Source organism: Nicotiana tomentosiformis, chromosome 2, assembly GCF_000390325.3.
Source record: "Nicotiana tomentosiformis chromosome 2, ASM39032v3, whole genome shotgun sequence".
Classification (NCBI taxonomy): Eukaryota; Viridiplantae; Streptophyta; class Magnoliopsida; order Solanales; family Solanaceae; genus Nicotiana; species Nicotiana tomentosiformis.
Genome location: NC_090813.1, coordinates 186,566,937 through 186,711,115, shown reverse-complemented (window position 1 = coordinate 186,711,115; position 144,179 = coordinate 186,566,937). Strand labels below are relative to the sequence as shown.

The following is a 144,179-nucleotide window of genomic DNA, read 5'->3' as shown; positions in this document are numbered from 1 at the left end:
TTTGGTAGGCTTCGGGACCTCCTCTTCCCCGAGGGGAAGCGGCCTCATGACGATGTTATATCCAAGACCTGTATGAGAAGAAATCAAGTTAAAAAGAAGTATTTCACAGGAAAGCATCAAACACAAACAAGGGAACTTACCATGATTTTTGGCCTCCCATCGACCCTTGGCCAAATCGCGCCACGAGCGCTCAGCATACGAAGAGGTTGAAACCAGTTGTTGAACCCAACCTGCAAGGTCCGGGACTACACCAGGAAACCAGGGGAAAGCTGCACCATAAAGAAGAATATAGATGAGAAGGGGTAAAGGAGACACAATAAGTAATCAAACGATATCAGGGAGGTTCTACTTACGCTTCATGTTCCATTCTTCGGGGAATGGCATCTTCTCGGAAGGGATTAAGTCGGAGGTCCTAACTCGGACAAACCGGCCCATCCATCCTCGGTCCTTGTCCTCGTCTATACTCGAGAACAGCACCTTCGTGGCTCGGCGCTGAAGCCTTATCAGTCCGCCCAGATAAAGACGGGGGCTGTATAGCCTAATGAGATGATCGAGGATGAAAGACATCCCCTCGACCTTGCTCGAGAAGAATCTGAGCAAAATGACAATGCGCCAAAAAGAGGGGTAGATCTGGCCTAGGATTACCCGGTATTGGCGGCAGAAGACGATTATGACAGAATCGACAGAACCCAGTGTGAAAGGGTAAGTATACACACATACGAACCCTTTCACATGAGTGGTGATGTCCTCCTCGGGGGTAGGAATCACCACCTCTTTATTCTCCCAGTGGCAGTCTTTTTTCACATGCTCGAGATCGCTTTCAGATATCGAACAGATATATCTATACATGGGCTCGCATCGGCCAGGAACCGAAGAGGGTTTTTCGACTTTAAAGTCGGAAGTAAGTTCACATGGCCCGGGGATGCACTCTTCGATACGTGGCTCCACCGGTGTTTTGTCACCTGCCGGCCGTGATGAGGAGTCCTTTTCTTCTTGAGGAACGGTCTTTGATATTTTTGCCATTGCTATATAAGGTTTAAGGAAGAAGAAGGCGAAATTTGTGTTTTAATAAGAGATTGGCAAACGGAAACCAGCAAAGTTGATGAACTTGAAGAGAATAAAAGAGCTTTTGAAGATTAGAAGAAGTTTGAAAGTAAAGTTTGAGAAGATTATGAAGGTGGTCTATTTATAATATCCACTTTGATGATTTGAAAGCTCTGGTGGCCGACCATCAACTGGCGATAATTAATGACCTTGGGAACTGTGCAGAAGCGACGCTTTAATCGCTTCTGTCGCTTACGTCACGATGTTGACGTCATAATTGATCGAGGTATTAAATCAAAGTCTCAAATTCATTTTTTCTCGTTACACTCCAAAAAACGAGGGGACTATCTGTATACGGTCGAAATCGGGCATACCCGATTTCGTTGGCAGGGGAGTTGCCTCGAGGGTAACCTCATAATAGATTAAGCTCGAAGATAGAACATCAAACCTAGAGATCGAAGTGTTCATTGAGATCGAGGCCAGCAACAATCGAGATCAAACATGACTGACTTTGAGTAAGGCGTAATAACGGAATGGCGAGATATCAGTAACCGGTCGAAGATCACTGCGAAAATTCCGAAACAGATCAAATCAAAGCGGTTATTAGTGTCAATCATGGGATCTACTTCCGTTATTATACTTGTACCTTATTTAGGATTCCTCTATTATACAAAGAGGGATCTCATTCACTTGTAAAAAAAAATAATTATCCATTGATAAGAATACACACACACTGCCTTCTTTGTTTTACTTACTGTTCATCGTTGTTTGTTCTATCCTCTACTGTTCTTATTAACTAACCTCGAGACTATCTCGAATCAAGGTCGAGGCATTGTTTGAAGACCGGTTTGATTTATTTTATTGTCCAATTTATCTATTTAATTCATTCTTAAAACCACAATATAAGTTTAATTGTTACTCAATTTTTAGGGTAAATACACATGACATATATTTTTAATGACAAATATAGTCATTATTAAACTAGTCTTTGGGTACGCGTGTTGCGCGTGTACCCCATTTATGTATATTTGTGAATTTGCATTTAAACTATTTTGACTCTTAATATCATACTATAAGCGACTTTTTCCTATGTTATGCTTCTTTCACCGCTAGTGCTATTCTTTTGGGGACATATTTATATATCTTGAGAGTTGCGTTAACTTAAAAATAAATTTACTTATATGATAAATTTCAAAAATAATTAAATTGGATTCTTTTGCCTATTGCGTAATTAAAATGCTTAATTATTTATTTTCAAAATTAAAGAAAATCGTTGATTTTGAATATATATATATATATATATATATATATATATATATATATGTCTATTCAAAATTTTAAATATTTAGTTGCAATTATAATTATAATTTTAAAAAGGTAAAATATTAATGAGTATTTTAGTTTTGAATCTTTGTGTCTACTGGACTATTAGTATATTTAACTTTTGCCAACTACTTCTCTATTTTATATTGTTATATATACATTTTTTGTTGTTTGTTTTAAATGTTTAATGTAATTTTCAAATATTATGCAAAACTTGATGAAGACAAAAAATATTATTTTAGTAGGTTATGTTCAAAAATAACAGGAATGGAATTATACAAAGTTAATTGCCAGCTTAAAATTCAATCATCCTAGCAAAGGTAATGCCAATTAGTGAACGTAGAACATAAAACAAAATTACGCAATAAAAATTATTAGATTTTAAATAAATAAAATCATTCAAAATTCTGCTTGATTATTGTATATGGTCGAAATAGATTTCGGCCTTTGTACGATTAATCGAGTTCGAAACATAATCGATCGAAATAAGACTTCGAGGTGGGTTCCGAAGATGGTACAAACAAGCTTCGAGTCCGAGGGTCCAATCAATGTCGAGCTCGATATTATTATCAAGCTCGAATCCAAATAGAACTATGATGCAAAGTAAAGTTGTCGAGCTTATGATCCAGAGACCGACCAACATTGACCCCAAATCAATTCAAGGGTCCGAGTCAGAATCGAGCTCAAGCCAAGCGACTATCATGCCTGCGGGCAATATTACTTCAAATTTGAATCACTCACTCAGCTAATAAGCCTAAGGGCTACTCACTCGGTTATAAAGACTACGAAGTCCAAATTCGATCAAATTGCCTAAATTCTTATGAAAACATTCATAAGTCATGAATAAAATCTTCACAAGGCAGGAAACAAAATAGAAGCAAGTCGATAAAATAAAAATATATTTATATATACAAGATTGTTTACATGATTGATTGCAACATAGAAACTAGGGGCTAAGTTTCTTGGCTATCTTCGGGAGCGGTCTCTTCTCCACCGGAATCCCCCTCCCCCCTCCCCCCGTTCTTGGACCCGCTCTTACTCTCATCATCATTATCATTATCATCATCGTCGTCATCGGAAGCCAAGGCTTCAGCATCGATTTCGAGTTCTTTGGCCCTTTTAATCTCTTCAGCGAGGTCGAAACCTCGAGCATGGATCTCCTCGAGGGTCTCCCTCCGAGATCGACACTTAGCAAGTTCAGCGACCCAATGTGCTCGAGTATCGGCGGTCTCGATTGCTTCTCTTTCTTGGACTTGGGCAGCTTCAGCATCGGCCCGATAGACGTCCACGAGTGCATCTGCATCGGCCTTTGCCTTTTCGGCGTCAGATTCGGCCTTGGCAAGTTCAGAGGCCGACCGAGCCTCGAGCTCCTCTATTCTTCTTGCTTGGATCGAGCCTTTATCATTCATTTTTTGAAGTTGGTTTTTGGCCGATGATAATTGGGCTCGAGCAGCTGCTTTCTCTGCAGCAAAGCAGTCCATTCCTTCTTTCTACTTCAAAGACTCCGCTTTTATCACATCGACTTCTTCACGGAGTTTTTCGATCATCTCAATTTTTTGGTGCAGCTATGAGACCGAAAAATTAGCCATCATTCCGGTATTGAGCCCATAGGCTTTTAAAAGTATTATTACCTGCTCGGACAGATCGATCTGATCTTGGTGAGCCTTGGCCAACTCAGCTCGGAGGTCTTTTATTTCCTCTCCCTTTTAGCCTAAAAGGTGTTTTAGGGAGTCCCTCTCCTCCGTAACCCGTTGAAGCTCGGCCTCGTATGGATGTAGCTCGATTTGGGACCGAGAACATGCTTCTCGATGAACTGCAGCGGCCTGCAAAGAAAGAAGAAACAAAGTTAGAAAAGAAAAGCAAACATAAAGGTAATACCAACAAAATAATTTAAGGCTTACCTGATTCAAAGCCTGCAGCACCCCGTGAAAAAGATCTAATGCATCACTAGTACCGGCAACATCCTCGATACCGGTAAACAGGTCACGAAAAGGATCCTCTCCATCATTAGGCATGTCTAGTTCGAGGGCCCCCAAAGCTTGGGCTTCCCGAATCGCCCCTGCAGAAAAAGCCGGGAAGGCGGGCGAGTCTTCGATTGCTACTGCCCCAAGTGAATCACTTGGAGCATTTTCTTCGGTTCGAAGAGATTCGAGGAGAGCTCCTTCAGACATATACCCCATCTATTGGCTTCGATGGGAAGCATCTTCGATCTCCAACAACTCGGGGACTCCGCCCGAATCTTTCTCCGATATATTCTCAGTTCGAGGCAGAGCCTTGTAAACCACCATCGATCCAGCTACCTGTGGAACGTCGGTGATCTTCTTCGTTCGGGCCGCCAGCGCGGACCCATCATTTTCTTCTTCGTCATCGTCTTCATCCCTTAGATGCAGAACTGATTCTACAGTCAAAGGACTGGTATTCTTGTTCGGCTTACGAGCCGTCCTCTTCTTCAGTTTTGGATCTTCAGGAACGGAGGCTATTTTCCTCTTATTATCTTTCACCGGCTTTGGGACAGAGGCCGAAGCCTCTTCCTCGACGGACGAGGGCCTCAAAACCGCATCTTTGCCTACACCTACATATGGGAAATTTTATTAAAGTATATGAAAAGTATCTCGTTTGAACTACCAAAAAGTACGAGAAAGGGGCTTACCATGATTTTTGGCCTCCCACCGGCCCTTTGACAAATCACGCCATGAGCGCTCGGCGTATGTGGAGGTTGAAGCCAGAGCTCGTACCCAATTCTTGAGATCGAAAACTGCTCCGGGCATCCAGGGAACCGCTGCATCACAAAAAGAGGAATATCGGTGAGAAAAGACGTGAAGGGAAAAATAGAAGGAAGTAACAGCATAATTACACTTACGTTTCATATTTCACTCCTCGAGAAAAGGCATCTTTTCAGTCGGAATCAGGTCCGAAGTCCTTACTCGAACGAACCTGCCCATCCAACCTCGATCCATGTCCTCGTCAATGCTCTAGAACAAAGCCTTGGTAGCCCGACGCTGAAGTTTTATTAATACTCCTCGAAAAAGGTGAGGACGGTACAATCGGATGAGATGATCAATTGTGAAAGGCATTCCCTCGATTTTGTTCACGAAGTGTCGGATCAAAATAACGATCCGCCAAGAAGAAGGGTGAATCTGGCCTAGGGTTATTAAGTATTTATGACAAAAATCTATGATAACAAGGTCGAGGGGACCTAACGTGAAAGGGTAAGTGTATCCACTTAAAAACCCTTTCACGTGAGTAGTAATATCCTCTTCGGGAGACGGTACTACCACTTCTTTGTTCTCCCAGTTACAATCTTTTTTTATCTGCTCGATATACCCTCCGGTTATCGAACAAATATATCTCGATACGGTCTCACATCGGCCGAAAACCGTCGAACCTTTATCGAGTTTGAAATCGGAGGTAAGAACACACGCCGCCGGAACGCATTCCTCAGGCTGTGGATCCACCTGTGCTTTGTCGGCGGCGGATTGGGAAGAAGAAGCTTTTTCTTTTTGGGGGACGGTTTTAGATGTCTTCACCATTTGGGATTTAAAGAAGGTGACAAAGATTTGGTAATTTGGAAGAAGAATTTTGCAAAGAGGAATCACAGATTTGCGAATAAACTCAGAGAATACGAAAAAGAAATTGGGAAATTTGGAAGATTGAAGATGTAAAAGTGATAAATGATAAAAGAAAGGGTTATTTATAGGTTTAAGCAATGGCGGTTCAGTATCAGCGGTGGCCGACCACCATCTGACATGCATTAAATACCTTGAAAGACTAAATCGACGGGACAGCTATCACGTGCGTCATGGTCGAGCCCAATGTAAACGTCAGCTTTTAATCCGATCGAGCCATTGAAAAATCATATCGTTTCTCACCACATTCTTACTGAGAAACGAGGGGACTATCTGTATACGGTCGAAATAGATTTCGGTCTTCGTACGGTTGATTGAGTTTGAAACATAATCGATCGAAGTAAGACTTCGAGGTGGGGTCCGAAGATGGTACAAACAAGCTTCGAGTCCGAGGGGCCGATCAATGTCGAGCTCGATATTATTATCAAGCTTGAATCCAAATCGAACTATGATGCAAAGTAAAGTTGTCGAGCTTATAATCCAGAGACCGACCAACATTGACCCCGAATCAATTCAAGGATCCGAGTCAGAATCGAGCTCAAGCGAAGATCGAGAGCTCGAGTCAAGACCGAAAACTCGAGTCGATATCGAGCTTATAGACAAGAGCTGTTGCAATCCCACAAGAGGAGAGAATCTTGGCAGGAATTGTGAAAAAGCTTATTTGTCATGGGTCTCCCACTACGTGTTTTTAATTATATCTAAAGTAAGACCCCTCTACTATAAAGGGGATGGTTAACATTTCTGTAGAGGGTAAGTTTTTGCTAACATTGTAATTCAAGTACCATATTCTCCTGTAGTGAAAAGTTATTCTTTCAAGCTTCTTAATTTGATTCCACTTGTTTAGTCCTAAAATTCATCTTCTTTACAACCATGTCTATTTTGCATTCTTTGCAATTCATACTTGATATTTCTATTTATCCTTACGATTTGTATTAAGTTACACCACATATCCTTAGAACTACGAACAAATTCAACTTTATCCGTTTTTCGGGTAAACAATTATATCAAATCCTATTTGTATAACATCAAAAGATGCAGCAAATAAATTATTCTGTATCAAGGCTATTTAAATTGTAGTTTAAAGTAGAGTGCCATTTAAAAAGAGAAAAAAAAAGTTTAAAAAAGAGAGATGACCTTCTTTGACTCCAATTCATACTCCTTAAATCTCTGGAGTTTATTACCATGAACCTTTTAAGGGAAACGTCCAAATTTGAATATGAACTGATGATATTATAGTTATGTAACATAGTTTAAATAAAGAATCACTTGTAAAACTTTAATCAGTAATAAGTCCTAAATATTAGAATTTCCTATATAATTCAAATAAGGAAAAGATTTACTGACAAAAATTTAAATTTTTTATAGAGCCCTAAATATTAGGAAAGTAATTTAAATTATAATTTTGTCCAATGTAAAATAAAATTTTAAAGTGTAAAAAAAACGAACGACATTTCGCTAAAAGTTTCGTGCTTTTAATATAGTATAGATATAGATATAGATAGATAGATAGATAGATATAGATTATAGTTAATTAATATACTTTAATATATCACTTAATCGTGATAATTTAGTATAATTTAATGTAAATAATTATGCAGATAAATTTTTACTGAACGGCTGAAAGGAGAGAGAGAAGAGAGTGAAAGGCCATTTTTAAAGTCGCTTCACTATTTTGAGCAGTAATCAGACCAACACTTTAGCTTCATAAATAATATTGCGCCAATGTTGTAGATATAGAATCTATTTTTCCATATTTAATACGAATATTAAATTGATCTAATCATTTTATGTAAATTCAAATATTGGTTTCTTGCTTTATCGAATCAGAATGTGCATTTTTAGAAACTACAAAGAAATAAACGTCCGGCAAACCATAGAATAAGTGAAACATGGCAATTTCTTTGAACTCTTTTTTTATATATTCGGTTTCTGATATCCATATTAAACTTTGGCTAATTAGGATTCACATTCCATAAAACTCATAAATAGAGAAAACACCTTTTTATCGAAAAAGTTCTCTACTCAAAGGTTGAACAAGAAACCTTTAATTTAATATGAATAAATTGTATCTATCCTGCAACAATTCTTGACAATTTATTCGGACTCTTGCTAGTTAAATCATAAGAACCAATCAAATGTTGGAAGCAATTATGCCAAAGTCCAAAGGAGGAAAGAGAAATAAGAGAAGAAAATCATGGAAAAATTAAATAATACTATAAAAAAGTTATGATATCTTATGCCATATATGATTAGTTGTTTGGTTCAGTTTCCGTTTAACCTTTTTGCTTTTGTTTAAAATCAGACTAAATTAATTCTTAACAATTTCTAAATTTAATACCAAATGATCTATAGGAAATAACTTTTTCACCTCTTCCAGGATAGGAGTAAGGAACTAATGATGCGTATATCCTACTCTGTCCAAATCCTATTTGTAGGAATTTACACGTCGATTTTAGTTACTTTATTTGGTTTGGTATTTTGATTTTTTTAAACCTCTTTATTTATCGGGTCCAAGATTTAAAACAAGAAAAGAATGACAAATAAACGAAGGGTACAAAAAAAAAAATCCTATTTTGGCCTACTGAATTAAATATCTATATTTCTGGTATTCACTTAGCTGGAATCAGCATTAAGAAATTTCTATCTTAGAAGATTTACCATAATTAAAATATTAAAGATGAACAAAATTCATAAATTATTTAGCGGAGACAAAAATATTAGCCGATTTCATTAATTTCAATCGTTCATGTTTTGATAGACAAAATTATCCGTTATTTGTACTAGTATAAAATAACAAATATTTTATAAAATTATTCGAAATGAGTATAAACTAAGTGAATACTAGGATTATAATAAAAATTTCATACACTACATATCGTTCACTAAACAACAGAAAAAAGATGAATCTCAAAAGGATATGAGTGTGCCTCTTATAAATAAATACAGACTCAGTTCGTCTTTACCGCGCGGGAGTCTTAGCCGGTCAGTGCCATGTTGGCCCCTAAGGCATTATTCGTACACCCCAAAAGTTGACTAGTGCTAAACGAGGAGAATTTATAAAATTAATTAAATTTTACTGTACTATTCGTACACTCCAAAAGTTGACTAGTGCTGGATGAGGAAAATTTATAAAATTAATTAAATTTCATGGTACTATTCGTACACCCCAAAAGTTGACTAGTGCTGAGCGACGAGAATTTATAAAATTAATTAAATTTCATGGTACTATTCGTACACCCCAAAAGTTGACTAGTGCTGAGCGACGAGAATTTATAACATTAATTAAATTTCATAATGAAAGTTTTTTTTCCACACGTGCACACATAAAGCTGTCCACTCATTATCCAATTTGCATGCCTTTTATAAAGTGGGATCCCTCACTGTCATTTTCCCACTTTGCTTTTTATTTACCCCCAACCTCACCGAATAATTTATTACTCATCAATTATGTTGAGTAATGATAAATAAATATATTAGATAATTTAAGAAGTTAATTAATTAAATATCTTTTCTGTTTTTTTTAAAAAAAAAATTAATACCCAAACAAACCAAGTAAGGATAATTTATTACTTTGCTTTTTATTTACCCCCAACCTCACCGAATAATTTATTACTCATCAATTATGTTGAGTAAGGAAAGATAAATATATTAGATAATTTAAGAAGTTAAGAATTCACATATCCAAAAGATGATAGTAGCATAAATGAGGATGTTGAAGTGGATGTGCGGACACACTAGGATGAATAAGATTAGGAATGAAAATATTCGGGAGAAGGTGGTCGTGACTCCCATTGATGACAAAATGGGGGAAACGATGCTCAAATGGTTCGGGCGCGTGCAAAGGAGAAGTTTGGATGCCCCGGTAAGGAGGTGCGAGCGGTTGGCGTTGGTGGGTACGAGTAGAGGTAGAGGGCGACCGAAGAAGTATTGGAGAGAGGTGATCAAGCGGGATATGGCGAGGCTTCAGATTTCCGAGAACATGGCACTTGATAGGAAGCGATGAAGGTCGAGCATTAGGGTTGTAGGTTAGGAGGTAGTTGAGCATATTTAGTCTACCGGTGTGAGGCTAGGCTGATAGGATTTAGTCTTATACTACTAGTAGTCAATGTTGTGTTTACACTACTTTTCTATTTTCATAGTGTCAGAACTTATTTACTGGTTATTATTTCTGCTTTCCATCTATTTACTGGTTCTTGTGATGTTGTTATTACTTCAATGGGTTTTTATTTATGGTACTGATATATTGTCTGTTTTCGTTTTCTTAAGCCGAGGGTCTATCGAAAACAACATCTCTAGCCCTCGGGGTAAAGGCAAGGTATGCGTACACAGTACCCTCCCCAAATCTCACTGTGGGATTTTACTGGCTCGTTTGTTGTTAATTTAAGAAGTTAATTAATTAAATATCTTTTCTGGTTTTAAAAAAAAAATTAATACCCAAACAAACCAAGTGAAAGAAGATGTCTTTATTCTTTTCCTAACTTGGTTTCAATTTTAATTTGTTTTTTTTTTTGTTTTTTTGTTTTTTTTTGGTTAGAATAGGACTCTTATTATGTTATGCCATTACATACAGATTTATACAATCAGTATTTTGTTGTAGTTTTGTAGTAAAAGTACAAAATTAGCAGCCAAAGAAAAACCCAAATAAAATAAAGCCATCAAAAAACTTGCAGTCGTCGCCGTTCATTTTCCTTTCAAAGTCGCCAGCGACCGGAACCCTCGAATTTTTAGGTATTAATTTTTCCTATACCCTTTTCTTCATCTTCATTAAATTTCGTTGAAATAATCCGAAATTTTTAGGTATCTAATTTGTTATTCAACAAAATATATTTGATGCGAGCTAGGAATTATGATGTTTCCATGCATTACTGTAGCTTTATTCCTTTTTTTAAAAAAAAAAATTTTAATTTTGAGTTGTTAGTCTTATTTAATTTGAGCAGCTAAATTGGTTTCCGATTATCTAATTATCTTTTTATGCTGTTGGATTGAAATTTGAAAGTTTTAATCTTGACTTTATAGTCTAAAATTCTGCGAACTTTTTTATTCAGTTTATTTGGTTGTGGCATTGAAGTAAAGGCAGAAGCTTTAGGTTGTTGTAATTTCTCTTCTGCTAAATGAACTTTGATATCAACTTCATACCAAACAAAAAGCAACAGATGAAGAAAGGTGGCTGGCAGGGGCGGAGCTATCTTGTGCTGAGGGGTTTCAGTTGAATCCCCTTCGCTAAGAAATTATATAGCGTAAATAGGGAAAAACAAATTTCTTGATTATATATAAACTGTTGAATCCCCTTTGACATAAGGTAAGATTCTATCTTAGTGGTAAAGGGGGTTCAAAAATATCTTTAGGTCACAGGTCTGAACCTTAGGTGTCACAGTTTAGTATTTTTCTTGAATCCCCTTGTAGGAATTTATGGCTCTGCCACTGGTTCCCCGTCCTGAATAGACATGTTTTATGAAGGAACTGGGGCTTTTTCCTTGTACTGTGTGATTTAGTCAATCTCTTATCAAGTTGTAGGAGGACTAGATGAATGTTTGCATAAGTCTTTTTTCTACCAAACCACAAGCTCTACGCATGCTTCGAGTTGAATCGGTCTTCTTTTTCTAACCTTCCTATGAATGGCTATGCGCCTGCATGGTTCAAAACAGTCCTATATTATAGAAGGATTAGTGTCAACATACAATTCATAATTCATAGTACTTCTTTTCTGTTGGCATTCCTGTGGCAGATCATTGTATCAGCGATGATGCTGCAGTTCATTGTTATTTTTCGAGACATGCTATGTCTTAAAAATTATGACAGTAATGGGTTTCTCTTGGGTGGTTAGAAACCTAAAATGAAAACAAGCATCAAGTTTCATAAAGAGTATCATACTCACAGAATGACTATAGCTATATAAGATATTCTACATGTTGGTGCCAGCTGTTTAGCAATATATTATGCTCGATTTTGCTTGTTAAATGTTTGAAAACTGTAACTATCTTTTTGGTTTTAGCCTGTAGCTATCATGCAACCATTTGCTTAATGTTTCCTACTGATGAACTACTTTTCACCGTCAAATTTGATTCTAGTGGGGGAACACTGATCTTCTCCTGTACCATTTTTTTTCAGTTTTAGTAATTCGTTTTCATGCATTTTAATTCAGATCTATCATCCGTTCGGTTTTTCCAATCTTTAGAATAATAACAATACCTTTTACCTTAAGGATTTAGTCTAGTTCTAACTTCTAAGTACCATGGTCAACAATCTTTGAGGAAACTTGTTAGCATGCTGCTTCGTTTTGTGCTTATTAGCTCTCTAAGTTTTCCATTTCCTTTCTTTTGATGCAGGGATCAGCCTTTTCCGTAAGTGACAGAGATGCTAGAAGATTCTCTTTAAGGTGAATTTAGTTGTGTTTGGTATTCTTTAAAAAGGTTATGGAGGCGCGTCCTACTTTATCCGTCCAGAGGGCGGGTGCACATCAACTCAGTAATTTTGGAGCATCAGGACCTCATTCTTCATTACCTATGCTTCCAGCAAACTTGGAGGACAAATATCCTATGTTGCCGAGGGCTGTCCTTTCTTCATTGCCTTCAAACAGTGGGGTGGTCGGTCATTTGTTGTCCTTATCTTCAGGATTCTCCACCAATCTTCACTTTTCATCTGTTCTGCCTCATGAAGAGCATTCTGCACCTATACCTTTCATTTCTCAGTCAACAAATAATGAAGCATTAATCCCATTAGCTAATTCCGGAGTTCTTCAATCTGCAGCATCAAGCCAGTATCTTAATGAAAATAATGAACCCTGGTGTACAGCGCCATTGCCTGATTACCTCGATTACTCGATAAATACCCCCGTCCACAACACTCAACTAGATTGTAGCAATACAGGTGATTGTCTCATCCCATCTGAGGATCTTAGTAAACAAAGTGATTGGCCGGAATGGGCTGACCTTGTAATGAATGATGATGATGCTCTGACTTCTAACTGGAACGACATCATGGTAGATACTAGCATTGCTGATGCCGAGCCAAAGGTCAGTTTTGTTCTATACCAACTGCTGGATTTTTATTCATCTTAATTTGCTTTTTGTTTTCTTACTCTCCTTTCAATAATTAAAAGGAGACGGCTCTTACATTTCTTTGTTGTGTGATTAAAGATGCAATATCAGGAACAAAAACAACCTTCAAATTTCCCAGTAGACCAATGCCAACCATTGCAACAAATTCCTACTGCATCTGTAGAAACATCTGCCATTGTTCCTGCATCATCCACTGCAAGTGGTGCTTCATCGAAGCAACGAATGCGTTGGACACCAGAACTTCATGAAGCATTTGTGGAAGCAGTCAACAAACTTGGTGGAAGTGAAAGTACTTTGCTCTCCTTACTTTGCATCTTAAATAAGTATTGGAGTGTTGTCTAGCTCGATAATTCTACTTTGAAATACAGGAGCTACTCCCAAGGGTGTGCTGAAGTTAATGAAAGTTGAAGGTTTGACCATCTATCACATAAAAAGCCATTTGCAGGTTTGTTCTGCTCTTTGCATTTTCAAAGTTGGCAAAATGGCCTCGTAGCCACTTAAACTTGCACCGATTTGCCATCCCAGTATATAAACTTAGGATTGTCCCATTTTAACACCTTAACTCTATAAAATGAATACTAATAAACACCTCTAACTATTGACCAAGCTTATGTGGCAATGACATAACTGACGTGGCAAAAGTGCGTGCCTAACACCGTAAATAAGCGCGTGAATGTGATGGTTTTGATTTTAAAAATAATAATTAAAGCAAAAATAATTTAATAATAAGTTATTAATGAAAAAGGAAAAAGTTAAAAAGAAAAAACCATCCCCAATTCCCCTCCACTCCACTCTTTCTTCTTCCTAACACCCCCTCCCCCGACGCCCCAACCCCACCCCTTTTCTTTCACAATATTCCCAGCACAAATTTGTCATCACCCCCTCTTCCCAATCTTCTACTTCAAACCTCGCCGGCTGGGAAAGTGGAGTAGTTGGAGGTTTGAGTCTTTGAGATTGGTGGATTTTATTTTCCTTATTTAATTTGGGATCTTTCAGAGAAGGCATGGGTATAAAATAATGGATACTTATAGTCACACCCTCTAGCTATTTATGGCGTTTTTCTTTCTGACTGCAATTTTAGATTTACGATTTATAGCCATGGCGATATCCCTTTTTTATTTGATTTGTGCAAATCATGCCCACAACTTTTATGAGACTATTAATTTTTTGAAAGAGAATCTTGATATTGTTTAAGCAAAAGAAAAATGGTTGTAGATGTGTTATGGTGAGTCTCTCAATTCTGCCTAACGCAGTTTATGGCGGGGAAAGAGAAAGAAATCGGAATATTAGAGAGGACGAAGAAGGGGGTGACAGAAGCCGAGGGGGAAGGGGGTTGATTTTGGAGTTCTTTTAAATAAAAATTAAGAATAAATGACATTTATGTGATGTGTATGACACATCAGCGCAATTGAGCAACACGCATCAATAGAATGTTTATTACTACTCACTTTATTGAGTTAAAGTGTTAAAATGGAAAACTCCTAAGTTCATATACCGGGATGGCAAATCGGTACAAGTTTAAGTGGTTACGAGGCCATTTTGCCTTCAAAGTTAGATACTTTCACATATAGACATGCTGACTATTTAACTGATGGAGTTTTGATACAATTTCTTATAATGCAGAAATATCGAACAGCTAGATATAAACCAGAAGCATCAGAGGGTATGCAGCTATTTCTTTTTCCCTTGTGTTTTTTTTACATGTGTCTTAATTTTGTCTCTGTTATCAATAGTCGTTAAAAAAAATTGAGTTTTAGGACCTGCGTATTTGTTACTCGAGCCAGTAGATGTCTAATTTTTGTTTTGTTTTTGTAATTAAAAAATTTAGTTTCTTTTCTTATAAGTGAAAAAAGTTGTGTTTTTTTCTCGTGTGTGTATGTGTGCATTATTTTTTATGTTATGTGGAGTTATTGGTTTTTTTTTTGGTGCTATTTCATATATCATCACTGAATCACAAGAGGTTAATAAAAGTATATGTTGAATACACCGACACTCCTCAATCTTGTTTTTTTGCATAGTAGCAGATGATGAAGATAAGATTTTAGATAGTAAAGATCAACAATTTATCATTTGTATGGTGATTGCCTTTTGTGTAAATAGGAGTCATTTTTGTTTTGTTTTTAGTTCATGCTAAATATGCAAGCTATGGTTCACAGAATCTCACCGTATGAAACCTATGTTAGGTTTATGTTACTTGAACAAGAAAGCCACACTGACAATATTGACCTTCTTGCTCTCTCCCCCCGTCCCTCCGTCCCCCCTCCTGAAATGGATCTGAGATTTCGGGATTTATATTTAGTGCTTTCTTTGTATAATATGCTTATAGCTTTGACTAAATGTTTCTTAATTTGTGCCTTTCTCCTATAAACAAATAAAGGAAAAAGAAACATGGAATTTTGCTCTGTAACTTTAATATGACACGGCATTTGCCCATATCTTAGGAAATTATTTTTTTGAGACGTGTCAAGGACGTGAAATAATACATGTGTGAAAGGTGTAACATAGCAAACTGGTAAAAATTTGGCACTTTAACTGGTATTATTAACTTCATATATGATTGCCAAGATAATAAGAAACTAGTCAAAGTTTGCACTATTTAACTGGAACAAGTAAACTTCAAACACCACTGCCGAAATCTCCCAAGTTTTTGTTTGTCTTCTTCTAAAAAGCCAAATGGATTTGTCCCTAACATATTAACGTTCTCTTTTGGTGATCAGAGATTATTGGTGCTTGGAGAATGCTAATAATCCTCTATATTTGTCAGGCTTTTATATTTCCTTTCACTCAAATTATTGTTTGCTGAAGCCCCTTTATTTTTCCCCTTCTCATAACAGGGTCCTCTGAGAAGAAAGAGTCATCCATTGGTGATTTGTCAGCTCTGGACTTGAAAACGTTAGTAGCTGGGTCCATTGCCTCCGTTTTCTGGCTTAATGATATGCATCATTTGGAATTTGGATAAGATTTGATATTCTCTTGTGCACAAGCTAATGAGTGTATTACCTACTTCCAATGGCATATATTTGGGGCATAATATGCTTAATTGATGTTGCTTATAATGGACTTTGTTGATAGTTTGGTGCTTTTGCCATATGGCTGTAGACGGAAAACATAAACCACATATTGATATATAGTGGCTTCAATATTTTTATTATCTAGATTGGTACAACCTTGCATGAACCTATTCGGAGAAATAGATATTCCATTTGGTCTGGTATATGTATAAGGTAAGTCCAAAAAGAAAAAGGGTGAAAATGATGGTGATATGAAATTTTATTGAAGGATCTACTTGTTAAAAGTAGGATTTTATTCAAGTTGTCAACAAAATTGGAAGATAAGGGAAAGGAGAATATTGGAATAGTTAAGTTAGGGCTCTGATAAATGGAGGTAAGACAGCTGGAATAGTTCTATGTGCACATGTAATGTAGAACAGGTCCTTTAAGTAGAATGGCATGGTGGCTTAAAGGGCTCTATTTGAATCGCTATGAAGTTTTCCCCTCATAACTAACCGTAATCTGTACTCTTGTGTTGTCTTTGTTATATGATGTGTTTGGGTATCGATGCAGGGGTATTGAGATCACTGAAGCATTGCGGTTACAGATGGAAGTTCAGAAACAGCTGCATGAACAACTTGAGGTATAAATTCTTGCCTTAGCAACATGATCTTGTGCAGGGGTGTTTCTAGGTGATGGGGTATGGTTTCACGTGAACCCATGCTCCTCTCCCTTGACCATATATAGCAAATTCTATGTTTCTTCAAAACTACTTGAATATACATGTGTACACCCAAACTCTAAGTGTCCTATGGTGCAATGAATAGTGCACCTCTACAAGTGAAATCGGTGGTTCAAATCTCACTCCAATCGCCCTTGTTTCGACACGGAGTATAAATACCTATATGTGAAACTCACCAAAAATGCAAAAAGAATATAATTTTGAACCTATAATTTCAAATGTGTAATGGGCTTCATGGTAAGGGCCTAACATCAAATCCGTCAAATAGAAATTCTAGATCTAGTTCTTCATAATAGTGTGCCCGTCCTCTTGAGTTCCTGAATCCGCCTCTTGTGGTTCTAGTTTCAGTTTGATCGGTCATCACCGTTTGCATCATCCGCAAGAAATTGCGTCCATAATATGAGCATATAGACTCCTTGTCATGCATTATTTTGTTGGAGATTGCTTCTAACTGCTGTCTTTTTGGTATAAAATAGTTGCATGGCATGGCTTTTCTTTTGCCCTTTCTGAAGTTAAAGGTGAAGCTTTTGGAATATCTCTATATGATTCCTGTATAATTCACAACAGACGTAGTTCCTTAACAACAACAACAAATCCAGTGCAATCCCACAAGTGGGGTCTGGGGAGGCTAGTGTGTACGCAGCCTTACCCCTACCTTGTGAAGGTAGAGAGATTGTTTCCGATAGAGAATTAGTTCCTTAAAAATAAAAAATAAAAAGAACAACAACAAACCAAGTATAATCCCACAAGTGGGGGTCTGGGGAGAGTAGTGTGTACGCAGACCTTACCCCTACCTTGAGGGTAGAGAAGATGTTTCCGATAGATGATCCCCTAAAATAAAAAAAAATAACAACAGAAGTAGTTGATCTGTGCTTCTCTTCTTTGATTATTGTTGAAATAATTGATCTTGACTGTTTAATTTTAGCTCGGAATCAACTCTTTCATGGTCAAGAACTCTATACCTCTATGATGTTGATAGATGAATGAATTGCCCGGTCATTGAATCTAAGGAAACTTACGTGGTATCATATGTGATGCGTGTTTTTATTGTCACAAACTTTTACAGATTCAAAGAAATCTGCAGCTGCGTATAGAAGAACAAGGGCGATATCTCCAGGAGATGTTTGAAAAGCAATGCAAGTCGATTCCGAGTATTGACTTGGTAAAGGCCTCATCATCCATAGCTGAGGATGCCTCTGCACAGTCGACAGATGCAGTTCAACGCTCCTCAAACAAAAATGATCCAGGAGTGCCACCAAGCAATCCTCAAGAAGCAGGAGATTATATAGCTCAAAAGGTGGGGGAGAAGCAGAAAGAGCAAGAAAGAGAAGATCTTGAAAATCCTGAGACAAATATTTCAAGCTCATCAAATACACCACCAACGAAGCGTGCTAAACTGGATGAATAATCTTATGCAGTTCACAAACTTTTTGGTAGGATATTAAGCTCTCTATTTGATGTTTGGAACATCAAATTCTTGAGTAAACCAGCTTTAACATTTTCGGTATCCCTCCCATAGATTATTCAGATGGGCCTGGTTTGTCCTCTGCTTCAACATCCATGATAAAGAAATATCAGGATTTTCCTTTTGTATTGTTAATATATGGTGTTTTTAAGAGTTATTCTTGGAAGAAATGAGGACCTATAGATGGACTTTAAAGCTGCCTTTGTAGCACTCCTGATGTCTAAACCTCTGTTAATTAGCATTTGAGCTACTAACATTATGCATCTAATGTATATATTGTTGGGTAATGCTAACATCCTGCCTATGGCAAGTCCAAGGTGAAGGGATTGCCGAGGTCAAGGTCATGGTTGAATATGGGGCCTGCTGTGCTTGGTAGGCTTTGTTAAAAAATAAAGGTGTCCCTTTGTATGATGGTAAGCGTTTGATCATAACTTATGCTCACTCAGTTCATTTTATTAGTCTTAGTTTCATTGGGCACAAAGTTTAAGAAAAAAGTAAAGAAGATTTTTGAATCTTGTGGTATTAAATTAAAGATGTATGTAATGTATCAAAATGCTTTCAAATTGTGGTCTTATATATGTTATGGGTTGGTGGAATTAAAGAGTTACGCCATATTGAATTTGACATTCTTTTTAAATGGACTAACAAGAATCTTCCATTCCAAATTTGGAATGATGTGATTCGAAGTGCGAGAATCAATTATAACAATTAAAATAATATAAAAACTACCACCATCTATGAACAATAAGAGTCGTTCTTTTGAGATGGTGAACAATATCTTTCTTTTTCTTATTTCCAAAAGATATAAAGAAAAAGAAAACATTGTATGCGCGAGGGATTGACATGATACATAGGCGATCTCTAACTTGGAGCCTTTATGTGATCACATGAAAAGCCTTGGGACTAGCAAACTGCATACAATCCTACAACAAAAGCTTGGAAGTTGGGCAACTTACTTGGCATTTATCAACAGTGGTTGGCATATCCAAGAAACAAGAACACAAAAATTGTATATGGATCATGTCGATATCTCTCATTTATACTATTATCATGCCTTTTATGTAGTCTTGAGCTTATTTTTAAAATTTTCTTTTGTTCCTCTAGCAACATTCTATTTATAACTTTGACAAAGTTACCTAGTACCTATGTTGGCAAAAGGTAACAAGTATCCTCAGGAATTAGCCGAAGTACTAACAAACTAGACAGAACACCACAATTACAAATAAAGAGTTGCAGAAGACGTTGGAATCTGCTTAGCTGACCAAGTCCACAACCAAAGAATATGTAACTCTCCTAGTCAAAAAACCTTTCTCAATTTTGTCACTAAGGATATGTAACTTCCAGGGTTCCAAAGTTTCATCTCTTGAGAGCTACTAGTACTCCATTTCATCTCTTGGAAGTAAAACCTTTCCCTTTAAGATTCAGTATATTGCTCAGTTGTAGAAAAATGTATAACAGCCTCATACAAACAACAAGACAGTTTACTCTCATCTGTCAAATGAATAAAGTTACTTTGCGGGATCTTCCTAAACATAAACTAGTGCTCACTGTTATATTGAAACTTGCAATGCTATATCAGCAGAAAGGTTCTAATTTACATGCAGCAATAGACTGCAGGATCCATGTATGCTGAATGACCTGACAACCAATTTGCTTGGCCAAATCTTCAGCCTCAGCTTGTCTGTGCAGCAAAACATTGCTATCTTCGCCAGACATGCAACCGCGTGGAGGATCAAGATTATAAACAACTAGACAAGATGAGTTAGTTGCTTTCATAGAACCTATCTGGTAAATCAGCTGTTCCTTACTGTGAATGATGGAACCTCCACCCTTTTCGACTAGATCTAATAGGTCCTTTTTGTAAGCTGCTACATAATCTCCACTCAGATAAAACTTGAAACCATCAAAAAGTTTAGGTGCCTGCATAAGAAACAAGGAATCTTTTTACTGTGCCATAATTTTATTATGAGCCTTGTTACTAAGAAAATCAGCAGAGATGTTTCGAGGAAATGACAAAAATGATTCCTTATGTTTGGGGGTACATTCAAAGTAGTCAGTTAAGTATGCACCGAACATGTTTGGTCTCCTTCAAATATTTAACAATTTATATTTTGTCAGATTTGATGGAAACTGTAGAGAAAAAAAATTTAACCTTAAACATCAAGAAAATCCCATCAAATCCTAAAAAAATACAACACAAATTGCACTAGCCACCAGAAATTTTCAAAAGTAGCAAAAATTACACCTAAAAAAATGCACTATACTCTAGAAATAGATATTTAAAAAAAGAAGCAAAAACTACAAAAATTATAACTATAAATGTGAGTTCCCGCTAATTTTCTTTTTTCACAATTTCCATCAGATCTAACAATCAAAGCTCATTAAATATTTAATGCATACTTAAGGGACTACTATAAACCTACCTTCAAGCATAAGGGACCATTTTAGCCATAAAGCATATTCACAAGCAGCATTGTAAATGCATTTCTTATTACAGCAGAAATATAAATGCTTACATCAATTTTTATCCCTATAGGAGAAAAATGAATACTTACATTGGATGAAGCCTTAAGCCTACCAGCTTTAGGGCCACCAAAACAGCCATGATTGTCCAGGCTAACTTCATAAGGTTCTTCAATCACAGGACAATTTGCTCCGATGCAGGCTTTTATCCCTGGAAATAAGCAAAGTTGTATTAGCATCATTTAAACTGAGCTAATAGGTCAATTGTTTGAAGTATATTGTCCTAGTCTTGTCTCTATTCATGGGGGATGATTCATTTATAAAGGCATGTTCTTCACAGTAAGAGAAAATTATAGAACTACTTAAGCTTATTATTTATCTTGCTAACCATGATAGGACACAGAATCTACAGAAAAAATAACCACTTCACTTTTGCGAGTTATAGTATTGCTCCAAACCAAGCAGCATAGTTCCAATAAAGTGCCATGCTCATACTATAGAGCACCATTTTGATATCTTAATTCTCTTACGAGTCTTTGGAATGTGCATAACTCCAACATATACCATACAGAGGCGAAGTTTTGGATTTCAAAAAACAATTTTCAGTACCAATAATTGGGTTCTAAATTTAATATCTATACATATTTAATAAATTTCTCAACACAAATACACTGTTTGAGCAAAAGCTACTAGATTCGGACGAACATGTACCCAAGCTCCTAGCTCCAATCTTGATACCATAGCATTCCTCTCTCCTCCTCTCTAATCCTCCAAGTACCAGATACTCTTGTTCTTATGTTGTCGTGCGAAATTTATTTATTTACATGCCTATAAAAATATACTAGCTTAGTTTACTTAATTGCAAACTTAATTTACTTAATTGCATAGCCTACTTCTTAGGCAATTTTACATGCCTCTCCCATAATGGAGAACCAGATGAACAAATAAGCTAACTTAACCATGTAAGACAAAAAGAAGAAAGAGCTTACAATCAATTGTTAGGATCCATTTTCCACCCAAAATTGCCATGAGAACTTTCAGTGTTCTGGTGCATGCACCCTTTTCATCTGTTGCTGCAATGACATGGGTGACATTTGGGTTCCAAGTCTTGCACACAGTTGCGCCGCACATGTTAGCAAACTTGACCATCATATACTGAAATAAGATCAGAAGAACCAATTACAATTAACCGATATTGATGGAAGTAAAACAATTCAACCAACAAATTCACAAACTAAAAGAGCTACACTTATTGGATTAATTTACTCCACCAAAATGCAACAAATAGACAAAATAAATAGCTAATTCAGCTGTGGAGGTGTGAAAGTTAACAGACAAAATAAACTAACACTGACAGAAATCAAGTCAAACCATTTGGGGAATAAACAAACTAAGTTGTCTGCTTATATGTACAAATGACAAAGAGCTAAATAGATAAGTTGGTTTTGCTTGGTAACTTGCTACTGGCGACAATGGCCTATAAAATGACATTGTGCTGGTGATTTGATCCATGATATTTAAAAACTGATCAAGCAGTCATAAAATATATGCATTGTACTGTGCATGCATATGAAAGAAACTAGCAGAATACATTCTTACTATAGGAAGGAGACCAACCTTCTCTTCTGAGGATAGAGCAGATCCACATAGAACCCATTCTTTGGGTCCATCTGATGATGTTGCCCAAAAATTCAATCGCTCAGATGTTCTGCATACAAATTTAACATTCCAATTGAGGAAAAATCATGTGTTTATCTTACAAGCTTTAAACCATGGGGCCTGGGACAGGGAGGGAATTGTGTATTCTATGTCATTTGAAATAGAGATTTTAATATGATTCAAGAGGATCTTTTATCATTGTTTAAAGTGCCTTCATTTAAGCTAAGTAATAATAACCTATAATTACGTGTTTTAGTCACTTATTACACTCTAATTTACTGCACTTTAATTGAGTTTGAACTCTAATCGATAGTGTTTTGCACTAATTATGTGTTTTATGTATTGTAGGAGTGATTCCGAGCTATGTAGATGTTATGGAATGAATTCAAGTGATTTGGAGCTTTGAAATCTGAGTAAAAGCCCAAGGAATTAAGCCGGGATCGTGTTCGGGGATCAACGGATGATAGTTAAAAACGAGCGAAGAATCGAGTAGGCATATTGCGCACTGTCTAGTAAAATGCACATAACTTTTCGCTCAAAACTCCATTTGAGCTCCACAATATATGGTTGGAAAGCTAATTCAAAGGGCTCCAACTTTCATGTTTTACGTTTTTCCAAATTCTAAATGGAACAGGGTGAAAAATGCGCGACAAATGCGCGGCCGCGCACTGGCCGCGGATGTGAGTTAGAAACTGGCCAAAATCCGCGGCCAAATCCGCAGTTGAATCCGCAGCCGCGGACGTCCTGACCTGGAAAAGTGTCCTTTTTCGCATAGGAGAAGGTATAATTATTTGGGCCCGACCCTACTTGGTATATATACATGGAAAAACGGTATTTTGAGTACTTTTGACATACTTTTGACACACTTTAGACCTAAAGAGGCAAGAACACACTAGGAGCAAGACAGAGAATTCTTCTACGAGTTTTTCACTTCCTTCTTCCTATTTCCATTATTGCTTATGAATTCTAGTATTATAGTTATGCATACTATTATAAATAGCTAATTTGTTATCTAGGGTTTTGATGGAACCTCTTGGAGGATGAATTCTTATTATGTTTTAATATAATTTAACCTTTGAATTTGTCTATTTGTGGCAAAACCTTAGTTCTCTGTGGGATTCGACTCCGGACTCTTAGACCGGATTATATTTACAGCGACCGTTTATCCTTTTTAGGACTAGAGTTGGGCGTGATCACTAAGTGATAAAAAATACTTACTCAGTTTCAATTTGTGTCTTAGTTTGACTGGACATGAAATTAAGAAAAGGAAGACTTTTAAATCATGTGGTCTTTAAGTAAAGATGTGTATAATGTACTTAGGGGTGGCAAACAAACTGGTCGGGTCGAATATGAGTGGGTCAAATGGGTATTTCAAAAAACAGACCCGTATTTGAGACAGATAAATACGGGTTATCCAGCGGATAATATGAATATCCATATTATACATGACTTCTTGAATATATAATCACTTTTGGGAGAATTCCTAATCTTCCAAACTTGAGGAACCCCTAATTTGAGGCTTTACAAATGTAAAAGTTAAACACGTTAATTATCCATTGGTTATCCATTTGATTAATAATTTTCTAAATGGATAATATAGTTATCCATATTCGACTCATTTTTAAAAAATTCATTATCCAACCCAATTTTTAATGGATAATATGTGTGGATAATTGTTTTCTTTTAACCATTTTGCCACCTCTAAATGTACCTAAATGTCCTTGAATCTTGTAGTCTTAAATATGCCGTGTGGAATGTTGGAGTTAAAGAGTTACTAAATATAAAAAGAGGCATTTTTTTAAAAACTAAAAAAGGAAAGGAAGACACATAAATTGAAATGCAGGGAATAATATGGGACTTCCATAACATATAGTTCTTACATGGGAGCAGATTCTGGACATGCTTCCATACTGGCACGCTTCCTAGACTTTGACTTCTCACTAGGAAATTTGACAGATTTATGACTCGGGCAGAGCATTACAAAGTTGTCCTGCAATTAAAGATGCAGACATTGAGGGAGAGAAGGAAAAGAACAATCTTTATAGATCTCAGATTGGTAAAATCATTGACTGGATGCATTATATTGCTCTACTTACACAATCCCATCGGCAGTCTTGGATTTCAAATGCACAAGGCATATGATAACTCCTGCGGCATGACTTCATGAGGCAGCCAAGTGCTGCACCCTTTAGGCCACAGCCACTACACTTGAGTTTTGCAGCTCTTGCCAATTCAGCCTCCAAATTTCTCAAGGTATCTCCATCATAATATACTTGAGGTGCCCTACAAAATGGAATTAAATAGTAAAATGGACTAGTTAAATACTGCAGAACCCCAAATAATAATAAATAAAAATGTTGCTAGCTGTAAAAGAAGGCAATACAATTAGGGCAGAACTAAGTAAATGTGGAAGAGCTCAGGTGAACACTAACAATAAATCTAGTATAATGTCAAATATACAGATGTTGCCTACTTGGTTCCAAATAAGCATGAACCCAAACCTTTGGATTATTTGAGTTCTACTTTCACTTAAAAGACAAGAGTGGGTTGCTCTAGTGGTGAGCACCCTCCACTTCCAACCAAGAGGTTGTGAGTTCGAGTCACCCCAAGAGCAAGGTGGGGAGTTCTTGGAGGGAGGCAGCCAAGGGTCTATCGAAAACAACCTTTCTACCCTAGGTTAGGGGTAAGATTTGCGTACACACTACCCTCCCCAGACCCCACTAGTGGGATTATACTGGGGGGTTGTTGTTGTTGTACTTTCACTTAAAAGAACTAGCCCCATAAGCAAAAGAGAGATTCAGTCATTACAAATAGAGGGCAATATATTTCCAAGTTCTAACTCAACAGTTTCAAGCTGGCAAGTATAAAACTTCCCCAGTTCAATGTAAATCCATCAATAAGGCTAGAAGCCCTTCAATGTAAATAACCATCAATAAGGCTAGAAAAAAACAAGAATGGTTCTGAAGTCGTTTACCATTAGTATGTCATCCAACACAAATGATAAAACAAAACATAATCTAACACATTAGAGCTTTCTTTATGAGCTTGTTATTAAAAGTTACTGATATCGGAATATCCAAGCTAAATTGTGGAATTGCATACCAGTCAATACATTTCATGTGCACAGGTATGGCTTTTGAAAGTGAAGTAACATCTCCCACCACCTCCCTTCCATTTGCATAGTGCAGCATTGGTCCAGTTCCCTGCAAGTATTAATTGTAGCCAAATATGAAATGATTATATCAATAGAATAAACATGTCTAAATATGTTCAAATTTGCCCTTTAAAATAGTATAAAGCAGATAACTGACCTCTGTTATCTTAGATGTGTGGCAGAAAGCACAAACACTTCCTTTCGGAAGATGTTGATCTGAAACTGCTTTTGGCTGAGCAACCAAAGAAGATTCACTCAATTTACATGCCAAAGAGCGGTCAGAGTTGGTAATAGCATGACTTTGCAAGACCGTCTCTGACAATTCATAGCTTAATTTCTTTTGTCTCTTCAAGTCTCTTTCCTCAAACACATGTTCATGCTTAATTGTGTGGTGCACTAGACCTTCAACCACGTGTGAGCTATCTTCTACGGACATCTTCGCAGTATGGCTTTTTATATCCTGAAAACAAGCAAATATATTCAAAAAAATTATTTCTTTTGTTGCGTATAATCATGGAAACAGTACACATCCATCTCGATAGTCTGCCACCATGATATCATAGATAACTAGCTACTATACTTCCTGGACTTATTCAAGCATAAATATTGCTATATAGCTGGAGAAATTGTTCATATGATTAGGTACTTTAATTGGAAGGATGTGCTTCTTTTATACAGGAAATTATTTCTAATTTAAGGCTAATCTCTGGCAAGTAATGGGCAACCCCAAAAATAGTAAAAACTTTAGTTAGCACTTAGCAGGCACTTACTGTTCCATTTGCAAAGAATGATGCCAATGACATAACAAGGTGAAAACAACTCGATATTACTATACTTTTCGAGAAATATAATACTAAATTATAGTAGCAAATTATGAAACTTACATTATTTCTTACTCTCAGTTCACTTGTCTCTTTAACTATATCTTTGTTGTTATCAGATGAATGAGAGCTGCCTGGTGATTGTTGTTGCAATTGATTCAAATCTATTTCCTCTGCAATATTCCTTTCATTTTTCAAGTCTGCCTTTCTGTCAGAAGAAGGCAAAAGACTCAAATGACTCACACCATTCCAAGGAATTCCATGTCCATTGCACCTATTAATTTCCTTGTTTGGATCATTGCTGCTTACTATGGCTTTGACAGTTTGTTCATTTCTTGATTTATCATCAAGATTAACAGAAATAGGATATTGTTCCGATGACCATCCAGCATCTGGTGCATTAAACCAAATTTTTTGTGTGAGTAGTACTGTACTTTACTAGCAAGAAAAAAGAACAGAAAATTTGATATACAGGTTAAGATATATTTACCAGGAGATTTGAATTGAAAGACTTTAGCATTGAAAGTAGCATCTAAGCTTCTAAATATGGCTATCATACTCTCCACATGAGGCACTGCCCTTATTTCTGCACCATTCCAGTAAAGGCAAAACATCAATTATTTCCCTCACAAAATCTAAGACACATTATAAACAGAAAAGATCTTATCTTTTCATATTGTAAAATCATGATTCATTCAACAAATATTGCGCCTCAATCCCAAATAAGTGAGGTAGGTGATATGAATACTCACTTCTTCCATTAAGCTCGACTCATAATATATATATATATATATATATATATATATATATATATATATAACCTCATCTAAAGCTTAAGGAACTAACGTGTATTTCCCTACATATATTTACTTATGAACTGCTACCATTTAAGCAGTAACATTTGAGGGAATTAATGTTCTTTCTAATGTGTATCTTCCTACAAACAAATTAGTTTTGCGGCCAATTTCAGAATTTGTTTATTAAACAGCAAAAACAATGTATTAAAACCATGTAATAGTACCTTGATTAACATATTGATGTTTGCATACAGGGCATTCACATTGAACTTGGGTAGACCTTGGAACACAGAGGCTGCACAAAAAGATTAAATTTTAAAAAAAAATCTTTGGATAACAATATTCAAAGCCTAAAGTAAGCATACAAGCAAATATCACAGAGAAACCAATTTCAAAGAAACCCAAAATGATAACTTACTTGCAGAAAATATGATCGCATGGAAGCAACATAGGTTTATTCAGCAAGTTTAAGCTGCAAAATCATAAGAAACTATGTGTAAATATTCTACATAAATATTTACAAGTATTAAATTCGAACTTAATAACACAAATGGTCCAATCCCTTAAAGTATATCCAAGATTTAAACTCTATGGATTCAACATTTAAGGCTTTTAATATTGAAATCATTGTATAATTTAAAAGTATAAGTTTGTACCTACTTATTTGTTATCATTTTAATGAATTTTTATACATAAATATATATTCCGCAACTAAAGTACTAAGTTCAGTTGAACCTAAGACCAAAGGGTCGGATCCGCCCCATGCTTAAAATTCAAATCCTATATCCAACTCTATGAATCTTTTGCGCCCATTGAGTCCATTTTATTCGATAAAATATTTGATATTTTACAGTTGGGGTAATTTTATTCCATAAAAAATTATCTTTTGAGTAAACTAAGATTTTTTTTCTAATCTTACAAATACCATACAATGCAATATGAATCTCTAACCAAGAAATGCCCTAATGCAAACTAGTTGAGACCAACTATCTGAATCTTCTAATTCCATTTCCTCTATAGGGTATATTTTATTCAGTAAAAATTTTAGTCCTTTAAAGTTGGGTCCTTCTAATTCGATAAAAAAATTATCTTTTAAACAAATTAGAGGTTCACTAAAACTAAATTCTCTCTTATGTTGCTTCTCATACAATGACATGCGAATCTCTAACCAAAAAGAAATCCTCTATTGAGTCCATTTTATTTCCATAATTTTTTTTAATCTTTTTAGATAAATTAATTCTTTAAAACTAAAGGATCTACAAGTCTCTAACAAAAAAAAAAAAAAAGACCCAAATCAAATTAAAGAATATTGAGTTAAGGAGAAAAAGAAAAATTACCAAAGAGGGCATTTGAGTTCAAGACCCAATTTCTGAATATGAAATGCCAATGGGTTTAGTAACCGAGAAATGCTTTGAGTCTCCGCTGCCATTCTTGAAATTCACTCAAAGCTTCAGTCTGCAAATCTTTTTCAGCTGAGTAAAGAACTGAAAATGAGAATTTCGCGGGAAATAAATAACCTAGCTTTTGTGTGTGTGTGTGTGTTACTATATATACAGACGGTGCTGAGTAAAGAATTTGGCGGTATAAAGTTCGAATTTTGGCGCTCTGTGATATTGAGGAAATTGTCTCCCGCTTTTTTAACAAACCCGTTGCTGATATGGGCTGTTTTAGGCTGGCCCAATTAATACAACTTCTGATCGAGAAATTTGCACAGATAGCCACTTTGAGGGGCTGATTTGCACAAATAGTCTGTTTACGTGCCGGTACTTAAAAATTGTCCTCATTTTTTTACAATTGTTCGTAAATGGTCACCTCTAATGATATTGTCCGTTTAATGAATTGTTTGTTAACAAAAATAACCTTCAACCTAAAGTACCAACTCTAAATACACGATTGCATTTTTCTTGAATAAAAACGAAGAATTGCAAATACGAACACGAATGGAAAGCAATCGAACATAAAACTTAAATTTAATTATGAAATCTGGATTTAGTATGTTGATAGAAAAAGATTACGAATAGGACTACTTCAGAAAATTATAATGGTGCAATAAGTAAATAGTCTTTAATCATCCAAAAAATAGTCTTTAATCATCCAAAAAATGAAGAAGTTGGAATTTGAGAATTCTAAAGCTATCAATATTATATTATAGGCTTATATTATATATTCAACGGATGTATACAACTTGCATAAACCCAATAATTTTCAACTTTAAGAACTGTGCTTAATAATATTAATATACTTAATAAAAATATGTTGTCACGTGACCAGGCGGTCACGGGTTCAAGCCGTGAAAACAACTTATTGCAAAAATGTAGAGTAAGGTGTGAACAATAGACCCTTGTGGTCTGACCCTTCCCCGAACCTCGCGCATAGCGGGAGCTTAGTGAATCGGGCTGCCCTTTTATACTTAAGAAAAAATATATTTTAGACGTTAAAAAAAATAGCCGATAATATATATATTTTGTATATATATGTATTAAACACATATTATATATATTATATATGGCAGAATAGCCTAATAAATACTTCTACTTGACCCATTTTATCATCCCGGTCCTGATACTCTACTTAGTTTCATCCAAACACTCCTAGTTGTTAAAACACACTACTTTAAATCTCTCTGACCGTTGACCAAACATATGTGGCAACTTAATGACGAAGTTGGACTTCACGCATACAACAACAAGTGTAAACATTAAAACTTAGACTAAAAATAATTAAAATAAGTAGAAAAAATAAAAAGGAAAAGTAAAAGACAAAAAATAATTAAAAAAAATAAAATGGGTCTCCTCTTTCTTCTTTTGCCCACCCCTCCTCCATTTCTTTTCTCTTTCTCCCTTATGCCTTCCTCGTTCACCCCACCCCCCACAAACTCGTGTTTCTCAGATGATTTAGATCTATGGCCATTGCAGTGTTGAATCTGTTTTGGGCAACAATCGTTTCAGGATTAATACATTTTCAAGTGGTGGACCATATATAATGGTGAATTTTTATTTGATGGAGAGAAGCTGAAGAACAATTTTTTTGGGCAGTTTACCATGGAGATGCGGTGATTTTGGAGGGTGAAAAGTAGTTGATGAAGGTCTTTTGGGGTTAGGTAGGTGTACAGTATAAAAATGTATGGACATATGAGGATATTAAGGAATTTCAGTGGTGGTGCATTGGCATATATCAATGGAGGAAAGGAGTTCAAGGTGGTTCATATGATAAAATTGAAGTAGTGGGTGGCGGCGTTGGACAAAAATCTTTGAAAGTGAGATGTGGACGATGAAAAGTTGGAGAACGGTGGTTTTTAGTTGTCCATGGCGATTATATCATTGGTAAAGGCAAAAAAATCCTGTTGTTTCTACTGAAAAAATGAAGGTAAGTGGTCAGGATGGGGAAGAATAGTGAAAAAAGAGAACAAAAATTTAAATTGTTGAAATTAAAGTGAAAATAATAATAATTGTCATAAAAAAATATGATGTGGATGATGATGTGTCATCCACTTCGTGCGTTTGAAGTACACGCGAGGCTAGAGGGGTTTAAAGTAGTGTGTTTGTAATAACAAATTTTTGCGTCGAGACAAATAAATAATCAAGACTGAAAAAATTGTGTAACAAATATAGTATTTGATTTCAATAAATAATGAGTGTTACAACCTCTATAGTACTCCTCTGATTTTTCAAGAATATAAACTATCTTGATGAGCTTGATTTTGATTTTGATTTTGATTCAAGGGCTTGTAAAGTTTGGTCTCGAATCTCCTTCTTGAACTTGAATTTGGATTTGATCACGAACAAGTAATTTGATCTTGAACGCCTTGGTATTTAATTTGTCTTCGTTCTCAATCTTGAACTTGAACTTGTAGCTTGTAGAGAAATCTGCGATGCTTGATCCACGAGCTCTCTGCTTATTTCTTGTTATCACTTATGGTGTCTTCTACCTTTATGAAGACATCTATTTACAGTTGTAGTGAGTGGTGTGGCTCCGCGATTCGATTGGTCCATTTGAACTGACCAATACCATCTAGACAATTTTGCATAACACTACTGGTTGTTGATTTGACTTGGTATCCCTTTCTTGACACATGGCATGAATTCATTGGCTCATTTATTTGGCTTGGATTGCTATACCATTTAACACGTGACATGATTTTATTGGCTCGTTCTTTTGACTTGGATGGCCACATCACTTGACACATAGCATGAGATTGGGCTTTAAGATAGGCTAATAGTTATTTGGACCTTGGGCTAATAAAATGGGCTTATCATTTAATTTGTAGTCTACTTAAATGGACTAGCCCAACACATATATAATTAACCCAATTTACTAGTCATAATATTTGTTCGGACTAATGTTATGAATTTAATATGGTCCATATTATTTTATGTATTTAAATCCGATAAAATTTAAATGCTTACAATATCCCATATTCAAGACTTGTTGGATGTAGATTTTTGAACCCTCGAAACAAGGCTTGAAGTATGCATTTTAATCGGATTTTATCTCGGTCCAACAAGCAAATTAATATAATTTTTCTTGAACACCTCCAATAGTTAAAGATAAATTTTTCACCTAGTAGGAAGACTAGTACGATTCCAAATAAAAATTAGAACTCACATTTGGAATTCTTTTAGTCTAGGTTATGGACACTCGCGTCCTTAATACAGACTTAAGTTGGACCTTCATTTTTTTTTGTTTGAGTTATCCCCTTTGAATATTCCATAAAGAAGCTGAAACCTGCTTAGTAATTCAAAATATTTCTTGTGCAAATCTACTCCCTCATTCCAAGGAAGTTAATTTATTTGGGAGAGTTATTTTATCCAATTTCCTTGAGTTCAACTAGAACGAGGAGACTTGCTTCCTTATGCCTGTAAAAGTACTGTAGATGCATTGAGTTACTGTACATCTAATACTTTGGAGAAATCAGCATATTGGGCATACTACGAGTATTTATTTTCAGTAACTACATTGTAAAATTTATTTTCGTTGTACCATAACATAAAGTATTTACTTTGACGATATCACGCTAAAGAATTCTTGTGTTTTTCATCACATGCTTTATCACCAACTTTAGCTTTGACATGGCAAGAGTTGAGTCACAAATTGTGACTTCATAAAGTTTCTCTCTCGAGAGAGACAGAGAGATCTCCTTTAGATATCATCAGAAAGTTTCATGTCCCAGTCCCTTTAGATATTATACCTTTAAAATTTGATCTAATGGACAAGGCAATTCTCAGGGACACATATTGCAAACACTTTTAATGTAGTATTTCATCTTTATTTACATCAAATAGTGGAGCTTCATGATATTTTTTTCTGATTATATGCTTGGCTTTGATACTCTAGTAATATTTTAAAAGTCAACTCAATGTATCTTGAAAATTTCCTCAAGTTCCTGCATGAGTAGCTTTAGGAATTGGAGCATAATACTTGTATTTAGTTTCTTCTGAACCTTTCAAGTATTTTCACTTTAAATAAGCTTTAAGAGAAAGGAATTCATGAAAATATTGGTGCTTACCATCATAATTCCATAGGGATACATGTAAGCATTCATTGCCATGAAATTTTATAAGCTCCGATCTTAAAGTGTTGACATATGAAGTACTACAATCTTCAAATATTACAGTAATCATGCCAATCAAATTATATGATCATATTTATGACTAATAAATCCAATGTACACTTTAGTCTTGATATACTCTGGACAGTTAGTCACATCATTTTTGATTGCGTATCAACACGTCAATTTTTCGAAAGTTTGTACTATCCTCCAAGCAAGATCAGATATTGTATTTTTGAGAATCTTGGTTATCTAATGTTCTTGATTCTTTGTAGGTAATAAGAACCGAGAAAAAGATACCCAGGGGCAATGTTAGTCTTCTCTCTGTGAAATTTGACACGTAATTTATCTTCTTCCATGGTCTTTGATGATTTTTCCATGCTCGTAAAGTTCGAGAGAATAGAAAATCTAAAGCGATTAAAATTTATCCACCAAAATTTTACTCATGCTAGCTGTTTATCCGAAAAATTAGATAACGTTAAATTTGTGTATGGTTCTAAGGATATGCGATACAATTTGATACAAATCGTATAGAGAAATAGAAATATGAGTGTTTTTGGCTATGAGAATAGGAATAGTGAGCAAAAGAATGAATAAGGTAAAAATAAACAAGCATGCAGAGATATCTTTCAATATGAGAAGTGATCTTTTGTTACGATATATTCTCTCTTGTCTGCTGCTTACAAGGACCCCCCTTTATAATAGAGGAATCCTACTTCATTTATAATAAAATAAAGCATATAGTGGAGGACCGATGATGAATTGTCTCTTCATCGATTCCCGCCAAGATTCTCTCTCTTAGTGCGTTTGTAATGGCTCTTGTCGTGAGCCCGACACTGGTTCAGACTCGTTATTGGGTCGAACCCTCGGTTTTGGCTTGAGTTCGACCTCCGGGGTGGGCGTAGCACATTTCTGACCTCGAAGCAATGCCTTGCGAATCGATTTGGTCATGGGCTCGATAAAAGTATCGAATCGACTCCTCGATCAGCCTTCGGACTCGAGGCTCGTTTGTACTGCCTTCGGAACTCATCCCAAAATCTCACTCCGGTTGCTTACCATTCGAACTCGATCGGACGTAGGAAGGCCGAAATCTATTTCGACCGTATACAGATAGTCCCCTCGTTTCTCAGGAAGGATGTGGTGAGAATCAATATGATCTTCGACAGTTCGATCGGGTTATAAGCTGACATTTTCACAGGGCTTGATCATGGCGTATGTGATAGCTGCCCCATCGATTTAGTCTTTTCAAGGTATTTAATGCATGTCAGATGGTAGTCGGCCACCTCTGATATTGAACCATCACGATGCAAGCCTATAGATAACCCATCCATCTAACATTTACCACTTTTACATCTTTCACTCTTCCAAATTGTCTTACCCTTTCTCTCTATTCCGCCGCTTGCAGAGCCATCAACATCAATTTTTCATCTTCCTTTGCCTTTCTTTCTCTTATATCAATGGCCAAAACTTCGAAAACTGACCTCAGAAGGAGAAAGCTTCTTCTTCACGGTCGTCCGGCGACATGGCGCCGGTGGAGCCGCCTACCTATGAGTATGTTCCCGGCCCGTGTACTTTGAATATCGATTTTAAGGTTGGGAATCCTTCATCTGTTCCGAGTCGATGTGAACATGTGTCGATGTACATGTGCTCGATAATGGAGGATCATCTCGAGGCTGTGAGGAAAGACTACAAATGGGGTTCCGAGGTTGTGTTGCAAACTCCCTCCCCCGAAGAGAGTGTCATCACCAATGTGGAGGATTTTTTAAGTGTTTACACTTACCCCTTCAGTTGGGTCCCGTCGACCCGGTGATCATCGATTTTTGCAAGAGATATTAGGTCACCCTTGGTCAAATTCATCCCTCTCTATGGCATATAGTAACCTTACTTCGCTTCTTCTCCAACAAGGCCAGGGGGCTAGAATTTTCCCTGAATCACCTCATACGACTGTATCGACCTCAAATCTTCTGAGGACTAACCAGGCTTCATCGTCGGGCATCGAAGGCTTTGATGTCGAGCATTGATGAAGACAAGGATTGGGGTTAGATGGTGTTATATTTGAGTGAGGACCCGTGACCTTATTCCAGAAGAGAAGATGTCGTTCCCCGAGGAATGAAATTTCGACTGTAAGTGGGTTTCAAAAGATGTTGCTTTTCGTATCTTTTTCCAATTTTATTTGATGTCTTTCTACGATATACAGCTGCCCCTTGGATTCCACAAGCGGTACCCGACCTCGAGGATTGGGTTCGGAAGTTAGCCTCGACTTCCTCTTATGCCGAACGCGCTTGGCGTGATTTGGCAAAAGGTAGATGGGAGGCCAAGAATCATGGTAAGGGTTACTTCTTGTGTTCTTTGAAATATTTTTTATGCTCCATTCGTCACCGATTTCCTTTCATGCATGTGTAACCAAGGATGCCGTTTTGAGGCCTTCGAGTGGTGAAGAAGGAACCAAGTCCCCGGTCCCGGAACCAGGGAAAGATAAGAAGCGAAAAGCTGCCTCTCGGCCAGATGACCCCAAGCCCAAAACTCGAAGGGTGAGGAGGAAGGCAATTGCTCTTTCGATGGACTCAGTCCAATGACTGAGAGAAGAAGAAGAAGAAGAAGAAAAAGATGATGCCTCGACTTTGGTGATCCAATCTGCAAAAGTTATCGAGGTCGCCAGAGCTTCTGAGCCGATGGTGGCTGTACCGGTCGGGGTTGATTCCAGTACCCCGAGTCTCGATCAGAGCATCCCGAGCGATTCGCTTGGGACCATGACAGTAGGTCATTTTCCTTCTCTTCCAACCTTTTTTGAGGAGGCGTTAAAGGAGGCTCGAGAATTGAAGACCCCCGATATGGGAGGAGGTTCTAGTGTAGGGGACCCTTTTCGGGATTGCTTTACTGGATTCGATGATGCCTCCGACATTGGTGATGTTTCTCTTCTCCTAGAGGAGGCCCAACGTTTCATTTCTCGGGTAATGATTTTACTGTACTTGGTTTCTTCGTTCTTTTCCAAACTTGACTTATGTTTCCCTACTGTGCATGCCATTAGTAGGTTTCGAGTCGACCTCAGCCAGTGTGAGGTCGATCTTCAGAAGGTCTCGGGGGAGAAAGATGCCTTGCGGCTTCTTTGCAGCCAAAAGGATGAGGCTATAAAGGACCTCCAAGCAGATTTGGCTAAGGCTCGTGAAGAAGAGACCGAACTAGATAAGCAGGTGAGCCTCGTTCTGTTAGAATATGGTTTTGACTCAACTGTGGAAGTTAACCCTTCGTTATCTCAGCTGCAACAAAAGGCTGAAAAGATCGGGTTACTTCGGGAAGAAGTCGATCAAATCAAGGCTGAATGTAATCGGTGAAAGGAGACTATCGACCGCCTGGCTGCGGAAAAAGAAACTATCTTGGCCAAATTATTATCGGCCAATGTTCAGCTTCGAAGTGTCAAGCAAAAGGGTTCGGCTCAGGCTAAGAGGATCGAGGAGCTTGAAACACGGCTTGCTAAGGCCAAGGCGGAGGTTGAGTCGTCGAAATTCATGACGGACAAGTCCATTACCGTGTATCGGGCTGATGCCGAGGCTGCTCAGATGGAGGCACGAGAGGCATCGCATACTGCCGACACTCTAGCACATTGGATTGCCAAACTTGCTAAGTGTCGGTCTCGGAGGGAGACCCTTGAGGAGATACACGCTTGAGGTTTAGACCTTGCCGAAGAGATAAAAAAAGGCTAAAGAGCTCGAAGCTGAAGCCGAAGCCGAAGCCTTGGCTTCTGATGGCGATAATGATGATGATGACGGTAGCAAGAGCGGATCCGAGAATTGGGGGGGGGGGGGGGCCCGATAAAGAAGAGACCGCTCCTGAAGATAACCAAGAAGTTTAGTCCTTAGTTTTTACGTTGTAATCAACCATGTAGATAATTTTGTATATTGATAATTCTGCCGACTTGCTTCTGTTTCGTGAAGATTTTATTCACGCCTTTATGAATATTTTTACAAGGATCTAAACAACTTAATCGAATTTGGACTTCGTAGTCTTTATGGTTGATCGAGTGGTTTTTTCAGACTTGAAGTGATGTAGCCCTTAGGCTTATTAGTTGAGTCAATGATTCGAACTCGAAGAAATATAGCCCGTAGGCGTAATGGTCGAGTGAGTGCTTGCTCGAACTCGAAATGAAAGTAGCCCGTAGGCTTATTAGTCGAGTGAATGATTCGAACTTGAATTAATGTAGCCCGTAAGCATAATGGCCGGGTGAGTTCTTGCTCGAACTCGAAATAAAAGTAGCCCGTAGGCTTAGTCGTCGAGTGAATGATTCGAACTCGAAGTAATGTAGCCTGTAGGCATAATGGTCGAGTGAATGCTTGCTCGAACTCAAAATAAAAGTAGTCTGTAGGCTTAGTCATCGAGTGAATGATTCGAACTCGAAGTAATGTAGCCAGTAGGCATAATGGTCGAGTGAGTGCTTGCTCGAACTCGAAATAAAAGTAGCCCGTAGGCTTAATCGTCGAGTGAATGATTCGAACTCGAAGTAATGTAGCCCATAGGTGTAATGGTCGAGTGAGTGCTTGCTCGGACTCGAAATAAAAGTAGCCCGTAGGCTTAATGGTCGAGTGAGTGCTTACTCGAACTCGAAATAAAAGTAGCCCGTAGGCTTATAAGTCGAGTGAATGATTCGAACTCAAATTAATGTAGCCCGTAGGTTTAATGGTCGAATTTATCTTAATTCTGTTTGCGTAATAAATCTCCAAATAGAGGAATTTTTCTTAGGTATAAGATGTCGGTAAAGATGAGAACTTTCTTTACAAGTGTTCATGTTTCGCGCCTGGGTTCGGGCCAACTACATGGGCATGGTTCGTTTTGACCATTTGGCTCTTACAACTTTTCCTAATGGAACCCTGTTGGTGCGAAATAACTTTCTTGCATCTGAACTTGATACATTTGAGGGCCTAATGCCCCCCAGTATCCGAGATCGATTGTAAAGAGTCCTCGGATACTGTTGTAAGTGCAGCACGACCATTGGTTGCCTCGTTAAAAACCTTGCCGAAAAACTCATTTGGGATAAAACTGGTCTAAGGGAAAAAGAGTGCAACGCATGCTTTCAGATATATGGTTTCGTATCGAAGGATCCATCTTAGCTCCTGATCGGACTTCTGCAGGGGTCAATTTTGAAATGTTGATGAATATGGAGGGGTCGTACCTTAGCAGTAGTATCGTTTTAGATGTGACACATTCCAATTACTTCATAGTTGTTTGCCGTTTATAATACCGAGCTTGTATGATCCCTTTCCGACGTTCTCAAGAGCCTGATATAGTCCTTCCCAGTTCGGTCCTAGTTATTGAGGGTGACTTTCCTTAGCACTAAGTCCCCGGGCTTGAAATGGTGGAGCTTATGTCACGCCCCAAACTCGGGAAGCGCGACCGGCGCTCAACCGATTGAACCCGGCCGATCAAGCCTATTAGACTTTCTTCTACCCAAACTCATCCATTAATCAATCACTGAAAAGATTTTATTAACCACTTCCTTTTCATTCCCATTAGCAGCTTCATTCATAATTTTCAAAACATTACTAGTTTATAGAATTAATGAAAAACGTAATTTCCAAGTACCAATATTTCTAGTTCAATTCCCAACATCAACCATAACCCACAATCTATCTACGGAGCCTCTAAGTACAACAGAAGAGTAATATGAAAATGCCGGCAACAAGGCCCCGACTATACCTCAAAACACAATACATGAGAAACAAAAGATACATGACCCCGAAATGAAGTGGGGCTCACCAAATCAGCTAAAAAGAGTGTACTGCTATCACTGATCAATGTCGCCTGCTAAAGAACCACCTGCATATATTAAAGATGCAGCGCCCCCGGCAAAAGGAACGTTAGTATGGTCGAATAACACTAGTATATATAGCTAAAATTCCTCTTTCAAAATATAATGCCCATATAAAAAAAGGAAACACATAGAAATAACAAGTCACAATCAACAATATCCAAACGTCCAATTAAAACATAATAATTTTCAAAATGCGAACTTCATATATAATTTTGGTTGGGAGATCATTAGCACCGATATACCACCGTCTTTGTTAGCACGGAGTCCGATCACGCCCGATCAGCTAGGCAATCTCCCCACGAACAATGTGGTTTGACATGTGATGCGAAAGAAAGTTGTTACCAAGAGTAGTATCACCATATGCGCAATATGGCATCTGATCTCCACCCGATCAGCTAGGTCGCCTTCCCACATATGCCGTGTGGGTTGACTTTTCCAATCCACAAAGGTACCAGTTTCATCCCAATTAAGGGGAATAATATCATAATTTCCAAAGGTTCCAATTTCATCCCAAAATAAGGGGAATAATCCCAATTTACCCCTACACGGGCACATGTAGTTTCAGGTGTGGGCCTTATGACCCACCCTTTCTCGGTATTGCTAATGATGCTCCCAAAATATTTTTGATTTGATTTGCAAATAGAAATATCATAAATACAGTTTTACTCACCTCAACATCTTTCACATTGTATAAATTCTCATCAGTATTTCTAGTCATTCACAACGACAATATTTCCTTGGCTCATTAGGCCATTCACAAGATTCTTTATTCCTGGCACGATGACCGTATTTCATATTCCACACTTTCACCTCTTTCAATTTCAAAGATCACCATCAAGTATCAACATATAAGATATTTCAGAAATCATATACTTCAAATCCATTTGAAATGGAAACTTCAAACACAAATGGTTTCTTCCCAAAGAATGAGGCATACCAACCAACAATAGAAACACACATGAAAAATTATAAACAGTCAATACACCATTTACTCTTGCAATACTCTTCCCCAGAAATGACAATGTACAATTTCAACACATGAGTATATAGAACTCGAATCACACTGGATATATTTATAAATCAAAGCATTAGTTAAAGCAGCCACTAATGGGAATGAATTTAGTACAAAAGCTTTTAGACAATTCTATATTCGAAGTCATTTTTAAACAATTGAGTCGAGACTCATTTCACATTCTTTATTACATCTTCTCAAATTATTTGCACTACTAGACACAATCATAACTTAAATTCTTGGCACATTGGCCACACTCTATATCCCCAGTTAACTTATTTCACTTCCAACCATCTTTATAGATTATCAACAATAAGACATTTCCAACCCATATGAGCAATTAAGAGTCTTAAGAATATTGAGATTTTCTCACACAATTTGGCATACTATCTTTCATTGAAACATGACTCAAAGACATAACATTTTAATATGCAACCCATACTTTGAAACTTACGGAAACATTATGGAATTCAATTCCAAGAGAGAAAGTTTAGCCAACATACCTCAATCGAGCTTCCTTAACTCTAGAAGGATCCAGAATTCTTAGCAATCCCGATCTATTTTGAGACATAACAAAATTGAACCATAATTAGGAAGATATTCAATTGAACCATAATTGAACCAAAATTGAACAAAGTTGTGATACTAATATTGTCTCCCTTTTTGCCCCTTGTGTCTTTTTGCTTTTTGAGCCGAGGGTCTTTCGGAAACAGCCTCTCTACTCCTTCGGGATAGGGGTAAGGTCTACGTACACACTACCCTCCCCAGACTCCATTAGTGGGATTTTACTGGGTTGTTGTTGTTGTATTCATGGTCTCATCTCATTTGAGCATTTTATCAGACACTATGTGTGCAAATTTAACCACAAGGTTCTTCTACAAGATTTTCTTCACTCCACAACCCAATCCTTACTTATTTTAGCTCAACAATCTTCCCACAATTCTTATTGGTACATGCATGTATGAATAATCATCTCATACCCATGAATCATACTCCTAATCAACCATCTTCTACCCAAATTCGAAATTGAAAACTAGGGTATGGAACCTTACCTCTTAGATGAAGAACTTGTGGGTTTTATTTATTAATCTTCCAAGATTTGAGTAAGACTTGATGAATAATTAGCCTAGGGTTTTCTTATCTCTCTAAAACACTCTCCCTTCTCTCTAAAACATCAGATTTTTTACTCAAAAATGACCCAAAACGTGTATTTAACGAAGTAGGGTCGGGTTTTAAAAACTCAAAAAATGAAGCTCTGGAACAGGTTCTGCGGATGCATATGAGACCGCATAATGGATATGTGGACCGCATGTCGGTCGCATAATTACAGACCAAAACGATCAAAAAGTTATCCGTGTATGCGGTCACTATGCGGTCCGCATAACTGTTATGCGATCGCATAATGCACCGCATAACAATTATGCGGTCGCATAGCCGACCACATAATTGCCCCCAGACTGGCCCTTCTCATGCTCACTTCTGCGGCCATTATGCGGTCTGCAGAGTGATTATGAGGTCGCATAATGGACCGCATAAGCGCGCTTTTCCGTCAAAAATTTTCCTATACTTTCCGGTGCATTGTTCAAACACGTAAGCCTACTCTGGCACCATGAAACCTTGAATTCACTTGTGAAATTTACGAGGCTTTACACTGAAATACTTTAAAATTTTTCGGGGTGTTACAGCTTGGTTCTTCGATTATAATATCTTTCGATTCGTTGCTTTTGGGCGGCCAATTGGAAGAGAGAAGCTTCTCGTCTTTCTTCCGATAATTCGAGGCTAGTGTTCATAGCCTCGTTATTTGATTCTTCTGTTGTGTATCGAAATCTGGCACTGGGTTCACCGACTTCGACTGGTATCAATGCTTCGGACCCATATACTAAGGAGAACGGGGTTGCCCCCGTACTGGATTTTGACATCGTTCGATATGCCCAAAGGACTTCGGGTAGGATTTCTCTCCACATTCCTTTAGCGTCGTTCAACTTCTTCTTTAGGTTCTGAATGATGGTTTTATTCGTTGACTCAGCCTGTCCGTTCCCACTAGGGTGATACAGTGTTGATAATATCCTTCTTATTTGTGATCCTCGAAGAATTTCGTCACTTTGCTGCCCACAAATTGTTTCCCATTGTCACATACTATTTCGGCGGGTATCCCGAATCGACATACGATATGAACCCAGATGAAGTCTATAACTTCTCTTTCTCTTACTTTCTCGAACGCCTGTGCTTTGACCCATTTAGAGAAATAGTCAGTCATAAATAAAATGAATTTAGCTTTACCTGGTGTCGATGGCAGAGGGCCGACAATATCCATTCCCATTTCATGAATGGCCATGGGGATAGGACTGAGTGAAGTTGCTCTCCGGGTTGATGGATCATTGGTGCAAACCTTTGACATTTGTCACATTTTCGAACAAATTCCTGCGTATCTTTGCCCATATCGATCCAATAATACCCTACTCTGATTATTTTTCGGACTAATGGATCGGCACCGGAGTGATTCCCACAAGCGCCCTCGGGCACCTCACGTAGGATGTAATCAGTATCTCCTGGACCCAAGCATACTGCTAATGGTCCATCGAATGACCTTCGATATAGCGTTCCATCTGAAGCCAGCGTGAATTGAGCACCTTTGGTCCGTAGGGCCCTTGACTCTTTATGGTCCGATGGGAGCTTTCTGCTTTTTAAGTATTCAATATACTTATTTCTCCAATCCCAGGTTAAGCTCGTAGAATTTATCTCGGCGTGACCTTCTTCGATCACGGATCTCGAGAGTTGAACGATAGTCTACGAGCTCAAGTCACCTTCCTCGACCGATGATCCCAAATTTGCAAGTGCATCAGCCTCACTGTTTTGCTCTCGTGGAACGTGCTGTAAAGTCCATTGTTTGAAATGGTGCAAAGTGACATGTAGTTTGTCCAAATACCTTTGCATTCTAACTTCGAAGGTTTTGTTTACTTCACTTACCACCAATAGAGAGTCACATTTGGCTTCGATGACTTCTGCTCCCAAGTTTTTGGCTAGCTCGAGGCCTGCAATCATGGCCTCATACTCGACCTCGTTGTTAGTCAACCTGGTAGTTTTAATAGATTGCCTAATAGTGTTACCTATGGGTGGCTTTAAAACTATGCCCAAACCGGACCCTTTTACGTTCGAGGCCCCATCCGTAAAAAAGGTCCATACCCTCAAGGACGTACCCGACTTCAACAGGAGTTCTTTTTCGACTTCGGGTACGAGGGTTGGCGTGAAATCGGCCACGAAGTCTGCTAATATTTGAGACTTGATGATCGTACGGGGTTGATATTCGATATCATACCCACTGAGTTCGACGGTCCATTTGGCCAACCGGCCCGATAGTTCGGGCTTGTGCAAAATATTACGAAGTGGGCAAGTTGTTAATACGCATATGGGGTGACATTGAAAGTATGGTCGTAAGTTTCTAGAGGCGCTTATCAGTGCAAGTGCCAATTTTTCTAAGTGTGGATATCTAGCTTCTGCTTCTCCTAAGGTTCGACTTATATAATAAATGGGAAATTGTGTACCTTGCTCTTCCGGAACTAGGACACCGCTTACTGCGATTTCTGATACTGCCAGGTATAAGAAAAGTTTTTCGTCTGCTTTCAGAGTGTGAAGTAGTGGTGGGCTCGACATATATTATTTCAGTTCCTTCAGTACCTGTTGGCATTCCGGGGTCCAAGCGAAATCGTTCTTCTTTTTGAATAGGGAGAAAAATTTGTGACTTCGATCTGATGATCTCGAAATGAATCCGCCTAGGGCCGCAATTTGTCATGTTAGCCTTTGTAAAGCTTTTACACTGTTCACAATGGTGATGTCTTCGATTGCCTTGATTTTATCGGGGTTAATCTCGATTCCCCGATTCGACACCATGAAGCCGAGGAACTTGCCTGAACCGACCCCAAAAGCACATTTTTAGGGGTTGAGCTTCATGTTGTATTTCCTCAAAATCTCGAACGTTTCCTGCAAATAGGTCAGATGGTCCTCTGCGCGCAGGGACTTAACTAGCATATCATCAATATAAACTTCCATTGATTTACCTATTTGTTCTTCGAACATTTTATTTACTAGGCTTTGGTAGGTAGCCCCCATATTTTTTAGCCCGAAGGGCATCACATTATAACAATATGTTCCATATTTGGTGACAAATGAAGTCTTTTCCTAGTCCTCTGGGTTCATCCAGATTTGATTATACCTAGAATAGGCATCGAAAAAAGTGAGGATCTCGTGACCGGTCGTGGCATCGATCATGCAATCGATGTTGGGTAGTGGAAAAGAATCTTTGGGGCATGTTTTGTTTAAATTCTTATAGTCCACGCACATTCTAAGTTTGTTTCCTTTTTTAGGCACTACAACTATATTGGCTAACCATTCGGGATATTTCACCTCCCGAATAGACCCTATCTTGAGAAGTTTGGTTACCTCGTCTTTTACGCGTGTTTTACCTCGGACTGGGGTCTTCTCTTTTGCTTTACCGGTATGAACTTAGGGTCCAAGCTTAGCTGATGCGTCATTATGTCTGGTGGAATCCCTGTTATATCTAAATGGGACCAGGCAAAACAATCAATGTTATTGATAAGAAATTGAACAAGTTTCTTCCTAAGTTCGGGGCTCAGCCCCGATCCCAGGTATACCTTTCGTTCGGGCCAGTGCTCGATTAGTGTGACTTGCTCCAATTCCTCAATTGTTGATTTGGTGGCATCGGAGTCATCGGGAATCACGAAGGATCGAGGGACCCTCTGATCATTATGTTCTTCGATCATCTAGTCATCTGGTTGGGTCGAAGCTGATATCTGTGATTGCTATTTGGTGTCTCGTTCTCCTTCCGAGGCCGATCCCTTTACTGACGAAGGCGAGGATATTGGTTTGGCTTCCTCGACGACAAACATTTCTTTTGCGGCTGGTTGTTCTTTGTACATTGTTTAGAATCCTCTCGATGTTGGGAATTTGAGGACCTGGTGTAGGGTCGAAGGTACAACTCTCATGTTGTGGATCCATGGCCTTCCGAAAAGGGCGTTGTACCTCATATCGCCTTCTATCACATGAAACTTCATTTCCAAGATGGTTCCAGTCAAGTTTATTGGTAGAATTATCTCGCCTTTGGTGGTTTCACATGCCATATTGAATCCGTTTAGAACCAGGGTTGCGGGTACGATCTGGTCCCGTAGGCCAAGCTGCTCTACGACCTTCAATCTGATGATGTTGGCCGAGCTACCTGGATTAATCAACACGCTTAATTTTAGTTTTATTCATGAGTACGGATATTACCAGTGCATCGTTATAAAGTTTTACGACCCCTTCTGTATCTTCATTATTGAAGGACAAGGTTCATATGGGTGTGTAATCCTAAGTTAGAGATCGCTTTTCTTTCACAATCGATGTTTTAGTGCGTTTAAGCACTGATCCCTGAGGGGTATCGGCACCACTGATGATCATGTGAATGACGTGCTGCAGCTCTTCCTGCTCATTTTGCTTGTCGAAATCCCTGTTTTTAAAATGATTCCTCGCTCTATCGCTCAAAAATTTCCGAAGGTGGCCTTTGTTGAATAACCAGGCTACTTCCTCTCTTATTTGCCTGCAATCTTCCGTTATGTGGCCATGGGTACCATGATATTCGCACATTTGATTGGGATTCCTTTGTGCAGGATCGGTTGCATTGGTCGGGGCCATATAGTGTCTTTGATGCGTCCGATAGTAGACACGATGGCGGATGCATCAACGCTGAAGTTATATTTCGATAACCGAGGTGCTTCTATAGGATCGACGTATTTATCAAAGCCGCTCTTGCTCATAAGTCCCCGAGAATTTTGCCCTTGATCAATCCTTTGATTGTTCCGGGCGGTGTTGCATGTCAAATTGTTGTTCATCCGATCTGCGACGTACGGTTGATATCGGTCTCTATTCGACCGATGTTCTCTGTCGATCTCCCTTTGGTTTTTAGCAGTTGTCCTATTCTGATGCATGGATCTAGACGGAGCTCCCAACTGGTCATCTTCGACCCTAATTTTTGACTGATATCAGTTGTATATATCTGCCCAAGTTATTGCAGGATACTCGATCAAATTTTGCTTCAGTCGACGCGATGCTATCAAACTTTGCTCATTCAACCCTTGGGTGAAAGCTTGGACGGCCTAATCGTCTGTGACCGGTGGCAATTCCATGCGTTCCATTTAAAATCGGGATACGAATTCCCTTAGCATTTCATTACCCCTTTGCTTTACTTTGAATAGGTCTGATTTCTTTGTTGCAAACTTTATGGCTCCAGCATGTGCCTTTATGAACGAATATGCTAACATGGCAAAAGAATCGAAGGAATTTGGTGGCAGATTGTGATACCAAATCATTGCTCCCTTCGAGAGTGTCTCCCCGAACTTTTTCAACAACACGGATTCGATCTCATCGTCCTCCAAATCGTTACCCTTGATGGCACATGTGTAAGAGGTGACGTGTTCGTTAGGATCGATCGTACCATTATATTTGGGAATTTCGGGCATACAAAATTTTTTGGGGATTGGTTTTGGGGCCGCACTCGAGGGAAAAGGCTTTTGTATGAATTTTTTCGAATCCAACCCTTTTATCATTGGCGGAGCTCCTGGGATCTGATCGACCCTGGCATTGTATTTTTTCACTCTCTTGCCATTGGCTTCGACTCATTTTGTAAGTTCCTCGAGCAATTTAGTAATTCTGGGAGTGGTCCCCGATTCTTGCTCGTTTGATTTTACTACGGCGAGCTCCGTTCTGGGGGTGATTTCTCAAAGCGGATTGGGATCCGGTCTGCCTTCTATATGAGTTTGGCTCTGCAACTGAGCTATCACTACTTGTTGGGCTTGTAAGATCTCGAAGATCATGCGTAAGCTGACTCTGATTTCCCCCACGTTATGGGTGTCTCGAGCTACGGATCGAGTACCACCCTGAATGTTTTTTTACGGTTCGGAACGTTGGTTTGCCTCAATAGTCACTTGCGAATTGACATCTAACGGTGCTTCGGTTCGAATTTCTAGTACGTCGATTCGAGCCTCAGTGCCATCGTCAGGTGGCCTTCCGGCCCCGGGTACCAAGTTGCTGGTTTCATCTTGAAGGCCGGCTTCGTGGTCGATAGGTAAAGCTATTGCTGATTCGAAGTTGTAAACTGGTGTGTAGTGTAGATTTATATCAAACAACTACTGTTATCCTTATCCCCATGGTGGGCGCCAAACTGTTTACCCGAAAAATCAGATAACATTAAATTTGTGTATGGTCTAAGGATATGCGATACAATTTGATACAAATCGTATAGATAATTAGAAATATGAGTGTTCTTGGCTATGAGAATGGGAATAGTGAGAAAAAAAATGAATAAGGTAAAAATAAACAAGCACCCGGAGATATCTTTCAATATGAGAAGTGATCTTTTGTTACAGTATATTCTCTCTCGTCTGCTGCTTACAAGGATCCCCCATCCCTCTTTATAATAGAGGGATCCTACTTCATTTATAATAAAATAAAGCATATAGTGGAGGACCCATGATGAATTGTCTGTTATCGATTCCCACCAGGATTCTCTCTCTTAGTGCGGTTGTAACGACTCTCGTTTGTGAGCCCGACACTGGCTCGGACTCGTTATTGGGTCGAACCCTCGATTTTGGCTTGAGTTCGACCTCCGGGGTGGGCGTAGCGCATTTCTGACCTCAAAACAATGCCTTGCAGATCGATTTGGTCACGGGCTCGATAAAAGTATCGAACCGATTCCGCAATCAGCCTTCGGACTTGAGGCTCGTTTGTACTGCCTTCGGAACTCATCCTAAAATCCCACTCCGGTTGCTTGCCATTCGAACTCGATCAAATGTAGGAAGGCCAAAATCTATTTTGACCGTATACACTAGCAAAAAATTACTTTATACAAAACCATGGAATTATTTTGAACAAGGCGAAGACTTTACATCATGTCAAGTATAAGTTTATTTTTTAGGAGAAAGACGATTACACCGTCTAAGCAAAAGATTTTACTTAATCTGGCAAAGACCATTACACCGTCTAAACAAAAGATCTATTTTATCTAAAGTATAGACCATTACACCATCTTAGCCAAAGACTTTACTTTATATGAGAAAAAAAAATTACACTGTCTAAACCAAAGATCTTTTTTTAGGCGAAGACAATTACACTATCTAAGCCGAAATTTTACTTTATCTGAGGCGAAGATTATTACACTGTCTAAGACAAAGATCTTTATTTTTGTTTGAAGATTTGACTTTACTTTATCTAAGGCGAAGACCACTACACCATCTGATCCAAAGATTTTACTTTGTCTAAAGCGAAGACCATTACACGATCTAAGCCGAAGACTTCATTTTGTTAGAAGATTTGACTTCACTTTATCTGAGGCATAGACCATTATACCGTTTAATCCAAAGATTTTTTTTTAGGTGAATACCATTACACCGCCTGAGCCACAGTTTTTACGTTATTTGAAGCAAAAGCCATTACACCGTCTAAGCTAAAGACTTTATTTTTCTTGAAGATTTGACTTCATTTTATCTAAGGCATAGACTACTACATCGTCTAAGCCAAATATGTTTTGCTTTATTTGAGGCGAAAATCATTACACTGTCTAAGCCAAGGATTTTATCGAATACAATAAGTCTAACTTGTAGATTTTACTTTACTGCCAAAATATTTGACCTTATGGTGCAAAGGAACGGAAACTTGTTCTCATTTCGAGTTACGCATATCAGAGATTGTATAAAGCATAATTCTTTTTCAACAAGCTAACCATCAAGAATATCTCTTAAATTATAATCTTCACAAGTAATTTTATTATCTCATTTATATAGTTATTCTTTCTCCCTTCTCTTTTGCAAGTAGAAGAAGAAATCAATTCAAACTACACCGCTTTAGCAAAGAAAACCTCACAATCGAAGAATTTTTTTTCTCTGACATAAATCAAGTCATGCAAGCCAACGCTTTAAATACTTTCACTTGAAGATTTGAAGATATATTAAAACCTTCCTTCAAAGAATTCAAGATATAAATATTTAAAGATGGTGTAAACTATATCAAAGGTTACTACGATACACTTAGAGATATGCTGAAGCTTGCAACTAAAGAATTGAAGGCTATATCAATTTAAAGACTTCAAGACTATTATGTGGCTGCTTCTAAGTGGCTTTCAGTTGAAATTTTGGTGCTTAAAAGAATTTAACTTGCAGATTTCAACTTGAAGACATGACAGACTTGAAGGCTTCTACTTAAAGACTTGACCAATTTGAAGATTTCGACTTGAACACTTAGTGGATTTGAAGAGTTTAACTTGATGATTCAACTTGAAAATTTTGCCAGAATTGAAGACTTCAACTTTTGGTGAATTCGAAGGCCTTAACTTGACTTGGCGATTTTGAAGACTTTAACTTGATGATTCAATTTGAAGACTTCCCAGAATTGAAAACTTCAACTTGAAGATTTGGCAAATTCGATGGTCTCAACTTCACTTAGTAGATTTGAAGAATTTAACTTGAAGACTTCAGCTTCAAGGCCTAGCGGCTTGAATATTTCAAATTGATGATGTAAAAGACTTGGCAAAATGAACTAGACTTAGAATTGGAAACTTCAACTTGAATATTTAGCCTCTTATTAAAGAAACTACAATCATTCCATCAAAAACCTCAATTTGACATGGAGGGCTTGCCCCCATCGAGCCATCAAGACAAGACAGAGAGTTAAACGAAAGAATACACATACACCTAATTTTCAAGTGTCAATCAAGTGAATTATATTCCATCATACTTCATTCGAATAATGCCTTGGGTAATACGTATTTTTGAACTCATATGACCGAACTTAGAATGAAACTCTAAGTTGCCTACGTACCTAGATGAAGAGGATCAAGTCATACCGTAGTTCTAAATGGGTGAGGTTTTTTTTTTGTTTTTTTTAAATGTCCTAACTTTTGCCTAGGCTGCCTCTTTCGAGGTTTTTAACCTAGGGGACTTTTTTTTTGGGGCCGTGCACAGTTTATACTCTTGCGGGCCACGAGTAATATGCAGTTTACACTCGTGTGTCGAGGAGCGTATTTGTTTTCTTCAAGGATAGTATCTCTTCATGAATTTTTCATTGATAGGACCAATCCGCAAACCTTCCGAGTCAACTATCTTGTAAGCATCACTTGAGTATACCCCTTGTACAACATATGGCGCATCCCACTTAGCAAAGAATTTACCTTTAGATCGACGAGAGGTGATAATAGGCCTTTTTACCTCAAGAACTTGGTCACCTACTTGGAAAGATCTAAGGCACACACTTTTGTTAAAAGATCGAGACAAGCGAGCTTGATAACATTCAAGGCTTTGTTGAGATTCTAGCCTATTTTCATCAAGAGCTTCCAATTTTTCAAGGCATAAGCGAGCATTTTCTTCATCAGTGAGTTCTTCTTGAATGGCAAGCCACAACGATAGGATTTGATGCTCAAGTGGGAGGACTACTTCAACTCCATAAACAAGTGAATATGGAGTCGTTTTCGTCAATGTGTGATATGTGGTCCTGTATTCCCAAAGAGCTCCTTCTATTGTCTCATGCCAATCTCTCTTATACTTAGAGACAACCTTTTTTAACAAGTTGCAGAGCATCTTGTTAAACGCTTTAGCAAGTCCATTGGCAGCAGCATAATACATAGAGGAATTGCGTTGCTTGAAACCAAAAAGATCACATATTTATTCATCAGCTTGTTATCAAACGACTTTCCATTGTCCGTCAATATATATCGAGGAATGCCGAAACGATAGATAATATTGACTAGGATGAAGTTGGCCACATTCTCCTTCTTTACTTCCTTAAGAGAAACAACTTCAGCCCACTTCGAGAAGTAATCAGTTGTGGCCAAAATGTATAGATGTCCACCAGAAGACTTTAGCAATGGACCAACAACATCCAAACCTCAAGCATCAAATGTCCAAGAAGCAACAATTGGGTGTAATACTTCAGGTGGCTGATGTATGAAGTTAGCATGGAATTGGCAAGCTTTACACCTTCGAGCGTAATCTAAACAATCTTTAACCATGGTTGGCCAATAATACCCCAATCTTTTGATGTGGAAATGAAGTTTTGGCCCAGATTGATGCACTCCACATACTCTAGAATGTGCTTCTTGCAGGGCTTGAAGGGATCAATCAACCCCCAAACAACGTAAGAGCACTCCATTAAATGATCGTCTATAGAGTGAATTTTTATAATAAAGAAAGCGAGGGGCTCTCCTTCATATTTCTGTCTTCCTTTGGGGATTTCTAGAAATATTCCATAACAAAGATAATCGATTAATGATTGTCGCTAATCTTTAATTTTAACCTCAAAAACAACAGTACGATGCTTGACTTTGCTTTATTCTTCCTCGTAGTCATTTGGTGGAGGAACTACCCATCTTCGGCAAACAACGACTTGCGTTTGATCAGGCAAAGATAATGTAGAAGCTAAGGCTGCTAATGCATCAGCTCTTTTGTTTTCCTTTCTTGGCACGTGTTGAATAGTTACCTCTCAAAGCCAACTTACCAATCTCTTAGCATACTTATGATATGGGACCAACTCTGGCTACTTGACCTCATAGCTACCCAAAAGTTGATTAATCACTAACTTGGAGTCTCCAAAAATCTATAGTTGCAATTATTTCATATCTACAACCATTTCAAGCCCAAGTACGAGCGCTTGATATTCAACAACATTATTGGAGTAACGTTGTGTCAGAGTGAAAGAATATGGCAAAACTTCTCCTCAATAAGTGATAAATACTATTCTAACGCCAACTCCTTCATGATGTGCAGCGCCATCGAAATACATCTTCCACTGAGGTTGAATTTCTATGACCATTTCATCTTCATCAAATAATTCATTAGACAACTCCCAATAATCGGGAATCAGATGGTCAGCTAGAAAGTCTGCTAATGCTTGTCCTTTTCTGCCTTTTGAGGAACATACACAATTTAAAATTGTTAAAATTGAAGGTACCACCTCGCTAATCGATCACTTAGGACATGTTTAGACACGACAAACTTTATAGGATTCGCCCATAAGACGAGTCACACAACATGATCTTGGAAGTAATGCATCAACTTCTGAATAGAGAAGACAAGTGCCAAACATAAATTCTCGATAGGTGAATACTCGAGATCATTTGGTCTCATCATCATACTCAAGTAATAAAGTGCATTTTCTTTGCCTTCACTGTTTCCTTGAGCCAGAAGCGCTCCTACCGACCTTTCTTGTGTTGAAATGTATAATATTAATAGTTTTCCAGATATGAGGGCTGCCAGTATTGGAGGTTTTAGATAGGATTTAAGGCTTTCAAAAGCATTCCTACAAGCTTGGTCCCATTCAAAAGGAACTCCCTTCTTTATGAGGCGACTAAACGGTTGGCATCTTCCAACCAGATTCAAAATAAATCTTCTAAGATACGCCCACTTACCTTGTAAACTTTTGAATTCATGAATATCCTTAGGCTCGGGCATTTTCAAGATAGCATCCACCTTAGCTTGATCAATTTCGATACCTCGATGTCGAATAATAAAACTGAGGAACTTTCTAGAAGTAACCCCAAAGTCGTACTTCAACGGATTCATTATGAGTTGGTATCTCCGAAGTAGTTAGAATACCACCCTTAAATCTGGTAAGTGATCATCTCACTTCCTTGACTTTACCACCAAGTCATCAACATAACACTCCACGTTTTTGTGAAGCATGTCATCAAAAATGTTTTGCATGGCACATTGATATGTAGCACCAACATTTTTCAAACCAAAAAGCATTACCTTGTTGCAGTATATACCTTTAGGGATTCGAAAGGCGGTAAATTATTCATATTTTGGTGCCATGCGAATTTGATTATATCCAGACGAACCATCCATGAAAGACATCGCCTCATATCCAGTCTTGGCTTCGGGATAGGAAGAGGAAATTCATCCTTATGACAAGCATTATTTAGGTCCCTAAAGTCAACACAAACTCGGATTTGGTCATTCTTCTTTCTTACAGGGACGATGCTTGAAATCCATGTAGGATATTTAACTTCACGAACAAAACCATCTTTAATAAGCTTGTTAACTTCGGTTTCAATCAAGGGAATCAGTTCAGGTCTGAAGTGACATTGTGATTGCTTCACGGGATGAGTACATCGTTTAACAACAAGATGATGAACAACCACCTTGGGGTCTAAACCTGGCATTTCTTTGTAGATCCAAGAAAATACATCTTGAACTCCTTAAGTAGCTCAATATATTTGCTCTCTTCATCACCAGTTAGAGAGGCACTTACATATGTGGGCTTTGGATCTTCAATAGCTCCGAGATTGACTTATTTTAGTGCATCAACCGTTCTCTTCACCCCTTCTTCAAGCTCAGGTGGTGCATTTTTAACGTCTTCTTCCTCTTGAGGATCACCATCGTGGAAAGATATGTGATGACATACATGAATATGAAGGCACTTTTCCTCGACTTCCATATAAGATGAGGCATTTTGTTCGTCATGAATGGTGATATGATATGATATGATGACCCCACACTTTCTTCATCTTCCTCTCGTTCTTTAGTGTGGACTATAGTTGAGCCTTTGCTTTGAGGACCTCTCCGTACAAAACTAAAGTTCGGTCTCTCGCCGCATTCTAGAAGAAATCATACTTGGGCAATATGTGGTCAAAATCTCCTTTTTAGCGAAGATAGGTGCTCCAATCCTTCTATTAATTCCATGATGCTTGTGTTTCTTCTTCAATGGTACCAACCTATCAAAGACTGAGGTCCTTGGTTACGTAAGTCGATCAAACACAGAAAGCTTCTCATTAAATGTCGTAGACTCCTCGTTAGTAGTAATGTAGTTACAACTTGCCCTTTTTATGGAGATACAGATTGGCGCGGATTGTTTGTAGCCCAAACCTTCATGTGATTGCTTCAGGTGGTACTCTTTATTCATCATCATCTTTTGAGTAGGGTTTGAAGCTTCATGTGAGAGCTTTCCTAAATTAGATGATTTATTGGGATCATATTCAGCTTTTGTTAACAACTTGTAGGCATTTGGGTCAAAGCCCTCATCTGTGCGCTCTGCAGGAAGTGCTAGATTTAGAAGCGAATTGGGGTTTGATGATTTGACAAACCCTTTAAGCAGCTTTGTGGACGACTTAATTGCATCAATTCTCTTGACATGAAGGGTCAAGCCTCCTAACACATTACCTTGCAGTTCAGAAGATGGATCTTTAACCTTCGTTGCCTTTGGGACATAGCAAAGAACGTGAGTCACTTTCTTACTTGAAGATGCCTTATTTATCTTGTTTATATCATAAATCACTTGATCCTTTTCAACTGTAACCTTTGCCTTGCCAGTTGCGACATCAACTTTCTTTGTAACACTTTTGGTCGGCGTCATGTCATCAACCTTAACCTCCTTTGAGACATAATTCTTTAAGTAGAATTTTACATCGACAAAGTATGATTCAGCCTCGGTAAAGGGCTTATCATCAACAACTATCTTTTTTCGACCCCATCTTCACAATACTTCAAGCATTGATGGTAGATGGATGAAGCCACTTTGTTCTTGTATATCCATGGTCTTCCTAATAAGATATTATATGAGGTATTTGCATCGATCACGTGTATCCATTCACTCGAATGCAAATCTCCATTATTTATTTCTAATTTGATAGCCTCTATAGCTCTTTGCCCCCCTTGATTGAACCCTTGAATCATCAATTAGAATGTTGACAGTACGAATTGAGAGAATGTTGACGCTTGATCCATCATCAATTAGAATTCTACTTATCCTCCACTCATGCACAAATCCAAACATAAACATGGGATGATTGTGGCGTGTTTCACCAAGCAAGATATCATCATTAGTAAATGTTATTTTTGCATCACAAGTGTCCACTTCTTCGGGGAGATGCTCATTGAGTTTTTCAGACAAGGGAGGTGGCAGCAATGATGTATCTTCCTTCTTTGTTTCTTCATCTACCTTACAGCATGAGGTCTTGATATATAGAGGAAGCTTGCGGGCATAACCAGCTTGGAAAGAATTCATCCAATATCACTCGACGACGTAGCCTTTGATAGTAATTCTTCTCCATTTTTGCTTTATTCTAATTATTCTTTATCATTATCTTCTTGGGTCTTTTCACCATTTCTCCCTAGTCAATTGCTTATTTGACTACCTTTGTGAATTAGTCTTGCAACGTCTCTGCCGGGTCATAAGAATTCAACCTTCATCATCAGTTTGATCATCACGTGATTCACTTTCCTATTGAGATCTTTCCTCCACTATTACTTCATTCACTATACGGAGAAGCAATGGTTTGCTCACATTAATAGGTTCAGAGTCACCAAATTTAATCATATTCGGTGATGATGCAGTTTGGACGCCACCACATTCATGTACTTCTACAAAATTGTAAAGGACAATGGGATCAAGTGAACCAAACACGACAGAGACTTGATTCGAACTTTTCTTCTCATCCTCAAGCAAGATTTTTCCTTCAGCGGCCAAATCCATGACTTTCTCCTTGAAGACAAAGTACTTTTCAATAGGGTGGCCAGTCAACCGATGGTACTTGAAATAATTTGGATCATTAGTCCTTCCAGCTTAGTCTGGCCGCTTCATTTCAGGTAACTCAATGAGTTTCAACTCAAGGAGTTCTTCAAAAATTACTAGAACATCATAGTCCAAGAATGGATATTCTTTCGCTTGCATTTCCTTCAAAGTTAATTTTCGGCCAACTTTGTCCTGTAAGGACGTTGTCTTCACACTTTGCTTCTTACTCACTTTTGTAGTTACCTTTAATGGCGAGACATTAACATTCATTGATTCTTTTCTCTCATACTTTGAAAAAAACTTGCCTCCTTTCTTTATTTCTTGTTTATCCTTCACTTTGCGAGGTTCATAAACAAGTGGCCCTTGATTTCCACTTGAAGACATGCTTAACAGTTAACTCCATATCATGAGCACGTGTAGACAATTCTTCAAAGGACAGGCTTGATACCCTGTAGGATGTAGCGAAGTCTCCCATGCATTCCTTGGATACATATTTCTATCCCAGAACCTTCAATAAGTCTGTCTTTGCAGTTGAGGCTTGCATTCCTCCATCCATTTATGAAATCAACGACTGGTTCATCCTTCTATTGACACGTGTTTGTGAGTTCAACCATACTTACAGTACGCCTTGTGCTATAGAAGCGATTGAGAATTTCATGTTCAACTTACTCACAACTGTCGATGAAACCGGCCTCGAGATTAGTGTACCAATCAAAAGCATTTCCTTTTAAGGAATGACCAAACTGCTTGGCAAGATAATCTCCATAGGTTCCAGCATTATTACAAGTTTCGACGAAGTGTGCCATGCGTTGTTTTGGATTTCCTTTACCATCAAATTGTTGAAATTTTGGGGGTTGATAACCTGCATGCATCTTCAAACTATCAATTCTCGCAGTGTATGGCTTTACATGTGAGAGAAAACCTGGCAGCAACATCGTACTTATCTTTAATGGTTACCATGATGAAGTATGTCAATTGGTCAATGGGAATAACCCCGTCAGATGAAATCTAAAGTTCTTTAGGAGTCGTTGTCTGCCTTGCAGATGAGTCTCTTTTATCTTGCATCATAGGGAGCTTTCCAGGGGCATGACTTGAATCTCCCTCCATCATGCTTTCAACTCTATCTGTCAGCTTCACAATTTGATTATCTTGATCTTGCATATGCTTCGTTAACCCCTCAATTGCCTTTGTTAAATTTGCGAGTTGTTCTTCAACAATTGAAGTGTTAGTCACCATCGCTTGGATAACCATCGTGGATGGCGGAGCAAAGCATGAATTTTCTCTTACACCATACTTTGAGTGAAACAACTCACATGGAGTGATTGGAGCAGATACAGTGTTCAAGACATCATCATCATCTTGTGTGATGAGTTTCTTAGATCTAGACGGGCTAAGTAGAGCCAATGTCTTTTCAACAATTTCAGCAATGTTCGCTCCTTCTTCCAATTCAGTTGAAAATGATCTTTCCCTCTTTGCTGATCAAAAATCAAAGATAGGAACTAATGCAGATGGCATTTGAAATTCTTGTCATCCCTGCAAGTTTACTTTGTTCCTCGTGACGGGTCCTACGCTTTCCATAGTAGCATCCAACAAGTTTTCAACATCAGAGAAAAACTTAGAATCCGCAGTAGTAGTGAGTTTGAAGTTGATCTTCTTAGGATCCATTTATGTGTTCTTGAAATTTGGTAATTGAAGAGATGAGAGGTAAAGATGGTCCACTGGGCATGCCAGAAATTTGTAACAACAAATTTTCGCATCTTGATAAATAAATAATCAAGGCTGAAAAATTGTGTAACAAATATAGTATTTGATTTCAATAATAATGAGTGTTACAATCTCTATAGTATTCATATGATTCTTCGAGAATATAAACTATCTTGATGAGCTTGATTTTAATTTTGATTCAAGGGCTTATAAAGCTTGGTCTTGAATCTTCTTCTTGAACTTGAATTTGGATTTGATCACAAACAAGTAATTTGATCTTGAACGCCTTGGTATTTGATTTGGCTTCATTCTTGATCTTGAACTTGTAGGTTGTAGAGAAATCTGCGGTATTTGATCCACGAGTTCTCTGCTAGCTTCTTGTTATCACTTCTAGTGTCTTCTAGCTTTATGAAGACCTCTATTTATAGTTGTAGGGAGTGGTGTGGCTCCGCGATTCGATTGGTCCATTTGCAATGACCAATACCATCTAGACACTTGGCATGACTCTACTGGTTGTTATTTTGACTTAGTATACCATCCTTTCTTGACACATGGCATGAATTCATTGGCTCATTTATTTGGCTTGGATTTGCCACATCATTTGACACGTGACATGATTTTATTGGCTCGTTCTTTTGACTTGGATAGCCACATCACTTGATACGTGGCATGAGCCTGGGCTTTAAGATAGGCTAATAGCCATTTGGACCTCGGGTTTATCATTTAATTTGTAGTCTAATTAAATGGACTAGCCCAACACATATATAATTAACCCAACTTACTAGTCGCAATATTTGTTCGGACTAATGTCTTGAATTTAATATGGTCCAAATTATTTTATGTATTTAAATTCGATAAAATTTAAATGCTTACAGAGCTTTAACAACTATAAGTGTTTGAATGAAACTCCATAGAATATCGGGACCGGGATGACAAAACGGGACAAGTAAAAGTATTTATTAGGCTATTCTGCCTATATTATATTTAAGAAAACCAATATTTATTAACATACACATTTTGGTTCTTTTCTTTCTTTTCTTTCCTTTCCTCATTTTGGTGAGTTGATATTTTGTTGATTACAAATGAATCTGCAATTAAATCATGTTACCTCACCAATTGGAAAGTAATTTTATATGACAATGAAAAAACAATTGATTTCCTTTTCTCACACCATCTCGAATAACTCACTTGCCAATATTCTCACTCATTTCAAATTGCATTAATCTTAACTTAAAAATCAAGAATGATTTTTGAAACTATATATAACTCAACAAATTGGGATATGTATTTTTACAAAGAGATACAACTTGTTAAGATTTGTTTGCAAACTTAGCAACTTTATAAAGCACACTTTTCAGCCATGGCAACGAGGAAGGCTTCTTTCACTTTCTTGGTTTGTCTGGTTCTCATCACAATTGGTATCTCTCTTCTCACTACAAAATTCTTAATTATTTTTTTTTCTATTATATTTTAATATTTTACACTTATCTTATAGCAAATGTAAAACTTAATGTATATTCAGGGGCATATGTAGTTTAATATTATAGGATCATCTAAACTCAGTAGTTTTGGTTTAAATTTTTTTGTATGTATTAAAAGTTCAATCAATAAAAGTTGAATCCAATAAATTAATGGATTGTGATATTTTGTTGAACTTGAATCCATAATTAATTACATCAATTTGTCAAATATACAAGAAACATACACTGATTATATATAAAATATGTATATTATATATTAATAAATAAAAAAATATTTTTTGTCGGCTAGTATTATTTTTTTGGAACGGCTATACAATATATTTTTTGTTTGTTTTATAGGTTTGCAGAGTGCAGAAGTTGAAGGTACAATCGGACAACCGTGCAAATGATCATTTGATTGTGGGGATTATTGCAAAGGGGGTATAGCATACTGTTTGTGGTGACATTGCACATGCGTTAGCGGATTCCCACCGCGTGGCCGAAAGGCTATTTTAAATCCTCCGGTAAAAGCATAAGATTATATGTTCTATCCATGTTTCCTTTGATTTTCATATGAAATAAAATGCATTTCAGCTAGTCATTTGACCTTTTATTCAGCATTATAATAATGACATTAATACAAGTCACTTTTCTTTTTCCTGTTCTATTTTTAGACGGTACGAGTTAACTTTTTTAATTATATAAATTAAAGGAAAAAGGCCCAAAAATAATTTTGTGGTATTCGAAATGGATCAATTATAACCCCCGTTTAAATTTGAATCCAAAAATGACCCTGCCGTTATAAAATGGGTCTAATAATGCCCTTGTGTCATTAATAATGCCCTGGATTTTTTTTAAAAAAAAAAATACTTTTAAAAACTGAAAAATATATATTCTGTAAAAACTAGAAAAAGAAAGGAATTTGCAAAATATATATTTTTAAGTCTTTTCAGTTTTTTTAAAGTATTTGTTTTGTAAAAACTGGAAAAAAAAATATGTTTTTAAAAAACTGGAAAAAAAAACTCTCCTAAAGCAGTGGACTACATATGCATTAGTTTTAAAAAAATAAAAATATTTTGCAAAATCTTTTTTTTTTACTTTGACGGTTCAATATTTTTTCGGTTTATTTTCATAAAATAAAAAATCTACCATAATTATTGGTACAGTTATAGATTTATATAAAAACATACAGTTTTATTAAAAAAAACTAAAAATCGGTTCGGCACGGTACGATTATGTCGGTTTAGTCGCTTTTTAAATATTCATTTACACCTATATGTCGGTTTAGTCGGTTTAAATATTCATTTACAGTTATATGTCGGTGTAAATGAATATTTAAAAACCGACTAAACCGACATAATCGTACCGTATCGAACCGATTTTTAGGTTTTTTTTAATAAAACCGTATGTTTTTATATAAATCTATAACTATACAGATAATTATGGTAGATTTTTTATTTTATAAAAATAAACCGAAAAAATATTGAACCGTCAAATTGAAAAAAAAAAGATTTTGCAAAATATTTTTATTTTTTAAAACTAATGCATATGTAGTCCACTGCTTTAGGAGAGTTTTTTTTTCCAGTTTTTTTTAAAAATATTTTTTTTTTAATTTTTACAAAATAAATACTTTAAAAAAACAAAAAAGACTTAAAAATATATATTTTGCAAATTCCTTTCTTTTCTAGTTTTTACAGAATATATATTTTTCAGTTTTTAAAAGTATTTTTTAAAAAAATAAAAATTCCAGGGCATTATTGATCCATTTTGAATAACACAGTGGCATTATTAGACTCATTTTATAATGACAGAGTCATTTTTGGATTCAAATTTAAACGGAGGTTATAATTGATCCATTTCGAATACCACAAGGTCATTTTTTAGCCTTTTCCCTAAATTAAATGACAGCTCGGTATACGAAGTATTCTATATTCACGCAGGATCCGGGAAGGAGACGTATCCCAAAAAAGTATGATATAGACCGCCTATCTTAATTCAAAGATCAATGGCTAATTTTATGGATCGAACTCGTAACCTATATCATAATTTAAGTCGTCCTATCGCAACCATTTTTCACTCTATCATACGTTAATAACATGAATATACGGACCACCAAATTCAAAGAAGTATCCTGGCAAACACGTATGACGTATTGAATATACAGACCACCAACTGGTTTGATTTTCATATGAAATAATGATTTCGACTAGTGATTTGACCCTTTATCAGCATTATAATAATGACATTAATATAAGTCGCTTTTCCCCCTTCCTTTTCGGTTCTATTTTTAGACGGTTAAACTTGTTAAATTATGTAAATTAAAGGGCAGCTCGACCCACAAATCATTCTGCATTCACCCAAAATTCAGAGAGGATCGCATCTCAAGAGGATATTATGTAGGCAATCTACACTGATACAAACATTAGTGACTGATTTATAGAAGAGTGGTGAGCTAGTGCAAGCTGTGGCGGTAGAATACTATTATATTAAGCGGTATTATTTGTATAGTTAGTTAATTAGTTAGGATGTTAATACTGTAGAAATGCGGTTAACTCTATTGTAGGTGTTAGTGTATAAATAGCTCTTGTACAGATACGTTTCATTTTTTAGAAGAAGATAATGAAAGTTCTTCACTTCTCTCATAATTTCTCTCTCTAAACTCATCTCGTCTTCTTCCCCATTCATTCTCACAGTTGAAACTTCCATATATGGACGTTATCATGGTATCGGAGCCTGCGTCGTGAGTCTCCGGCCACTGAATACTTTCATATCCTCTCAACTTTGGAATTAAATCATCTCCACTTGCGTTGGGTTCAAAACTAGGGTTTTGTAATTTGAACTAATTCTCTATAAATCAGAGTAATTGTGCAATATTTCTGAGCTTATCTACAATTTCCATGGCAATCGGCGAGGAAACCAATACCACACCAGTCAGACCTACCACAGGAACCTCTCACGATACAGTTGTTCCCATTCGTGGCAATGTCTTCCCTACAATTGATCATAACCATCCTATATACCTACAACCAATTGACACTCCAGGTAGCTCCTTAATCTCTCTTCAGTTAACTGGATCTGAGAACTATGCCATTTGGAGTAGATCTATCAGAATTGGATTGTTAGATAAAAGCAAACTAGATTTTGTTGATGGTAGATTCCCTAAGTTTATGGTTGAGCCGGAATTACATGATCAATAGGGAAAGGTAAATGTTGTAGTGTTGTCCTGGATCATGAATGTCGTAAGACCAAGATTGTTAAGCAGCGTAGTGTATGCTTCAAATGCATACAAAGTATGGGAGGACTTGAAAGAAAGGTTTGATAAAGTGAATGGTGCTAGGGTGAAATACCTGCATAAAGAGATTCACTCTCCTACTCAAGGCACAATGACTGTTACAGACTACTTCTCTAAACTCATAGACCTTTAGGATGAGTTTGATGCTATAATGCCACGTCCCAGCTGTCCATGTCCCGAGTCAAGGAAGTATCTTGAGCACTTTGAGTATCAAAGATTTATACAGTTCCTAACATGTTTAAATGAGTCTTACAGCCATACAAGGAGTCAGATCATAATGATGTATCCCACTCCATCTGTAAACAAGGCATACTCCATGATCATAGATCAAGAGAGCCAAAGAAACCTAGCTAATTTCACACAAGTCTCATAAGTCACCAAGTTAATAGAAAGCACTGCCTTGTTCAGCAATAAGGGAGGAAACTATGTTGTCACCAATTTCAAACCTAGACCAAAAAGAAACATACTTGTGTATGAGTAATGTCATCTGAGGGGCCATACTAAGGAAAACTTCTATAAGCTAGTTGGATATCCACCATATTTCAAGTCCAAAAGGAGAGGAGGAGCAACTGGAACTGGCAACTCCTATGCAAACCAAGTTGGCTAGATGACACCTCTTACAGGAGATGCAACATGTGGAGTAAATGGTGCAGCCAACAGTGTTGGAAAACTTAGGCAACAACCACATATCAGGGGAGGTTTCACCTTTATGGCATCACCAGCAGCTCAGTAACAAGCTCATGCAGCCTTCTTCACACCAGAGCAGTATCAGCAGATCGTTCAAATGCTCAACAAGGGATCAGATGAAGGATCCTCAACCAATTCAGCAGCTGCAAGTACAGAAACAAATCTTATGTCTATCTATAGTGATAGAGAATGGATTGTAGATACAGGTGCATCCAACCACATGGCCTCTAGCTTACAAATGCTAAAGGCATACAAATTAGTACCAAAACCAGACAGGAGCAATGTGCATCTACCTACAGGAGGTGTAGTATCAGTTACACACACATGATCGGCCTCTGTGTTTAACAACCAAGACATAACTAATGTGTTGTACATACCTGAGTTTAAGTTCAATCTTCTCTCAGTATCCAAACTCACTAAAGAACTGAAATGCTTGGTAATGTTCTTCCCTGACTTCTGCATCTTCCAGGACATCTTCAATGGACAGGTGAAGGGGATTGGTAGGGAGAAACATGGACTATACATGTTGCAGGAGAAGCAAGTGAAGACCTCATGCCAGGATTCTAGACAACAAGTGAAAAATAACACCATCACATGTTCTATGAATAAGGCTAGTCATGCTTACATGTCTGCAATATCAGATTCTAGTAGCCTATGACATAAGGGGATTGTACTGCATGTCCCCTTGCAAAACAAACAAAGTTTCCTTTTCAGCTGAGTAATACTGTGTTTGCCACTGATTTTCATTTACTGCATTGTGATATTTAGGGACCTGTAGAGTTCCTACCTATGATGGCAAAAGATTTTTTGTCACTATAGTATATGACTACACTAGGTTCACTTGGATATTTCTCCTTCACTCAAAGTCTAACACTATAGTAGTTCTTAGGGATTTTTTGCTAAGATTAAAAATATTTTCAGTGCTTCTGTTAAGATACTCAGAACAGACAATTGCAGTGAGTTCTTTAGCACAGACTTCAAGAAATTCCTATTTATTCATGGGATTGAACATCAAAGTACATGCGTGTACACTCCCTAGTAGAATGGAGTAGCAAAAAGGAAACACAGAACTGTCCTTGAAATAGCCAGAGCATTGAGGTTCCAGGCAGACATCCCTCTTAGATTTTGGGGTGAATGTGTCAACACTGCTGTCTATCTACTGAACAGGCTACCATCAAGAGTCATCAACTTCAAATCCCCATTTGAGATGATTTATTTGCATGCTCCCTCTTTGAGTCATCTAAGAGTATTTGGTTGTCTCTGCTATGCTGTTGTCCCTAAGTACATGGATAAATTTGCTTCTAAAGCCATGCCATCAGTACTTTTGGGATATTCTTCTACACAAAATGGATACAAACCATATGATCTACAGAACAAGACTCTCTTAGTAAGCATAAATATGGTGTTCAAAAAAGGATGTCTTTCCCTTCAAACATTTGAAGTCTGCAGGTACTCATATATTTCCAGTTTTGGACCTGCTACCATCAGTTGAATCTACTGTAGAGATGCCTCAAACTCTCACAAATCAGCCCAGTCATATAAATAATTCAACTGAGGGGGAGGTTTCATCATCTCCTCATGTTCCTGAACAAGCTCATGCAGAAATCATATCACATTCACATGTAGATGTCAGTCCTCTACCTGAACCATCCAAATCTATGGAGCTCAAAAGATCTAGCAAACCAAGCAAGCAAACCACGAGTATGGTTGCAGGATTATGTCACTAAACCAATGGGTAACTCTTGTGTATATCCTATTCCTTCCTATGTTACTTACTCACACCTGAAGCCATCTTATCAGCATATGTTGGCTCTTCACTCAGTTGTATCTGAACCTAAGACCTTCAAAGATGTTGTTTCTGATCCTTAATGGGTGCAGGCAATGAAGCAGGAAGTTGCAGCACTTGAAGACAATAAAACTTGGTCTATTGTAGACTTGCCACCTGGCAAGACTCCCATTGGATGCAAGTGGATATTCAAATTTAAATATAGAGCTTCATGAGAGATTGAAAGATACAAAGCCAGGCTAGTGGCCAAAGGATACATCCAGAGAGAGGGTCTATATTACACCGAGACCTTCTCCCGTGTGGCTAAGATGGTGACTGTTAGGTCTATCATTGCTTTGGCTGCCTCTAAACACTGGTTGATCTACCAAATGGATGTCCACAATGCATTCCTCAATGGTGATCTCCCTGAGGAGGTGTACATGCATATTCCTGAAGGTTTTTGCATACAGGGGGAAACAAAGAAGGTCTGCAAATAGCACAAATCACTGTATGACCTTAAGCAGACTCCAAGACAGTGGAACATGAAACTAACTGAAGCCCTGGTGAAGATGGGATTCAAGCAGATCACTTTGACTATTCTCTATTCACTAAAAGAACAAATGATAACATTGTGGTTGTCCTAGTGTATGTAGATAATTTACTCATCACTGGTACCAATCCTAATCAACTAAATGAGACAATAAATGATCTGCAGACCAGGTTCAAGATGAAAGATCTTGGTGAGTTAAAGTTCTTCCTGTGGATTGAATTTGCCAGGTCTAAGGAAGGCATAGTGATGAATAAGAGGAAGTATGCCATGGAATTAATCTCTGAATCTGGCCTAGGTGGAGCAAAACCTGCTAGAAGCCCACTTGAAATGAATAAGAAACTAACTTCAGCAGAGTATGACAGTTGGATGGAAACCAATGCTGAGGATGAGATGTTAAGGGGTCCTAGTAGCTTCAGAGGTTAGTTGGAAGACTATTATATCTCACCGTGACCAGACCTGACTTATCTTTTGCAGTGCAAGTTTTCAGTCAATTAATGTATTGTCCAAAGGTGTCACACATGGAAGTTGCTCTCAGAGTGGTAAGGTACATCAAAGCTGAACCTGGACTTGGCCTGTTTATGCATGCTGACAGCACTAATAAACTTACAGCCTATTGTACTGGGGATCTTGCCTACAAACAGGAAGATCAGTCACTGGCTACTTAGTCAAGTTTGAGAATACCCTTGTATCATGGAAGTCTAAGAAACAGGACACTGTCTCCAGGAGCTCAGCTGAAGCTAAATTTAGAAGCATGGCTACATATGCAGCTAAAGTGACCTGGTTGATAGGTCTGTTTGAAGAACTTGGTGTGAAGCTAAAACTACTCGTTGTTCTCTTATGTGACATCAAGACAGCTATTCAGATTGCTGCCAATCCAATCTTTCACGAGAGGACTAAACACATGGACATAGACTGTCATTTTGTGAGGGAAAAGATCTTACAAGAAGTGATGAAAACTGAGCATGTACCTACCAAAGAGAAACTAGCTGATCTGTTAACTAAAAGTTTGGGTAAGGTGCAACATGATTATCTACGAGGGAATCTTGGACTGAAGAACTTGTCCAAGCCATCAGCTCGAGCGGGAGTGTAGAAGAGTGGTGAGCTAGTGCAAGCTGTGGCTGTAGAATATTGTTATATTAAGATGTATTATTTGTATAGTCAGTTAATTAGTTAGGATGTTAACACTGTAGAAAGGCGGCTAACTCTACTATAGGTGTTAGTGAATAAATAGCTCTTGTACATATATATTTCATTTTTTAGAAGAAGATAATGGAAGTTCTTCACTTTTCTCATAATTTCTCTCTCTAAACTCCTCTCGTGTTCTTCCCCATTCATTCTCATAGCTGAAGCTTCCAGCTATGGATGTTATCATGATTCCATGGCTAAAACTCATGACATATATCATAATTTAAGTCGTCTATCATAATCATTTTTTCAAACTCACAATTAAGTTAATGACTTGAATATATGGATGACAACAATAAAAAAATCTTTTTTGGTTATTTGAACATTTATGTTAATAATCTTTCTTAAACTTTTATCGCATCAAATTCTATCACATAAAGCGGAATAAAAGATATAATTTGTACACGACGGAGCAACATTTTTTTTTAACGTAATAATATTACATATTAGATAACATTATAACAAAAGTAAGAAAAATAATTAAAATTCAACTAAAAGGAAAATACTATTTTTTTTTTGCCTAATGGCTAATATATAAATAAAATCCCAAAAATGGGTCCAATGCTTACAAGATGTCCAAACTAAAATAGAAGTTGCATGAAGCTACTAGCTATTAAAAAAGATAGAAAAGCTAAAATCTAATGAATTAACTATTACAACATGATAGGTTGAATGTTTCCTTCTCCTATTAGTGTATGTGAATCCAATTATCATTGTCAAATACCAAGCAGCACCTATCAAGCTCTCACCAGGCGCCATGGTATATTGTCCATAGGCTAAAATGAATTCCAAATATCTCCATCGCAGAGTTGAAGTCCGCATCATCCTCCAAGTGTCGCTACTATATGAACTCCATATGCAGTGGACTGATTTTGTTCAAGTATTAATCATATGCTCACTCATCAAGATTAATATGTAGAAGAGGAGCCTGACTTTAGGCAGGCTTTGCAAGGCAAAAGCCAGGCTTGAGCTGGCTTTAGGAAGGCTTTACAAGGCAAAGGACAGGCATGCACTGGCTTTAGGCAGGCTTTGCAAGGCAAAAGCCAGGCATGAGCTGGCTTTAGGCAGGCTTTGCAGGCCAAAGGCTAGGCGTGAGCTGGCTTTAGCCAGGCTTTACAAGGCAAAAGCCAGGCATGAGCTGGCTTTAGCCAGGCTTTACAAGGCAAAAGCCAGGCATGAGCTGGCTTTAGGCTGGCTTTACAAGGCAAAAGCCATGAATGATCTGGCTTTAAGAAGACTTTGCAAGGCAAAGGCCAGCCTGTGCCTTTTTGTGATCTTGTAAGCTCAGATCCTTCCCTACTAGAACCTTTAATGTAGACATCATTCAAAACATTTCTAAACCATCCTCATACTGAGCTTGAAAGCATGCTAATACCACCGAGAAATGATTCAACAATCTTCAAAAATACCATATGATGGGTTCAGCATCTTCCTTAGCATTTGGACATATCAGTTTGTTCAGAGTCCAATCTTGTGAAGCCATTAGTCTGGGGTTCTTCTCTTTGCTATCCTAATCCTAAGGTTAGGTGATTGAGATTTGTCTAGATTGATCAACCTCATCCCTGCACTAGGTAGTTCAGAGAATGAATGAAACTCAGATGTACCTGCAAAAGAGAACACAATGTTAGCTATATAATCCGCCACTGAGTTGCCTTCTCTGAACACATGTTGAAAGATCACATTGAAGTTGTCCTTCATCTCTATAATTTTCTTCACATACTGTGCAATTACCCAAGGAGGATTCCATTCCCCTTCTATCGCCTTCTTCATCACCAATGAATCAGTCTCCAGTATGAGAGGGTGAAAATCATGCTCCACACAATATTCCAACCCTTGAAGAATAGCCTTAGCTTCAGCTACCACATTAGTTGTAACTCCCAGGTCTACTGCCCTAGCATACACAACATCACCTCCATCATCCCTCACACAAAAGCCTAGGGAGCTAGGTCCAGGATTGCCCTTTGAAGCTCCATCAGTATTATATTTGTACTAACCATCACCAGGAAGCTGCCATGTTACTCTTGTAGTGATCAATATAGGTTTATATCCTTCAAAGTATTGAATCATGTCTGGCCATAACAATGGAATATTAGGGATCCAAGCATACCTCACCCTTGCCAGTTGATGCAATGTCCTATTAATCTCATGAATCACCATATTTGTGGACATTGAACCACCATGTTTACCTGCATTTCTTCTCTTCCACAGCTCCCAAGTGATGATAGCCGGTACTACTTGAAATAGTGGCTTTAATTTCGGATAACACTAAGCATACCACCAATGCCTTATAATCTTCTTCAATTGAATCAATTGCACAGAAATTCCAGCAGCCCCCATGAACAAGTTCCATACCTTAGAGGCAGTAGGACTTGTGACAAATATATGCTCAATGGATTCCTCTTGGGGCTGCTGACAACACCAATACCTAGACATCACCATTTTTCCTTGCCTCCTCCATATGTCATCGGTGGCTATTTTCTGCCTCCACAATCTCCACAAGAAGAAGGATATCTTGAATGGCAAACCTTTAATCCACATTAACTTGAATTCCTGATTAGGATCTACCATATGCCTTAATATTTGCCAAGCACTGCTAACACTGAACTTGCCTGAAGGAGTTGGCATCCAGTATGGCTTATCCCAATATCCCTCACTGCCTTCATAGTGCACATTTAGCCTTATATGTTCTGCAATTACCTTATTGAAAGTTTGATCTAGCAGCTGATCATCCCATGTTTCCCCTTGCCGCAGTTCTGCCACCTCCTGAAGGCCTTCATTGATTGGAAAGTCTTCAGGCAATACATGATAAAGTGCACCCAATCTAGTCTAATTTTCATGCCAAATATTAGTTGTTCCACTCTTCAATTCCCATACGATCTCATGTTCTACTTCTTCCCTAGCATTCAACATTTATCTCCAAACATGAGACCCTCCCCTAAAATGCACCACTGTTGGTGGCTCCTTCTTGCAATACTTATTCTACATGAAATTAAACCACAAAGATTTTGTGGTCCTAAACCTCCACCATAGTTTAGAAAACAGTGCCCTTGAGACATCATTTAAGGACCTAAAACCTATCCACCCTTCCTCTTTAGAAAGGCAAAGATTTTGCCATGAAGCCCAGTGTCTGCTTCTCCCTTCTTCCTTTGTGCTCCAAAAGAACCTAGCAAAAGTCTTATGTAGATGCCCCAGGATGCTGTTTGGTGGATCAAGGACTGATAACATGTGAACTGGCATACTTTGCAACACATTAGAGATGAGTGTTGCCTTTCCTCCAAATGACAGTAGTTTTCCTTTCCATGAATGCAATTTAGCCTTCACCTTCTTGATAAGCTCCTCATAATAGTCCTTCCTTCTTCTAGTGTAAAAAATAGGACACCCTAGATATGTGAAGGGGAATTTACCTCTTGCAAATCTTGTAATAGCTCCAACTGCCTGAAACAATCCATTAGCAACCTTTGAATACATGTAGTATGAACTCTTATCTTTGTTGATCATCTGACCTGATATCTTCTCATAGTTCCCCAACACTGCCATAATCTTGCTCAAAGAGGGAGGATGAGCAGATGCAAAGATTATCGTATCATCAGCATATGCCAAGTGGTTTAAAGAATCAGACCACTTAGGCATTCCAAATCCCACAAATGACTTGTCTTCAAAAAGCTTATTCAAAGACCTGGAAAGTACCTCAACTGATAGAATGAACAATGCTGGAGATAGGGGATCCCCTTGTTTCACATCCCTTGTCGACTTAAAGAACCCTGAGGACTGCCCATTCACCAATACTGAATACCAGTTATTTGACATCAAGTTCCACACCATGTTGATGAAGTGTTCAGAAAATCCCATCTTCCTTAGCACATGCAATAAGTACTTCCATGAGACCCTATCATAGGCCTTAGCCATATCAAGCTTGATCACCACATTAGCTGGCTTTCCCCTTAACCTTATGTCAGTGACAATTTCTTGAGCCAGTAAGATGTTCTCCAATATACTCCTACCATTTACAAATCCGGATTGATTAGGAGCTATTAGAGATGGCAAAAAAATCTACAATCTGTCATGTAACACCCTAGACAAAACCTTGTTAATGAAGTTGCTCAAACTAATAGGTCTTAAGTCAGAGAAGGTCTCGACTCTAGGTTTATTAGGCAGCAACACTAGATTGGTGTGAGTGATGTATTTAGGCAATGCAGCTCCTCCATAGAAGTGTAGCACCATATTGTGTATATCAGCACCAATAACATCCCAGCATGTTTGATAAAACAAGCCAGTGAATCCATCAGGGCCACTAGCACTCTCCCCACTAAGCTTAAAAACTGCTGCCCTTATTCTTCAATTGTTGGCAATCTGCTAAGTTCCAAATTCTGATCCATAGTGACTATTGAAGGTACATTATTGAGCAAGGGAAATTCAGAAGCATCACCTTCATTTGTGAACTGTTTTTGATAGAAGTCCACTGCAGCTGTAGCCAATTGCTCCTGGTCTTCAATCCATACCCCACTGCCACTTTTGATCCTCTTCAGTTGCAATTTCTTTCTTTTGCCATTGACATGGTTGTGAAAGAAACTTGTATTCATATCTCCTTCAGCAAACCAATTCATCCCAGCTTTTTGCTTCCAATATTGCTCCTCAATATTCAAGTATTTCTTCAATTCAAATTGAGCCTTTTGAAGCACAATCCTATTCTCAGTTGTAGGCTCTTCTTCAAACAACATCTCCTTCACCCTAACAATGTCCTCCAAAATAGCCAATTGCTTGAAGATATCCCCAAATATTTTCCTATTCCATTTTGAGAGTGCTGCCTTCTCCCTCTTGATATTCTGCTTGAACATCAAAAACTGATCCCCTATGAAATCAGCTTCCCAATTCTGCCTCACCACATCCATAAATGTAGCATGCTTTGTCCAAAAGTTCAAGAATCTGAAAGGCTTGACAAACTTGGTTGTCTGCACCCCACAGGTCATTAGCAATGGTGCATGATCTGATCCAGTTCTGATTAGATGCTCAACTTCAATAGTTGGCAACATGTTGTGAAATGAAAAATTCACAAAAATCCTATCCAATCTCTTGAATATACACTCAATATTGGATCTCCCATTCCACCATGTGAATGGACTTCCTTTGTACCCTTGCTCAAACAAACCACAAGAGTTTACACAAAATGCAAAATCCTCATATTCAGGAGGGTGTATTGGAAGTCCCCCTATTTTCTCATCTTCATGTAATAACACATTGAAATCCCCTCCTACCAACCATGGTAATTCCATATCACTTGCTAAATAATACAAGTGATCCCACAAATCTAACCTCTCCATTGCTGAATATTTTGCATAAACAAATGTCATCATCATGTGCTGCCCCAGGTCATGGTGAAACACTCTCACAGTCACCTATTGCTCAGTATCCTCCACTAATTTCCATTCCACCACTGCATCGAAGAACAACCATATTTGCCCATTAATATTTATATAAGCAGTCTCCATATTCAACATCCTTTTATATTTCTCAATGAGTCCCTTCTTTTGAAAAGGCTCCATCAATGCAACTACACAAAAATTATGCTCCCTATTCATATTGATCACCCTAGGAAAGGCCTGTTGTGTATTCACATACCTTATGTTCCATATTAATGTTTTGATCATCATTTAGATAGAGAAGCTGCCCTCCTGGGCATTATTCTTGAAGGTTGTGGTGGATCTTTACTATGATTCTTCTTAATTTTTTTACCTCCTTTAGCACTAGTTGTGGGTGATAAATCCCCTTCCCTAGCCACTTGTTTGAAGTTTTCGGCAGTTGATTCATCATCTCCTTCATCCTCCATTGGATTTTGTCTCAATAAGTCTTCATCAATTGGTGTCACATTGTGTGTAACTAAATCATGTAAATGTTGTAGAGGAGTCTTAGTTAGAACATTAAGATATAGTTGCATGGTTTGATCAGTGCCAGATTCCATAGGCACTTCCTCTATTTCCTCGGATGCTCTTAGAACAATTGCCCGCTCATCAACCTGTTCATACTCCTTGAATTGTAGCTCATGGACATACGCCGGAACACCATCTACATAGGCCAAAATCTCTCCAGTGGCTCTAAGGTTGGGGTTTACTGTAGCTGCCTCATCAGGTGAACCTGGTTTTAGGCCAGCCTATCGCCCGGTGAGCCTGGCTTTAGGCCTGGCGTCGCCAGCCTATCGCCCAGTGAGCCTGGCTTTAGGTCTGGCATCGCCAGCCTATCGCCAGGTGAGCTTGGATTGTTGTCCTTCTTCACCTTGTCTTCTATTGTCTTTGTTTTGCCCAGCTGATCATTCTTAACCTCAACTGCATTGCTCCATAAGACCTTTGTAGAGTTTACCTCATCAAGATCCTCCATCCGCCCAGAATCTTTAAAAGTTTGAGATGGAATCGCATGACAAGATTGGTTTGTGGTCACATTGAGTTGTTTTAGTTCCTCTTTGCTAGTCCCAAACCTTCTATGAACCCAGTCAATTGTGGACTGAATCCCAGAAGGAGTAGGACCATCTTTAGAACTGAAGACTGGTTTTCCCCCCACCAAAACCAGTTGGTTGTTCTCGTTTATATCACTTTGTTCCTCCTCTAATACTGCAAATTTATTCCTTGTTTGAACCTTGTTTGTCTGATCTTCTTCGACCTCCATCAATGCAAAATTATTGTGCACCTGCTGTACACCAGCATTCACTGGCATGATTGCATTGCCAGTTTGCCCTTGTACCTGGGTTTTGTTATTTTTGTTGGTTCCCCGATTATCCCGAACTTCCTTCCACTGTGCACCTATGTCCTCGACTACTTTTTCACTCGTGAGAATCATTAAAGGGGTAATGTGATTTTTGGTTTTTCCTTGTTCATCAGCAGCAGAATTCCAGTTGTTCAACTCAGCAAGATCATTCCTTTTCTTGCTGCTTCGATTCTCAATAAGCTCGGGGTGTAAATGCCAACATTTAATTTCATCATGTCCTTGTAGTTTACACTTCTTTTTACAATATTTTGGTAGCATATCATACTGAATTCTCACCCATTCTGTTCGAACACCACCAGAAGCTTCATCATCAATATCCAATCGCACCTTTTTAGGTAGTTCGGCCAACAAATCGACAAGAACTTTTACTCTTGCGCAACTCGGCCTAGTTTTGTTTGTAGTTGCTGCGTCAAGACACACTGGCCTTCCCACAGCTGTAGCCAAAGAAAATAGAGTTTCCTTTACAAAAAAGGTAGGCAGCAGTCCAGGAAAAGAAATCCACGCCATCGCCATCGGAGTTTCTTCACCCGCCTTAAATTTTGCATCGTAGATAAGAGTACGCAATTGGTATTCGTACCCATCATTAGCTTTGATATAGTACGTACTCTTCGATGTGAAATCGAGAAAATCTTGCCATAGAGTTAATCTAATTAACACATGACGATCTCTAAGGAATCCGATATTAGACTCACCTTTGATACCACATTGAGTTGGAATTATTCGGCGAAGCTCGTGAATCTCCGGAGAACCATATGAAAGCTTGCCAATGACAGCATATTGGAGGCCTTCAATCACGTTCATTCTATCTACTTCTGCCTCTGTGAATTTAACCACTAGTTGGCCATTCAAATACACTGCTCGTCGCAGTGGAATGGGTTGAATTGAAGCTGCAGCAGTAGCCATCGCTGGAGGATTTAAAGAATTTGATTTTAAAATCTTCGAGTAATCTAGAGGAGCTGGGTTGGAGTTAGTTGTTGTATGTTGTTGTGCAACGCTGGGGGAGGGCAGACCAGCCGGAAAAGCTGGTTGGTCGCCGGTCATTGTGGCCATTGAAGCCTAAAGCTCCAGCTTTGTCCGCGATGAATAGTGACGGTATTGTTTGGCACTGTTCACTGCTACAATGACGGCGTACACTTCTTTCGGGCAAATTCTTAGGGTTTAGTTACGGAGCAACATTTTGGATGTGTTTAGTACGGAGAAATATATTTTTCAATTTTTTATTTTTATTTTATAGCAATCAAACAAAATATAGCTTTCTTTGCTTATATAAACCAATTGAACTAATTTCTAAATTTTAAAAAAATGCTGAATAATGAGATAAAAGCTCATTTGAAAAGTATTTTCTTTAGTTAACTTCATTATTATCATTCTTTAAACCCACTATAAACCTTCCCCTTATCCCCTCTCTCCCACCACAATGATGGCTGGCACGGCAGCCGTTCCCTTCCCGTCGACCTCCGTATCTCTTGCCGGCAGCGAACTTTTCTTCACAACACCGAAACTCCGACCATCAAATCTCGTCGGCCGTCCGACATCCATCCGGGTCGGGGCTCCAAAGTCATGTCGGGTCAACACTATAACATGCAAAGCTAACCGGTCTGCATACTCGCCGTTGAACTCCGGGTCGAATTACTCCGGCGACCGCCCGCCTACTGAAATGGCTCCGCTTTTTCCCGGGTGTGATTATGAGCACTGGCTTATAGTTATGGATAAACCTGGAGGTGAAGGTGCTACTAAACAGCAGATGATTGATTGTTATATACAAACTTTGGCTAAAGTTGTTGGAAGGTAATCTTTGCTACTGGTTTCTAAATTTTATAGTTGAATTTTTTACAGCCGAGTCACATTAAGTCCAATTACAAAAATATAGGCAAAAATTGGAGAAGAAGAGTTTGTGATTACTTGAAAAGTTTTTGCTTAGAAAATATGATTTTTTTTTTTTTTTTTACAACTTGTAGTGTTAGATAGGCAAATATGAAAAGTTTTTGTGTAGAAAGATTGGAGAAGAAAGAGAGTTTTTGGAGAGCGGGTGCAAAAGATGAAAAATTTCTTCTACAAATGTAATGTTAGGATTTTCAAGAAATTGATCCAATACAAAACTACTTCTAGTATTATATAGGCAAAGAAAGAATGGAAGTATAATTAGGTCCAGCAATAAAACCCTACCTGACACTATGAAATGAGTAGTTTTTGGTTCAAAGAGTAACAAGAAGTTACTAATAAGTGGATGTTCCGGCACCTAAGTATGAGTCATACGCATTAGTTGACACATATAAGAGGTTTGAGTTCTAATACTTTTAATGAGGTTCAGTTCAAGGAACAAGTGTGTCAAATGTGATAAAGTCACTCGAAGAACTTCACCTAGATGAACATAGAAGGGGTGTCGCTTCGATTGAGAGGTTGAGCTACTCTCATAAATGCTCATGAATCTTGGTTGCCCATGGGCATGATAAAAGTGCTAAGCATGTTTGATTGAAAAGCAGGAATGAAATATTTATGTGTATAGTGCCATCGATGTTATCAAAAGGAATAACATGTTCAAAGCTATTATACTAATGAGATTTCAATATCGCCTTGTGATATTATACTAAGGTAATGTTTAAATCGACATATACATTATTCTATGCATAAATATAACTTGATCTGTAAGTCTTAATTTATATTTACACAAGCGGGGGATTGTTAGAATTTGTATAAATAAAATTAAATATCTTAAAAAGAAAAGGTGTCTTTTAAATAAAATGTGTATTATTTCATTCTTTGCCTATATAACTACAAGTAGTTTTGTATTTGGATTCAACTTCTTGAAAATCCTAACGTTAATTTTGTAGAAGAGAGTTTACTTCTTTTGCATCCTTTGTCCAAAAACTCTCTTTCTTCTCCAATCTTTCTGCACAAAAGATCAAACTGTGAGGTCTTGCTTTCCTAATAGAATTTCTCCACCATTTGCTTAGTGTAGAAATTCAAAGGCTTGTCATATCCACTAAAGCTATTTGCATTAATCCCGTAGCAATTTTGGAGAGGAGAGAGAGTAAATATCGCTTTTAATAAAGCGTTCATACGTGTTTCAAGCCTATGTATTTTGTGTTCTTCTTCATTTTTTTCCAGCAAGGGCAAAATCACATTTGGTCTATTGCACGCGGTTGTGCTTACATTAAGAGATTATTTTCACACATAGGAAAGTAGATGCATCACACATCCATTGCATTCCAATTATATATATAGTTGAAAGTTTTTTTAGTAATTAGTTCGTTAAAGGATATATAGAGGGCAGTGTCGAGTGGCCTACTGCATTTAGCTCGAGCTGTATATTTCTAAAAGTTGTTAAGAATATATGTTGGTATTGAGTTCACAGTTACGCCTACAGATAAATAGGCCCCTTGGGCTTTGGTCTAGTGGTAAGAGCGCATTACATAATGTGTGGGTTAGGCAAACAAAGGCTTGGTATTTAAGGGAGAAGAGTAGAGGGGCGGACCCATTATCCATTAAGTTTCAAACCCTGCACCATTGGTCCAAGGGGATTTTTCCGTTATAAAAAAATAGTGGTACTCCACTTGCTGGATTAAACTGTTGGATTGGCATTGTAGTATTAATTTTAGCCATGCTTTTTCAGATAGAAAGTAGTTTTGTAGACATTTCAAATGCTAAATTACCAGCTCTTGTTCTGAACTGTGATAACTAGTGAAGAAGAGGCCAAGAAGAGGATGTACAATGTTTCGTGCGAAAGATACTTCGGTTTTGGATGTGAGATTGATGAAGAGACATCGAATAAGCTTGAAGGTTAGTGGTTGGATCAATTTATTAATTCCAGAAGTGAGTAATCAAGTATGCTAGTCACAAACTCTCAATGTATGATCTATCTCAAAGTCTGTGTCCTTTGAAATCTGTCAGGTTTGCCTGGTGTTCTCTTTGTCCTACCAGATTCATATGTCGATCCAGAGAACAAGGATTATGGAGGTACATCTTTTTTCTTTTTAATTTGTTTTTGGTTTTTCTACTTCAGTGGTAACTGGTAACACCTGCTTGGCTAGATGCGCCTTTAGCCCTGCTTGCTATCTTGGATTCAAACTTACCCGTGATTGAGTTACCGTTTGATCGCAATTATTTGACATTGTTTTAAGATATTCCAATGGTTCCCACTCTGTCTCCAAGCTCTCTTGAAAATCATCGATTACTTGGCCAATGATAATAGTAGGCTGCTTAATGATGTACTGTGTTTTTGCAATTAAAAATTAGCTCAGAAGCCTCAAATTTGATCACCAGAGAGGAGAAGAAATCCCTCAGCATTTAGTAGTTATTAATTGTTTATCCACACATAGACTCCTCTCGAGAGGCATCATGGTGATGAACCTTATGTAGGATGGAACTATTTTGGTCATTAGTGGTTTATAGTGTTAATAGGAAAGAAGTTTGAACCACTTTGATCTGGTTGGCTTATCCCTATCCTTGCATGTGTTGCACGTGTAAACCTCTTTAGCCTGTTTCTTTTGATTACACTCTACTGTCAAGCGTCAATAACATCTTCATCGACCTTTACATAGAAAGTTCTTGCATCTCATTCCTTTATTTTTCTTCATTTCAGTTCTCAATTGTTCTGAATTATTGATCTATGAATAAAAAGGCTGAAAAGAAACAAACTTCTTTTGGTATTATGTTAGCAATCATGATTGCCTGTCCCTATCTCCTCGTCACATCTGTGTGTTTAGAAGATCCTTTTGTCTATGATTGATCAATCAATCAACTTTGCCTCAACCCTTTTGTGTATGCTAGGAAGTAAATATCCCGCTGCTTCTTATATTTTATGCTCAAACATTTGTAGCACCTTTGGTTCTTCCTGAGTATTTAGGCCTAGGGCCCGACAATGAAGAGTACTAGACATGGTTTATGGAAAATTGAAACAAGGACAATAATATGTTCTGAGGTTTGCATCCCTAACATTTTATCTAATCTGATGACTGTCAGCTGAGCTATTTGTGAATGGAGAGATAGTTCAAAGGTCACCTGAAAGACAAAGGAGAGTTGAGCCAGTGCCCCAGAGAGCTCAAGACAGACCCAGATATAATGACCGAACACGTTATGTGAGGCGTCGTGAAAACATGCGGTGAAGATTGATCTCTGTGTGATAGTACAACAACTACTACTGCTGCGCCTCAATCCCAAGCAAGTTGGGGCTCTATGTGATAGTTGTCCAACTTTTTTATCCTCGTTAGGGAAAAAGATTATATCATGGAAAGAGAATGTATTAGTTGTTCTTGTTTTCTATTGGTCTGAGCTAATGGAACACTTGATGATTTAGTTGGAACTCTTAAAAAAGTAGGCATTTAATAGTCAGTATGGCTCATAAAGGTCATTCATCTGTAAAGTCATTAGTCTTGTTTGTTTGCATTCTGATATTGTTTATCTTAAAGATTCTCCTCTCTTCTTCTGTGCCAAATTGTCCAGTTGCATATGTCCAAAATGGGAATAGCCGACGTCTATTAAGTATAAACAGCTTGTTTTCTCTTCCCCATGAGAATATAGCTCCAGCATAAGGGTATTAAGAAAAGGGATTTTCCAAGGATCTAAAACCGCAACGCCAAGAATGAGAAGGAGCCCTAAAGTTAATGAGTCTGGTGTGTATGCAATAATTCTTGATAATGTGACACAAACTGTAGTATGCTGTATTCAGGAGTACTATTTAGAAAGTGTACATACCCTATTAATTCTTGCTCTACGAAATCCTCAATGAATGCATTGGCAGGTGAAGGTGTTTTTAGTTTGACTGTTGTCGAGATGATTGTGGACTTGCTGTTAAGAAAAGATTTAACTTCTAACTTTACACTATCGATGTATACTAGCGCACATAAGAGTTAAAACTCGTTAAGAAATGTCCCATCAGGTGAAAACCATGAAAGATCAATGTTCATATTCAGGCCCAAAAAAAAAAAAAATAAATAAAATTATTTAGGTTATATCTCAATAGTTGGCGTGCAGAATAACCCAATAGTTGTGCTGTTAGATATTATCAGGTAGCAAGTGAAATAGTCGGATGCGCACAAGTTGAACAAGGTGCTGTCATACTACTGATGGTTTCATTCATAATTGTACTTGGACCATCATGCCCTTCCTCCCTGAAATTTTTAGCTACACATAATAGCCAGATAACACAACTAGTGTATTTGTTAAGTTAGGTCTTACAAAATACATTACACAAGATGGATACAAAGACAAGGTTAACTGATTCCTTAAGCTGAGTATTGCAAGATGTTGTATGGATAAACTTGTTTATGTAATATGTATCATTCTTGTGAGTTTCAGAACCACCTGTACATCCAAAGGCAAGAAAGTTTTGTAGAATACCATGTGCTATAGGAAGTAAGAGCCTACCATTTCGAACTCTATACTCCTCTCTTATCAGATCTAAAGAATAAACTTGCTCTTTTGACAAAAAATCTCTCCATTATGAATCATTTGGAAGCACCCCAACTTAAGCTTCAAAATCGTTAAATCTTCCCCTCGTGTCATTGAACTACAAGATCTTAGCTCCAAGAGATGAATATGATCGTTGCAGCAAGGTTGCGACTTGAACAATCTGTTAAAAAGTATGTACAAAAGAGTAGTCATCTGAACGGTTCAATTGGCTCAGTCTCTTGCAGAAGTATAGCTGCTTGAAAGCACTCGGCTGCTTCCATTGATGCACCTTCCTCTTTGTAAACCAGGCCAAGATTATGCCATGCAGAAGCACTCGTCCGATCAAGTCGTAGTGCTTCCATCAGAAAACTTTTAACAATCCCAGGAGAATGGTCACCTATCTGCCTAAGTGCCACTGCGGTTGATATTAGACTTGGAACGTGGCATGGATCAATAGCTAGAGCTTTCGTGTAATCTCTTAGTGCAGCTTTATAAAGGCCCTTCGACTGCTGAAGCAAACCTGCATAATATACTTCATCATCAATAACCTTTTTGCTTGCTTTCTCACGAATATAAGAGCAATAAAAATGTAACATCTGAGATACATGAAAATGATTTAGCATAGTAAGCACTAAGCAATGCATGAGGAGATAATGAGTGAAACATATCTACCAGAAATATACAATCTAGAAGCGGAATAACAACTAATGGCCTCGGATTTGGAAAGACAGATCTCTGCATCTTGCCGCTGAGATGATTTAATGTAGATGGAAGCAAGATCATGCCACATTTCCAGCTCCACAGTTCTATTGCGGTTTCCTTCCTCCTGTTACATAAATGAACATCAAACATTATAACTCCTTCCTTTTAACAAAAAATCATAATAATAATAATTTCCTGAGGGGTTAGAAAGGGGCAGCAAGCAAGACAATAGAAAGGGATTCGTAAAAAGAAGGTAGTTGAGTCAAAGCTGCAAGCCTTGGTTGCACATTAAAAGAGCAAAAAAAAGATGAAGATGAAAGCAGAGGATTAAGATCTGCTTAATTAAAAATTAAAACTCATGTTTGACTGGGCACGGAGTTTAAAAAAGAACAGAAAATTTTGAAACTTGTGGTCTAAAACAATCCATAGATATTTGTGTGGCTATAAATCATCTCATTACGGGTAAAATGGGGAGTTTGGCTTTTCAGGTAGCATGGTCTCCTCTTATCAATCACTGTCGCAAATCTCATCGTCAATGATTGGGTTAATAAATTCTATAGAACTTCATGATGGTGGATGAAATAACTTGCAAGCCAGAGCTAATAACTCGAATGTTCAAGTTAATGTACCAACTTCAATGAAACTTCATAGTATAATTTTTTTACCTTGAAACAAAACTCTATTCTAGGGAAAGAATCTACGCCACTTAAGATAATTTCTCCTACTACCAGCTCTCTAAGAAACTAAAGACTTAATTTTAATCCTTCCATAATCATGAAATATTGTCAGCCACACGTGGAGAATATAGCCAAAATATAAAAAATGCCTCCTACTTGTAAAAGACCCAAAGAAATTATAAATCCAACCTATCTCCACCTTCCTCCCCCAACTCCCCAAAAGTGAACATTTTATTTGTACCATATTGAAAATGTAGACAGTTAGGCAATTCATAACAATGACAATGAACAGACTTCTCTGGCTTCAACAGAGAAGAAAGGTCAGGCTTCAGAAACTCCCCCCAACACACACACAGAATCAAAATGTTTGCAAGAACAAAATTATTTCAATGTAGACTTTAATCTTGAATTCATCTCAAGGAAACATGTTTTTTTCTTTTCGATAACCAATAATTCCCGAGGGCTAGAGGCACACGGTTCGAGGCTAGGTGGACAATCCCCCCCACCCACTTAAATACCAGGCTTTTGTCTACAACAGGATTCGAAACCATGATTTGCGCCTAACCCACACATCTCAAGGAAACATGTTCTTGGAAGCTATAAGGCATGTATATATGTTCAGCTACAGCTCAGTTCTCTAGAACAAATCCATTGCATATATCCAAATCTTCCCCTCAATCAGGGAGCCTTATACACGCATTTAATCATTTAGGCTTTATCAACTATATGGGACTATTAATCTCTGCATTAAAGTTAACTCTATAGCTTTTCCATAGCCATATTTTTTTGTATTAACCGACACCATCCCGGACACATTTCTAGCTTGACAGCTGCCTCATCAACAAATGCTCTATAAGAAGCAGCTCAAATTCTACTCAGTTAGTCTAACATAGACTGTATAGTTATTTCATTCGCAACCAACATAGAGGATGATGAAGCTTTCTAGAAGATAGTCCACTTCATAAGGGCAATCGACTTACCTTGAGATTTTCCGCCAATCTAAAGCTTTTTCTCTGGATCTGAAGAACAGCAAGAAGCTGACGATATGTTTCTATTGCATTTTTCACTTGGCCTTGTGCAATTTGGAGCTTAGCTTTGGTTCTCAACAGTTCTCCCTGATCCCACTTTCCGCTCTGATCTAGAGCTGCATCAATGATAGTTTCGGCTTCCGGAAACTGCTTTTGAGCTGATAACACCCGAGCCAACAGCATCCACCCTTTCAGAGTAGAGCCACCTTCCAATTTAAGCAAGCACTTAGCATAATGGAGTGCAGTATCCAACTTCCTTTGCTCGGCATTTTCTACACAAAGATGGTAAATGACGTTGGAGTCATTCATCGTTGTCAGTTTTCCAGCGGATTCCAAGGATTGAAGTGCCTCTGATTGCATCTTAACCCTCTCAGAATCTTTCAAAACCGCTCTAGACTGTGTTGAAAGTGAAAGACCTAAGACATAGTTTGCAACACCAATCAGCCGATCACATCTTCCTTGCAATCTTTCGATAGCTCGGCGAGCAAAATTTATGCCATCTCCTGCATACTCTAAGCTTTCAGCACAGATTTTTGAAGCCAGCAATAAACCTGGAACACAAGTGGGATCCTCGGCACTACTCAATAGTTTCCGCAACAAGTTCAAGGCGGTAAAGTTATCTCCTCCTCCGTAATAACAGAGAGCTAAGATATGATACCGTTCACGTTGATCTATATTCCTAGGAAGCAACTCTTCTACTTGGTTAGCCAGAGCCGTTAGGCCATCTGAGATAGATAATGCATATGAGAGATGGTCAAGAATCGAAGGATCCCACTCTATACTTTGTAGAGTAACCTTTCTCAATAAAATCATTAAGAGAAGAATGGCCTCTTCAATATTAGTTCTGGGAACAAATGAACTGTCCATTTGGAATCTGAGACTAGGGGGAATGTATTCACTTCCACTATATAGAAGAAAAATGGAAAACTCTTTTTGAATCTTTGCATTAGTTTGGACATCAAGATTCCACTGATGAAGAAGAGCTCGGCGGTATGATATAATTGCTTCCCGTGGAGAATCTGCGAGTATCCATAATTGGGGAAGCAGCTCAACAGTGTTGCTGAGAGTTTCCTGTAATTTACAGTCAGCACCAAAGTTTTCAGGCAAGCCTTCTGGTAATGAAGATTCAACAATGTCCAGAATAACAGTGCACGATTGAGCAGCTTCTGCAAAAATATTTGGGGAATGCATCAGATAAAGATAAAACCCGCAGTTTCTAGGCTTTCAGGTTCACATAATTCCTTATCATATTGTGTGCACAATCACATGTAGACATGGCAGAATAAAAATGTACAAACGCTGCCTCAGGAGGCAGATAGAGATGTGCGCATGTAGGGTAGCTCAGAAGCAAGGAAAAGCGTTTCTCATACTACCCCAAAAGTGAAAAATCTAACTAAAAAGCCAAATTATGAAATTTACCAGGTCATCTCGAAAATTAACACTCGTGATTTAAAAGAAAAAGTAAGACCAAACAATGAACTTAACAAGCACTAGCAATCAACAAAAACAGAAAATAATTTGCATTGTTCAATGGAAGGCCCAGAGGATGGATACAGTACTGCAAGAGAGGTAGTGCAAATTTTAACAGAGTTGAACAGAACTCGTACACATAAAAACGTTTGCAAAGACACCTGATGAATAGCATAACACACTAATTTCAGCATACTGACCAAAGTTGTCGTAACTGAAAATGACTGTCAAATTGAAACACCTAAACAAAGATATTATAACAACTACTATGCAACAATGGCAAGCTTGTTGGGGTCAGCTATATGAATTGTCATAATTCATTTCCTCTATTTGGACCTATGCAAGCAAATATATCGATTACGAAAAATGAACTGAAAGACTACTACGTATAGTCTAACCTTTACACCTCCCAAGAACCTGCAACGATTTTGCTTTAAGAAAGACTGCTTCCAGGAGCAAACTCACAGCATGTATTGACATTGGTGATTTATCATACTTCTGTGAACGTCTCTTTTTAGTTCGAGCTCTTATGGCAAGGGTGACTTTGATTTTAGTAGTCACTGAGGCAATATCTATTCCTTCAAACACATGTAGAGCAGCCTCTATATTTCCCTTTTGGTACTCATATCTTCCAAGCAATGCCCTTGCTTCCTAGAAAGTAGATAATAGTTTAACTGTCACAGATGAATAATTCCAATACAGTCAAACCTCTTTATCCGGACATTTTTTGGCTGCTATAGCGAAATGCTGATATAAAGAATATATATAATATAACATAAAATAAAAAATAGGTTCCAAAGAAAACTTGGTTAGAGTAAAATGTTGTTATAGAGGATGACTGTTATAAAGAGGTCTGACTGTACATGCCAATCAAAACGTGAAATAATTTAGGATGAGATGCTACACAAAAGGCAAACTTAACATGGCAATATTGTAGGGAGAGAGAGAGAGAGAGAGAGAGAGAGAGAGAGAGAGAGAGAGAGAAATACGAGCAAACTTTTGTGATTGGTACCTCATAATTCAAAGCACCACTCTCGCGCAAAGATGATTCAGCTTCTTCAATATCACCAATATCTGGCTTTTGTTCAGCTTCTCTGGCTCTTGATGAACGGAGACGTGCTGTGTAATCCTCAGTCGCAAGGGATTCATCCCTGTCATCTATCTGTAATTGTTCCCCCGAGCAGAAACACTTCATTATCTTCCTCAACTTCAAACTTCTGCGAGCCTTCCCCGGATTATTATCATTCTTCATATAACGAGCCCTCTCAGAATGCTTTAAAACAATCAGAAACACCAACAACAATGAATTTAACTCGTTTGCCCAAAAAATACAAAAACTTACAGTTCTCTTGAATTGTGACATTTCATATGATTCATAATCATGGATAATCAATCTAAAAGGATAACTAAATTCATATGAAGAACATCATTGTTTACAAAACTCCACATGTTTACTAGTAGATTTTAGCCAAGTGTCGAAATTTCTTTCGAAACCAAGAACTAGTCCGGAACAACTCAACTTCATACCCCCCCCCTTATCCCCCCCCCCCCCCCCCCAAAAAAAAAAAGGAAAAGAAAAGGAAAAAGGGAGCTTTAGGCCAAAAATAGTAAAGCTTCAACCCCCAATGACACACAATTCTATATTAGCTCTATATACAAGAACCCCTACTCATACTCTTTCTCTGTCCCTTAATGCTCTAATAATCAATGAAATTAGAGTTCCACTTTAAATTACAAAAAAGGAAAAGAAACAAAGAAAAAATAGCTTTTCAACATCCATATTAACTAGCTGAGTTGGGCCCAGTTCAGATATTACTAGTAGCTATCCGGTGTAATAATCGAGCTGCATGCAAGATGACTCAACCATACAGTTATCATACAAAAATTACCACCATCATATTAACAAAACAGAATTCCAAACAACACAGTAATGATGATGGTTAAAGGAACTCATAACTAAAAGGATTAAAGTAGAACCAACTATTAAGCAATAATTAGAAGCATAAAATAAAGGATGAACAAATTCAGGACCCATCAATTTACACCAACTACCATTTGACAAGTAAAGATAGATAGAGAGAGGGGTTAAAGAATCATACTTTTCATTATTTGTAGAATAACAGAACAAAGCCCTGCCCATCTTTTTCTATTTGCAAATCAAAACTCCAATAACAAAACCCCTCCTTTTATCTTCTCTTTTTTTCAATTCTTTTGTAAATTCACAGAAGTCTCTGAATTGAATTGTGATCAACGAAAATTTCAACAAAACATCAAACCAAACACCCTTTTCTCAATTTTCTCTCGCTTTCTTCTCTTTTAATAAAGTTCTCAACTTTGTAAAAATTCACAGTCTTTGAAAACCTAATGATTTGCGTCTGTGTTAAAAAGCTTAAAAATGGGTTTTTGAATGAAAATCAGAATCCCCCCAAAAAAGAACTTGAAAATATTCTTGCCTTTTTTGGGAAATTTCTCTGCTTTGTATATAATTGTAATTTGGTTTTTTTATGGGGTTTTGCGTGGAATCAAAACAAAAGAACTGGAAAAACGCGGGTGGCAATGAAAGCGTGAAGGAGAAGATTTGTTATATTATTTACTACTGTGAGGAAGGATATGGAGGGATTGAAAATAGAATAAAGTAAAAAGTAGTGGTGGGATTTGGAAAAGAAGACTTGTATGTGGGACCAATATGGAATTTAATAAACTTTCCGTAAGGCCAAGTTTCTGCCACATGGAAGTTGGAGCAGTGGAATTACATTTTCCATGCACTTATTTGTACGTAAGAAAACAATACTTTTTAAATATTTCAGACTGACAAAATATCTTTTTAAGATGAAGTAGTAACTGACAAATTTGGAATGATTTTATAGAATAAAAAATAATTTACGTTCAGATATGAGTCACAATTTAAAATTTTAATGTCTTCGACATTTAATTTATACTTACATCTAGGGCGATGAAATTCTAAGATTTTTACTTCCTATTTTAAATTGATGATTACTTTAGATTAATTGACATATGTATATTTAATTAATCTTTTCCGCTAAGCCATGCTGGTGTCTCCGCCACTCCACTATGTCCAATTAACGAGACAACATTATTATTCTTTCATCTGGTGAACAACAATTACTATTATTACTTCTTAGTCCTAGATAAACTGAGATCCACGTTATAAATTTTTACTGTTTCATTTAAACTCAATTTATGTCTTCATCATACAAAATAAAAAATAAATTGTATAGTAATAATAATAATAATAAAAGATCTCTAAAATGTATTTTCAGTAGTACATATCGCCTAAATGGATCATAGAGCTGCCAATAGGGTTGAGATATGGCCTTTGCAAAGGTATATGGTTAAAAAAGATGGATTTCTTTTTTTATTGTGTCCTAACTTTAGCTAAGTCTACATTAATTTTAAAGATTTTTACGTCTTTTGAGACAATTTCCTTTCATGTGATTTAAAATCTATCACATCACGTTTTAGCACATTCACTCACTATAATTTCACACCTACATATCAGTGCATTTGTAAGTCGATGCATGACATGACCAAACCATCTCAAGCGACACTATCTTATTTATTTTCACCCTGCATACTGGTGTAGACCCAGTTGCCACTGTTATGCACATCAATATCACAACACAATAACAACTCGCACCACAAGTGCCCCAGGCAAACCATCTCTTGCCAAAATCAATAATACCAAAATTACCGCAACATATAGCCCACGTGGGCACACAATGTGAATATGAACCTCAATAATAAGAAAATGAATGAGAATTACTCGACAAGGAAAGATATTTCAATAATCAACAACTTCAACCTCAATGTGATAATGAATTTCATAACTTCAACTTCAATAACTCAAAATGAAGATATTCCCACGAAAAGGCATCTTCCAATTCAATTGTATGGCATTTTAACAACGAAAAAGAAAGTGTGGAATAGCAGCTACGTCAAAATACATGAGAATAATTCAACTTGAAGTGACATCATGGAATAATAACTTCAAATGAAAATAACTCTGATCCACAATTAAAAGGCACATGACAATAAGAGAGATAACAACATCAATTGAGGCATATAAAAGCATGTTTGACAATAAAAGATAGAGCATGTGATAACAACATCAAGTAAAGCATGTAAGAGCAATTTAATAATGAAAAATATAACATGATATTACAATTTCTAATTAAATGCATGAAAGAGCCTAAGAATGTAATCCCGTTAAAATACCATACATAAATCCGTGTACACAATAGTAATCTCGTGTACACATCTTTTACATAATTCAAATAACAAAAATTAACCCAAGTCGGACTAGTGTAGACCCACTTACCACTGTTATGGAAACTCCTATGTATCTTCTTTTACTATTTTCATGCCAGTGACTAATTCATATATATCTTTTATGATATTTATATATTTAATATGAATTCCTTTCTTTCTCATCATCCACCAAAGGATCTTTCGTGGTCTGTGTGATTGCTTTAAATCTGGCAACCTCAAGGTTAGTATATTAAACTATTCGGTGAAAAGAAGGAGAAAATATACCTTTGTCAATGCATTTGGTGAGAGATGTTCGGATAGATACTTCGTACTAAACAAAGTACTGGGCCTCAAAGAAAAAATGTCAGAAAGGTTTGGTATTTTTATTCACATTTGATGTTGTGACTTATGGGCTAACTTGTCACAATTTAGTCAAAGTATCCTACAAAGATACTCCCGAGAGCCATAAGTGTGAGCACCTAATTTTTGATTATATTTAAATTTTTATCACCTTCTACTATGTAAATATTTTTAAAATTTAATATATATATTTTTTAGTTTTGTTACACTTATACATATATATATATATAGAAAAAATTATTAATAATTTAAAAGGTCAATTATTACTATTAGTATTATTTTTATTATTATTTTTATCTTTATTTTTTAAATAAAATGAATTAAAAACCGAAAATAAATAAAAATTAATTATTATTATTTTTTATTTTTTATTTTAAAAAAAAATAAATTTCGGATGGGAATTAAAAAATAGAAAAAGTAAAAATATAAAATTAAAAAGTAAAAGTAAAAGTAGGTAGAAATTGTTTAATAAAAAAAGTAAAAGAATAACATAGCCTCATGCCGGATCCCTAGTAGGAACGTTTATTTGTATCACGTGCATTTGACTTTGGGGACTCAACATAGGGATTGGGTCCGTCTAGGACACGTGTACCCAATATATTGGACCATCTTGATGCATTTTACGTGCTATTTGTGCATATGATTGTTTCGGCTTGCATGTTGACCGGCTTCTAGAATAGGGAAATGGAACCAAGAAAAAGCAAAGAGTGAGGTAAAAAAAATAAATAATAATAAAAAAAATTACCCGGTTTTAAAAATCCAGGTATTTGAAAAATACTGAAACTCTGAAAAAAAAGAAGTCATTTTCAAAATAAGTCGTGTTTTCCTATTGCTCCAAAACCTACCGAACTACGCGGGTCTGATTCTCACCGGATGTGAGATACGTAGGCAAACCTCATCGGTTCCGGCCCCAATTTTCAAAAATTCAAAAAATATTTTCCTTTAATTCCTTCTTTATAAGTTTTTCTTTGACACATAAAATCCAAAAATTTTCCTTCTTTTATAGAAATTTTTCTTTTGGAATTTGTTTTTTATAAAAAAAAGTCAAAATTTAGAAATATTTTTCTTTAATTCATTCTTTAGAAGTTTTTCCTTAGAAAATCCCAAATAAATAAAAATTTAAAACCAAAAAAAAAAATCCTAATAGAAGTCTTTCATTTGAAAAAAGAAACAAATCAATTCAAAATCCAAAAATATTCTCTACCTTTTTTTTAGAAGTCTTTCTCCCAAAATATTTTTTTAAAAAAATTCAAAATAATATTTTCTTTCTTTTCAAAAATTCTCAAAAAAGAAGAAGAAAGAAATCGAAATCAAAAAAAAAATTCTTTCTTCTTTATAAGTCTTTCGAAAAAAATATTTCAAAATCCAGAAAAAAAGAGTTAGTTTATTTACTTTATTCTTAATCTTCCCGAACTACGCAAGATGTGATTCATGCGGCGTCATGATACGTAGGCAATCCCCATCGGATTCGATCATTGAAATCAAATAAATTGAGTGAAAAAATAAAGAGAAGAAAGAACAAGAAAAAAAGAGTGACAAAAATAACAAAAACAAAAAAAAGAGCGAAAAAAATAAAAATAAAAATAAAAAATAAAAAGAAAGAAAAAAGCAAGAGTGAAAAATCCAAAAAGAGAACTTTGTGTCCAGATTGACAAAGAAAACCGCGGAATATTTTTGTGAATATGCTGTCATATGGCGCCGAGCAAGCCGCTAGGGGAAAGCCTCCAATGGACGAAACAGAAATGGTTACGGTCTTCCTACAGGCCCAAGAGGCGAACTACTTCCAAAACATGATGTCTGCTATGGGTAATCCGTTCGCCGAAGCTATCAAAATTGGGGAGATGGTCGAAAATGGTTTAAAAACGGGCCAAATCTTAAGTCATGCTGCCTTTAAGGCCACATCACAAGTCGTTCAGAGTGGTTCAGAGGGCTTGATGAACAGAAATTGGAGAGATGAGGAATTTGATACGGCACTGAAGGCCCTTACAGCCCTTGCCGAGACAGAGAAAAAACCAAAAATGGTCACCAAGCCTAAAAGTTCCCTATTAGACGGGAGTCTTAGTAGCCAGTCTTGCTATCCTTTCTGCATCCGGATTATCTCAGGGTGCGATCCGGATGTTTTACTTTATTGTCTTACTTTCCGGTGTAAACTCTTCTATCTTTAAAATTCAAAAAAAAAATAAAATAATTGAAATAAAAAAAAAAGAACAAAAATTAAATGAAATTAATATTTTATTATCTAAGAATGTCTATTTTTTTTTTAATCTTGTCACTTTTCTTATTCTCTTTTCAGTTTTGATTCATGCAGATTTTAATAACATGACATGCTTGCGGACTTCATGACTAGATCCTAAAACTCTGTCAGACTTCGAAATAATGAATCAAGAAGCAGAATGCAATGAAAATGAGGTTAAGGAAATAAAACAAAAAATCGGAACAGTATGAGAATAAGCCTATGCCAAGCCCGATTGAAACCTGCAGAAGTTGAAATTCCCTCTCTCCGGGTCATTGTCAAAGCCGAGATTGAGGATAAAGATTGGGTCACGAACCGATTGGAACAATTGACACTAATTGATAAAAAATGATTGGCCACAATTTGCTACAGGCAGTTGTACCAACAAAGAATAGCCCGTGTCTATAACAAGAAAGTGTGGCCCATGAAATTTGAAATAGAACAACTCATTGTGAGATGTATCCTCCCACCTCATGAAGAAGCTAAAGAAAAATTGGCTCCAAATTGGAAAGGTCCATATATTGTAACGAGAGTACTGCAAAAGAGAGTGTTGTACCTGGGATGCAACAAAGGAAATGTCCCTGAAACAACTGTCAACGCGGATGTAGTCAAAAGGTACTATGTTTGACCCTCTATGTGGCATTAATGTTCTTTGATTGGGATGAAGAAGGCTTTCATTATCGCTATCCAAACATCATTAACCCTTTTGCTAACCATTTTGAGTCGGTTACCTTTCTTTGATTACCCTCTTTGGAACATGAAGATGTTATTTAAAAAAAAAAAAAGAAACAAGAAAGAAAAAAGAGAAGAAAAACAAAACAAAGATGAAAAAAAAAGAGAAAGAAGAAGAAAAAGAAAAGAAAACAAAAATCCAAATAAGTTCATGTTCCTTGAACTATGTTCGACTTGATTTCGAAAGGATACGTAGGCAGCCTCTCTCTGGGGTTCAGTTACACTAAAACAAAAACCTAAATTCCCTCAAAAGTGAAACTGGGGCAGATATTATAATGGTTTGGCGATGGTTTTGTCTGAAAAGTTCTAAAGTTGTAATTCAATCCAAATCCTTTTTACCCAAATTCTTTTTAAGTCCTTCCGATCAATCGGCAAAGAGATTCAAAATGGGAGAATACAGTTACTCGGATCTGATACAACAAAATGAGAAAAATAAAATGAGAGAGTCTTATTGGTGAAAACCTCACGGGCACCATAAGACGATGGTAAGCAGAGAAATTCGAAAATGAGAGAGTCTTGTTAGTGAAAACTCACAAAGAGCACTATAAGGCGATGGTGAGAAGAGAAATGAGAGAGGCCAGCTGGTGAAAACCCGCAAAGGGCACCACTGATCGAAAAGAGGATCCTCACAGTCACTGGTATCGACACAGTCCTGGGCAAAGTTTCTCAGTCTCAAAGCAAGAGTTGTGATGAATTTCCGAGAGTTGGACGGTTTACACAGATCAGGCATCTAGTCCAAAAGGCATGTCATGTTCATTGAAGTCTGTATACACTCCAGATAAGTCCTTCTTTCTTTTCCCCGAAAGGGATACCTCTTGTCTAAATTTATTTGTCCATTCCATTGTTTGCTTTTCTTTGAATCCTTTTCGGTTTAACTCTGTTCTGAAACTAAGACAAAGAAGGGAAAGCAGGACTGATTTACAGGGTTCTCACTTGATACAAGCCAATATGCAAAAGAAAAGGCACCCAATCTCGGCAAGGGCATCAAGTTGACTCCAACTGGCCATGTTGCTCGATGTTTCGAAATCAAAAACTGTTGAAAGAGGAAATTCAAAGTCAAATGCCCACAAGGGCAAAATAAAAGTTGAAAAGGTTAAGTCCCATGTGACTAACCATCATGGCAAAGTCCGAAAAAGCCAGAGGTTCTCCGAGGTTAGAAATGCAATCGATATTTAGGAAACAACCAGTTGCAACTGAAAGAACCAAGACCAAGTGACTGAAACAATCAAGGCCACAAAACCAACTACCGTTTCAAACTGACAAATTGTTCTTTGTTTGAAAAAAAAATAGGGAAACAGGTGCAATCCAAAAGCAACCTTGCAAGAAGCAGGTGCAACCAAAACGAAATTACGCAAAGGCTAGAAATAGTTTTGCAACAACTACTGCAAAAGGGAAGTCTTCTCCAAACTCTTTCCTGCATTTTACTCATTATCTTAAAAAAATATATATGAAATTAAAAAGAAAGAAAAAAAAATCATGGTAGTATAGGGTCTCCAATCCCTAGCTGCGTTTTCCAACATAGGATTTTCACTCCCTAGTTGATTTTATTTTAGACATAGGGTCTCAACTCTCTAGTCGCTTTTCCAACATAGGGTATCCACTCCCTAGTTGATGATTATTTTAGATATAGGGTCTTCACTCCCTAGTATGCTTTTCCAACATAGGGTTTCCACTCCCTAGTTGATTTTATTTTAGACATAGGGTCTCCACTCCCTAGTCTCTTTTCCAACATAGGGTCTCCACTCCCTAGTGGATATTTTTAGACATAGGGTCTCCACTCCATAGTCTGTTTTTCCAACATAGGGTCTCCACTCCCTAGTTGATGAATATTTTAGACATAGGGTCTCCACTCCCTAGTCGTCTTTTCCAACATAGGGTCTCCACTCCCTAGTTGATTTTATTTTAGAATAGGGTCTCCACTCCCTAGTCTCTTTTCCAACATAGGGTCTCTACTCCCTAGTTGATGTTTTTAGACATAGGGTCTCCACTCTCTAGTTGATGATTATTTTAGACATAGGGTCTCCACTCCCTAATCTGCTTTTCCAACATAGGGTCTTCACTCCCTAGTTGATTTTATTTTAGACATAGGGTCTCCACTCCCTAGTTGCCTTTTTCAACATAGGGTCTCCACTCCCTAGTTGATTTTATTTTAGACATAGGGTCTCCACTCCCTAGTTTCTTTTCCAACATAGGGTCTCCACTCCCTAGTTGATGTTTCAAACATAGGGTCTTCACTCCATAGTTGATGATTATTTTAGACATAGGGTCTCCACTCCCTAGTCTGCTTTTCCAACATAGGGTCTCCACTCCCTAGTTGATTTTATTTTAGACATAGGGTCTCCACTCCCTAGTCTCTTTTCCAACATAGGGTCTCCACTCCCTAGTTGATGTTTTTAGACATAGGGTCTCCACTCCCTAGTCTGTTTTTCTAACATAGGGTCTCCACTCCCTAGTTGATGATTATTTTAGACATATGGTCTCCACTCCCTAGTCTGCTTTTTCAACATAGGGTCTCCACTCCCTAGTTGATTTTATTTTAGACATAGGGTCTCCACTCCCTAGTTTTTTTTCCGACATAGGGTCTCCACTCCCTAGTTGATTGATATTTTAGACATATGGTCTCCACTCCCTAGTCTATTTTCCAACATAAGGTCTCCACTCCCTAGTTGATGATTTTCCAACATAGGGTATCCACTCCCTAGTTGATGATTTTCCAACATAGGGTATCCACTCCCTAGTTGATGATATTTTAGACATAGGGTCTCTACTCCCTAGTCTCTTTTCAAACATAGGGTCTTCACTCCGTAGTTGATAATTTTTTAACATAGGGTCCCCACTCCCTAGTTGATGATTTTTAGACATAGGGTCTCCACTCCCTAGTTTATTTTCCAACATAGGGTCTCCACTCCCTAGTTTATTTTTCAACATAGGGTCTCCACTCCCTAGTTGATGTTTTTAGACATAGGGTCTCCACTCCCTAGTCGCTTTTGCAATATAGGGTCTCCACTCCCTAGTTGATATTATTGTAGATATAGGGGCTCCATTCCCTAGACATCTTTTTCAATATAGGGTCTCCACTCCCTAGTTGATTTTATTTTTGACATAGGGTCTCCACTACCTAGTCGCTTTTTTCAACATAGGGTCTCTACTCCCTAGTTGATTTGATCTTAAATGCAGGGTACATAATTCCCCGATATCTTTGCCAACATAGGGTATCCCATTCCCTGGCCACATTTTCCCAACATAAGGTACACCAATCCTTAGTTGAGACATCCTTTTGACAACAAAAGAACACAATCCCAAAAAAAAAAAAACACATGACATTTTCAGGGTACACCACTCCCGACCTTAGAATTTTGTTACAATAACTCACAAAATTTTTCTAGTGCAAACTGGGGCAGAAAAATTTTGTTCGATTGTTTGTTTTGGTATCTGAGTAGGTTTTACCTCGAGGCACAGGGTTCGAGATGACCAAAAGAAGAAGTCTCAATTCAAAATAAAAGAAAAGAAAAAAAATAAGTGAATCCAAAATGCAAAAGCAATTTAAAAGATGTGGAATGCTAAGACATGACTGAAGCCACGAGCATTGGAGTTCCGGTTTGATTAAAAGAAGCTATAGAACAATGAACTAGAACCTACAACTAGCGAGCATCAAGGTTTAGATCAGAGTCTGCATGAAGAACCAGTCAAGACTCAAGATCAAGTTTCTGAAGACTCATAGATAAGAATCTTATAACTCATAATTGATAGGCTTGTTTAGTTTCTTTTTTTTTTTTGATATAATAGCAGGACCGCGGACCGGAGCCTCGACGGAACCTCACTCGACTCCTCAACTCATCATTACACCATTTTCCTTGAACTACACGCGACCTGATTCCCCTATAACCCGAGATATGTAGGCTGTCCAAAACCAGGACTCGGTTGCACCCTATCTTTTATTTTTTTTCTTTTTGAATAATGATTTGGTCAAAAATTAATCACGTGGCTCACCTAGTCTTTGCCTGAAAACTCTTCATGTTTCCAAGCAAAGAGTGATAGCTGTGAGCACCTAATTTTTGACTATATTTAAATTTTTATCACCTTTTACTATGTAAATATTTTCAGAATTTAATATATATATATATATATATATATATATATATATATATATATATATATATATATATATATATATATATTTTAGCTTTGTTACACTTATACATATATATATATATAGAGAGAGAGAGAGAAAATATTAATAATAATTTAAAAGGTCAATTATTAATATTAGTATTATTTTTATTATTATTTTTAAATAAAATAAATTAAAAACCGAAAATAAATAAAAATTAATTATTATTATTATTATTATTATTATTTTTTTTAAAAAAACAAATTTTGGATGGGAGTTAAAAAATAGGAAAAGTAGAAATATAAAATTAAAAAGTAAAAGTAAAAGTAGGTAGAAATTGTTTAATAAAAAAAGTAAAAGAAAGTGAAAAATTAAAAAAATAAAAGTAAAAGAATGTGAAAATTTAAAAAATAAAAAGTAAAATAAAGTTGGAATTAAAAAATAAAAGTAAGGGTATCTGATTTTTAAAAAAAAGAAAGTAAAAGTAAGTGGGAAATAAAAAAAGAAAAGTAAAATAAGTGGGAAATAAAAAAAGAAAAGTAAAAAAGTGGGATTTTAAATATATTAAAAGTAAAAAAAGGTGAGAAATTAAAAAATAAAAGTAAAGGAAAGTGGGGAATTATTTTTTTTTTAAAAAATATGAAAAATGGGAAGTGAAAATTCTTTTTAATTAAAAATAAAAAATAAAAAAAAATAAAATTCTGAAAATTCTGAAAATTCCGAATTTTTTCCCCTATAAATAGAAGAGAAATGTGATGAAAAAGAGAGAGAGAGAGAGAGAGAGAGAGAGAGAGAGAGAGAGAGAGAGAAAGGAAAAAATAGGGAGGGAGGAATTGAGAAAAAAATATTTTTCTTCTTCTAGGATAAGAAAATTTCTATTCGTGTCATTCTTTCTTCGGTTTTCTTTCGAAAAATCCAGCAGCTTTACCACCCCAAAACCACCAGCCCTTGACCACTTTTGAGTCATCATTAACCCCCCCATCCCCCCCCCCCCCCCCCCAAAAAAAGAAGCCTCCAAAAATAGCCACTAAATCGTTAGTTTTGCAAGGTCGATTGAGGTTGCAAGTTGAGATTTGCCGCTCGAGTTTTTCGTGGTCCGAAGGGTCCAGTTGAGGGCTATCCGATCATTGAGTGGTTATAATTTAAATCCACAATCATCAATACAAAGGTTCACTTTTCTTTCTATTTTTTTTTTTCACATTAATGTTTTGGGTCACTTTGTTTTAATTTAATTTTGAGTATGATATGATCGAGTTCGTGTCTGAGTGTGCTAAGATTAATTTATTCTCATGTTGAGTATTTGTTAAAATTAATTTATTGTCCTTTTTAGTAGTTCATACGGTTAATTTTATTGATGAATATGTATTAGTTCGTTACTTTTCTTGTTTATTCAATAAAGTAATGGCTTTCCATTTTAGCATGCTTTAGTTTCATTTTGATCTCCTATCTTAGTGACTAAATTGATCATGCCCGTATCTATCTTTTCCTGCCATAAATTTAGTCTAATTTTAAATATTGGTTAGCAGTAAAATTATAAGAGATTAGGTTGGGCCATGATTGGTGTAACACTTTAATTGAACTTCTCTAGTGTATTTATGGGCTAATTGTTGCACATGACCAAAAACAAATAAACATTCACAAGCTAGCCAACTTTTTCCATAATTAATTTACTTCATTTCCTCCATAACAATATACATACCTCACGACCTTACAATAATGTCAAAATTAGTAATTGAATAATATTCTAACACCGTAGCTTGATTCAGGCGCGATTAATAATAAATCATCGTGACTATGGGTACGATTCCTGTGGCATAGTCATGATACGTAAACCCCAATTCAAGTGCGCGTTTCACGCGACTTGACCATAACTTCAAATAATAATAAAAATAAACATGTTGTAAATCGTGGGTGCATTTCACGTGGCGCGATTTGCAATGTGTACTAAAACGACAAGTGTGCGACATCGCGACTTGTTCAAATAAATTCCATAAATATTAAAAAGCGGTAAAAGACAAAAATGCACAATGGGTTTAAAACATGTAATAAATCAGATAATTACGCCAAGTATTAATTGTTAAGCGACTGTGCTAAAACCACAAAACTCGGGAGTGCCTCACACCTTCTCCCAGGTTAACAGAATTCCTTATCCCGTCTTCTGTGTTCGCAGACCAAAAATAAGAGTCAAATTTCCTCGATTTGGGATTCTAAAATAAATCGGTGACTTGGGACACCATAAATTATTTCAAGTGACGACTCTGAATAAATAAATAATCTCATTTCGAATAATGTCACTTAAATTGAAAAAACTCTTATATCCCTTATCTCCTCGAAAAAAAGGAGGTGTGACAATAAGTATTAAAGAAATAGCCATAGAAATGGACGCATCATGACATTGGTATCCTACAAAGAGACCCCCAGAGGCGGAAGTATTAAAGAAATGGTCATAGAAATGAACGCATCGTGACATCGATTGTCAATTTTAACACATGAATGATTGAATTTGTCAGCAGACACCCTCTTTGGATAGGTACATTAAGGTCTTGAATCAGCCTCTTCATTTAAGGTGGATACAGGGCAAAAACATAGTTTAGTGGTTAATGAGGTTAAAAATATTTATAAGGTCATTAGTTCAATTTTCATTACCTATAATTTTTTTTAATTTTTTTTTAAAACCCCTTAGCAGAAATCATGCGTGCGCCACTGCAGGGCAATGATGTGCTCTCGGAGCAAGGGCGGATTTAGAGCGTCGTTTACAGATTCACACAAACCAGTAGTTTTTGTATCCAGAACTGCAGATACTATATATAATATGTATTAAGGAATTCACTAAACGTATATAAATATTTAACTCTGAAATCAGTTATTTTTATAAATTTAACTCGAGGTCGTTGCAGGAATTCATAAACTTCAAATCCTGAATCCATCGCTGTCTCAAGGAGACAAGAAGAACCATTCATAAATTCAGTAATGAAATTGCAAGGCTTTGGAAAAATAATGTCTATGAAAATGGGAAATGAATCTACATGATGAACATGGTATCAAAAAGTTAGATTATACACATACTCTACAATTTTGAATGAAAACTTTTGTGGTTTCAAAATAATTGTGATATTTCACTAAACTGCCAAAAAAAATAAAAACTTTTCAAATACATTCTTGTTTTTATCACTCCTCTTGTTTTTCTTTAGAAATTCCACTACTCTCCTTTTCCTGTCCAGGACCTGAATCTGTAGTTTGTGCTGTACTAGAAGAAGTGCCTTTGGATCTTGATGGTCGAGTCGAGCCAGAGGCCGAACCATCCTCCTTGGACTTCTTTCGTCGCGATTTTTTGGGGATATCGGGGTGGTTTTTAGCTGAAGATTCACTCGATTTGTGACCATCGGACGTTGTTTCCTTGTTATGGTGTCGCCTGGAACTCCTGGATTTGGTCCCAGGTTCTTTGTTTGTAGAATCATGAGTGCCATTTTCTGTAGTAGAATGTCTCCTGGATGTTCTTGGCTTTTCTGGTATAATGTCTTTGGTTGGAGAAGAACTATTTGCATTTCTGGACCTTCTGTTTGAATCTGCAATTCCATTGATATATTGTAAAAAAGAATGAAAAAAATAACATACGCCATCAATCCTCTCATAATAATAGGCGAATCTAAGATTTAAAGTTCGTGCGAGTGTAGTAAGAAAATATACACAATCAAGTTACTTTTAGAAATTGCGGATTAGTAACCTACAACAAATGTTTACTTACTTGGTACACAAAATTACAACTATTATGTAAAGAATTACTTTTTATATTACCGGTTTATATAAGTTAAATTTTAGTTTATAGATTGCTTTAGCATTGTCTAGACTTGTAGGTGTCTCAATCTCGGATATGAAATCATCATCTCCTTCCCACGACCATTTTTCTAGCCTTGCCAACTTGTATAAGGCCAGATATAAGCAGATATTTTATCCGTCTCATTTTGCCTCTGAATTCTTGAAATTTGTAGAAATTGTAACGGCGAGGCCATAGATGAGTCAAACTTCTAACGAAGATCAAATTTTTTCCTTATTAGTATAATAGTGTCAAACTTTTTGAGCATTGAATCATTTCAACATGAAAAATATCACATAAATTAGAAAAAGATAAATACAATAAAGGTTTGAGTTATAAGAAAAAAGAACAATGTGTAATGATGATTACCAAAAATTGAAAGACAAAGGTAAAAAGGTAACACACCTTCAGAAACCCATTTAATATCAGGATTTTCTTTAAGATCTCCAGGAGGAGGAACCAAAGGAGCTGATTGAAATGCTCCTGGTGATTTGAATTCTTTCATCTGCCAAAAACATTTAATTGAAAATATTGAAAATCAGATTTATTCATTAAAAAAAAATCGATTCAATACATTTCTTGTATTGATTATGGTGAACGAAGTAGTTCAATAAGAGATGAATAACCAACAAGGGTTGTGGCGGAGTAGTAAGTACTCCTTCATCCTTAACCAGAGATTTCGGATTCGAGTCCTGGATATGGAACAGATTTTGTCAGGGAGTGTTTGCGAATCCGAATTTAGTCGGATGCCAATATGAATATCGGACACCGAGTAAAAAAAAAAGAATAGGAGACGAATAGTTAACATAAGAAATACAACAAGTAAAAGAAGTAAAATAATTATTACCCAGCTTGGATTATCAACTGATGGACCATCCCATCCTATATGTGCAACATGCTTTACATCTGTAGGAAAACCAATTTGCATTTCTTTTTCTTTATCCTCATCTGCAACAATATAAATGATTCAACTGATTCAGAATTGAGTCTTACTCAATTGCACGATCGCTTGACTTAGTGACATTTTCTTCCAATCATATAGAACAATCATTTTCAAGAAAACCAAAAATACCCACAAAGGAAAATGTGAAATAATATTGAAAATTTGTATAATTAAAGATCATTTACTCACCAAAAACTTGAGAAATGTACCTAAGGCCTTTAAGAAGGCCTTTCACCTTTGTGGTCATCTCAACTTAGGTGCAAATATTTATTTCTTCTTCCAAAGGCTTTTCAAGAAGATGATAATTCACCTAAAATCAATCATTTGCTTTTGTTGTATGGAGCAATACATAAAAAATTTGTTGAATTTGGAAAGGGAAACTCAAAATGGACTCAAACCCTAAAAGAAATTTAGGTTTGACTCTTCTCTAATCATAATAAAGAAAAATGATGTTAAAGCAACATTTTCAGTCATTCAATGGCAATGCATTGCAGGTTATTCCTAACCAGAAAGCCTAGCATAGTTTTAGGAATTAGGAATGGGAATTCATTTTTTACTTATTTTTAATCTATTACTTATTATTTTAAGGAGAGTCTTTTATATATTTGTCCTTAATTAGAATCTCTGTCTTCTGACTTTTTCATAGTTGACAACTTTTTGAAGCCTAAACATGGTAGCCACTAAAATGTAATAATGAAATTTTCTTATTTGTGGATATTTTTTATGGGTGCAAATGGATTAAAAAAAAATCATCCTTTAAAAACATGCCACAATTATTAACAGCTTGTTTGGATGGTTGTTACATGTCGTTTCATAATGTATATTATATTGTACTGTATTGTATTGTATTGTTTAATGAATACAATGTTTGAATAGATTGTATCGTTTACCATCGTTTCATGATGCAACGCACTAACAATATGAAGAATAAGTTTGCATCATTACCAAGAAAAAATAGAATACAAAATAGAATTATTATATTAAAAAAAAGAAAAAGAGTAAAATATAATTATTTAATAATAAGGAAGGACAAGATGAGAGGGAAAAAATGAGGTAACGACGTCACCACACCAAATTCGTCGTTTCATAAAATGACATTTTTCGTCGTTACGTAACGGCGCATTTAACGATACGATACAATAAAATTTATTAACAATCAAAACAAACGTTATTTAAAATAATAATACGATAAACAATGACTAATACACATCAATCTCAAACTAGTCAAGATAGATTGTACAAATTCTTAATACATAGTTCGCTTCATCCTTGCTAACTCAACTCATTCCAAATTCAATACTTATTTCGGTATAATTTTCACAAATGTACATATTTCTAAACATACTAGAAAGTAATGGCGGAGCCACCTTAAAGAAAAGGGGTGTCAAATTGACACCCCTTCGCGGGAAAAATACTCTGTGTAGTTAGGTAAAAAATAAATTATATGTATATATATTATGCATTGACTTCCCTTAATTTTCTGATATGTTTACTTTTATATATTTTGACACCCCTTAACGAAAATTCTGACTTCCTAAAAAGATTCCTAGCAAGCGTGGAACCTAGTGTACACGTACAATCATGACTAAACTGTAATTCCAACTAGTTGGTACCACATGTTTAATTTGCTTTAATTGTGTTATACTTTCACTAATAAGTCTGCATTATTACAAGAGATTATAAGATATTTTAAGTCTTTCGAGACAACTTAGTTCTCTTTTAAAATCGCAAACCAATTCTGCATGCATTTTGAAAGAATAAACAAGATTCTCTCTTGATCTTTTAAATTTTTCAATGATATAGTAATACATGCATTTTTTTTAAAAAGGAAAAAAGTCCAACTATATCCCTAACATTTGTAATTTGTCTTACCTATCGGTCCACGAAGGCCTCCTACGTTACCTTTTGTCTCAAAGATGCCCCTTTCACTAACGGTTTTCAACCGCATTGGGAAAGATTTGAACTTTTTTCAATTGTTTTAGGAGTATATTTGTACATTTGCAATTGTTGAGGGGCATGCTTCAAATTATTGCAGATGAGTGGCTCCACCTTCGCAAATGTCAGAACCAAGATGGACATCACTTAGAGGGCAGCGCGATGTACTAAGCTACCGCTATGCGCGGGGTTCGGGAAAGGGCCGGACCACAAGGGTCTATTGTACGCAGTCTTACCCTGCATTTCTGCAAGAAATACAGATAAAATGAAACTCCGTGATTTCATGCTCCTATATTCTCAGATTCAGGAATGTGATTCAAATATTTCAACCACCAAAAATACATCATGTACATTTCATATCAAAACTATTATGTACAAGCTCCTTTCTTTGTAGAAAGAGAAACTGCACACCAAGTTCAAGAAGAGACACCACTCATCAATAAAAGAGGGAGAAATCACTCCCACCAGAAAAAAATGGAAATATAATTTTTTTTTTTTAAAAATACAACAAAACTTTGACCAAAGGGGGTGCTCGCTGCAGTGAGGAATAGCAACTCCAACTAGGATCTTTTGACCTGCATTAAGTATAGTATGAGACAACTAAAATGTTGATATCAATGTTCATGTACCAGATTGAAGGAGCGGAGGGACGAATTTTTTCTTGAGTTTAACTTTTATACACTGACATTGTAGAAGAACTTTTACACTATCAAGTTATCTAAAAGATAACTACATGTAATTGTCCAAAACAATTTGGATTGGTAACCTAAAAAATAAGACAAATAACCTACTACAATTGGTTAAAAAACATTTGCTAGTGTAAAAATTCTATACCTGTCAGAGTAATAACTTAAATCCTTTCTTCTTTTTCCTTTTTTCTTTGAGGGGTGTGTGTGTGTTTGGGGGGGGGGGGGGGGGTGAAGCAGAGAACGGTGAATAAAGAAACTTGCCTTGTTCAAGTACTTCTTATGAACCTTCAGAGCCTTATTTAGTGCTTTCTTTGCATCCAAATTCCCAGTTATCTCACCCACAATCTGGAAAAGATGTCGCTGTCAGGACCAAAGAGATACAATAATGTGGATTACACGGACAAGGGGAGAGATTGAAACGAGACCTGGACAACATCATCTAGGCCCTTTGCCTCTTTCATTAGCTGCTTTTTCTTCGTCTCAAGAACACTTGCAACTAGGAAAATGGCAAGGGCATCATTCTGTTTTATTGCACCAGTTCTCACTTTTTTCCTCTCAAATTTGCCATACTGCTTTAGCTGCTTATCATTTACTTTACCATCATATACTAGCTCGGGAAGTTGTTCCCGTGTGTTGTCATACAATGAATATCTCTTTGGGTTGTACTCCATGGCCCACATCACCTGAATGAAGTATGTACAAAAGTAATATCAGTTAGAAAACTAAAATAATTCCAACCTACAATTGCTCATCACTCGTCCTGTTTCACAGTTGAAGATACAAATACCCTCGTCCTTTATGTCAAACTAATTTATGTGATACTCTTCTAAAACACAAAAAGCACAGATTGCCAAGTTGAGTAACTTTTATTGTGAGAAGTTAAGAATTTGCCAAGTAAAACAATGGAACAAAATTACTCATACCCAGTGTTTAACCAAACTGTATCAGTTTATTATGGTTAGTCATAAAATTGAGATGAGAATGTGTATTAAATTAACTATGATTAAGTGATAACATTATATGCAAATACACATGTCATATGTTTATTGGATTTGTGTAAACACGAGTAGGGGTATGCTTTTTCTCTAAAACAATCATGTCTCTTAAAAGCAAAGCAAAGAATAGAGTCTCACTTCAGTCAGTTACACCAAAGACCAGGCCAAACTATTTTGCAATATTTTTGTCTGTCTACCAAACAATAATGTGAAAAGAAGTTTGCTTCTCACCTCCCAAAGATAGAGTGCATCGATAAATGAGAGCTCTCTGCGGAAAAGTACCATCAGCATGCGTAACGCAAATAGATATTCTCCACCATCTAACTCCTCTGCCAATTACAATTGAAGTCGGTGAGTGAGAGAAAGAGAGTTAGCTCTATTTTAGACTTTCTCCTCCCTATTTTAGACTCTGGTCAAGATTGCAGTTTGTGATTTTAACAATTTAGATTGCCAAGATATTTCCATGAATATTTTGCACTATCCCCAATGTCCCAAACAACATATATGAGGGCTGTTTTTAACATGGAAAATCCATTCTTTACAATGATTAACGTTATGATATGCGAGTTTGGCCCCAACTTAATAAACAATACAGACATTCAAATTATCCATCAGAATCTGCAAAAGGACTGCTAGATGATTTAATTTAATTAATTTTTTGATAGGTGCTAAACAACGTGTTTATATTGCCTGCATCACTTCAAGTACAATATGTACGTCTTGCGGTAGTCAATAACAAACTTGGACTGCATGCATTAAGAGCTTAACAAGATAAATCACGATTTTATAGAACATATCATCAGAATACATCGCGGGCTAGGATCAAGTCACATAATGTGAAGAAGGGGAGCCAATTAAACTACCGTGGAATGAGACAGGATAAAAGCACAAGCTGAAGCATACATATAAACCACGTTGTGCAACCTCTAACAGAAATAAGTTAAGTTTCTCTACAATACAAAGTGCTCTAACTCACAAAAAGCCCAAACTTTTTTACTAAGACCTATATTAGATATTAGTTTATCTATCTAATACCGAGAACTATATGATATGGCATGCTAGGTAAATTAACAGCGTTGACAAGACATTGTGTTCTCTACTTCTTACATGGGAATAGCTACTGAAAATATATAAAGAAAAGCAACCTCTTACCAAGGTGTTGATGAAGCTTCGGATCAACAGTTTTAACAATTTGTGCAAGGGTACTTAGTTGAGATTGCACTCCTATCGAATTTGTGGTGCACTTGAAATTTTCTCGCTGTTGATGAAGCAGACATGGACTTGTTATATGTTCAGTAATGGCAGAAACATAGGAAATAATTAGCAAAAACATTGAACAAGTTTTTAGAAAGAGTTACTAAAGCACATAAATATATGTGCAAGTTTATTGGGGCCATATTTATCCATTTTAGGTTTGCAACACGTCCTCTCACATTTTTCTCTCGAGCCAAGCACATCAAAGTTCTTTATTTTATAGCGAGCGGCAGTGAGACTTGAACTTAAGACTTCAACTTTTCTCTTATGACATTTTGAATTTTGTGACAATCTCATCTAAAATCTTAAGATGTTAGAGAAAGAACGCATTTATTTGTTTATTTATTTATTTATTTTAGGTTGGTAACAACCATGAATAGAAACAATAAAGGCATACCAATCTACGCATTGCACGTTCGAAGCACCAGAATGCATCTGCTTCATTCTCAAGTAGAATAACCATTGGGGAGCAAATGTCTGTCATTCCTGTGCAGATAAAAAGGTTTTATGAATGGCTTTGATATTATTATTAGTTTCTAAAATACTGTTATAATACCTTGAACATAACCAATATCTTTATCCATCCATGCATAGACAGCAAGCACGTCCCAGAGTTTTGCCTGATTAGCTTGATTCTCATAAAATACAAGAGCACGATCAGTGCGAACAACATCCAGACCTAAAGCAACATCACAAGCCATTACAGTTTTAGATATTGTCAGGAAAATCAGTCTACAATTGATGAACTGGCTTCCTTACCAAAGCCAAACAATAGTGCACTAAGCAATAACATCTATTCCACAAGGAGATTGCAATTTCACTTTTTTCGCCACTTATTATCTCTCTAAGTGACATGTTCCCTCTTTAACTCAGCATCTAGAGTACACCAACTAACAATGAAGTAAAAGATGTCATTGTCTCATCATTTGTTGAACATAGCACATCTCTCTAACCAAAACATTTTATGGCCTTTCATCTGTATTTTGTAGCAGCTCGTAGTGATAAATGACCAGCTCCAAAGAAATGTCAAAAGGTTGAGTCGCTCATTCTAAATCTAAACGCTCCTCCAACATTCAATTCTTCCTCCCCCGCATCTGAATTTCATTGAACTACACAATGACTAATTGACACAAATTTTTCACACATAATTACTGTATTGGAATAGCAATATTGCATGTATCAATCCCTTCATCTCAATTACCATATCCAATGGGGGTGGGTGGGGGTAGGGAGCAAACATGTTTAGAATAATAAATTTGGTTATATTCTGCACAACTAGGAACTACGTCAAAGTAATTGTTATGTTGACTATTTAAGTTTAGTCGTAAAAGCATAATTCATGAAGAGCAAAGTGGGATAACAGTCGATTATTGGGAATTAAATGTTCAAACTGGAAAGCATTTGAGGACATGAACGAAAAATATTAACAGATGAACTGGAAAGAGAATGTACAATTGACATTCAAGTTTTTCTGAGAGACAGACAGAGATACAGCTAGAGAAATAGATATAGGGACCTCCACAGGAATTATAGAATGTATAAAGTTAGCATATTAAAACTAGAGAATACTAGTGGCACGAGTACTAACCAATTTGGGACAAGTTAAGCTTCCACTGAATTACTTTCTTGTCACAAACGCCATTATTGACTGGCAGGGCACTGTTAGTATCTTGTACATCACTGGAAGTGTTCGCATGCTCTTTAGGTTGGCCATCATCAGTGACTATAGCATTTGTGGTAAATTTTCCACTGCCAATTAAAGGTACAATCTTTTGGCATTCAGATTTCCATGCAGCATACTGCTCTCTGAGGATACAAATTCAGATTTTTAGGCCACTCATAAATAGGTTGTAAGAAATTTACCAAAGGAAAAAAACCGCTATGAGGAGGAAAAAGAAGGCACGGGTGTGTTTTCCGCTGATAGTGACAGTATCCTGTTATAAATTTTGTTTTCCAGGCAATAACATATTTTTACTTCACTCTTCTTATTTCCCTTGGGAGTCAGGTCTAATAATATTTAATACACATTTAACTGTTTCGCAACACCCATTTTCAATCTAATGTCAAGACTCAAGAATCGAGATATTGGAGAATTTAATGATCAAGGGGTTAATTTCCACTAGCAACCTGTAGCGAAGGGTCCTTTTAATAAGAACATTAACTAAACCGAGCTAAAACTAAGGCACTTGGCTCAAGCTTGGATTTGACCTTATGGAGAGCTTTGGTTAAACAAGAATCTCAAGCCGAGTCCAAGTTGGTTCACCTCGATGCCCTGACCTAACTAGATGATAAGGTTGACCTTTGATAGGAATAGCTATAGAGCGTGAGAAATTTGTTGCATACTCCCTCCGTCCCAATTTTATGTGACACTCTTTCCTTTTAGCCAGTCCTAAAAAGAATGACACCGTTCTATATTTAGTAACAATTTAACTTTTAAATGCTCATTTCACCCTTAGTGAGATGATTTATAGTCACACAAATATTATAGCTCATTTTAGACCACAAGTTCTAAAAATTTGTCTTTCTTCCTTAAACTTTGTGCTCAATCAAACATCGTTACATAAATTGGGACGGAGGGAGTAATTTAAACCGAGGGCCCTTTGACAGTTACATGGATTCATGCATCAAAGTGAACAAAATTCAATGCATAACCCCTATAGTTTTGATTGCTGATTTTACTTCTATTATTTGTTGTCTATATTAGACCAGTTTAACTCTTTGGCTATAGCTGAAATGACTTAGATTACCTTCGCCGTTGTCTAAGCTCATTTCTCTCCTCAAATGTGCTATTGGGATCAAAACAACCCAGCAAGAACTCCCAGACAGCCCCTTTTATTGATGGATGAATCCCCTATCATTCACAGAATAATAAAATAAGCGTCAAACTTCTTAAGACATAAGTTTCCATCTAAACAGCAATAAGCAGATTGAGTATTGGTGAATGGTGATAGACAATGATTCTATATAATGAACTCAATGGACGTGCTAATGGTGGATCAGATTATCCGCCTAATATAGAAGCCTAACCAATGCTACACTGCAATGTTATTCCAGTCCATGAATAAGTTTACCAGATAAGTGTTGGTATAATTTAAGACTTTTCTAAACTGTCCAATTCAAACCAACAAGCGATTGTAGCGTAGGTAAAACAATTGTTGCCCGGGAATAAGAGAACTGGTTGTTTCCCCTTTATTATTGTTTGCAGAGCAGTTAAAACTTCTTATATCATCATAAATTTCTACCATTAACACAAAAAGATCCTTAAACATTTTTCCTATTAAGGCTCCCAATGAAGATGTCATTGCTGGAAAATCATCAACAGAATGATCCTTCTATTTTTGTTATGGGTAACGGAATAATCCTTTTATAAGTGAAGATGAACTTGGTTTTCCGTACCTTCAGCAGTTCATCACTTGCACAAAATGAGGGTCTATTATACACCAAAAGTCTGGCAATTGAATGGCAATTGAAGATTACAAGATGAATGTACAGTATGTAATGGAATCTGGTTCAAGTTAAAATCTCACTTGGGGGCAAAAAAGATTAATAAAAAAATATGAACTGTTTGCATTCACCCAAAAACAAAAACAGAAAAAGCAGATTAATTTGTGCTTAATGACAAGTAGTATGAGGGTCAGTGTTGTTCAACTAGGCCAAAGTCATGAAAAGGACTAACTAGGAGAAAGAGACCAAAAGTAGAATGCATATCATCTTAGAAAATTGCTATCAAAAGCTAAAGTTGGAGTTATCAAGAAGGAATCGACAACATGAACTAGCACGAAATGACAATGTGGCATACTAGATTTATTTAGAATATGCATTGTACAAGAGAGAGAAAAAAAAGATGTACCCTCGTTGGATTAGGAAATGCTATCTAAAGCTAATAAAGCTGGAGTTACCAAGAAGGAATTGACAGCATGAACTAGTGCAAAATCCAGGAAAAAAAGGGCTACCTACTGTCAGAATGAAGTACCAAAGTGGAGCAGTCATAAAAGCAAGGTGGTCCATTAATAGGTGTCCGATGTCACAAATTGAGAGATTACAAGATAGAATGAAGAATAAACAACTGAAATTGGATTCTCTACCAAGTAGCAATTAATTTTCAAAGGAACCACACAAACAGATGTAACCAGGTTGTTTCGGCCAAAACAACCACCATCAATTTGTAGAATCTTTTAGGTTTTAGAGCAATCCATTTGACATGATCATGTATCCGTTCATAGGCAAATGACAATGCGCCATAGTGAATTTATTTAGAGTACACATTGTACAAGAGAGAGAGAAAAAAAGGTATACCCCCCGTTGGATTCGTCTAAGAACACCTGCTATATCCAAATAACCCTCTTGAGAGAATGCAGCATTCCATCTTTTTTCACTGAGAGTTCTTCCTACCTAACAAACACTTCCCCACAAAAAAAGAAAGTGCACAAAGGTAACATAGTGAATAAATCTATCATGAGCATTTAATAAATAATTATAAATCATTTCTTCAGGTATTCAAGCATGTACTGTAGTTTCTTTTGCAATTATTCAGGTATTGACCTAATAGATAAATTATAGATTTATATTTCTCCCAACCAAAGGGGAGAAAAGTGAAAACTAAAATCAAACAATCAAAGAAAAAACTGAAGTAGTTGATTTTAAAGAGTATTTTAACGCTGACCGTCAACCTACCATAACCAGATGCAGCCTTGTTTACAGGGTTCAACTGAATAGACTATAGAGTAATTAGTAAAATTTCAACAAATATTAAATTTTGAGCCCACAATTTCAAAAGTGTAATGAATTCAATTGTAAGAACTTAAAAGGCTTAACTCATCAAATTTAAATTCTAGATCTTCCCCTAACCAGAATCTCCTCTTTTTATCTGGAATTGTGCATATAAACTTATTCTTAGATTGGTTTTACTACATAGCGTATAATTGTTCGATAGCATTAGTATTAGTATGTTGTCTTTTATTCTTAGATTGTCATTACTAACTAGCGTATAATTGTTCTTTTGGCTTCAGTTTTCTTCTTTTCTCTTGTTGTTGTTAATACTTACTGCCTTCACTTCCCTTCATCCTTTCTTTAGCCGAGGGTCTATCGAAAAAAGTCTTTCCACCCTTCCATCCCCAGACCCCACTCGTGAGAATTCACTTGATTTTTTTTTTTTTTTTGTTGTTGTTGTTGTTGTGCATATAAGCAAAATATATGTGATAAATTAGTAAAATATCAACAAATAATAAATTTTGAGCCATAATTTCGAAAGTGTAACGAATTCAATGCTACAAAACTTAAAAGGTTTAACTTGAAACGAATTCATCAAATCTAAAATTTGGATCGGCTTCTAAGCACAACCTCCTCTTTTTATCTAGAGTTTTGCATATGAGCAAAATATATGTGGTAAATTAGTAAAATTTCAACAAATATTAAATTTTGAGCCCATCATTTTGAGAGTATAATGAATTCAATGCTACGAAACTTAAAAGGTTTAACTCATCAAATCTAAATTTTGGATCCATTTCTAACCACAACCTCCTTTTTCATCTAGAGTTGTGTATCTAAGCAAAATATATGTGGTAAATCAGTAAAATTTTAACAAATATTAAATTGTGAACCCTTAATGTTAAAAGCACAATGAATTCAATGCTGCGAAACTTAAAAGGTTTAACTCATAAAATCTAAATTCTAGATCCGCCTCTAACTTCAACCTCCTCTTTTTACCTGGAGTTATGTATATAAGCAAACCATATGTGGTAAATTAGTAAAACTTCAACAAATATTTAAATTTTGAACCCATAATTTCAAAAGTGCAATGAAGTCAATGCTACGAAAAGGTTTAACTCATTAAATCTAAATTCTAGATCCGCCCCTAACAACAACCTCCTTTGTTTATCTAGAATTGTGCATATAAGCAAAATATAGAATAAATGAATAACAAAACCATGAAAAAATGATAAGTTTCAACACACCTTCGGTCTGAAAAGAGTCTTGGGGACATCAGCTTGACATTCTGTTTTAACAGGAAAATAAGAGTCTAGCTCCTCCAATGAAGAATCCCCTGTTATTAAAACATAAAACCCAAATTGTCCATACAATTACAAGCAAAAATAAAGAAAACCTAAACATAAAAAAGATAAAAATTATACTACTTACAATTACCATTCTTGCAGGCAACTATCATAGAGTTTCCCATCTTGGGGTTCTTTAAAAATTGCTCAAAAATTGCAAATTGGAGGATATAATGAGAAATTTACAACATCAAAAAGATTATATGTACATATTTAACGATTTAATTAGCACCTTGTAGCAAAAGATACTGCTTTTTTTTTTTAGGATTGATTTGTAGAAAGCAAATGTTGGGGAAAAGAGGTGAAGTACTAATGAATAAGAAATTATTAGAAGAATGCTTACTGGGCACCAACGAGGAGAATCTTGTGCTAGGTGGCAAAGAGTTGGCAGGGAATAGTGTGTGTATATATATATATATATATATATATATATATATATATATATATATATATATATATATATATCTGCAAAGGGCCAAATATACACGTTTAGTTTCGAAAATGGTTTAAGAATAACCTTCGTTATACTGTTGGGTTATCTATACACCTACCGTCATACTTTGAGTTCAAATATAATTCTCATTTAAACGGAGGAACACGTGTCATCGTCTTGTTCATCAATTCTAAATATCTCCTAATTAATTAAAAAGACACATTATCCATACCCAAAAAATATATTTTTTTTTTGTAAAAACTCGAAAAAACTAAAAAAACAATTTTACTAAAAACTGAAAAAATGATTTTTTTTAACTAAAAAATGAAAAAAAGAAAATATTTGTTTTTTCAGTTTTTGCAAAAATATTATTTTAGAAAATATTTTTCAGCTTTTTTTAAAGCAGTTTTTTTGTAAAAAGTGGAAAAAAAATAATTTCATTTTTTCGGCTTTTAATAAAAAAACATTCAGATTTTTCCATTTTTTACAAACAATATTGCTTTAGAAAATTAATTTTCAGCTTTATTTTTTATCAGTTTTTTCAAAAATATTATTTTAGAAAATATTTTTCAGTTTTTTCTAAAGCAGTGTTTTTGTAAAAACTGAAAAAAAAAATATTTTTGTTCTTTTTCAGTTTTTAGTAAAAAAATTTTTTAGTTTTTTCCAGTTTTTACAAAAAAAATAATAATTTTCGGGTATGGATAATGGGTTTTTTAATTAATTAGGATATATTTAGAATTGACCAACAGGACGATGACACGTGTCCCTCCATTTAAATGAGGGGTATATTTGAACCCAAAGTATGACTGTAGGGGTATAGATAACCCAATAGTATAACGAGGGATATTCTTAGACCATTTTCGAAAGTAGAGGAGTATATTTGGCCCTTTATATATATATATATATATATATATATATATATATTAACAAATTAGTTTGAGTTATAAAATAAAAGTTAAAGGAAAAAAGTGTGAGTTCTTAAAAGTGATGATTATTGATCATATTGTGATGACCCACCATGCCATCATGCCACATAGGTGCCATTTGGCATATATTAATGTCATATGGAAGTTTACATAGGAGAAAGGCTATCATTTGTGAGAAGATTCTAGAGAAGTATGGACATTTCCTTTGGAAGAACCTAGATCCCTATGGATTTGCTAGGAAAGTCCTTGAAATCTTCTAGGCTTGTAGAGAATTCTAAAGAAAGCCCTTATCTTGTAAATATTAAGGACTTGTATAACAATTAATATTTACACACTAGCCCCCAGTAGAGTAGTATATAAAGGGGGTCATTCATTTGTATTTCACCAAGCAAACAATTCAAGTTCTCTCTAATACAAAGCTCTCTTTAACAATTCTCTTGTGTTCTTTCTACCATTCTCTTAGCGATCTTGAGTGTAGTAAGGCTGACTTGGCATAGCAAGAACGTGAGCAAGTTGTGCAAGATCGTAAGCGAGTTGTCAAGTGTCGCACGTGTACTTAGTTCATGACTAAGGACGTGACAACGTGGTATCAGAGCAAAGGTTGCAACTAAGGGAATGACGAACGACGGAGAAATTAACGCTGTCAACACCCAAGTCAACGCCATCCAAGATGTTGCTAGCAAGAGTGGCCGTAACAAAAAGAGGAATGCCACCAACAAGAGCCAGGAGGTGCCACCCGAGGTTGTGTCAAATGAAGGGCTTACATCCCAAGAACCATCTGCCACTGAGGCGAGCGAGGATGAAGTGGAGATCCTTCCCGAGGACGTCTCGCTCGGTAAAGAGTGGGTGATGAAGATGAATGTGGGGATGGACGCCGTGGAGATCTCTGGACAACGTTTGGGGAAGGTGGAAGGCACCTTTAGTGTTCTTGAGGGGCACACTCTTAAAGAGATTGAGAGTATCTGAAATGACTTGGAGGGGCATACACAGACCGAGATGGAGCTAAGGCAAACCATCACTACCTTAGAGTGCAGACTAATGGAGGCTTTGAATACTATCGATGCTATGAAGGAAAAGATAGAGTCACTCGAGGAGCATGTTAGTACTGGCGTGACCGAGGCAGCCATCAATGTTGTGGTGACGAGGAAGGCCAAGATTGAGGCTCCCAAACTCCCGGTGTTCAAAAGTGTTTGTAATGCACAAGAAGTGGAAAACTTCCTTTGGCACTTGGAGAACTACTTCAGGCACGGCAAAGTGAGGGACGACGAGGCCATGATCAACACTACAGTGTTGTACCTCTCAGAGACTGCCATGCTATAGTGGAAAAAGAAGATAGCCGGTGTGGATAAAGGTCAATATACTATTAGCACGTGGGATTAGTTCAAAGCCGAGTTCAAGCGACAGTTCTTTCCAAACAATGTCTTGTACGAGGCAAGGCGCAACCTTAGGGAGTTGAAGCAAACATGGAGCATACGTGTCTATGTCAAGGTGTTCACTACCCTTATGCTTCAAAATCCCCAACCTAACCAATGATGACTTGTTGTTCCACTTCATGGACGGATTGTAAAATTGGGCTAAACAGGAGTTGCAACGTCGGCAAGTCGTAGATATAGACCAAGCCATAGTGGAGACTGAATCATTGATGGATTTCAGGCATGACAAGCACGACAAAGGCAAAGGCAAAGAATCAAAGGTTAACAATGTCAAATGTGGGGGAGACCGTGGCAAAGGCAAGGAGATACAACAACAATATTACAAGACTCAAGATTCCAAAAAGTTGAATGGCCATCAGGGCTACGCCGAGAACAAGGCACAGGCCGAGAAGAAAGGATGTTACATATGCGGAGGGCCGCAAAACTTCAAGAATTGTCCTGACCTAAAAGGCCTTAGTGCCATTTTCCGTGAACGGAATGAGCAGTCGTAAGGAGAGAGTTCGAGAACCGCACAGTTGGGTATGATCGAATTATGCAGTGCTGTCACAAAGTAATCTATCCAACCTACCGATAATGGCAATCAGTACGTGAATCTCACCATAAACAACAAGCCTGCTCGTGCAATCGTGGATACTGGAGCAACTCATAATTTCGTGACTGAGGCTGCCTCAAAGAGACTAGAATTGAAGCTTGCTCCAACCAACTCTCGCGTCAAGACCGTGAATGCCGAGGTACAGAATGCTCATAGGGTAGCTAAGGGAGTTGGTGTCAAATTGGGAACTTGGAAAGGTATGACAAACTTTACCTTAACCGTTATGGATATCTTTGACATCATATTGGGGAAAATGTTCTTTAGACATTGTCATACTTTGATCAACCCCTACCTCCAACGTCTGTTGGCTATGGAGCGAGAAGGATTTTGCATGGTACCTACAGTGACTATGCCACACGGACAGAGCCAAGCACAACTTTCAGCTATGCAGGTTTTCAAGGGGATCAAGAAGGGGGAGCCGACGTTCGTGGGAACCATCGCAAGTCTGGAGGAAGACAAGAGCTTTCAAGAGACACCGTCACCTTGCATAAAGAAGTTGCTTGAGGAAAACAAAGATACCATGCCCGAGGAGTTGCTTAAGCCCTTACCGCCTAGGCGAGAGGTGGATCACAAGATTGAGTTGGAGCCAGGGGCTAAGCCACCCACATTTGCCGCATATCGTATAGCACCGCCCGAGCTAGAGGAGATCAGGAAACAATTGAAAGAGCTACTAGATATTGGTCATATTCGCCCATCAAAGGCACCTTTCGGCGCACCAGTATTGTTCCAGAAGAAGAAGGATGGATTGAGGCGCTTGTGCATATACTACCGAGCACTTAATAAGGTCACAGTGAAGAATAAGTACCCGACCCCGCTCATTGCTGACTTGTTCAATAGACTTTGGGCAAGCCAAGTAGTTTACCAAGGTGGATCTTCGCAAGGTCTACTGCCAGGTTCGCATTGTAAAAGGGGATGAGTTGAAGATAGCATGTGTGACGAGATATGGAGCCTTTGAGTGGTTGGTGATGCCCTTCGGCTTAACCAATGCACCAGCCACATTTTGTACCCTTATGAATAAGATTTTTTATCCTTACCTTGATCAGTTTGTGGTAGTCTACATAGACGACATAGTCATCTACAACAACACCTTGGAGGAGCACATGGAACACTTAAGGAAGGTTTTCCAAGTCTTGCGGGAGAACGGTCTATACATAAAGAGGGAGAAATACGAGTTGGCACAATCAAAGGTGAACTTCTTAGGCCATATCATTAGCAATGGCAAGCTACGCATGGACGAGGCTAAGGTACTTGCTATCCAGGAGTGGGAGGCACCTATAAAGGTAACTGAGTTGAGATCCTTCCTTGGCCTTGTTAACTACTATCGTCGGTTCATCAGTGGCTACTCAACAAAGGCCGCACCATTGACTGAGTTGCTAAAGAAGAACAAGCCATGAGTTTGGACGGAGCATTGTCAAAGGGCGTTTGAAGGCCTCAAGGCAGCTGTAACAGAGGAGCCAGTCTTGGCATTACCTGATTTTGCCAAAACATTTTAGGTGCATACAGATGCCTCAGATTTTGCCATTGGGGGTGTCTTGATGCAGGATAAGCATTCCATAGCATTTGAGAGCCACAAATTAAATGAGACAGAGCGGCGTTACACGGTGAAAGAGAAGGACATAACTACCATTATGCATTGCCTTCGTACATGGCGACATTATTTGCTCGGGTCGAAGTTCGTGGTCAAGGCCGACAATGTAGCTACTAGCTACTTTCACACCAAAACAGGTTAGGTGTCAGGATTTTGTAATGACCCGGCCGGTCGTTTTGAGAATTTAAATCCTGTCTGGCGGCATAAGGCCCTGAGCAGCTTTGTATTATATGCCTTGACTTGCGTGCGTGGTTAAATTCAATTATCGGGTGATTCGAAGTGATTTGGGACACTTAATCCCTAAATGAGAGCTTAAGTCTTATAATTTGGACTGTAGTCGGAACTGTGTGAAGACAGATCCAGAATGAAATTCTGTCAACTCCGTTAGCTCCGTTGAGTGATTTTGAGCTTAGTAGCTCATCCGGAATGTGTTTTGGAGGTCTGTAGTAGATTTAGGCTTGAATTGACGAAAGTTAGATTTTCGGCGATTTCTGCCGATAGTGGAAAATTTTGATATCGAGATCGGAATGGATTTCCGAAAGTGTTTGTAGGTTCGTAGTGTCATTTGTGACTTGCGTGAAAAATTTGAGGTCATTCGGACGTGGTTTGATAGGTTTCGGCATCGGTTATAGGAATTTGAAGTTTCAAGTTCTTTAAGTTTGAATTGGAAGGTGATTCATGATTTTAGCATTAGTTGATGTGATTTAAGGGCTCGACTAAGTTCGTATGGTTTTTTAGGATTGGTTGGTATAATTGGTTGAGGTCACGGGGGGCTCGGATGAGTTTTGAGTGCTTAACGGATCAAAAGTTGGATTTGTGTTGCTGCTGAAGTCTTCAGGCATCTGTCATTTTCGCACCTGCGGTGGAGAGACCGCAGGTGCGTGATCGCACATGCAGAGAGGCAAGCGCAAAAGTGGATCTGGGATGTGTGGTCAGGGGTCACAGGTGCGAAGGGAAATACCGCAGACCTTTTTTCCACAGAAGCAGACCCAACCCTCTTAAGTCGTTTCCGCACCTACGAAGGAAATTCCGCAGGTGCGACCCAAGGTCCACAGATGCAGAATAACTGGGTAGAAAAAGGGCAGATTCGAGGGTTTGAAGTTCACTTAACAAATTTGATTGAGAGCTCGGTAGAAGGCGGAATTTGGAGATATTTTCGGAGGAAGTTTTTGGGTAATGATTCCTAACTCCCTTATGGTTATATTTCACTAATCTATGCTCAAATTCATCGTTTAAATTCGAATTTGGGGTGAAAATTGAGAAAAGTTCTTAGGCCGAATTTTGGGGGTTTGATTGAGATTTTGGTGTCGGATTTTAGTAAATTTGATATGGGTAAACTCGTGAGTGAATGAGCTTTCGTATTTTACAACTTTGATCCGATTTCGATAAGTGGGCCCTACGGGCGATTTTGAGTTAATTTCGGAATTTTTGTTAAAATGTTGATTTCGTTAATTAGACGGGACTATTATTGTTGTAATTATGATATGTAATTGCTTTTGGCTAGATTTGGGCCATTCAGAGCTGGATATTCGTGGAAAGGGCATTCTTACGGATTGATTGAGCTTGACTCGAGGTAAGTATCTTGCCTAACCTTGTGGAGGGAACTACCCTTTATGATTTGAGTCATCTATGTGATTGTAGTCTGTGTACGTGAGGTGACGAGTGCGTGCTCGGATTTATTTGTGGAAAGTTGACCTTTTAGGGTTCTTATGTCCTTATATTCACCGTGTATGATGTTGTTTTTGATACGTTTCAATTCCTATTTGCTAGTTTCACCTCTACATGCTTTGATTAGAGATAATTGCTTTAGGATTCACTCTTATTATCTATTTGACCCTTATTCAACTTAACCAAAGATTTTACCTCTTTTATCGTCGTGCTATATTTTTCATAACTGCTTATCTTTAATTGAAATCATTATTTTCTCATCCTAAAATTGTTTAGTCTTAATTGGAGTTATGATTATCTTCCGCTGCTTATCCTTATTTGAATTGTTGAATATTTCTCGTAATTTTTCAACCTCAAAAGGAGTTTATATAACCTATATCTTAGTTGACTTGCCATTATTTGGAACTATCTGACTCGTGCTGGCTTCTTATTGTTGACTCGAATATTGTGGAATCGTTGCTATATTTTTGTTTTGTTTTCCCTTGTTAAGTTGTTCTCCTTGTGCCTAGCATTCTTTATTGTGGTTATTCCTTGTAAATGAGTTATACCGTTCTTGTGATTTAAATTCTTGAGCTGATTTGCTTGTCTTACTTTGCATTTATGTCATTGTTGCTTCTGTACTCGTTGTGGTGATGTACGAGGTTTCTGTAGTGTTATAGTTGTTATCTCTCTTGTTTGCGCTGCATATTTAAATTGGGAATACAGACGTATTCCGGGAGATCCCCCAGCACTGCATATTTATTTTGGGACTACGGACGTATTTCGGGAGATCCAACTCTGCATATTTATTTTGGGACTACGGACGTATTCCGGGAGATCCAGCACTGCATATTTATTTTGGGACTACGGACGTATTCCGGGAGATCCCCCAGCACTGCATATTTACTTTGGGACTACGGACGTATTCCGGGAGATCCCCTAGTACTGCATATTTATTTTGGGACTACAGACGTATTCTGGGAGATCCCTCCCCCCCCCCCCCTCTCCAATACTGCATAATTGATTCGGGACTACGGGACGATATCCCGGTAGATTTTCCATGTGGTTATATCTGTGTTCGGAGCTGCTAATCTTCCATGCTTAGGTGTCACAGAGTGACTTATACTCGAAGGATATTACTTGAAAAGTTTATATTTGAAAAGTATTTATCTTGAAGGAATTATGTTTGAAGATATTTGTTTGAAAGGGGTATACTTGAAAAGTATTTATCTTGAAAGAACTATGTTTGAAGGCTAATTATTTGAAAAGTTTATATTTGAAAGGTTTTATCTTGAAAGAACTATAATTGAAAGATATTTATTTGAAAGAAGTATATTTCAAAAATAATTTCTTATTGGAAAAGATTATATTCTAAAGACCTCAATTTAAAAACTTACGGGTGGAAGTTTACACTTGAAGGATTTGACTAATTTATTGGGGTTGTTGGCTGAGACCTGATGTGAAAACTATTGCAGCTGCTGAGTTACTACTTGCCTTTACTGTATTGTGATTTTTTTTGAATTTGGGTTGTGTTTTAGTTCATTCTTCTGTGTCTTATTCTGGTGTTCTGCTGTTACTTGATGTTTTTTCCCCTTCCTTATTGCAGTTGCTATGTCGTTAGCCATATCGCGGGTCCTTAGATAGATGTCATGTTCTGTCATCCCTATACTTATGCTTGTTCAGTTTATTAGACCAGTGGGTGTCTTGACTAGTCCTCGTCACTACTTCACCGAGGTTAGTCTTGATACTTACTGGGCACCGCTGTGGTGTGCTCATGCTACTCTTCTGCGCAATTTTTTTGTTTTTGTGCAGACCCAGGTATTTGTTCGTTAGCTAGCCGTGTGGACTGTCGCTGCTGAGACTCAAGGTAAACCTTCCACTGCGTTCGCAGGTTTCGAAGTCACCTTCAAGTTTTCGTTTTGCACTGTTTATTCTTATTTCTGGACAGTTGTATTTTGAAGTTTTTTAGCAAACACTCTGTAGAGTTTATGACTTGTACTACCGGTTTTGGGAATTGTAAGAGATTTCTATTTATTTTGTTTAGATGTTAATTAAATAATATTGTTTCAATTAATGTTAGGCTTACCTAGTCCCTAAGACTAGGTGCCGTCACGATACCAAACTGAGGGAAAAATTGGGTCGTGACAGATTTCTTGGCCGAATTCGATTATGTGCTGGAGTATAAGCCAGGCAAAGGTAATGTTGTAGCCGATGCCTTGAGCCGGAAAATCGAGCTTGCTGCAATCACTTCAACAAGTTGGGACATTCGTGAGGCTATAAAAGAAGGCATGGAGCATGATCCAACAGCCAAACAACTTATCGAGTTAGCGAACCAGGGCAATACGAGACGTTTTTGGGTCGAAGACGGCCTACTGCTTACCACAGGTCGGCGAGTCTATGTGCCTAAGTTTGGGAACATTAGGCAACGGATCATAAGGGAGAGTCATGACACTATACGGGATGATCATCCAGGCCAACGTCGTACTAGGGCCTTGGTTGAATGAGTCTACTATTGGCCATGCATGCGAGATGACATGGAGTGTTATGTGCAGACTTGTCTTGTCTGTCAACAGGACAAGGTTGAGCAACAACAACCCGGATGACTTCTAGAGCCACTACTAGTTGTAGAGTGTCCATGGGATAGCGTGACTATGGACTTTATTACTTGCCTACCGAAGTAAGACATTTATGGTACTATTATGGTGGTCGTGGATAGATTTTCCAAATATGCCACCTTCATGACCGCCTCACTAGGTTGCACTGCCAAGGAAGCCGCCAAGCTATTCTTAAAGAATGTGGTGAAGTATTGGGGCTTACCAAGGCATATTATTAGTGATCGAGACCCCCGTTTTATTGGGAACATTTGGAGAGAGTTATTCGACATACTTGGCACGGAACTGCACTTTTCCATTAGTTTCCACCCACGGACAGATGGACAAACGGAACGGTCAATGACTTACTAGAATGCTATTTGAGGCATTATGTAAGCGCGCATCAGAAAGATTAGGCAAGGCTCTTAGACATTGCCCAATTCTCTTATAACTTGCAATGGAGTGAGTCCACGGGGCGGACACCATTTGAGCTAGCCACGTGCTAACAACCACAAAACCCACATTCATTACCAGCCGCGTTCGAGGGAAAGAGTTTGGGGGCTTATCATATGGCCAAAGGATGGGAGGAGCAGCATAACACTGCTAAGTCCTACTTAGATAGGGCAACTAAGAAAATGAAGAAGTTTGCGGACTGTAAGTGGCGTCCCACGGACTATAGAGTTGGGTACATGGTAATGGTGAAGTTTAACCCAAGACAATTCAAGGCACTACGGGGCATGCATCAGAATATGATTCGTAAGTATGGGGGGCATTTAAGATCGTCTCCAAGGTAGGCAAGATCTCATACAAGCTTGACATGCCATCGTATCTTAAGATCTATCTTGTCTTCCATGCAAGTATGCTTAAGCCATATTATGAAGACAAGGATGATCCAAGTAGAAGCCAATCAAGTCGAGTGCCTATTACTATCACCGCCTCACATGACGGGGAGATTGAGGCTATTATTGATTACCAGGCCAGGCGAAAACAATGGCATAAATCCACCACAATGTTCCTCGTCCATTGGAAGGGACAATCTCCGGAAGAGGCCACGTGGGAAAGATATGAAGACTTATGGCAATTCAAAGATAAGATCCGAGAGTTTATGCAGCAACATTGCGCCGCGGTCGTCGCAACATTAGGTGGGGAGAGTGTGATGACCCGCCATGTCATCATGCCACATAGGCGCCATTTGGCATATATTAATGCTATGTGGAAGCTTACATAGGAGGAAGGCTATCATTTGTGAGAAGATTCTAGAGAAGTATGGACATTTCCTTTGGAAGAACCTAGATCCCTATGGATTTGCTAGGAAAGTCCTTGAAATCTTCTAGGCTTGTAGAGAATTCTAAAGAAAGCCCTTATCTTGTAAATATTAAGAACTTGTATAACAATTAATATTTACACACTAGCCCCTAGGAGAGTAGTATATATAGGGGGTCATTCATTTGTATTTCACCAAGCAAACAATTCAAGTTCTCTCTAATACAAAGCTCCCTTTAACAATTCTCTTGTGTTCTTTCTACCATTCTCTTAGCGATCTTGAGTGTAGTAAGGCTGACTTGGCATAGCAAGAATGTGAGCAAGTTGTGCAAGATCATGAGTGAGTTGTCAAGTGTCGCACGTATACTTAGTTAACGACTAAGGACGTGATAATATATAGCTAAATATATAAGAAAAATGATGATAATAGAAGTCCTCAATAATTTTAGACAACTTAAGAAAATGGCCTAAGGGCTACCTAAACTTGCACCCATTTGTCATCCCGGTATATAAACTTATACATTTCTCATTTGAGCACCTTTACTTGATGAACTAAGTACTAATAAATACGTTTTACCGTTGACTATGCTTACATGGTGACATAATAGTTGACGTGGCCAAAATGGATGCAAATCACGTTAATTAGGCGCGTGAATGAATTAATTTGATTTAAAAAATTATAAAATAAAAAAAGAAAGATAAAATCATGGGAAAAAATAAAGAAAAGAATGAAGAAACCCCTCCCCTGTTTAATTCTTCATTTTAGTTCCCGTTCCCAGCTTCCTCTCCCCTCCCTCCCTTTTGTTTTCCCATACCCTCAAACTCCTCCACAACCAGAAAATTAAATTGATCTGGTTATTGCTCGTCTCTTCTTTTTTTCCTTTTTTTTTTAAAAAAAATTTTGGTGGCAAAGAGTATTGAAATTGAAATGGTGGTGTTTTAGATGGGTTTGGTCTATTGTTAGTGAGCTAGTTGAAAAGGAGGTGACGAAGATAAAGTGGTAAGGAAGGTGTCAGGCCGGTGGCAAAAAGGTGAAGCAGTGACAGTTTTGTGTGATTCTTTGTATGGTTGCCATTTTTACCGGAGGCAATCTCGCCGGTGTAATTTTGGGGGTCTTTTCTAGAGTGTTATAACTATTTTTAGGTTTTTTTTAACTGAGGTTTGATTAGAATCTAAAGGATCAAATTTGGATTCTTACGATTGAAAATGGTGGATTTACTATGAAAAATGGTGGCTCAATGTCGTCCTAGACGAAGAGAATGGACGGAAAATAAAAATTTTGTGAGTAAATTAATTTTTTTATAAAGTGAGACCCCCAAATTACACATGGCAACTCGTAAGAGGATAAGTATGTGACATGTCATTTGTGTCATAGCGCTTGAAAACCACGCGCAGTCATATGTATTTATTAGTGTGCAAATATATGACTTAAGGTGCTAAAATGGGAAAAGTGTAAATTTATATACCGGGATGATAAACGGCTACAAGCTTAAGTGGTCCTTAGGACATTTCGCCTAATTATATTACTCTAATTTTACAAGTTGCTGTGCTTACTTTCACCAAGAATACTGAGAATTTAAGAGTTCTCTTAAAAATATTTTTGAAAAGTATATATTCTAAGTTTTTTCTAGAAAATACAAATAGGGTTATTATCTAACTAAAATTTTTTTTTGCAAGCAAAATATAAATTATCGATTGCTTTAATCAATAAGAATACTATAAAAATTGTAAAATAACTCAAGAAAAAATAAATGAATTTTGAGAATTTGTCCAAACAAGCTCTATGTTGGAGAGATAAGGGGGTGTCGAACGTTATTGAGGAAGTCTTATATTTAGTGAAAAAATAAAAAATCATTAAGGTGCATATGTAGACCACATATTTTAGTTCCGTAGCAATTATTACTGAATATATATATATATATATACTGTTAGTGATATTCATATTCCTAACATCTCCGACAATGAGGCCAATTTTATTTTCTCTGCAATATTTAGCCGTGCACACTGTCAATTGTATCTTGTTATATATGTCTATAGCAATTGGGTTTTCGTAAATCTTTAAGTCTTATATTTCTAATTTTATATAACTTTTTGTTCGTTAAATACAATTTTTTGGCAAAACAACAAATTACATATTCACATAAAATAGACATGCTAAACACTGTTTTTCTCATGTAATATACGAATAATATTTATAATATAAATATAATAGTTATAAAAAAACTATAAGAACATTATTTAACTTGACTTGTAATTACGAACTTGAAAACCACAAGAACTTTTATTACTACAAAAACCTTGAATTTTTATTACTACCAAAACAATTTAAGAGTGAGAATTTTACTCAAATTATTATTTTTCTTTTTAATTACAGAAAATTTGACCTATTTAGTAGGATAGTAACTAATCATCATATCATCATATTATATTATAAGCATGAAGACTTTAGGAGAAGTTATTTTACAAAAATATTTTTCAAATGTTGAATGACCAAATTATCCTCTCTCTAATTATTAAAATTACCTCCCATTAAATAAAAAGTAAAATAAAAACACCTACCATCAAATGGTTTATTTAAACTAAATAGCAGCCAAGATTATTGCTATGTTGGTTTCGCCGGATCAATACACTCAAAATATTAAATTAGGATCTTATTAAATGTAAAAACATTAAAGAAATAATATCTTCTATGTCTCTCCACTTACCTATCATCATTGTATTCTTTGAAGCACTTAAATTGCAGAGTTAATCTCCGAAAATATAATAATGTCATATGAATGTGAGCAATATGAAGAGACTCACTAAATAATATTGCATTTGGTGTTATTCCGATGGATATATGTAAAGTCTTAACGTTTTTTGTCATGACCCAAAATCCCACCTCAGGCGTCGTGATGACACTTAGTCTCTAAGACTAGACAAGTCGATTACAATTTAATTTGAAGCCTTTTTTCTTTAATAAATAATTTACAAGTGTCGAAACTTAAAGCAAAAACAAATACAACAACCTCCCAAGACTGGTAATACTGAGTCACGAACTCTAACTGAATACATGCAATGATCACAAGGATCGAATATACAATATTGTTCGAATAAGAGTTGACAATACAATAAAATGGAAAGACTCCAAGGGACTGCGACGACCAAGCAACTCTACCATAAATCCTTGCGATCAACACACTAACTTTATCCGAGTCCGATATCTCCAATACATGGCTCTGCACAAAAATGTACAAAAGTGTAGTATGAGTACACCACAGTCGGTACCCAATAAGTATCAAGACTAATCTCGGTGGAGTAGTGACGAGGTACAGTCAAGACACTCACTAGTCAAGTAACATGTGCAGTATATCATACAAAAATAATAGAAAGACAAATAACAGTGATAACAACAATAATCAACTAGTTGCATAAACAACAAGGTAGCAAGAGCATCATAAATATTGCCCAAACGAATAATAAACACAAGCACAATCAATTAATCAAGTCCTTCAAAATATACATCTTTTATCTACAAGTTTTTCGAATAGAAATTTTAGAATATAATCCTTTCAAATAAATATCTTGCGAATATAATTCTTTCAAATAAATATCTTTCGAATATAATTCTTCAAATAAAATATTTCAAATATAATTCTTTCAGATAAACTCTTTCGAATATAATCCTTTCAAATAAAATATCTTTCGAATATAGTTCCTTCAAATAAATATCTTCTGAATATAATCATTTCAAATAAAAATATCTTTCGAATATAATTCTTCAAATAAATATCTTCCGAATAAAATTCTTTAAATAAAATCTTTGGAATATAATTCTTTTAAAGTAAAAGTCACCATGTGACACCTCATTTTAAAATCATAAAAATTACGGGTCTCAGCCAACTTTTATATTTCCACGGCACCTCATGCCCATATCTCCATCACAACCGCACGGACAACTCACGTGCCAATGTTATCATCATTTACTCGCGGCACCTCGTGCCCACATTTCATATCACAAATGCTCGGATAATTCACAAGGCAAAAAATATAATAATATAATGAAATGACTAAGAAGTGAACAATAAGAAATTATTGAAAGAAAATAACACTGCAAATAGAGGTAAACAATAAGGGTGCTCCCAAGGTACTACCTCGTAATCCCAACAGTAAATATGCAACAACAGGGGGGATCTTCCGAGGAATCGCCTCGTAGTCCCAAAAGTAAATATATAATAGCAGGGGGATCTCTCGAGGAATTGCCTCGTAGTCCCAAAAGTAAATATGCAAACATGGGAATTTCCCAAGTAAATGCATCGTAGTCCAAAAAGTAAATATGTGACAGGGGGATCTCCCGAGGAACCGCCTCGTAGTCCCAAAAGCAAATGTGCAAAACAGGGGGATCTCCCGAGGAACCGTCTCGTAGTCCCAAAAGTAAATATGCAATCGCAAATATGGAAGAATAACTCAGCAAGAACAACCTCTTCTTAAATCCAAATTTCTAATAAATATATTAACGTCTCAATTTAAACTTATTTAATTAATTATTTGCAGATGAAAAATCCATAATGTAATTATTTCGAGAAAATGTCAACTAAACAAGCACACGAAATTCACATAAAAATCAAAGTAGTAATCACACCAAATTATCATATAAAACAAATTCGACAAACAAAGAACGATGCATGACAAATAAGAATTTAATAAGTGCCAGCAATTTTCAATTTAATACTTAAAAATGCCCATGATTTAAACCAATAAAATTTGCATATATAAGTCCGAGCACGTACTCGTCACCTCACGTACACGGCTTTCACATTATACAAATGATACATACGACTTAATACCTAAGGGGTAGTTCCCCCACTCAAGGTTAGGCAAGATACTTACCTCAAACCAAAAATTGACTCAACGCTCAACCACGACTTTGCCTTTCGAATTTGTCTCCAAACCAATCAAACCCAGTTCAAATTTGTGAAAACCCCCTCTGAAAATCGCCTAAGCTGAGCTCCCAACTCTATTTTTTGTTAAAAATGACAAAACTCCCATTTATAGGGATTTATGTATGTAGCGCCACAAGTGGCGTGGGGCGGTGCCGTTTCCAGAATCCCAAAAATTTCCTACGCCAGGGTTAGCGTCCCACGCTACCCTGGACGCTGGCGGCGATGGAAAATCTTTCCCGACACGAAAATAGGCATAACTCTCTCATACGATGTCCGAATTCGACGATTCTTTTTGCTATGACTCCAAAATTTCAATACAGATCTAATTCTTTAATCAAAACTGAATTTTTAGCTCATTTACTTAATATGATACCACTTATTCTTGAAGAAACGACGTCGAAACATTCTAGAAATATCCAAATTAAATTTTGTTAACCATCTGAAATCCACCCGAGGCTATCGGGACCTCAACCAAGTATACCAACAAGTCCTAAAACATCATACGAAGATGCTTCAAATCATATCAAACAACACTAAAAATATAAATCACACCCCATTCAAGCTTAAATGAAGCTATCGAATTCCAACTTCTACATTCTATGCCAAAACCTATCAAATCAAGTGCGATTGACTTCAAATTTTGCACACAAGTCATAAAAGACATAACGGACCTATTCAAATTTTCAGAATTGGATTCCAACCCCGATATTAATAAAGTCAACTCCCAAAAAAACTTCCAAACCTTCCATTTCCAATTGTTGCCATTTCAAGCCAAAATCAACTACGGACTTTTAAATAAATATTCGGACACACTCCTAAGTCGAAAATTACCATACGGAGCTATTGAATCCATCAAAACTCCATTCAGGGGTGGTTTGCACAAAATTCAAACTTCGATCAACTCTTTTCACTTAAGCTTTAAAAAATGAGAATTATTTTTTCAATTTAATCTTGTATCATACGAAAACCAAACCCGACCATACACGCAAGTCATAATGCACATTATAAAGCCTCTTGGGACCTTAATCTGCTGAAGGGGACATCAATTCTCAAAAAGACTATTCAGGTCGTTACGTTTTTTGAGTTAACTCTTTATTACGATAACTTGACTGTTTAAATTCCTAAATGCTTAGAAACATTACATGATTGAGACCCAATGGTCTCAATTAGAACGTGCCATGTCAAAAAAGATGCTCCCCTGTATAAGCAGTTTCTTGCTTACTATTATCCGTTAAATCTTAGTTACGCTGGATAAAAATTAATTGGAAGAAGAGATGTTTTTCTCAAGTTTGCTCAAAGAAAAAAAAAGGTACAACATTTAGTGTGCATATGAAAGCTATTCATGCAGATAAAGAAACATATACACGATTTGATACTTGCTCGCTCTCCTTCATCCAAGATTTATGTACTGGACATGATTCCAGATATTGTACATAATGGAAAACTTATATCTTTGGCTTCTATTATCTCTTGATAACAGAAATTTGTTTCTGATTTTTATATATCAGGCTTTGGTTTGGATTAAGGGCATTGATGAAGGCAGGTTATGGAGCAGTATGAGACAAAAGATAGTACATGTTTTCGAGAAGGCAGTAAGAATTCAATCCAGGATATATACCGTTCAAATTGCATTGTCATTCTCCATATTTTTTGTTTTTTCTTTATCCTTTCTTTTGAAAACATATACTCATGTTTTCTTCTTTAACTATTTTTATAGTGTCTATTGTTTGCTTTCCTTTGGAATCATATTACATTGCTATACTTACATTTTAGGCATGTACGATCTACTTTATCTTCTTTATTTCTTGAATTATTTTCAACATTAATTTTAAATCATAACCAAAAATTTAATAATTGCATATCCTTATTATAAGAAAAAACCCCTAAACCTTACATTCAAATTCATTTATATGTTTTTGTTTATTTTTCTCCAACGACAAGTTTTATTTTCTTTGATCTTAGAAGAAATTACTTTAATTACATTACAAAAGTGGAAGCTACCTTTTGTCATTATTGCTAAACATTGATCATTGAGATCGTACAAGCCTTGTTTTTAAATTTTAATGTGTTTAATTTATGTTTCCTACCAAGTTTATTTTTGGTTGAAATAAAAAAAGTTTCTTTTTCCATGGTGAGTAAAAAGGAGTCCAATTCAAACATAATTAGTAAATAAAAAACTATGTTAAAGTTTAACCTTTTATGGTATATATATATATATATATATATATATATATATATATATATATATATATATATAAAATTAATAACCTGACCGGTCGTTTTGAGTATTACAATCCCATTTTTATATTTACTGCTCAATTTATACTTTACAGTTATTTTATGACTTACTGGGTTAATTGGTACGGGTCTAGTGAGGTATTGGAATGAATTGGAATACTTAGTTCCAAGGTTTAAACCTTACGTTAAAATAGTGACCGGAAGTCGACTTATGTGTAAACGAACCCGGAATGGAGTTTTGATAATTCCAATAGCTCCGTATGATGATTTTGGATTTAGGAGCGTGTCCGAAAAATTATTTGGAAGTCCGTAGTGGAATTTGGCTTGAAATGGCGAAAATCGAATTTCTAGGAAATTTGATCGGGAGTTGACCTTTGATATCGGGGTCGGAATTCGATTCTGAAAATTTGAATACCTCTGTTGTGTCATTTATGACTTGTTTGCAAAATTTGAGGTCAATCGGACGTGATTTGATAGGTTACGACATCGTATGTAGAAATTGAAAGTTTCAAAGTTCATTAGGCTTGAATCTATGTGTGATTCGTGTTTTAGTATTGTTGGATGTGATTTGAAGACTCGACTAAGTTCGTATGATGTTTTAAGACTTGTTGGTATAATTGGTTGAGGTCCCGGGGGCCTCGGGTGAGTTTCGGATGGTTAACGGATCAAATTCAGACTTAAAACCACTGTTGGAATTTTTGCTTATGGTATTTTCGCACCTACGGAGGTTTGATTGCAGGTGCGAAGCCGTATGTGCGCACCAGCCATCGCACAAGCTAGCTTTCCACAGAAGCAGAGTGAGCCTCGCAAATGCAAACCCGCAGATAGGATGTGTTGTAGTGAGTTTTGGGTAAGGATAGTAGTGTTCTGACAAGGAGAAATGTCAACTTGAGGGTAATTCAGAAGAAATTCGGAGAAAATAGGACAAATGGGTAACAAGTTGGACCAGTATGGTAATGGCATGTTCGGCTCTTTTGGGGTAATTATGATGTGGCGAGGCTCTACAAATGTTTTGTTGGCAATATTCTTGGGTTTGGTAACCTACGTGGCTTGGTCGAGTTAGAGGAATTCAGTTTTGATAGATCGGTTATGCGCAAACAGATTTCAAAGTGTTCTTGATGGTTTCTACCATGGTTTGATCCAGATATTTTCTACCGGTGTGAGGAACATATTGTATATTGTGATTTCCTCCTGGAAGGCAGATGGGAGATTTCTAACTAATCGGATATGTATTCTATTGGTGACTCAGAGTTGATATGAAATTCTCGTACTTTTTGTATGGTGGTCTAATAGATGTGTTGTGTTGTGCAGGGTTTAGATTTACATGTATAAGGTGGCAGTTTATTCTTGAAAGGAAGATCATAAATTTTGGACAGAATGGTCAGTTTCAAATATTTAGATGAATGTTATAACTGCTCGGTAACCCCTGAGAAGGGTGCGCATTTTCAAAAGGCGCATTGTGTTTTGATTTTCGAATGTCATCGGTATTGCGATACTCACCTAGTTGATAGACTGCTGATATTCAAATTATTAATACGTGGCACGGAAGAATTATGAAAATATTCCTAGTGGGATGATCGTGCGTGAAGGATGTGATAGTCATTCGAGTGCTGGAGTTGTGATCAGTTACGATGGTTCATGTGTTCTATGAATTTAGGGAACTGGGAGTTCTCAGAAGCATATTGTTTCAAGGTTGCGGCCTGTTCGAGGTGAGTATTTTATTTGAACTCAGTGGAGACACTAGTTGCGTTAATTATTTGTGATGACTACGCGCTACGAGTGCGTATATATATACGTGAGGTTTGAGCCCATGTGCGGGCATCGGGGTAGGTATTCAGATTCGGGAAAATGTTTAGGCTATGATATGCCTAGAGTTGACGGTTAAGCGTAAAGTTATGACATTTCTCTTATTCGTACTTTTGTTGAGAACTATCTGGACTATACTTGAGGTTACAAAGAGGCTAATTCCCTGAATAAACTGGGTAGTTACTATTTTTGAGTTAACTTGCCGATCGAGCTGTGATAGCACACTTTGCACATGCCTACACTATGATGTGTTATTTATACCAGTCCAGGAGCATGTGAACCCTATTTCATTATCATACATATGTGTACTTATTTGATTGCTCCTGTATGATATGCTTGGATTGGAGGCCTGTGACCATGCCAGGCGGATTATGTTATTGGCACGTGAGTTATCCGTGCAAGTTCAGATATTGATGCTATAGCACGTGAGTTGTCCGTGCGAGTGATGTTAATATGAGCTCTAGAAGAGTTGGTTATTGTTATTAAATTCGCGTGTCTTGGTTCTACTGTATATAATGAGCTCATAGCATTTCAGTTGTAGTAGTTCTTGTTGAACTTGCAATACGGTTCTATACTTTGAGACATCTTCCATTTTGGGTACAAGGTTGTGCAGTTGTGGATTGAGTTGTATTGGTGTGGCATGTCAATAGGATATTTGTGTTTAATAATATAAGGTCATTGGACCTAGAATATGTACTATCAGGTTTGATTACGGTATATTGGGAGGATAATATTGAAAGTCAGCTTAGAAAGTAATTATGGTTCTGGTTGGGGCGGGAGAGCTTCATGACTTGTCGATCTGATAAGATGTTATGAGATTTCGCGTGTTTCTTTCATTACCAGCAGTGTGCGAAAGTTTTAGAACGAGGTTTTGTTTGATATGGGGTTTAATACTATTACCGAGTTACTTTGGAGTAGTTAATATGATCGAAAATGGTGTTGCGAGCATGCGAGTTGTGTAGTATGTTAAGTGATTATATATGGGGTTATGTTTATGGCTTGATACAGCTTGTTCAGACTCATACATCGTGTTGATGTGAGATTAAGGTCTTGAAAAGAAATTTTGAATGTTGAAAATTTAATTCCAAGGTTTATGGGCTAAGGTTGAAGTAATGATTTTTAATTATGTTGCGTTGTCAAGCCTATACAATTTACACAGAATAGGGTGGCGTGGGATCACCCCCGGGTATGTGCGTGTTAGATGGAATAGTGATGTGATGGCTTGGAAATAACTCTTGGCACGTTCGAGGACGAACGTAAGTTTAAGTGGGGGAGAATGTAACGACCCGACCGGTCGTTTTGAGTATTACAACCCCGTTTCCCTATTTACTGCTCAATTTATGCTTTACAGTTATTTTATGACTTACCGGGTTAATTGGTTCGGGTCCGGTGAGGTAATGGAATGAATTGGAAGACTTAGTTCCAAGGTTTAAAGCTTATGTTAAAATAGTGACCGGAAGTCGATTTATGTGTAAACGACCCCGGAATGGAGTTTTGATGATTCTAATAGCTCCGTATGGTGATTTTGGACTTAGGAGCATGTCCGAAAAATTATTTGGAAGTCCGTAGTGGAATTTGGCTTGAAATGGCAAAAATTAAATTTCTGAGAAGTTTGACCGGGGGTTGACTTTTGATATCGGGGTTGGAATTCGATTCTGAAAATTTGAATACCTCCGTTGTGTCATTTATGACTTGTGTGCAAAATTTGAGGTCAATTGGACATGATTTGATAGGTTCCGGCGTCATTTGTAGAAATTGGAAGTTTCAAAATTTATTAGGCTTGAATCTATATGTGATTCGTGTTTTTAGTGTTGTTGGATGTGATTTGAAGACTCGACTAAGTTCGTATGATATTTTCGGACTTGTTGGTATAATTGGTTGAGGTCCTGGGGGCCTCGGGTGAGTTTCGGATGGTTAACAGATCAAATTCGGACTTAAAACCACTGTTGGAATTTTTGCTTATGGTATTTTCGCACCTGCGGAGGTTTGATCGCAGGAACGAAGCTGCATGTGCACACCAACCATCGCAGAAGCAAGCTTTCTGCAGAAGCGGAGCGAGCCTTGCAAATGCGAGCCCGCAGAAGCGGCTCCTAGCTCGCAGAAGCGGCTCCAGTAGAGGCTTGGCAAAATCGCAGAAGCGGTTGAATTCTCGCACCTGCGAGACCGCAGAAGCAGCTAAGTAAGTAGCATTTGAGGAACCCCTGGACAATATATATTTCGAAGAGGTTCCGAGTTTTGCCATTTTTGGACCTTCAAGCACGGTTTTTGGGGCGATTTTAAGAGAGAATCCAAGGGAAACTTGAGGTAAGTCACTTGTGATCATTTCTACTCCATAATATTGGATTAACATCGAATAATCCGATTAGATCACATGTTTTTGAGGTGTAAATCGGGGATTTGAACTTATTGATTTGGAAATAAGATTTGATAATTTGGAAGTCGAATTGAGATCGGATTTTGGTAAAATTAGTATGGTTAGACTCGTGGTTGAATGGGCTTTCAGATTTTGTAACTTTTGTCGAGTTTCGAGACGTAGGCCCCACATGCGATTTTTGAGCTAATATCGAATTTTGTTGTAAAATTAGTATTTTATTATGGGATTAATTTCAATAAATTTTATTGACTGAATTGAATTAATTGTGGCTAGATTCTAGGCGTTTGGAGGCCAATTCACGAGGCAAAGGCATAGCAGAGTAAAGAATTACACGGTTTGAGGTAAGTAACACCTCTAAACTTGGTTCTGAGGGTATGAATCCCAGAAATTTGGTATGATATAAATTGTTTGGAGGTGACACACACGATAGGTGACGAGCATGTAAACATGCACCATAGAAATTGTGTCTTTAATAAATCCTATGCAGTTGTAAAATTAATGAATCATGTTATTATCTGAACATGTTTCACGTGTTAGCAAAATTGAGTTGAGGCTCTTATTAAATATCATGTTTGGGTTACATGCCAATATTTTGGGACCCATGGGGTCGTGTTGCTGTTGAATTAATTGTTTCAAAAATATTTTCACACTGAGTCATATTCGTCCATTGTGTGGATATTTATGGGATCGAGTTGCGCACCGCAGTAGGCCATATTGGCTTATATATGTTATCATTAAAGGGATCGAGGCTGTCCGCCTGCAGCAGGACAGAATGGCTTTATACATTACTATTATATGGATCGGGGTTGCCCGCCTGCAGCAGGCCTTATAGGCTTTACTATTTTATGGATCAGGGTTGCCCGCCTACAGCAGGCCTTATAAGCTTTACTATTTTATGGATTGGGGTTGCCCGCCTGCAGCAGGCCTTATAGGCTTTACTATTTTATGGATCGGGGTTGCCCGCCTATAGCAGGACTTATAGGCTTTATTATTATACGGATCGGGACTGCCCGTCTGCAATAAGCCATATAGGCTTTATATCACGCTTGGGCTGAAGGAGCCCTTCCAGAGTTTGTACACACCCCCAGTGAGCGTAGATGATTATGTATATTCGGGATGGATTTCACAGGGCATGGACTTGCCTTACTTATTTCTATTGTAATGAGTTTACATGGACATGAATCTTGTCCGTATTATTTATATTTGGGGATAAATTACCACAGGGCTGGATTGGCCTTATACAATACTGAGTGGCTGACTGTCAGTCGATGTGTGTGTGTGTATATATATATATATATATATATATATATATACGGGTTGGAACACCCCTGGGATGGATTGGCCATAAACAGTACCGAGTGGCCGGATAATTTGTGACTAGTATTTACATGAGGTCTTTCTACTGAGATGTCATATTCCTCATATCATGCAATATTGATCTATTTCACTTGTACTGAGTTTAACTGTTGAACTTGAAAGCATGCCTACATTTTTGTACCATTATTTATACTGGACTGTACCTGCAGAGCTCGTCATTACTTTCAGCCCAGAGGTTAGTCTTGTTACTTATTGAGTTAGTTATACTCATACTACACTCTTCACTTCGTGTGCAGATCCAGGTGTTCCCGGATACGGCGGCTGCTAGATTTTGAAGTTAATTCTATTGGGGACTATCAAGGTAGCTGCTTGACGTCTGCAGACTTGATTTCTTTTCTGTTTAATTATTGTACTGTTCTATATTTTCAAACAGTGATTTTTATCCATTAGACTTTGTATTCATATTAGATGCTCATGTACTCAGTGATACCGGGTTTTGGGAGTGTTATATTTGAAATTGTGAGTTTCTTTCGCTGCATTTAATTATTATATTTTTAAATTAAAAAGATATGGTAGTTTATTGAGATTTTTGGCTTGCCTAGTATTGAGATAGGCGCCATCACGACAGATGAGATTTTGGGTTGTGACATATATATAGAGAGAGTTAAATTTTCTCTCATTGCTTTTGGTCATCTTTATAGTATTGCATTGTTTGATTGCAAAGTAATTTGGACACTCTCTTTGAGTTTAAATAGTTCGTATAATTTGGTCCAATATGATAAAATTTAAATTAAAAATTGTATCTAACAACATTAAAATTGAGTTCATTATACACCGTTGTCACCTAACTAAATGCAGTTGTATAACCGATATCTAACTATTTTGTGTTCCCTCCGTTCATTTTTACTTGTCCACGATTCTAAAAATAGATTTTTATTTTTACTTGTCCACTTTCGCATATCAAGAGAAATATAATTTATTTTTTCTATTTTGCCCTTAGTATTAATTACTCATTCCAAATTATTTTCCAAATCTATTAAGACTATACACCAATTAATATGAGTATCACTGTAAATTATACATTTTATTTATTATTTCTTAAGAGGCATGCAAAGTCAATAATGGACAAGAAAAAGTAAACGGAGAGAGTATTTAACAACCAAGTCAGTCAAATAGGCTCATCATTTATCAGTTTACGCTTATATATATTCACTTTAAATTTATTTTTTTGTGTTACTCATCACACATTTATTTTAATGTTGCTTATATCATTTTATAGTACCGATTAACATGGGTTTCACGTGCAACGCACGTGTCCAAAAATTAATAATATTAAATAATGTGTCTCCTACTTATTGTCTTATTCATTTTCCTTTTTATCCTACGAAAATTTTGGATTTACACTATTTGTATGATTATCAATGATTCTAATTAAAGAAGGAGTTTTCTACTTATTCACTTCTTGTAATTTTTTTTATCCTAAGGCTCTATTTTTTTTTTTCTTCAAAAAAAGTGACTTATTTGTATTTGTATTTATCTATTATAGAATAAACTAACATAGGATAAAAATAAAGGCGAACGACATTTCTCTAAGGGCCTTTTTTCAAAAAACTAACTTATTTGTTGTCACGCCCCAAAATTTACTAAAGGTCGCAATGACACCTAACACCACCGTCATGCAAGCCAACAGTGAATGATTAACTTAATTACTCATTTTAATATTTGAAATCAATTTTTTTTCATTAATAAAATAGTAAGAAATAGAATTTACACGGTAAATGATAATATTTTTACAAACTACGATAATGAACAACACGTAAGAACCCCCAAAACTCGGTGTCACAAGTGTACGAGCATCAACTAGGAAATATAATAAAATACAACATCTGTCTGGAATACAAATTAGACAGGAAAATATAAATAACTCTGATAGAGACTCTGTATGTAACGACCCGATCGGTCGTTTTGCTTTCTAGAACACTGTTCCCCAAAATAAGACTTCATGTACGTGCTTTTACTGTTTTATGACTTGCACGGATGGTTGGTTGGATATTTGAAAGGGGTCGGGTTGAAATCGGAACACTTGGTTCCTTAAGTTGGCCTTAAAAGGGCTAGGTTTAACTTCGGTCATCATTTTGAGTAAACGACCTCGGAATCAGGATTTGACGATTCCAATAGGTTTGTATAATAATTTCGGACTTGGGTGTTTGCTTGGTTTGGGTTTTGGATGGACCGGGAGCATTTTGGCACCTAACATCAAATGTTGGTTCTTGAAGAATCTTGAAGTTCTTCAAATTTGGTTTGGAGCGAGTTTCGGTGTTATCGAGCTCCAAATGGAATTCTGAGACCGGGAATAGTTCTGTAATGCCATTTAAGACTTGCACGCAAAATTTGGTATCAATTTGGTTAGTTTACGTATGTTTCGACGCATTTGGAGTAAATGGAAGAACTTGAAGTTCATAAGTTTGATTCAATCGGTTTTGGGGTGTGGTTCTTAGATTTAATATTGTTGCGGGAGTTTCGAGAGTTAAAGCGAGTCCGTTTTATGATGTCAAACTAGTGGGTATGTTCGGGCGGGGCCTCGGGGGACCCCAAGTGTCGATCGGACGAGGCTCAGACCAAGTTGGAATTGGGAGCCAAAGCTGAAGCTCCAGCTGCTGTCATGACCGCACCTGCACTTGGCCAGCCGCAGGTGCGAGCTCGCAGAAACTGCTAAGGAAGGGCGGCCCAGGATCTGCGAGTGCACCCCAACCTCCGTAGAAGCGGGACCCCATCCGCAGAAGCGAAGCCAACCGGCCCAGGGCACTTCCGTAGAAGCGATGGCGCAGGTGCGACCCTGTGATCGCAGATGCGGAGTCGCTGGAGGCACTGAAGCCATTTTGGCTCATTTATTTTCCATTGATATTTGGAGCTTTTAAGAAGGGGATTTCACCTAGCACTTGGAGGTAAGTGATTTCTATCAATCTTGAGTTAAATACATAGATTAAAGGTAGCTAATAACATGTAAATTAGTGAAAATCATGGGTTTAGGTAAAAACTTAGGTTTTTGATAAAATGAGATTTAACCACGAAATTAGTTATGGAATTTAGTAAAAATCATATATTTGAGTTCATAAGGTTATGGGTAACAACTTTCTTCAGAAATTTTCGGAATCCGGGCACATGGGCTCAGGGAGTGAGTCTTAGAATTTTTGCAAATAGGCTTGGGAAGTCACTTTGATAGTTAGGGTATGAACTTTTAAGCATGTATTAATTATTTTATATAATATTTGACTAGTTTCGAGTCGTTTGGCGCAAAATTGAGGGTTTGGGCACAAAGCTTGGACCGGAAAGTAGACTTTGAGACGAGGTAAGTCTCTTTTCTAACTTTATAAGAGGAAATTAACCCCATAGGTAAATTATAACTAATATGTGCTCCTACGTGTGGGGGCTACGTACGTACGAGGTGACGAGAGTCCGTACGTAACTACTAATTATGCTATTGTCCGAGTAGTCTAGGACCCATACCATGATATACTTGAAATGTTTGCACTCCCGTTTGTTGATTTAATTGCTTAAGGCATATTGGAAGTTGATAAAAGAATTGTAAAAGGTTAAATGTACTTATATAAAGTTGCGAATGGAACACTTGACTATAAATAAGCATTTGTGTGTTATTTGAAATATTTTCTATTTGTGGAGCGGGCCGAACGCCTCGGTAGTAGATAGATGCATCTATGGTTTATGTCGTTCGACCCTCGGCAGTGCACAGTTTAAATAATATGTTGGATCGGGCCGTACGACCTCGGCATATATGCGCATGAAAATCTTTGGAACTATTCATGATTTACATTGCTTAAAATGCCTTGAATTACAAGTTGTTAAATAATGAAACTAATCTTGGGATTTAATACTTGCGAAAAAGAATTTACTATATCCTGATATTGAGCTTTCAGTATTGTTCATGAAATCCATGCTTAATATATATTTGATATATCATTGTTGGCCCAGAGTAAGTGTCAAAGTCGACCCCTCGTCACTACTTCTTCGAGGTTAGACTGGATACTCACTGGGTACATGTTGTTTATGTACTCACACTATACTTCTGCACTTGATTGTGTAGGATTTGAGACAGGTACATCTGGTTACCAGTCCGGTGCACATATTTGATCCTCGCTACAAGACTACACGGTGAGCTGCCCTTCTGAGCCGTTCTGCAGCAGCCAGAGTCTTTCCTTTGTTTATTTGTTCTGTCTATCCCATTTTAGACAGTAGATTAGAATTCGTTTGTATATTCTACTAGTAGCCTATATACTTGTGACACCGGGTCTTGGCACACACTAGTAGACTTATGATTTTGGGTTGTATTCCTACGGTTATGATTTCATTTAGCTGTTTCGTTACGATTTTATTTGCTCATTTTAAATTCCGTTATTTGTTAAATTCTTTAAATTTAAAGAAAGTTAGTTTTATTTGAAAAACTTATTAGAAATGGAAATCACTAGATTGTTCACTGTCGGCTTGCTTAGCAACGGCGCTGGGTGCCATCACGGCCTAAACCAGAATTGGGTCGTGACAACATGATATCAGAGCTCTAGGTTCACGTAGGTTTCACAAGTTATGGGCAGATCTAATAGAGTCTTGTGGATCGGTGCGAAGATGACCGTGCTTATCTTTGAGATGTTTTAGGGTGTTAGGAAGCTACTCTTTATTCATCTCCTATCGTGCAGTTGATGGTATAATAAGTTCCTTTCTCTCATTCTCTCACAGATGGTGAGAACGCGTATGGCAGACGTTCCAGACCTGGGAGGAGCTGCTCCCCCCGTTGCTAGAGGCCGAGGCAGAGGCCGGGGGAGGGCACCGACCCGAGGTAGGGGACGAGGATGTCCCAGAGCTGCACTAGTTGCACCACCAGCGGATCCAGTGGAGGATCCTATCATTGAGGAGTAGGGCGAGGTACCCGCAACATAGCCAGCCCCGGTAGTTTCATGTCAGCACCGGGCTTTCAGGAGGTCATGGGACGTATGTTGCGGTTCATGGATACTATGACTCAGGCTTGTTTATTTCTAGCGGACCCCGCCACATCTGAGGCGGAAGGGGGAGCACAGACCCCTACTGCCCAGGCTCCAGGGCATGCAACTATCGTATATCAGACCCCGGGTGCACTGCCCGTGGAAGGAGCCCAGTCAGTTACAGCAACTATACCTGAGCCTAGACCAATTGTGGTCGGTGAGCCGCAAAAGCTATTCGATAAATGGACTAGGCTACACCCTCCTATCTTCGGGGGTGAGCAGCATGAGGACCCCCAGGACTTCATTGATCGGTGCAGGGACAGACTGCAGAACATGAGGATATTGGAGTCCCATGGGGTAGATTTTACTACTTTCCAACTGGAGGGCAGGGCCCGTAGGTGGTGGCAGTCTTATCTTCTTGGCAGACCAGCAGGTTCTCCTCCCATGACTTGGGACCAGTTTACACGCCTATTTTTGGACAGGTATATTCCACCCTCTCAGAGGGAAGAGTTGCAGTTTCAGTTTGAGCAGCTCTAGTAGGGTCAGCTGTCTGTGACCAATTATGAGGCGAGATTCTCTGAGTTATCTCGCCATGCACTGATGATACTTCCTACTAAAGCGGAGCGAGTGCGGAGGTTTGTTATGGAGTTGCACTCAGGTATTCAGGCTAGTATAGCCCGAGAGGTAGAGATGGGGACTTCCTACCAGCTAGTAGTGGAGATTGCTCGGAGGATCGAGGGCTATCGCTAGAGGGGTAGGGAGCAGATACAGTAGGACAAAAGGTTCTGTTACTCCAGGGAGTTCAAAGGTGCCCCAGCTGGGAGCAGAGGTTAGTTCAGGGGGGTCAGCCCAGTAGGCCCCCATATCCAGCACCGCTGCCTTCACGGGGTGCTCCAGCGTGACCCTATTTCAGTGCTATGCCGGAGAGTTCTTACTGACCGCCAGCTATTCAGGGTCCTTCTAGTGGGTACTCCGGTCATCAGGGTTCTTCTAGTGCTTACTTCAGTGCCATGCCAGAGAGTTCATATCGCCCACCAGCTATTCAGTGTTCTTCCGGTGGGTATTCAGGCCATCAGGGTCAGACTTCAGGGCAGCAGATCACCGCGCCGAGAGGTTGTTTTGAGTGCGAGGATCTTAGTCATGTGTGGAGATTTTGCCCCAGGCTTCGGGGCAAGGCAGTGCAACAAGGCCATCAGCCCATGATTACAGCTCCAGTAGCCGCACCAGCTGTCTGACCACCTAGAGGCGGAGGACAGGTGGGTAGAGGTCATCCCAGAGGTGGAGGTCAGGCAGGCGAAGGCCAGTCGGGGGGCGCTCCAGCAAGATTTTATGCTTTTCCGGCCAGACCAGATGCAATGGCCTCAGATGCCGTGATCACAGGTATTATCTCTGTTTGCGATAGGGATACTTCAGTATTATTTGATCCAGGATCTACCTATTCGTATGTGTCATCCATGTTTGCTCATTTTCAAGATATTCCTCGTGAGTCCTTGGGTACTCATGTTTATGTGTCCACTTTCGTGGGCGGTTTTGTTGTTGTGGATCGTATCTATCAGTCTTGTGTGGTTACATTTTGTGGATATGATACTAGGGTGGATCTTCTGTTGTTTGATATGACCGATTTTGAGGTCATCCTAGGCATGGACTGGCTATCCCCATATCATGCCATCCTTGATTGACATGCCAAGACTGATACTTTAGTAACGCCAGAGTTGCCGAGATTGGAGTGGAAGGTTTCATCTGTCAGTACATCTAGTCGAGTTATATCTTTTATAAAGGCTCGACACATGGCCGAGAAGGGTTTCTTGGCTTATAGAGCCTATGATTGGGATACTACCGCAGAGTCTCCGACGATTGATTCAGTGCTAGTAGTTCAGGAGTTTGCCGATGTGTTTCCTTCGGACCTTCCAGGCATGCCACCAGATCGTGATATTGATTTCTGTATTGACTTGGCTCCAGGCACTCAGCCTATATCTATTCTACCATACCATATGGCTCCAAAAGAATTGGAGGAGTTGAAGGAACAACTTGATGAGTTGTTAGCAAAGGGGTTTGTCATGCCGAGTGTATCACCTTGGGGTGTACCAGTATTATTTGTAAAGAAGAAAGATGGGACTATGCGTATGTGCATTGATTACCGCCAGTTAAACAAAGTCACCATTAAGAATAAGTACCCGTTGTCGCGTATTGATGATTTATTTGACCAATTGCAAGGTGCTAGGGTGTTTTCTAAGATTGACATGAGATCGAGGTACCATCAGTTGAAAATTCGTGGACTCAGATATTCTGAAGACTGCCTTCCGTACTAGATATGGCCATTATGAGTTTCTAGTGATGTACTTCGGCTTGACCAATGCCCCAGCGATGTTTATGGATTTGATTAACAGGGTGTTCAGGCCTTATATTGATTCCTTTATTATTGTCTTCATTGATGACATCTTGATTTACCCACGTAGCATGGAGGAGCATGAGCAACATTTGAGAGTAGTGCTTCAGATCTTGCGGGAGCATAAGCTATATGCTAAGTTCTCCAAGTGTGAGTTTTGGTTAGATTCTGTGGCATTCTTAGGGCATGTGGTATCAGGCGAGGGTATCAAGGTGGATCCCAAGAAGATTGAGGCAGTTCAAAGTTGGCCTCGTCCCACTTCGGCGACTAAGATCAGGAGTTTCTTGAGATTAGCAGGTTATTATTGTCGGTTTGTGGAGAGCTTTTCATCTATTGCAGCACCTTTTACTAGATTAACCCAGAAAGGTGCTCCGTTCCGTTGGTCCGAGGATTGTGAGGCGAGGTTTCAGAAGCTCAAAACAACTTTGACTACAACACCGGTTCTAGTGTTGCCTTCCGATTTAGGGATGTATACAGTTTATTGCGACGCTTCACGCGTTGGTTCGGTTATGTACTGATGCAGGAGGGGCAAGTTATTGCATATGCTTCGTGTCAGCTAAAGATTCATGAGAAAAATTACCATGTGCACTACCTAGAGTTAGCCAAGATTGTTCATGCTCTTAAGATCTGGAGGCATTACCTTTATGGGGTATCCTGTGAGGTTTACACTGATCATCGCAGCTTGTAGCATTTGTTCAAGCAAAGGGATCTCAATTTGAGGCAGCGCAGATGGCTTGAGTTACTGAAGGATTATGACATCACTATCCTTTATCATCCGGGCAAGGCGAATGTGGTAGCGGATGCCTTGAGCAGAAAGGCAGAGAGTATGGGTATCTTGGCATTCATTTCAGCAGAGGAGAGACCACTAGCCTTGGACATTCAGTACTTGGCTAACAGACTCGTGAGGTTGGATATTTCGGAGCCGAGCCGAGTTATTGCATGTGTCGTTGCCCAGTCTTCACTATTTGAGTATATCAAGGCTCGATAGTTTGATGATCCGTATTTGGTGGTTCTCAAAGAGACAGTACTACAGGGTGGTGCCAAGGAGGTTTCAATTGTGAGGATGGTGTTCTGCGACTCCAGGGTCGTCTATGTGTTCCTAATGTCGATGACGTGAAGGAGAGGATTCTAGAGGAGGCACATAGTTCTTGATATTCCATTCACCCAGGTGCTACGAAGATGTATCGCGACCTGAAGCAGCATTTTTTGTGGCGGTGGATGAAGAAAGACATAGCTAAGTATGTAGCTAGATGCTTAAATTGCCAGTAGGTTAAGTATGATCACCAGATGCCAGGAGGCCTACTCCAGCATATGACTATACCCGAGTGGAAGTGAGAGCGCATCACTATGGACTTTGTGGTTGGGTTGCCACGGACTTTGCGGAGGTTTGATGTAGCTTGGGTCATTGTAGACAGATTGACCAAGTCGGCACACTTTATTCCTGTGATGACTACATATACTTCAGAGAGATTGGCCCAGATTTATATCGAGGAGATAGTTCGGCTGCATGGTGTGCCCGTTTCCATCATTTCAGACAGAGATCCTCAGTTTACATCATATTTCTGGAGAGCGGCATAGAGTGAGTTGGGGACCCGCGTAGAACTCAGCACAACATTTCATCCACAGACCGACGGTCAGTCGGAGCGGATAGTTCAGTTATTGGAGGACATGCTCAGAGCAAGTGTGATTGACTTTGGAGGGCAGTGAGATCGATTCTTGCCTTTGGCCTAGTTTGCTTACAACAATAGTTATCAGTCCAGCATCGAGATGGCTCCATTCGAGGCTTTATATGGCCGGCAGTGTCGTTCTCCCATTGGGTGGTTTGAGCCCGGCGAGGCTAGGTTTTATGGGACTGATTTGGTGAAGGATGCTTTGGAAAAGGTAAAGTTAATTCAGGAGCGGCTTCGCACAGCCTAGTCCCGACAGAAGAGTTACGCGGATCAGAAGGCACGTGATTTATCGTTTATGGTGGACGAGAAGGTTCTCTTGAAAGTCTCGCCGATGAAGGGGATTATGAGATTCGGAAAGAAAGGCAAATTGGGCCCAAGGTTTATAGGCCCATTTAAGGTGTTGAGGCGAGTTGGGGAGATTGCTGATGAGCTTGCTTTGCCTCCCAGTCTATCAGGAGTTTATCCGATTTTGCCCGTGTCGATGCTCCGGAGGTATCATCCCGACTTGTCTCATGTGTTAGACTTCAGCACGATTCAGTTGGATGAGAGTCTAGTTATGAAGATGAGCCAGTTGCCATTGTTGATAGAAAGGGTCGCTAGTTGAGATCCAAGAGGATTTCCACGGTAAAGATTGAGTGGAGGGGCCAACCAGTCGATGAGGCGACCTGGGAGTCCGAGGAGGACATACGGAGCAGATATCCACACTTTTAGCACTCCAGGTATGAATCTAAACACATTCTAGGACGAATGTTTGTTTAAAAGGTAGAGAATGTGACGACCCGACCGGTCGTTTTGCTTTCTAGAACCCCGTTCCCTTAAATAAGACTTCTCGTACGTGCTTTTACTATTTTATGACATGCGGGGATGGTTGGTTGGAGATTTGGAAGGGGTCGGGTTGAAATCAGGACACTTGGTTTCTTAAGTTGGCCTTAAAAGGGCTAGGTTTGACTTCGGTCAACATTTTGAGTAAACGACTTCGGAAACGGGATTTTACGATTCCAATAGGTTCGTATGATGATTTCGGACTTGGGCGTATGCTTGGTTCGGGTTTTGGATTACTCGAGAGCGTTTCGGCGCCTAACATCAAAAGTTGGTTCTTGAAGAATCTTGAAGTTCTTCAAATTTGGTTTGGAGCGAGTTTCGGTGTTATCGAAGTCTAAACAAAATTTTGATACTGGGAATAGTTCTGTAATGCCATTTAAGACTTGCACGCAAAATTTGGTGTCAATTCGGGTAGTTTAAATATGTTTCGGCGCATTTGGAGTAAATGGAAGAACTTGAAGTTCATAAGTTTGATTCAATTGGTTTTGGGGTGTGATTCTTAGTTTTAATATTGTTGCGGGCGTTCCGAGAGTTCTACCGAGTCCGTTTTATGATGTCAAACTTGTGGGTATGTTCGGGCGAGGCCTCGGGGGCCCCGAGTGTCGATCGGACGAGGCTCAGACCAAGTTGGAATTGGCAGCCAAAGCTGAAGCTCCAGCTGTTGTCATGACCGCACCTGTGCTTGGCCAGCCGTAGGTGCGAGCTCGCAGAAGCAGCCAAGGAAGGGCATCCCAGGACAGGCGTGGGCATAATACCGACCGAACCGAAAAAACCAATCGAACCGTGAATTTTGATTTTTCGGTTTCGGTTTAATCGGTTATTTGGTCGGTTTGCGGTTTTTAAATTATTAGATTTTGGTTTTTCGGTGCGGTTTATGGTTTTGGTGTTTCGGTTAAACCGAAAAACTGAAATTTTGGGTATGCTCAAAAGTTTTGTAAAATGTAAACTACTAAACTTAATGTTCTGAAGGATCAATATCATCCCACCTAATTTACCCAAACTCTAAACTTAATTAGTCTACACTACAGACTTTCCCTTTCCATTTCCCATTTTCCCTTCCTTACTCATTAGAAATTAG

General features: G+C 37.5%; 7 protein-coding genes across 10 annotated transcripts; 3 read left to right on the top strand and 4 right to left on the bottom strand.

Annotated features, from left to right (window-relative positions):
- The first annotated feature begins 10,512 nt into the window (after positions 1 to 10,512).
- LOC104095289 (protein PHOSPHATE STARVATION RESPONSE 1-like) lies at positions 10,513 to 18,535 on the top strand. The gene is made up of 8 exons (XM_009601378.4): positions 10,513 to 10,721; positions 12,320 to 13,006; positions 13,130 to 13,340; positions 13,420 to 13,496; positions 14,675 to 14,714; positions 15,886 to 15,943; positions 16,615 to 16,684; positions 17,850 to 18,535. Exons 2-8 carry the CDS (start codon positions 12,407 to 12,409, stop codon positions 18,189 to 18,191), a joined length of 1,398 nt encoding a protein of 465 aa, XP_009599673.1. The 5' UTR covers positions 10,513 to 10,721; positions 12,320 to 12,406; the 3' UTR covers positions 18,192 to 18,535.
- Positions 18,536 to 19,447: 912 nt separating this feature from the next.
- Positions 19,448 to 28,678, bottom strand: LOC104095287 (BRCA1-associated RING domain protein 1). Its single transcript, XM_009601377.4, has 13 exons — positions 28,480 to 28,678; positions 27,561 to 27,614; positions 27,367 to 27,437; positions 26,836 to 26,931; positions 26,409 to 26,737; positions 25,682 to 25,984; positions 25,473 to 25,573; positions 24,467 to 24,653; positions 24,251 to 24,360; positions 22,329 to 22,419; positions 21,701 to 21,866; positions 20,804 to 20,922; positions 19,448 to 20,168 (listed from the first exon to the last, which is right to left on the bottom strand). Exons 1-13 carry the CDS (start codon positions 28,569 to 28,571, stop codon positions 19,824 to 19,826), a joined length of 2,064 nt encoding a protein of 687 aa, XP_009599672.1. The 5' UTR covers positions 28,572 to 28,678; the 3' UTR covers positions 19,448 to 19,823.
- A 32,434-nt stretch (positions 28,679 to 61,112) lies between these two features.
- On the top strand, positions 61,113 to 64,195 carry LOC138906259 (uncharacterized). Its single transcript, XM_070194792.1, has 6 exons — positions 61,113 to 61,365; positions 62,254 to 62,496; positions 62,599 to 62,841; positions 62,963 to 63,150; positions 63,237 to 63,581; positions 64,073 to 64,195. Exons 1-6 carry the CDS (start codon positions 61,113 to 61,115, stop codon positions 64,193 to 64,195), a joined length of 1,395 nt encoding a protein of 464 aa, XP_070050893.1.
- Positions 64,196 to 73,799: 9,604 nt separating this feature from the next.
- LOC104084754 (multiple organellar RNA editing factor 2, chloroplastic-like) lies at positions 73,800 to 77,881 on the top strand. Its single transcript, XM_009588708.4, has 4 exons — positions 73,800 to 74,235; positions 76,130 to 76,227; positions 76,339 to 76,404; positions 77,410 to 77,881. The coding sequence occupies exons 1-4, from the start codon at positions 73,865 to 73,867 to the stop codon at positions 77,550 to 77,552; spliced, it is 678 nt and encodes a 225-aa protein (XP_009587003.1). The 5' UTR covers positions 73,800 to 73,864; the 3' UTR covers positions 77,553 to 77,881.
- Positions 77,882 to 78,582: 701 nt separating this feature from the next.
- LOC104084755 (protein NPGR2-like) lies at positions 78,583 to 85,336 on the bottom strand. Of its 2 annotated transcripts, XM_070196425.1 has the most exons (6): positions 84,814 to 85,336; positions 83,727 to 83,987; positions 83,113 to 83,365; positions 81,197 to 82,410; positions 79,510 to 79,663; positions 78,583 to 79,357 (listed from the first exon to the last, which is right to left on the bottom strand). In XM_070196425.1, exons 2-6 carry the CDS (start codon positions 83,964 to 83,966, stop codon positions 79,047 to 79,049), a joined length of 2,172 nt encoding a protein of 723 aa, XP_070052526.1. In that variant the 5' UTR covers positions 83,967 to 83,987; positions 84,814 to 85,336; the 3' UTR covers positions 78,583 to 79,046. The 2 variants fall into 2 exon arrangements, with proteins under 2 accessions (XP_070052526.1, XP_070052527.1); XM_070196426.1 differs by lacking the exon at positions 84,814 to 85,336 and having other exon boundaries at positions 83,113 to 83,388; positions 83,727 to 83,839.
- A 12,068-nt stretch (positions 85,337 to 97,404) lies between these two features.
- LOC104114945 (CRIB domain-containing protein RIC6-like) lies at positions 97,405 to 99,610 on the bottom strand. The gene is made up of 4 exons (XM_009625501.4): positions 99,366 to 99,610; positions 99,081 to 99,181; positions 98,639 to 98,738; positions 97,405 to 97,985 (listed from the first exon to the last, which is right to left on the bottom strand). The coding sequence occupies exons 1-4, from the start codon at positions 99,421 to 99,423 to the stop codon at positions 97,588 to 97,590; spliced, it is 657 nt and encodes a 218-aa protein (XP_009623796.1). The 5' UTR covers positions 99,424 to 99,610; the 3' UTR covers positions 97,405 to 97,587.
- Positions 99,611 to 100,923: 1,313 nt separating this feature from the next.
- Positions 100,924 to 110,409, bottom strand: LOC104114946 (uncharacterized). Of its 3 annotated transcripts, none has more exons than XM_070196423.1 (12): positions 110,188 to 110,409; positions 110,004 to 110,092; positions 108,346 to 108,441; positions 106,797 to 106,900; positions 105,638 to 105,855; positions 104,606 to 104,728; positions 104,447 to 104,535; positions 103,948 to 104,053; positions 103,027 to 103,124; positions 102,226 to 102,483; positions 102,062 to 102,145; positions 100,924 to 101,356 (listed from the first exon to the last, which is right to left on the bottom strand). In XM_070196423.1, exons 1-12 carry the CDS (start codon positions 110,225 to 110,227, stop codon positions 101,279 to 101,281), a joined length of 1,383 nt encoding a protein of 460 aa, XP_070052524.1. In that variant the 5' UTR covers positions 110,228 to 110,409; the 3' UTR covers positions 100,924 to 101,278. The 3 variants fall into 3 exon arrangements, with proteins under 3 accessions (XP_070052524.1, XP_070052525.1, XP_009623797.1); XM_070196424.1 differs by having other exon boundaries at positions 110,194 to 110,408; XM_009625502.4 differs by lacking the exon at positions 100,924 to 101,356 and adding an exon at positions 101,373 to 101,686 and having other exon boundaries at positions 110,188 to 110,408.
- Positions 110,410 to 144,179: the final 33,770 nt, after the last annotated feature.

Coding starts and splice junctions, on each gene's coding strand:
- LOC104095289 (XM_009601378.4), top strand. CDS start 12,407: ATGGAGGCGCGTCCTACTTTATCCGTCCAGAGGGCGGGTGCACATCAA. Junction 13,007..13,129: donor TTGCTGATGCCGAGCCAAAG/GTCAGTTTTGTT, acceptor GTGTGATTAAAG/ATGCAATATCAGGAACAAAA. Junction 16,685..17,849: donor AGCTGCATGAACAACTTGAG/GTATAAATTCTT, acceptor AAACTTTTACAG/ATTCAAAGAAATCTGCAGCT.
- LOC138906259 (XM_070194792.1), top strand. CDS start 61,113: ATGGCAATCGGCGAGGAAACCAATACCACACCAGTCAGACCTACCACA. Junction 62,497..62,598: donor TGTGCATCTACCTACAGGAG/GTGTAGTATCAG, acceptor ATCTTCTCTCAG/TATCCAAACTCACTAAAGAA. Junction 62,842..62,962: donor GTCTGCAATATCAGATTCTA/GTAGCCTATGAC, acceptor TGTGATATTTAG/GGACCTGTAGAGTTCCTACC.
- LOC104095287 (XM_009601377.4), bottom strand. CDS start 28,571: ATGGCAGCGGAGACTCAAAGCATTTCTCGGTTACTAAACCCATTGGCA. Junction 27,615..28,479: donor GAACTCAAATGCCCTCTTTG/GTAATTTTTCTT, acceptor ATGATTTTGCAG/CTTAAACTTGCTGAATAAAC. Junction 25,985..26,408: donor AACTGAGAGTAAGAAATAAT/GTAAGTTTCATA, acceptor GCTTGTTTTCAG/GATATAAAAAGCCATACTGC.
- LOC104114945 (XM_009625501.4), bottom strand. CDS start 99,423: ATGACCACAAAGGTGAAAGGCCTTCTTAAAGGCCTTAGGTACATTTCT. Junction 99,182..99,365: donor GTACATTTCTCAAGTTTTTG/GTGAGTAAATGA, acceptor ATATTGTTGCAG/ATGAGGATAAAGAAAAAGAA. Junction 97,986..98,638: donor TATTAAATGGGTTTCTGAAG/GTGTGTTACCTT, acceptor ATGGAATTGCAG/ATTCAAACAGAAGGTCCAGA.
- LOC104084754 (XM_009588708.4), top strand. CDS start 73,865: ATGATGGCTGGCACGGCAGCCGTTCCCTTCCCGTCGACCTCCGTATCT. Junction 74,236..76,129: donor TTGGCTAAAGTTGTTGGAAG/GTAATCTTTGCT, acceptor TGTGATAACTAG/TGAAGAAGAGGCCAAGAAGA. Junction 76,228..76,338: donor GACATCGAATAAGCTTGAAG/GTTAGTGGTTGG, acceptor GAAATCTGTCAG/GTTTGCCTGGTGTTCTCTTT.
- LOC104084755 (XM_070196425.1), bottom strand. CDS start 83,966: ATGAAGAATGATAATAATCCGGGGAAGGCTCGCAGAAGTTTGAAGTTG. Junction 82,411..83,112: donor GGTTCTTGGGAGGTGTAAAG/GTTAGACTATAC, acceptor ATATTTTTGCAG/AAGCTGCTCAATCGTGCACT. Junction 79,664..81,196: donor GATTGGCGGAAAATCTCAAG/GTAAGTCGATTG, acceptor TTTATGTAACAG/GAGGAAGGAAACCGCAATAG.
- LOC104114946 (XM_070196423.1), bottom strand. CDS start 110,227: ATGGGAAACTCTATGATAGTTGCCTGCAAGAATGGTAATT. Junction 104,729..105,637: donor GCTTAACTTGTCCCAAATTG/GTTAGTACTCGT, acceptor ATGTTGCTTTAG/GTCTGGATGTTGTTCGCACT. Junction 102,484..103,026: donor ATGCACTCTATCTTTGGGAG/GTGAGAAGCAAA, acceptor TACTTCATTCAG/GTGATGTGGGCCATGGAGTA.